Source organism: Pinus tabuliformis, chromosome 9 (assembly GCF_031772625.1).
Source record: "Pinus tabuliformis cultivar Carrire ecotype Pingquan chromosome 9, CPIR1, whole genome shotgun sequence".
NCBI classification, from domain to species: domain Eukaryota; kingdom Viridiplantae; phylum Streptophyta; class Pinopsida; order Pinales; family Pinaceae; genus Pinus; species Pinus tabuliformis.
In genome coordinates, this window is record NC_142307.1 from 1574985988 (window position 1) to 1575106958 (window position 120971).

General features: G+C 37.0%; 1 protein-coding gene across 2 annotated transcripts; it reads left to right on the forward strand.

Annotated features, from left to right (window-relative positions):
* The first annotated feature begins 7764 nt into the window (after positions 1-7764).
* LOC149154690 (SOUL heme-binding family protein) lies at positions 7765-99590 on the forward strand. Of its 2 annotated transcripts, none has more exons than XM_089440573.1 (8): positions 7765-8202; positions 8303-8389; positions 8618-8688; positions 18478-18579; positions 18781-18837; positions 18934-19069; positions 99098-99207; positions 99318-99590. In XM_089440573.1, the coding sequence occupies exons 1-8, from the start codon at positions 7947-7949 to the stop codon at positions 99399-99401; spliced, it is 903 nt and encodes a 300-aa protein (XP_089296699.1). In that variant the 5' UTR covers positions 7765-7946; the 3' UTR covers positions 99402-99590. The 2 variants fall into 2 exon arrangements, with proteins under 2 accessions (XP_089296699.1, XP_089296698.1); XM_089440572.1 differs by having other exon boundaries at positions 7780-8202; positions 18733-18837.
* The last annotated feature ends 21381 nt before the right edge of the window (positions 99591-120971 follow it).

Here is a 120971-nt window from a genome sequence, read left to right on the forward strand (position 1 = left end):
CGGTGGCACAGAATAGGGAAATTTTGGTCATGACCACATGTAGGAAGGCTTATGGGTGCGGTTGGAGCCTCATAACTGCATGCACAATGTTTCAATGGTGTGGTTAGGGTGTCATTCTTGTAAATATGAGTTCCAACAGGGATTAATCTCCAGGGGTGGTTTTCAGACTCCTGAGTGATCTAGTGTCTTTGAGGAATGGCAGTAAGCTTTCTGGTTAGTAGTCCCCACTTCCATAACTAGAACTTGGAGGTTGGGTCATGTCATAGTAACGCTCAACTCATGTTTACCCTGGAGAGCTTGTAAAAGCAGGTAAATGTGGGAGGATGCGTTACATTTCCTATAAACGCCTCCTTGGGTGTCATCTTCCCCAACGCCTTGTGAGGAACTATGTTCTAAATATATAGTGTTGTACTACATGCCTCTTCCAATAGAAATCTAGGAATATCATGGTCATATAGAACCACCCTCACTGCTCCAACTATCGATGTGTTCTTCCTCTTAGCGACCCATTTTTGTTATGGGTTATATGGATTTGTCCACTCTTTATTGATGGCCTCCTTTGCACATAACTCCTTGAATTCTTTCTCCACTTACTCACCTCCATTATCTATATGAAGCACCTTTATCTTCTTTCTTGTCATGTTCCCCACAAGAGCCTTAAACTCTTGGAAGTGACTGGAGACTTCATCCCTTGTCTTCAAGAAGTATATACAAGTCTTCTTGGAGTAGACATCAATGAATGTTATGAAATACTTATAACCCCTTAAGAGATTTTTTAGACAACAAGACACTTAACCCAAGCACACCCTTGGCTATACTGTCACTCCTAGGAAATGTTGATTTCACAAATTTCCCAAGCATGCACCCCCTGCACACATCATTGTGTTTCATGCCAACTTCAAAAACTCTTGTCACAATCTCCCTGAGCAATTTGAGTGCTCCATGATGGATGTGTCCCATCCTTATAGGCCATAATTCTCCCATGTCTTTGTTATTGTTGATGCTCACTAGTGCCTTTGGAGCGTTCAACAACAACCTGTATAACTTGTTGCTCCTTATTCCAATATATTTTGTTGATTTCCAATCCCAATGCTTAACGTACACCTTTGGCCCTTGAAATTAGACATCATATCCCTTCTCCTGAAGAGATGAAACTGAAAGCAAGTTCATGCCTAAACCTAACACATGCAACACACTTGTAACATTGGTACTCTCACTTGATCCCCTTTGAAAGGTAACTATCCCTATCCCAAATGGAGTGCACTTGGACTTATTTCCCATCTGAATCTAGAAGCCCACTTCCTCTTCCTGATATGACATGATGCTCCATTGTCATTATAACAGAAACCTTTAGATGTAGAGCTAGAGAGGAAAGCTATGAAAGAGAACTCATCCTCTAATATTGAAGATAGCTTATCAATTTCCACTGAAGTTGTTGTTTGTTGCTTCCCTTTCTTATTCTTGTCTCCCTTCTTCTAGTTTAGATATTGACTGACATAGTGATAATTCTAACCTCAACCAAAGCACTTTACTCGAGTCCAATTTCTTCTCTCCTCCCTTGGATATTTTACTAGAATCCTTCTTGGCCTTTCCCCTTCCTACTAGGGCCATGTTCTTGTCATGCTCATGCTTCTGGGGCTTACTGCTATTGTTGCCACTGACAAGACTTAGTCTAATCTCCTACTGAGTGAAATCTATCCACAGTCGATCCAAACTCAATAGTGTATCTCATTCATTAATCACTTGAACGAAGACATCCCACTGCTTTGAGAACCCATTCAATTCTATTCTCATGAGTTCATCATCGTTTAATTGATCTTCGCCAACAACCAACTCGTCCTTAACAAGTCTGAGCCTTGTGAGGTAGCTAACAATGTCTTCACCCTTATTCATCCTGGTATTTCTTAGCTTCTTCCTGAGTATCAAATTCTTATTCATGGAAATATTCTAGTACATATTTAGAATGGTGTCCCAAATCTTCTTTATTTTATCTAGATTTATGATATGCAGAATAATATGATCCTTAACTCCGTCAAGAACTATTCTTCTCGCCTTGGCATCTTCCTTCTTATATGCAATGAACTATGTTGGATATGTTGGTACAACTACAACACTGGTCACATATTCTTTAGGACCATTCTCCTCTAGCAACAATAAAATTTTGGCTTTCTAGACACCATATTTTCAAGCTCCATCCAATCTATCCTGATTTCTCAGTGCCACTGAAGCCATTTCTGAAAACCCTTAGAAAATAGAAAAAACCCAAATAAATCTGGAGTTGTTTGACCTAGGTTTTATAAACCCTTGATTTCTCTTCCCATGCCCTATGTCAAGCTTCTTTTGCCCTCAAATATGTGCTTCACTAAGCTTGCTCTGATACCATGTGAAAATTCTATTGCAGTTACAATTATTAATCTTCTATCTTTCTAGATTATTTGTCTTATGTAAGTTATGTTTGTCAAATACTGAATTAAAACACAACTGCAATTTCACAAATAAATAATCACAAGAACTACTAAAATAACACACATAAAAATTTGACACTGGTATTTTCAGACAAATTATCCTTGGAAAAACCCTGAAGGGAAAACCAATTCTGCTCATGAGGGATTTTATTATTCTTCAATAAATATGTAATTGAAATTTACATCAATTACTTGTTTTGTAACAAAAAAATTCTAGAAAATTAATTTCTTCACTTCTGCAACCTAACACGAATCCATGGAAGCAACTCAACCCCTCTAAATCAATTTGGCCTCTCTTTGTGATCCTGAATCGATCCAACTATTGCGTTCTTGGCAAATAACTCGGCCTCTCTGGAAACTCATACTCACCAGGAAAAACAACTTAGCCTCCAATGAAATTTCTTCTTTCACTGGCAAATTCAACTTCTCTCATGCAAATCAATTCCACTAGAAAATTCACACTTTCCCTAAAAACTCGGCCTCCCTGAAACAATTCACACTTGTTAGAGAAATTCAGCTTCTACAGATCAATCGATCCCCTTTTGTCACTAAGAATTTGGAAATCATTGTGAAGAATACCTCTTCAAAAAATCGATCTCGATCACAATTGATCCCTACTGTTAGTGTCTCCCACATTATCACTACACCCTTGTTGTCACTGCAAAGTTGTTACTTGAATGTGTTTTCAAAAGGTCCCATTGATCTCCTCTTATAATCTCTCATTGACGAATCAACAATCACGATCTAACTCCAATCAAAGGCTAAGATCATATCAACTTTTAAAAATATTTTTTTTTAGAATTATTTAGAGCAAAATTGATTTGTCTCAATTAATCCCGATTAATTGACCCATTTCCCTAAGTTAGACTTAGGAAAATAATTAAAACTAGCTAATTAATTTAATTAAGACAATTTCATTAGGAATAATTTTCTGGGTATTGGAGATAATTAATCCACTGTATTCATTAGTCTCATAGACACCATTTGAGACTAGAACGCGTGTTATAGCTACAAAAACTAACATTGGACTATCTATTGATCTATAAACTTCCTTGGATATTCTATTGAATAGTTCGTCATAGATCTGATGAAATTATACTTGAAAATATGAAATCTATATTATGTGGGTTATTTTTCCTTATATTTCTAGATTTATTAAGTTATTGTTTCATACATGAAATATATTAAATGTAGACAATAGAGAACAAAAAAAAGACAATCACTCACAACCATAAGAACAAAAGATATACCCTGAGAAACCCTTTGAGATAAAACCCAGTTGGAAGGTGAAGTTGCTCTGCTCTCTCTTTCTCTGAATAGAAAGGGATGCAAGTACAAAAACATAAGACTTGTAGTATGTGGGTTGATACAATGCACAAATCCTCTCTGTTTGCTCTTTTTTAATCCACTCTTAGCTACTTTGCACATTTGTGGAACAAAATGCACTCAAATAAAACGGAACACTTTTTCCTTCTAGTGGTCTCATAATAACATAGTCTAATTGCCTACAAGTGGTTAAGTATGACTCCTTGTGCTTAACTAATTACAATATGGAATCTTCTAGATTTTTCTTCATCCTAATCACATGGCTAGCCCATTTTCCATGAATAATGGGGGCTGACATGGCATCCTCTCAAATTATGGTGGTCAAAATAACAATATCAACTTCCAAGTGACACAACTTTTGCATATGGACTCTGATTGAGGTGATTCTTGTGCTGTTGGAAATGTATCTATGCGTAGAATTAAAGTAGAATGTATCATGCTTAAGTGGAAAATTTTACCCCCAAAAAATTCCATTTGATGCATCAAATTGCCTCTAGAAGGTTTTACATCTCAACTAGTGAAACTGGGTCCTGTTGGTAAAAATAGTCCTGCGAGATCATTCCTCCACGTTTTCCACTCTGAAAGCATCCACATGGATGAAAAATGATATAATGATCCAATTTGGATCATCTATAGTCACGATCTTTGTCATTGGGGTGATGGTTAAAGCAAAGAAAGAGTCTGGTCAAGTCGTGAAGAAGCATTTCCTTTTCTCTTTATTAAAGGAAATCATATCTATAAGGATTGGTAAGGAAACAAGATTCCTAGTAATGAAAACTATATTTTTACTTATAAAATGATACAAAACAACGAGTTACAGAGTATAGACAAAGAGTTACAAATTACATGTTACTAAAATGTTGGAGGGGGCATACTTCTTTTAGGTTGATTTCCATTTTAAAGCAATGCAAGCTTTTAGGCATTTTAGTTTGGTGGTTTTGCTTTGTGTTTTGAAATTGGCTTGTTGTTATCGTCTCCCTTCATTATTTTATCTATAGTCTATAATAGAGACATTAACTATAATATATCCATATTTAGTTTCATGGCATCCTTTACTATGGATTTTGTGAAATCCATTACCTTCCTCTCAACCTTTTTTAGCTTGTGAAGGATTGTCGGAAAATGAGTTTTTGGTTAATGTATGAATCTAGGTAGAAACTTTAATAAGTTGGATATTTAATGTCCTCCATGATTACTCATGAAACATGATTCATTGAACATTTGGACCAAAACTTATAAGCATATATTTTAACTAAAAACTAATTTATGTTACTAGAAAATAATCATTCATGTACTCACAAGTTATCTTAGTCTTAGTATCATCCTTTTGTCCTTTCAATTATTGGATTAGAGAACTACATTATATATCCTTATTACTTTTATTTTTCCAATACTTTAAGATTTTCTTTAAGTTCTTATTTTCTTTCATAACAATGAGTAGCTTTTATGTTACAAAACACTATAACTTAACCATATAACTTTATACCGAATTATAGATGTATTTAGCCTTAGCTTGGACTCCACAACACATGGTATACTAGTTGAAACAAAACATAGACTACTTTTCTAGTTCAATCTATTTAGGGTTTAGTAGGTCTATTTCCTTACAAGCTACATGAAAGCAAAAATGAACTATGACAAAACATACTAAAAGTAGAAGAAAAGTTTAAAAAAATTCATTCCCTTAATGACTTGTAGTTTGCATGTCCACTTGAGGCTCTAGTCCCATAGTTTTTGAGTGCATTGCATTAGAATATTACTTGTGGCTACGTAGCTAGCTTCTTTGAAAGCTCCCATCAACCCCGAGTGTAGGGCATGTTGAATTCCCAAACACTCCTTTAAGGATAGAGAGGGGACACAAAGGGAGGAGTGCCCCAAAGATACTGTGTTGCTAAGAGGGGGTGAGATGACTACCTCCCTAGGGAGGTCAAGATGAGCCACAATATGATCAAATAGTGATTGAATAAATAATAGCCGAGAGGCCATCTCCAACTACTCTCCATGGATCAATATAAAAGGCCTCACCTCAACCTCCCATTCCCTCAATGCTAGAATATGGTTCATAGTTCTAATCACACATTAGTCTCTAGCTCAATTAGCTACCTAATTGTATTGGTCAAACTCCTGTTTCCACCTATTTCATCATAGGGGTGAGTTAATTACATTGTAATGAGCCTCTACAACCTCTTGTTTGTAGTGCTTCAACCCCCATTACACTTCCTTAAGCTTGCACAAAATAAAACAATTATTTCAATATTGGTAAATTTGGCAATATTAATCCTTGTTTTGGATGGAAACCAAACTATACCACATGCTTAGAACTGATGGAGACCACCTCACTTCCTTGCATTTCTTGCCAAGCTTTATATTGAATTTGGTTGGGACTTACCATTACTCATAACCATCTCAAGGAATCCCACACATAGGATGAAATGCCTCCATTGTACATATCATAAGAATCACATAACAACGAGTTGCATATGAGGATGTGGGTGATAAAAGAGCCTTAACTTCCTTTCCTTTTGCACACGCATGATGAGACATGTGTTGATGGTTGGGTTGGTCTCCATAATACACTTACATGCCATGGAAGAGGTGGGTTGATACTTTGATTGATTGAACCCTCATTTGACATAAAAAAATCCCTTCTTAGAAACATGCTCTAAGGTTGGCTTGTGTGTTAACTTCTATGTTTTGCCATTTAATGGCATCAAAAAACTCAATTTGCTCAAATTTCTCTATCATCAACATATTTCTTTAATAAAGTCTATAAAGCTTTTGATTTTTTCGAAGGATTTGGTGATATAGGGATTATAGGATAAGCATTGAGTCCCCAATCTTGTATTTGTTTTAATCCCTTTATCTTTGAGCAACCCTAGATAACAAATAACACTTCCACCTCAAAATATTTTGTTATTCCTAAGCCTCGTGCAAAATCCATTTCCTTTTGTCCCATTAAATCATGAACAACCTCCTCACACCTACAACACCTAAAATTTCCTCAATTTTTAATAAATTTATTCTTTTGAATTGTTTTAAAAATCCTACAATTGTTATTAAAACACAAATTCTTAACATTTTACATTTATTAAATTCATTCTTTTGAATTATTTTAAAAATGCTATCATATACAGCTTGAGTGGGCCTAATGGTTAAGAGCATGTGTTTCCTCCTAAGAGGTCACAGGTTCAAAACCAAAGGGGGGTAGAGTATGTATGCCTTCGTAGACTTAGCAGTCAAATCGCTGCGCGGAGGTGGGTCCCTTGTCCCACAAACAAGGGGGTCTCATACACCAATTTGGTGTCTGGCTTGGCTGTGACCTTAAAAATGGATATTATTATTATTATTATATTATTACATCAAAACTTCTTAATTTTTTATATTTTCTTTGCTACACCATTCAAAAACTAAAAACTAAAATATTAATCTATTTATTTATTTTCTTCCAAAAAAAATAATTTTTCATTAAAAATAAAAAATTAAGTGAAACCACTCAAAAAGTAAAATATTAAATATTAATTTTTTTTTTCCAAAAAATTTATTTTTCTTATAAATATAAAATAATATTATTATTTTTTTTTTCAATTTTTTTTTAAGAGAAAATAATTTTCGATTAGAAATAAAAAGTCAAGTACAACCGATGCAAAATTCATCAACTGTACCATAAACCCATAAAAACATGAAAACCCTGCCATCAAAAAAGTAGATCATCCATGTCTGTGTCAGTCAAAAATTTAAACGGTCATAAATTATTAATCTAATACAATATTAGGTAGATTAATTAATTATATATATCATTAAATGGATTGGTTATTTTAATTCAACATCCTGCAAGGACAAAAAAAAACACAATTAGACAATTGTATGCCGATGCGATGAGCTCTTCCTCCTTATGGATGTCGCGGTGACACTGCACATTGAACATGATCTAATATCTATCCATGGCGTCGCCAATGGCAAAGAAATCATTAAAAACCCCTATCAACGATTGGCCATAGTTGATTTCTTTTCCTATTTTTTATTTTTTTTTTCCAAAAATTTTAAATAGTGATTGGCCGCATTTTATATGCATATATCCCACTCTTGCCATGAATACCCACACATTCCACACCAAAAATCTGAAAAATCAGACAAGGATTCCACCAATCCACAAATATGCCCTGCACTAACGTTTTTACAATCTCAATCCTGGGTGGTTGTTCAGGACATGGCTTGGGATTTGGGCTTCGTACCTTATCCAATACACACAAAACACCAAAATTGAAACCGGTGATGGGACGAAAAGGATTCATATCCACCGTGACTATGGCCAGTAACACCGCGACAGGGAGGACAGTTGCTTGTGCAGATCAATTACGCTACTCCTTGTTGTTTGCTTTAGCTTCTCAGGCTGCTTCCCAGTCCCAACGCAGTATTTCTCCAAACCCAATTCCATACAATTATTTTTCATCTGTTTTTTAATGCCTGGGAGAGTCCTGACATGTTTGAATTCTGTTCTGTTTATGATACAGTTGCACAAAATTTGGTTTCTGAGACACTGAAATATATCAATCCTCGGATATTCGAAGCTCGCAGTTTGGAAGAGGCTTTGATGGCTGGTATGATCAAATTTGTTTTCATTATTTTTTCAAGAAAGCTTTGGTAGAACCCAAAAGTAAAGAACCAATTCTCTGCTTAACTCATCACTGTAGCTTTATTATCCTATTTTTGTAGTTTGTTTTGAAGTGCCTATTTGTCCTTAATTTCATCGCTGACCAGGGACATCAGCAAGTGAGTTATCTTTCCGTTTATGGTTTTTGAAAAATTCTGGATTTTGGTTGGTGTAGTTCCAGATCTTGAAACTGTACCTTTCAAAGTGTTGAGAAGGGAGAAAGATTATGAAATCAGAGAAGTCCAGGTAAGAGTTATGAAATTGTTTGTATGCCAGTCTTTAATATTTATCATATTGCTGAATAAGTAATTTGTTTAAGATACTTTTCTTGTAGGGTTTCAAAATATGATTTTAGTTGATAGAAACAATCAGACTTGATGATAAAACATGGCTGGAATAGTGCAGCCATACCTCGTAATGAGGGAGACTGTCTCAAACATTTGGAGTCCTGCTAAATGGGCCATCTAGGTGATTTAAAATTTAAGGCCATCTTCGGTGCCAATTCAAACTGTCCATAGGTGGATCGAGGTGTATGTCTGCAGGGTGATCTTCATGCAGGTCTAAACAATTGTCCAAAAAATCACATATATAACATTGTAGATTCAAAAGAAGAAGAGACTAACAAAGAAGTTCTGGAAAACAATACCACAATTCTATTATGAGAGAGATGAGTTTTTTATAAGCAATGCAAACTTTCTCCTTATTAATTTAATTACAAAATATATTTCATAAATATAAAATACTGTATTAGATAAGCAAATACATTGATATTGGCTTCTTCACTAGTTTTATTGGTTAGTTTTTAGTCTTATATGTTGCCAAAGAAGGAGTGCGTTTTTTCTTGGTTGCCCAATCAATTAAATGTTTCTGACTTGTTCGCCTTTCTTGGTTGCCCAATTCCTCCCTGTTGTCCAATTCCTCCCTGTTTAGAGCTGGAAATGTCCCTATTTCCTCCACCAAATGAGGGAAAGTGCACTCAATGTTTCTGCAGTCATCCATTAGGCTGCGCTGGTGTGTGTCCCAAAGTGTATGTTTCGGTATATGCTAGCAGTCCTGAAGCTAGGAAGATGTCTGCAACATAACAATATTCGGGACTAGGCTTATCAATTCCAGAGTGTAGACCATTGAGTTCCAAAAAAGATTTTATAGAATCTATCTCTGGCTGCTGGATCCCATTTCTGGAATCATTCAGCATCTTGTAAGTAACAAGAAGGGTTTCATCTATTTGGCATTGCCTTTTGAGAAAGCCCAGCTGATTCCAGTTGCCGAGATTAGAGTCATCATGAGTTCTAGTCCCGCACTCTGTGAAAGTGATGGAACGCTTCACAACTGGAGGTGGAGAACAATCTCTTATAGAGCGATGGACCAAGAACAGACTCTGGGCTTGGCTGCTCAGGAGTCTCTGGAAGGACCAATGATTTTTCACGGCGACCTATTTATTTGCCTCTGAGATAATCACTTTCGGCTTCACAGTTATCATCTTCTCTGATTTTTGCAGAAGATGGCTTCTCCAAATCTAAATTAGGTATGATACTTCTGTTACTGTCTGAAGTTTGAACGCTGAGAAGTCTCATCGACCAGGGGATTATCCAAGCTTGGATTCGGTTCGCTTCATCATGTGCCAGTGCAGAAACTTCCTTCATCTTCGCTTTATTGCAAGGAGACCTGTGTTCTTGGTCTGATGCAATCTTTCTGCTAGCAACTCGTCTCGCAGGATTTGGAGCCTGTGTCCCTGGAGAACTTTTTCCATTATCCCTTTCCTTCTGCCATTGATCTACATGCAGATCTAAACAATTGTCCAGATAATCACATATATAACAATGTAGATTCAAATGAAGAGAATACCATAGAAGTTTTAGAAAACCATACCACAATTTTATTATGAGGAGCAAACATTCTCCTTATTAATTTAATTACAAAATATATTGCATAAAAATAAAATATGTTATTAGATAAAGAAAATACATTGAGATGTTTCCTTCTTTACTAGTTTTAGATGTTTCCTTAGTTTTTAGTCTTAGATGTTGCCAAAGAAGGAGTGTGTTTTTTCATGGTTGCCCAATCAGTTAGATGTTTTTGATTTGTGTGCCTTTCTTGGTTGCCCAAGGGGGATAGTGCAGATCTCCCATGATTTGCTGGTGAGGACTTCCCAAGTGACAGGGAGAATGTGGGTGCCAATCATGGAGTTATGCTTAAGGTAATAGTTGAGCTGGAATGACATTATTTATAATGCTGTGGATTTTATCAACCTTTAACAAGGCAGGTTAAGAATCAAGATCTAAATAGAGAAGACCATAGAAGGGATCCAAGTGCAGAATTGTGGGAATAGCTTGAGTAACATGGACAAGACCCAAGATCAAATTTATCAGCCGTCACTATAACACAATGAGAATTTATGATTTAGCAAGAACCGAGACTCCACAAGGGTTTAGGAGCTTACTCCTTGAGCCTTATCACAACGGACCAAAGATGTCCCCATGAGATTTGAAACCAGGTGGAAGAGATAACATCCCATTGTGCCAACCACTCAGTCGTCCCACTACACAAGTTCCCAGTTCTACAGTTAGAAAAAGAGAGTCCCTACAGGATTTGGCCCAAAGATTTTGCTTCCGTTCCACTTGTCTTGCGTGTAATTGCACGCATGGATTTAATGGCAGTAAAACCGTGTCTGAATTGTTTGTCGCCTTATGTCCAAGATCAGATTCTAGTCTCTACCTAAAGTCGTCAGTACTGCTTCACAGGGACGGATTGATAAGAATAGTTTAATGGAATAGTCTTGTAATTAGTAAACTTGTACTCTTTTAGTTTAGGATTGCTCATGACTTCATTTTGTGAACGGAAATTTTCACTGACATGACTTCAGGTACAGAGTTTCATAACCTGTTAGCTATAATCAAGGTATCTTGGGTACATGGATACGGTGTGTATGTTGGGGGACAGATACAGAGTACCCGGCATGGATCCCCAGAACTTGGGCATCCAGTATAGGGGTATGATTAATATTACACACAGAACAGTATATATCCGTGCATTTTTTTAAAGAACTTGTAGCCAAAGTTACAAAATTACAGGATTTTTCTACTCTGGAGTGCCGCTGCTGTGCCAGTCCACCCATATTATCTTTTAAAGATAGTTAAACTTTCATGTCTAACTAAATCTAGGTAAACCGTATGCTGCATTGGACTGAACCGGGAAGAAACTAAAACTACTCAAGTTTATGCTAATAGATTCAAATTCTAGTGATTCAATCCTCATAGTGTCCTCTGAATCTTCTTAGGATCCATTGTTTTGTTATATATTTTGATTGCCGCATATCAGGCTCCTTTTTGAACTCTGATACCAGGTTAACACTACCAGCGGTATATTCATTACTTAAATTCAAAGCTTTGGTACTATATAGATGGCACAACAAAAACACAAGATTGCATAACAACGACCCAACTATATTTACCAAAAAACAACAATAAATAGTATGTGCTATGTAATTGTATGATGTAAGGTTAATTTAATTTCCGAAGTCTTTTTGAAATTTTCCCTATCTTTGGAATTTTTTTAATGTGTTTTTGCTGCTTTGAGCCCAATATTTCCTACAAATTTGGGGGTGGCTTCTTCCTTCTAGTCACCTGTTCTTGCATTTTCTTCATTCTTCTGTTCCAAAAACTCGTGTAACATAGGTGTTACATATGAGGAACGGAACACGTTCACTATGGTTGAACTATGGGGATAAATGACTTTTCCGTGGATATGATTCTAGCCACCAGCTTTTCGAGATAATGTTTGATAGTTGGATTCATATCACTAATTGTGTCACATTTATTTTTATTCTTATTTTTCCAAGGAAAACCTTGTAAGATCCCTCCCTGTTCCTTAGAATATGTGGATGGAGACTAGCTCAACTTCCAACCACAATAACATTGTAGCCCCAGGGATTTGATCAGGCTTGAACCTATGACCTTGGACCTCCTCATTGACACCATGCCTTCGGTATATGGTTTAACCAATTGAACTAACCCTTGAGGTTAATTCTGTCACATTTCATATATTCTAAGCTTCAATGATAATCTAAATCCAAGTAGACATTACTGATTATATTTTTTATTTGAAAAATACATCTAATATTTACAAATAGTGAATCAAGAAGTGGAAGGATATGTACAATGTACTTATTTCCTCTTCCGTAGAGCTACTAGAGCTGAAATAAAGTCAAAATAATGTAGATAATCTAGAGCTTGAACATCGTTGCTCAACAAGGCACCCTTGGCCAAGTGGCCAACTTGGGATGTACCTCATCAATCCATATGGTGCAAAAAATGAACAGAGAGCTAGCCTCATGGCTCAAAAATATACTTATACCTAATCTCCCAGAGGGTGAATAAGGCAAAAACTTTCGAGCACTGTCAAATCCCAATGAAGGATGAGCAAACAGGATAATTGCAATCTCCAAACAATGTGGTACACCAGTGAAGCTTTTCTTGAAGAAGAATAGAGTAATGGTCTTGAATGAATGTTCAATGACTCTTGGCAAATTGACACTCCCAAAGGAGGTGTTTCACCATTTCAGAATGGTGACACTCCCGAGGGAGACGTTTCATCATTTCAGCATGTTTTCTCCCATAGTAGTGCCTTAGATGGTCATGTTGCATGGCTTCCAGAGAAGCTTTTAAGTGCAGATTTGGGCTTTAGTCAATGTGCCAATGTTAAGTGCATACTCAAAAACTTTCTCTGAATCCTGGCAACCACTGCTAGAACAACAGCCACTTCTTCTGCTTGTTCACATTTTGGTTTTAGGCTAAAGATATACTATATTTGCACACAAGGCGGTGAATTGCATAATGGGTAACTGTCTCAATTTGGGCAATCTAAGACAGGTCTCTTAAACTCTACAGGTCTAATAGTTAAAGTCTATTTAATGCTAGTTTCAGTGCCAGAAGTGAAGACTTTAGCTGCTAAGCAACAGAAATCATCATCAATCGTGTCCAACATGGTCTTGTAAATTCACAACGAAGGCCATCCATGCTTGGCGATTCACCATTCTTCATGCAGCTAAGGGCTGAAAAAACTCCTCTTTCAAGAAGTCACTGTCTAACCTGTCCCCGGTGCTAATAGAATCCAGAATCCTTGTGTGGGATAACCCTACACCAAGCATTCCTAGCATCCACAGTCCACCACATAATCCATCAAAGCATAAGGAGAAAAATAGTCTGAAAATGAATCCCAAACATACCTTTCACTTTAGTAGGATCCTCAGCAAGAGATCCATGTGCCCAAAACAAGAAATTGGTCAGCTTCGACTTTCCTCTTTAGAAAGTCAAAACAAAACTTAGAACCTTCATCCCCCTCTTGAATCCATAGGTGTTGTGTATGGACCCGAGCACTGCTAGCACTATAATGCTCTCTTTTTCAAATTGCCATCTTCAGCTGAGTAGCATCCTTTTGAAGTGTAATATCAGGGAGATCTATCTCATGAAAGATGTGCACCTCCTCAAGTCTATGTTGAGCTTCAAGTAGTTACTTTCTCCTTTTGCGGAGCAGCATTTAGCCTCACCTCTCATGAGCTTAACAATTTGGCATACAATAGCCTCCCACCAAAGAATTCAACCTTTCTTGCCAAGAGGCCCAGGGGTTTCCAGGTTCTCTGAACAAGGGCATGCAAATCCAATAACCCTAGGTGAGGCACATTTAACAAAGTGGAACGTGCCAAGTTAAACGAATTGCTTTTTGAGATGATAGTTTGAATAGGAAAATGATCAGACCTCGCTACATATATTAACCCATTCATTAAGTGAAGATTGCCAAGAAAAAGATATATCCTCCTTGGGTCCATCAATTCTGTCCAACGTTGCTTGCATCTTGTCTCATCCCTGCTTGATAGTGGCGTAAGTAAACCACCCACCATAGTTGGTCCCCTTTTGTTTGCATTTGGGTTCAAACACTTGAAGAGCAACTTTGCACTGACACCAAGCCTACCTGTTATCTCCTCTCATGAGAAAACTCGTTCCACCATAATAATCACCCTCCCTCTCCACCATGTTAAAATCACTTCAACAATCTTGTTTGTAGCGGGAAGGGAGGAAGTCATCCATACCAAAGTCGACCTTGCTTTGAACTAAGGTTGTGGGCATAAACAACACAAAAGCCTATCAAACACACCTATCCTCAAGGTCCGAACCATGAGCCACCACAAAATTTTGCAAATAGGAGGATAGGGCAGTCACTATCACTTGTGCCCTTGACAATGATCCAATTCCTAGAAAGGGCCATTCCAACGATAGTTCATTCAATTCCAAAGCTCAAAGATAGTGGATTTAACCTATTGTGGGAAGATCACATCCAGTTGAAATCTCTACAACACACCATAGACAAGCTACTTGTGACTTGGGATCATCATCCTTTGCTCTAGGACAAAGAGAGAGCTTCATTATAAAGGAAGATGGAGCCTGAAGCTACGGTATTGGTTATCCATTGCAAACTCCTCCACGAAAAGTGTATGTCTATGAGGTCAGTGTACCATCGTTTCTCTGTATGGTTTCACCCATGGGTTAGCTTCAAGTCCCCTATTACTTGTCTACATGAGTGGAAGAAGTCACCTCTTTCTGCTTGTTACACTCCATCAGCCACTTGACCTCGATTTCCATACTGCTGGACATAGGGTAAACAAACCCCTGTAGCCCCAAGGCCAAGATTTTGGCTCTATTGAGACTATCCAACCAAAAGAAGAATCACTAGCATGAGGGACAAGTTGAGTAGGTATGGGTTTTGGCTCTATTGAGACTATCCAACCAAAAGAAGAATCACTAGCATGAGGGACAAGTTGAGTATGTATGGGTTTTGGCTCTATCGAGACTATCCAACCAAAATAACAATTGCTAGCTTCAGTGGCATGTTGAGTCACTTGGCCACTAGGAATCCTTTTTGAGCTTGCCCTTGAACCACTAGATGAGGTGCTCATTGCTCTTGAATCAATAGTTGGAGAGGGACCATTGGCCCCACTACCCTACCCCAAAGCCGTTGACATACTGCCTGCCCCCATTCCTTAAGAGATTTAGGGGTGTAGCAGCACCTCTCCTACTTACCTCCCTCGGTTTGGGTCTATGAAGCGGGCAATCATGGATAAGGTGATCTTGCGCCTAGCATGCAAAGAATGCATATGGGACATTAAGGTACCACACCTTTTGTCAAACCCCATCAATGGCGCAAACAGAGATGAAGGGGGGAGTTTCTTCTTTAGATCCACCTCTACACACACCCTCAGATTCAAACATAATGAGTTGGCCATTAGGAATGAGAGCCTTGCCAAACTCATTGGAAAACAGGTCAACAAAAGGTTGCATGTTGGCAAGCAGGGCTAAAAATTCCAACCACAGTGGATAATGAGCTTGACCATGACCACTGGGGTTGAAATCCACTCTCCGAAGTTGAACATATGCAAGAGAACAACTGTTGGTGCTTGTTCAATGACTCAACATCTTGAGTCCATGGCACCTGAGAAAAGAGGGTATGGAGAATCGAGATAAACTGGCTGCAACTTTTAGGTTGATGAGGGTATGGAAATAAACCAGCTGCAACTCTGAGGTTAAAGATCACTCGATGAGGATCATTTTTCCACATGAAATCTTCTTCAAGATTAAATTATTAAAGCATTTGTTCTATAAGAGGTAATGCTAACCTACTATTAATCACAAAAGAAACATCTCGGATGTGATAGAAAACACAGCTTTCTTGTTTTTTGACACTAACTATAAATTATCAGCATGGAGTCTCTGTTTGAGTATTCCAGGGCAAAAATTCTCAGTTAAATATGCAGGAAGCTTATATTATTTCATTTCTGATGCATAGATTCTAAGAACTGTGAAGTCTTCTCCCAAAAACCAATTCCCATGTTTCAAATGCTAATTCATTTGTATAAAGAACTTATAATCAGGTGTGAATCTTGTTGGTGACTGGTCAAATATGAGAGTGAACAATCGCCATCAATTCATCAATATAAAACAAAATTCTTATACCCATTTCGTTTATTCTTAAATTTGACCAAGGAGTCCAATCAAAGACTTGAATGCTTTGCCCTTGCTGATTTTTCGTCTGCAACCTTAAATGTGCTGAAAAGTGTAATTAGGTTTGGTCTTCATAATGAGATGTGTAATTGTGATTTTATGAAATTGATGAAAAGAAGAAAAAATAAACTTATTGTAATGCTTGTCTCATGAGTTTCATGAGCAAGGAATTTTAGTGTTGAAAAGTGTAACTAGGTTCGGTCTTCATAATGACATGTGTAATTGTGATTTTATGAAATTGATGAAAAGAAGAATGCAATGCTTGTCTCATGGGTCTCATTTTGTTTATTCTTAAATTTGACCAAGGAGTCCAATCAAAGACTTGAATGCTTTGCCCTTGCTGATTTTTCGTCAGCAACCTTAAATGCACAAAATATTTAGCTTGATTAGCTAACCCTAGATATACCATGTAAGATTGACATCTGAAACACTTCTGTTCCTGAAAGGTTTCCAACTACTCTTGAATCCTATTGGCATGCTAAGAAGCATAGTTAAATTTGGTAGAGTGAATTATCTTATGAAACAACACTAAACAACTTCGTCAATTTGATTGTTGCTGTCATACCCAAGGATTAGGCAAATAATTGATACCGCATCCTGAGCTGAATCTTTTAATAAGTTAATTTAAAATGGAATTTTCACCTCTGGTATAGAATTTCCCTCTATCGGGATTTTGGTTAAAATTTCCATTTTTTGACTCTCAGGTAATAATTCGTAATTGCTTTTCGATCATCTTTGTTTATAACCTCTAACCCTTCTGGAATGGCCAAACAGTTAACTAAATCTTCATCCTTGATTGAAAACAGAACGTTCCTACCTGCTTATCTTTAACTGCATTTTCAATTAAGATTGACAACATATATGAATAAACTCTGTAAATGAGTATTGTTCTCTACGCGATGGCCCGAGATAAACCAATGTACCATAGTGGAAAGCTTTCTAGGTTTTGTTGAAAATGCATCTGAGCGTCTCTGCACAACATTTCAAGAGTTCTACCGATCATGATAGGTTCATATATATCTATGTCATTATCAACAAGGATTTTGAGTGAAGGGTTTTCCTTCTTAGGCTCTTCTTCGGCCTTGGACATCCTTTTCGAGGCCATGATTAGTCTTTACTAAAACAGCTTCATTTTCAAAATGAAACTAAATTCAAAATAATTTAAACCCTGGGGTAAGTAATTTCTAGCCTACTTGATGCTCCTTTGAGAAGATAAAGAGTAGATGCTGTTGACCCAGGTAACTGCAAACCTGGTCATTTAACCATGGCATAATACAAATGAAGAATAGGTTAATGGGATACTAACTATATTATAACTTATGCATTAATTTTCACTGTTTAAATGTCTTCTTCACATTGGTTCGCACCGTAATTCGACCATTAATAAGCTGGCAACTGCATACGACAGCAATTATATAGAAGCAGTATCGGGCCATTAGGAGGTGGTTTACATTTACCGCACCAAACGGCCCCATATAACCTCGCTATGACGCGTGTCCCTGAGTGGTTTTGATATATCGAGAGGTTATCTGCATTTTAAAAGTCGAGCACTTAACCGTCCTGATATGAATGTGGTACGTTGATCCAGAGCAATTGACACTGTCATATCTGCCGATTACACAACTCTAAAGGGCTCGATTTAAAATTTAAACCCTTAAATTGAGGACTTTTATTATCTCATAAAGTCAAAACCAAGAATTAAAGCATTATGTAAAGTATTTAAGGTGTTTTTTCTTATAAGTTACAACAGTGGTATACCAATTATTGTTCTTCTGATATACTTTCCTTCTCAATATTCTAGAAAAAGGTACAACCAACCTTCATTCTTTCTCCTTTGTGTTGTTACATCAGCAATAAAGATCTGAACATCATGCTTATCATGGCTAGTTTTGATTCCTTGAAATCCTTGACTCAGCTTGATTTTTAGGTGTAGATCTTTCATGATATGCTAGTTATGTGAAACTTTCAACACTTGTGGAAACAGTCTTACTATGTAGCAGAGACAACAATGCCTGGAAACACAGGATTTGACTTCTATGGATCATCTGAGAGTTTCAATGTTTTGGCAGCATACCTCTTTGGTAAGGTACAATTTAATTTATTACTTCAAATACTAAGAAGCATTGTTTTTTAGTCAGTAGCATTGTATCTAGCCTGTCCATGCAACATGCGAATAATATTTTTACTGAATTGTGCAACTAATGATAGGGTATAATGTTGGTAATGCATACATGACCAGAACAAAAAACGTGAAGAAATGGAGATGACTACGCCTGTTTTTGTCCAGAAAACCCAAACTGATGGGGAGAAGATGGACATGACAACACCAGTATTCACAAAGCAGGTTTCAGGCTCGTTTTTTCTTCTGAAAGGCTGTTCTCAGTACTTTGTCTTTTCTATGGTCTAACGGTCTATCTTTTAATGCTTATCATTTTCTTAGGAAGGAGATCAAGGAAAGTGGACGATGTCCTTTGTTATGCCTTCCAAGTATGGGGAAGACTTGCCCCTCCCAAATGATTCTTCTGTCAGGATAAAGCGGATACAGGAAAAAATTGTTGCAGTAGTTGCTTTTCCAGGTATGGGTCAATTCCTTTTTTGTTGTTGTTTGAAAATGCGTCAGATTTTTTATTACTAAATAATAAAAAAGTGCATCAAGAATGGTAAATAATTAAGCAGAAAGATGGGTCAGACAAGTGACGCCTCCCTACACAGGCAAACATTTTGTCCTCGCAGGTACCCGTTCCATTTGGGACGGTTATATTTCTCTTGCTTAGCTATAAATTTTCAATGTTTATGTTGGATAGCATTAAAAAATTAGTCTCTTTTCTTTTCAGATATGAACTATAACTCTAAAGTTTAAAATTTAAATAATATATGGTTATGTTAACCTTCGATGTTTCCAAGGATATGCAATGTTAGAAAGATAGCAAGAATTGATTTGGAATGGTGTAAAAGCGAGATGAGACCAAACAGTTCTCAAGTTGAAAGGGGTGAGCTCCAAATTCTGCAAGAATAATGAGCTGAAGAATGGTTTGCTTGCACCAAATGATGCGGAAAATGAGGATGATATGTATACTCTATGCTGAAGAGCAATCAGTTTCCATTTAATTAGGTCCCCAAACCTCAGAACCATTAAGTGTTGTGAGTCGAACAAGAGTGGCCATGAGTGACATGTGGGCTGATATGTCCTAAAAATGATTCCAGAAACATTGCCTCTCAAGAAGGGCCAAGGACTCATAGCCCTTGTTGATTTGGGGTTGAAGAGCATTCCACACACTGAAGTGAGGTCTTGTGAATAGTACCCCTATATAATTATATGAGTTGATGATCTCGATCTCCTCTCCTTTGAAAAGGAAACAGCGATCAGAGAGGATCTTGTTTGATACATTCAAGATCAAGACCTTGGTTTTACCTAGGTTGACTGTCAAGTGATGAAGATCACATAAAAAGGCAGGGCGTCTAGCGGTCTTTGCAATCCATTCGGAGATGAAGCTAGAAGGACCACATCGTCTGCAAACATCAAGATAGGAATCAAGACATGGTATAGAAGGAAACCATCATTGTCTTGGATGTGCTCATGCAAGGACTCCAGCTTATCAATGTAGATCCCAAATAGTATGGGGGGCAAGGGGAAACCCTATTTTACCCTAATAGTACTCCAGATAAAATTTGATAGCCTATGTGTTGTGCATAAATGACTAAAGATTGATTTGTATAAATGCATGATAGCTGAGAAAAAGGTCTTTGAGATGCTAATGTCTCCAAGTCTCTGGAATAAAGCCTCCCTAGGGACATAGTCAAAAGTTTTATGAAAGTCCACGAAACTGTTGATTTCTGGTAGCATCGGATATGCTATTAGTAACAAATTTTGCAGGGAGGTTTAGACACATGCATTCTCCAATACCCAGAGATCATTTTTGGAAATTCCACACGGAGATAATTTTATTAAAATAATTAATTATTTTTAATGGAACCCTAAGTCTAAACATAAGAAATTAAAATAATTTATGGGTATTAACCTAACTGTGGGTGAAACTTTTAGAAGAAGGCGGAGATTAAGTCAATATGATCCTAGCCATTGATTAGAAGCAAATCTGGGTTGTTGATTGGTCAACGAGAGGATTATAAGAGAAGGCTTGATGGACACTTGGAGAACACACAGAGAGAGTTCAGAAGATCGAATTTCTGAAGCAAAGCAGGCGTCGTTTGTTAGGATATTCCGACACATAGGAAATAGTTAAGTATAACTTGGTCTAGTGTAGAGTGAGGTAAAGTGTGTTTCTTTACTATGTACTTTTGTAACTTACAAATCCGACGGTCACGATATGTAGTGATCCGACAGTTCATTCTCTCCTCGGTATTACCGACACTTGATCCGTGGCTTAACACCCGATTGGTCCATGATCTCTATTTAAAGAGCATGGAGGGTCATTTGTAGGGTAACCGTTCATGAGAGAAGATTATGTAAATTTTCATTCTTTTATTAATAAATTGCCTGAAGTGGCCGCGTTGGCTCAGGCCGTGGACTGTTTCCCTCTTTGAGGGTTTTAACCATGTCAAGAATACTGGTGTATTGATCTGTGATCTATTTGTGAGTGGTGTCCTTTGGTGTTCTGTCTGAGGAACTTACCCTATAAATTCCTACATGGTATCAGAGCTATTTGAGGGCTGCATCCGTTGGTGATCCAAATCTGAAGCCAGTAGAACTGCATCCGATTGTCGTTTCCTAGATCTACTGTTTCTGACTGCTTTCGGGCCGAGGGGACTGCTCTATTGTGTTAGGAGCATTTGTTCCAGTGAGGAACCCCTTTCGTTTGACGCGAAAAGGTTTCCGGTAGCCCTAGCTACGTCATTTTTAAGATCTGGAGGTATACAGTATTTATTTGCAGTTTTTAGTTATTTTCTCTCTGTTTATTTCGGTTTATTTAGTTCTATGTTTTTTATTATTGGATCTATACCTTTCATTTCTGCGTATGCTCTTTGTCCCACGACTCTGTGCGATCTGGGCAAATCAGAAACATAAAAGAAGGATTTTTCTCATGCGTATGCTCTTTTCCACCGCGCCTTAGTGTGATCTCGGAAAATCAAAAACATTGAGGAAAAGAGCTTTGTGTTTTTTTTTTTGTAGGAAAAAAGAGCTTTCTCAAGTAAGCACGCACTCCAAAACTTCAGTGACTAAAAAAAAGAAAAAAAAACCCCTTCCTCTTTTCCAAAAATTACTTTCCTTTTAAACTAGCTCATTTGGTCCAAAGTTACTTTATGAGAATAGAGGTCTTGGGTTCAAGTCTTTCTTTTTGTTGAGTTACTTTTTCAAAAAGCACATGTAGCTTATGTTTTAAAGTTACTTTATGTAAAAGTGTTTTCACCCATTATAAAAAGTGAGTCACTTATAATTCTAAAGTCTCTTTATTTTTTATTCAAGTTACAATTTAGTGGGTAGCTCATAAAGTACCATTGTAAAAGTGACTTTCATTTATTTATAAAAGTGAGTCACATATTTTTTTTAAAAGTGAGCCAATTAGATTTATGTTTGGAAAGGGGGGAGATTTTTTTTTTTAAATATAACATTATCATTCATTTCCGCACATTCACGCACTTCGTCAGCATCTTCAACAACTTTTCTTCAAAAAGCCATAACTTCTTCATCCGGAAGCCGTTTTTTTTCAATCAGCCTAATTTTTTGAGATCTTTCCATTGGAATACTTAGTTTCAGTATCTACATCTTTAGTTTATGTTAAAATGGAAATTCCATGCCAAGTTATTCTTGACAGCACTAACTACTTCTAATGGTGGTCCTACATTGTGGATTTACTTAGAAGTAAAGGTCTTTACAGAATAGCCTTAGGTCAAGAAACCAAACCTCAAGATGAAGATAAGGCAACCAAATGGGAAAATAGGCAAGATCAAGCACGTGGGTTGATAGCGATGTTTATTTCTCCAGACCTTAGATTCCATATCGCAGAACTTGATACTCCTAATGAAGCAATGAAATAGCTCACTAAAGTTTTTGGAATTAAAAATGAAATTAGAGCTCATCAACTCGAAAGTGAGTTGCTTACATTGGACCCCAATAATTTTTCTTCCATTGAAGATTTTTTGTCCAAGTTCAAGACCCTTAGACTTCTCTTGGAAGGTGTTAAGGTTAAGAAAGAAGATGGTAGCCTTATCTATTCCATTCTTACTAAGTTGAGACCAGCCTACTCTGTGTTTGTTTCCACCTTCCATTCTACAAGAGAAGCCTTCATTTTTCAAGGACAAGACTACAAGTCCCCTTTCTTTGATGCTTTTTGTGATTATTTAATAAGAGAACAAGAAAAACTCTTACATCTTGGTCTTCTTAATCTTGGAAACTCTTCTAAGAAAGCCTTAGCCGTTCAGCAACAACCAAATTCAAAGAATCCTAAGACGCTGTATCCTAAAAAGAATGGTCCTAAACCAAACAAGGGTCCTAAGCAATTTTAGTTTCAAAATGAAAAATCATTTCAACAAAATGATAAGGCAAATAAAAACAAAGCGAAGAAGACTGATAGACATTGCCACTTTTGTAATCGAGATGGCCACTTAGAATCCAAATACTTTAAGAAGATGGAAGCCTTGGAAGCAACAATGAAGAAGCATAACATCCATCTGGAACACTCTTCAACTTCAACTTCATCTTCAGGAATAGCACTTTCTGCATGTGGTTGTCAAGCATCTCGGTCTGGTTATGCACTAAATGTATCTTCTTCTTTTCATTCTCATGAGTGGCTCATTGATTCTGGAGCTTCTTATCACATGAACAAAAACAAAGCCATGTTTTCTTCTTTAAATGATTGTAACACCAAAAATATATATGTTGGTGATGATAGATCTCTTAGTGTTGTAGGGACTGGAACTGTTCATATAGACAATGGTCAATTTAATGATGTATTATGTGTTCCAACCTTATCCTGCAACCTTCTATCTGTATATCAGATAACTCATTCAGGGGAAGGTAAAATCGTTGAATTTTCACTTCACGATGTTGTAATTAAGGATCTAAGAGATCCTAGACAGATTTTAGCTACTGGCATTGCTGATGATTCTACAAGGTTGTATAAGTTTAACAACTTTGGGTCATCAAATCTTCCCTCGGTATTTATTGCTCATAATGATGAAGTGAGCAAACTTTGGCATGAGTGATTTGGTCACTTAAACTATCGCTCCCTTCAGAATCTATGTAAAGAAAATATGGTGACAGGTCTTCCAATGGTATATTGCAGAGATGGTGTTTGTTCTAGATGTGTACTCGGAAAACAACAACGAGATAGTTTTGAAAAACGTGCCTCTTGGCATGCCTCAACCCCTTTACATCTTGTGCATAGTGATTTATGTGGTCCACTTCCAGTTGTTTCATTCTCTGGCTACAAGTATTTCTTAACTTTCATTGATGATTTCTCGAGACGCACTTGGGTATACTTCTTAAAACTCAAGAGTGAAATATTTAACATGTTCTTGGCCTTTGTTGAAAAACAAACTGGACATCAAATTCTTAAGCTAAGATCTGATAATGGCAGAGAATATGTTAACAACAAATTCATCAACTTTTGCACTGAGAATGGAATTCAAATGCAACATATGTTCCATATACTCCACAACAGAATGGTGTAGCTGAAAGGAAGAATCGCACCTCAAAGGAAATGGCTAATTGTATGCTTCAATCTAAAGGACTTAGTATTAATTTTGGGGTAGAAGCAATTAACTTTGCAAATTACATAGTAAATCGCACTCCTACTAAGGTTTTAAAGATTATCACTTCAGAAGAAGCATGGAGCTCAATTAAACCAGATGTAAGTCACTTTCGTGTTTTTGGAAGTGAAGCATGGGCCCATATTCCAGATGAGAAACATAAAGCTTTAGAACCTAAGAGTGAAAAATGTATTTTTGTTGGATATTCTGAAGATGTTAAAGGATATAGACTTATTCCACTTAAGTCCAAAAAATGTTATCATTAGAAGACATGTAAAATTTGCTGAAAATATATCGCCCTACGAGCCTAGTTCGGCAGATGTGCCACCTCTCTCTATCCCTTTTACTTTTGAAAATATTTCTTCTTTAGATGATGACAGCGATAATATTTCGACACATAGGAAATAGTTAAGTATAACTTGGTCTAGTGTAGAGTTAGGTAAAGTGTGTTTCTTTACTATGTACTTTTGTAACTTACAAATCCGATGGTCACAATGTGTAGTGATTCGATGGTTCATTCTCTCCTCGGTATTACCGACACTTGATCCGTGGATTAACACCCAATTGGTCCATGATCTCTATTTAAAGAGCATGGAGGGTTATTTGTAGGGTAACCGTTCATGAGAGAAGCTTATGTAAATTTTCATTCTTTTATTAATAAATTGGCTGAAGTGGTCGCGTTGGCTCAGGCCGTGGACTGTTTCCCTCTTTAAGGGTTTTAACCACGACAAGAATACTGGTGTATTGATCTGTGATCTGTTTGTGAGCGGTGTCCTTTGGTGTTCTATCTGAAGAACTTACCCTGTAAATTCCTACATGGTATTAGAGCTATTTGAGGGCCGCATCCGTTGGTGATCCAAATCTGAAGCCAGTAGAACTGCATCCGACTGTCGTTTCCTAGATCTACTGTTTCTGACTGCTTTCGGGTTGAGGGGACTGCTCTATTGTGTTAGGAGCATCTGTTTCAGTGAGGAACCCCTTTCGTTTGACGCGAAAAGGTTTCCGGTAGCCCTAGCTACATCATTTTTAAGATCTAGAGGTATACAATGTTTATTTGCAGTTTTTAGTTATTTTCTCTCTGTTTATTTCGGTTTATTTAGCTCTCTGTTTTTTATTATCGGATCTATACTTTTCATTTCTGCGTATGCTCTTTGCTCTGCGACTCTGTGCGATCTGGGCAAATCAGAAACATAAAGGAAGGATTTTTCTCATGTGTATGCTCTTTTCCACTGCGCCTTAGTGTGATCTCGGAAAATCAGAAACATTGAGGAAAAGATATAGTTTCCGGCTAAAGCTAACTTCAAGCCGTAAGGTTTGTTTTTTTTTTGTATGTCCGTGTTGGGTTTTGTGTTTTTTGTTTTGTAGGCAAAAAAAGAGCTTTCTCAAGTAAGCACGCACCCCAAAGCTTCAGTGACTAAAAAAAAAAACCCCTTCCTCTTTTCCAAAAATTACTTTTCTTTTAAATTAGCTCACTTGGTCCAAAGTTACTTTATGAGAATAGAGGTCTTGGGTTCAAGTCTTTTTTTTTTTGTTGAGTTACTTTTTCAAAAGGCATGTGTAGCTTGTGTTTTAAAGTTACTTTATGTAAAAGTGTTCTCACCCATTATCAAAAGTGAGTCACTTATAATTCTAAAGTCTCTTTATCTTTTATTTAAGTTACAATTTAGTGGGTAGCTCATAAAGTACCATTGTAAAAGTGACTTTCACATATTTATAAAAGTGAGTCACATATTTTTTTTTAAAAGTGAATTAATTAGATTTATGTTTGGAAAGGGGGGAGATTTTTTTTTTAAATATAACATTATCATTCATTTCCGTACATTCACGCACTTCGTCGGCATCTTCAACAATTTTTCTTCAAAAAACCATAACTTCTTCATTCGGAAGCCGTTTTTAGAGCCGTTTTTTTCAATCAACCTAATTTTTCGAGATCTTTCCATTGGAATACTTAGTTTCAGTATCTACAACTTCAGTTTCTGTTAAAATGGAAATTCCATGCCAAGTTATTTTTGACAGCACCAACTACTTCTAATGGTGGTCCTACATTCTGGATTTACTTAGAAGTAAAGGTCTTTACAGAATAGCCTCAGGCCAAAAAACCAAACCTCAAGATGAAGATAAGGCAACCAAATGGGAAAATAGGCAAGATCAAGCACGTGGGTTGATAGGGATGTTTATTTCTCCAGACCTTAGATTCCATATCGCAGAACTTGATACTCCTAATGAAACAATGAAACAGCTCACTAAAGTTTTTGGAATTAAAAATGAAATTAGAGCCCATCAACTCGAAAATGAGTTGCTTACATTGGACCCCAATAATTTTTCTTCCATTGAAGATTTTTTGTCCAAGTTCAAGACCCTTAGACTTCTCTTGGAAGGTGTTAAGGTTAATCTTGGAAACTCTTCTAAAAAAGCCTTAGCCGCTCAGCAACAACCAAATTCAAAGAATCCTAAGAAGCCATATCCTAAAAAGAATGGTCCTAACCCAAAGAAGGGTCCTAAGCAATTTCAGTCTCAAAATGAAAAATCATTTCAACAAAATGAGAAGGTAAATAAAAACAAAGGGAAGAAGACTGATAGACATTGCCACTTTTGTAATCGAGATGACCACTTAGAATCCAAATGCTTTAAGAAGATGTAAGCCTTGGAAGCAGCAATGAAGAAGCATAACATCCATTTGGGGCACTCTTCAACTTCAACTTCATCTTCAGGAATGACAGTTTCTGCATGTGGTTGTCAAGCATCTCGGTCTGGTTATGCACTAAATGTATCTTCTTCTTCTCATTCTCATGAGTGGCTCATTGATTCTGGAGCTTCTTATCACATGGACAAAAACAAGGCCATTTTTTCTTCTTTAAATGATTGTAACACCAAAAATATATATGTTGGTGATGATAGATCTCTTAGTGTTGTAGGGACTGGAACTGTTCATATAGACAATGGTCAATTTAATGATGTATTATGTATTCCAACCTTATCCTGCAACCTTCTATCTGTATATTATATAACTCATTTAGGTGAAGGTAAAATCATTGAATTTTCACTTCACGATGTTGTAATTAAGGACCTAAGAGATCCTAGACAGATTTTAGCTACTGGCATTGCTGATGATTCTACAAGGTTGTATAAGTTTAACGACTTTGGGTCATCAAATCTTCCCTCGGTATTTGTTGCTCATAATGATGAAGTGAGCAAACTTTGGCATGAGCGATTTGGTCACTTAAACTATTGCTCCCTTCAGAATCTATGTAAAGAAAATATGGTGACAGGTCTTCCAATGGTATCTTGCAGAGATGGTGTTTGTTCCAGATGTGTATTTGGAAAACAACAACGAGATAGTTTTGAAAAACGTGCCTTTTGGCACGCCTCAACCCCTTTACAGCTTGTGCATAGTGATTTATGTGGTCCACTTCCAGTTGTTTCATTCTCTGGCTACAAGTATTTCTTAACTTTCATTGATGATTTCTCGAGACGCACTTGGGTATACTTCTTAAAACTCAAGAGTGAAGTATTTAACATGTTCTTGGCCTTTAAGGCCTTTGTTGAAAAACAATTTGGACATCAAATTCTTAAGCTAAGATCTGATAATGGCGGAGAATATGTTAACAAAAAATTCATCAACTTTTGCACTAAGAATGGAATTCAAATGCAACATATGTTCCATATACTCCACAACAGAATGGTGTAGCTGAAAGGAAGAATCGCACCTCAAAGGAAATGGCTAATTGTATGCTTCAATCTAAAGGACTTAGTCTTAATTTTTGGGTAGAAGCAATTAACTCTACAAATTACATAGTAAATCGCACTCCTACTAAGGTTTTAAAGATTATCACTCCAGAAGAAGCATGGAGCTCAATTAAACCAGAAGTAAGTCACTTTTGTGTTTTTGGAAGTGAAGCATGGGCCCATTTTCCATATGAGAAACATAAAGCTTTAGAACATAAGAGTGAAAAATGTATTTTTGTTGGATATTCTAAAGATGTCAAAGGATATAGACTTATTCCACTTAAGTCCAAAAATATTATCATTAGAGGAGATGTAAAGTTCGCTGAAAATATATCAGCCTACGAGCCTAGTTTGGCGGATGTGCCACCTCTCTCTATCCCTTCTACTTCTGAAAATATTTCTTCTTCAGATGATTATAACGAGGATGACAATCCTCTCCCACCTTCTCAGGATCCTCCTTTAGCGCCTCAGCTTCCAAAATGGGTCCGTGCTACTCGGGATGCAGCAGGTGCTCTTGCCGGTGATCCCATAGATCAACGGCATACACGTTCTCAGTTCGATAGAGCCTCTTCTTTACTAGCTCAAACTTCAGCGAATTATGATCCTGACACCTTTGCAGAAGCTTCAGGCCATCCAGATTGGGACGCAGCTATGAATGGAGAATATCATTCATTATTGGCAAATGATACATGGGATCTTGTTCCTCTACCAAAGGGACAAAAACTTGTCAGATGCAAATGGGTTTACAGAACCAAGTATGGACCAGATGGAAAAGTTGATAAACATAAAGCTCGTTTTGTTGCTAAGGGTTTTTCACAAGTAGAAGGCATTGACTATACTGAAACCTTCTCCCCTGTTGCCAAAATGAACTCTATCCACCTTGTTCTTTCCCTTGCTGCCTCTTTCAAATGGGAAGTCCATTAGATGGATGTTAAATCCGCCTTCTTGCATGGGGACTTGCATGAAGAAATCTATATGGAACAACCTACTAGCTTTATACAAACAGACTCTAGCCTTGTATGTCGGCTTAAGAAATCCCTTTATGGTCTCAAGCAAGCCCCTCGGGCTTGGTATGCCAAAATGGATAGCTTTCTTTTAGAAACTGGCTTTTCTAGGTGTCATTCTGACAATACTATCTACACCAAGAAAGTGGGCAAGTCTCTTATCATTCTTGTTCTTTATGTTGATGATCTTATCCTTACTGGTAGTGATCCCAACCTTATAAACCATGTGAAGTCCAGCCTTAAAAAGAAGTTTGAAATGACAGACTTAGGACACTTGCATTATTTTCTTGGTCTTCAAGTCTTGCAATCCAAGGAAGGTATTTCCCTTTCCTAGTCCAAGTATGCCTGTGATCTTCTACGCCATTTTCACATGGAAGACTGTAAGCCAACCCCTTCTCCCTTTCAGTCTGGAGCCAAACTTTCAGTCACTTGTACTTCCTCTGAAGTTGATGCTACCTTATACCGTCAACTTGTAGGAAAACTTTTGTATCTGACCCATACTCGTCATGCCTTTGTTGTTGGCCTTATTGCTCGGTTTATGCAAAACCCACATGAAAGTCATTGGAAAGCAGCTAAAAGAATACTTCGTTATGTTCGAGGTACAATTCAGTTTGGGATTCATTACAGTGCAGAAGCATCTCCTCTATTGGTTGGTTTCACTGATTCCGATTGGGCTGGTGACCCTGATGATCAGAAGTCTACTGCAGGTTATGTGTTCACTCTTGGTTTAGGACCTATTACATGGGCTTGCAAGAAACAAAGTGCCATTTCTCTTTCTTCAGCAGAAGCAGAGTATCGTGGTGCCATAGAAGCTAGTAAGGAAGCCCTGTGGCTTCGTCAGATCCTGTCAAAGTTTGGCTTTCAGCAGCAGCATCCGACTACACTTTGGTGTGATAATCAAAGTGCCATTCAACTATGCAAAGATCCAGTCCAACATCAGTGCATCAAACACATTGAACTGTACATGCACTTCATCAGTGCAATATTGTTCAACAGATGATCAAGTTGCAGACATCTTTACAAAGGCGCTCACAGAGGCGAAGTTTACTAAACTTCGATTTATGGTTGTAATTCAAGAAGTTGTCACTAAGGGGGGATAGGCTCTAATGCCTCCTTCCTTCTCCTATTGTGTCATATTTGTACATCCTTCAAACCTATCCCAAGTTGTTCGTAAGGGGGGATGTTAGGATATTCCGATACATAGGAAATAGTTAAGTATAACTTGGTTTAGTGTAGAGTTAGGTAAAGTGTGTTTCTTTACTATGTACTTTTGTAACTTACAAATCTGAGGGTCGCGATATGTAGTGATCCGACGGTTCATTCTCTCCTCGGTATTACCGACACTTGATCCGTGGCTTAACACCTGATTGGTCCATGATTTCTATTTAAAGAGCATGGAGGGTCATTTGTAGGGTAACCGTTCATAAGAGAAGCTTATGTAAATTTTCATTCTTTTATTAATAAATTTCCTGAAGTGGCTGCGTTGGCTCAGGCCGTGGAATGTTTCCCTCTTTGAGGGTTTTAACCACGTTAAGAATACTGGTGTATTGATCTATGATCTATTTGTGAGCGGTGTCCTTTGGTGTTCTGTTTGAGGAACTTACCCTGTAAATTCCTACACCGTTGAGAAATTCGAAGTTAGCTTTTGTAGTGAGGGGCAGAGATAGTTCTGGTTGGAGATTTCTCTTGATCTAAGAATACTCATCAGAGGAGGAAGAGGGAGATTCAGGAGAGGCAGCGCTAAGCTAGAAGAGGCTGACACAAAGCTATGTAGGGCCATGCAGAGGCAGCGTAGAAGCCTTGAGGAAGTCCAAAAATTTGGTGGGGAGATCGATTTCTGAGCTGGAAGCCGGGGTGTGAGACCGAGAGAGCATAAGTCTGAATCTCAGAGGCAAATCAATCAGCCAAGAAGAGTGATGCAGATCCTAGATAGTGTGACGTTGGGTTGACGCAGACATTGCGTAGACCCAGTGCAGGGGTAGCTAGGGGCTGTTCATTCAAGGGCTAGATTAACCAGGATCACCAGTGATAGTGTGAGGTATTTCTCACTAATCTTCTGTCAGTAATATTCTCTGTAACTGGATTGCCGGGAAGGCATCCAAAAGTTGTATTCAAAAATTATTATTGCATAATAATAAAACCCTCAGCGCTGATGCTCCGGTTTTCCCGCATTGGGTTTTTCCAGGGACATTTGTCCAAAAATAACTGTGTAGATATGTGTTGTATCTCTTTCCTGTTCAATTTCTTGTTTTCGCATATAATTTTTTCCGCATTGGGTTTTTCCGAAGACATTTGTCCAAAAATAACTATGTAGATGTGTGTTGTATCTCTTTCCAGTTCAGTTTCTTGTTTTCGCATATAATTTAATTAAGTGAAGGTTGTAGTTGTATTTACTTCGATATTTACAGTAGAACACTGTAAATAACTTGCATGGATTAACAAGTAGGAGAAGTAATATTAGTTTGCTGCAGTAGGGGTTTCGGTCTGGGAATTTTCACAGAAACAACAATAAACTTTCAAAGAGCGATGTCATGTTTCCTCCATGATGGCCCTGAGTGTAAAGATGTGATCAATATTCTGATGCTTAGGTTGGAATTTGGCTTCTCCTCTAGCTCTAAGTTGCCTCTGCTCAAGCTCTGTAGAGAGATGTAGCATAGAGCTTCGAGAATGTGTGGCCCACCATGATCATCTTGTAATTGTTGGAGTTTGAGTTGGGGCTTTTTTTGTGTATTAGGTGAATGATGTGCTATGACCATGTTGAGGAAACTTGTACAAACCACATGGTTGAAAAGATCAGTGAAGGAACTAGAGTACGAAGACCTTGACCATGCCATACAAGGAAAAGACATTGTAAACATGTATGGAGATCATTTTGAAGTCTTGTTCATTCTAAAGAACCTCTTCAAAGAACAAGGAAAATTGGACTATGATCCAATCACTAACCTAGATGGATTCTTCCTAGAAACCATCATCATTTGTTGTTTTTCTACCGTTCATCACCCAAATGGCCTCTATGCTGTGATTGTCAAAGAGTAAGAAGCATGAAGAGGGTGGAGAGGTAACCTGTGTCTGGGGTTGCTTAAGGATGTCATAGAAAGTGGGTGTATGGGAGAACATGGATTTGGGGTTAATACCAGATGGGAGGGGAGAGTGGCAATGGAGGACAATGCACCACACCATTGTCTGTTGCTCTGCTACTGTTCATCACCCAAATGGCCTCTTTGATGTCATTGTCAAAGAATAAGAAGTGTGAAGATGATGAAGAGGTAACCTATATTTGGGGTTGCCTTGGGATGTCATACAAAGTGGATATGTGGGTGAACATGGTGTTGGGATTAAGGTCGGATGGGAGGGGAGAGTTGCGACAGAGAATAATGCACTAGAATTGTTTGGGGGAGCAAGCAAGGGAAGTACATGAGTCATGGGAGAATACGGATCCAGGGTTATGGTCAGATGGGAGGGGAGAGTGACGATGAAGGATAGTGTGCCATAAGTGATTAGGGAGTGAGCAAGGGAAGTACATAAGTCTCGCCTCTTGCGTTTCTTGCGATGGGGGAGATGTCGATAAGAATCTTTGAGGTTGGGGTATGAGGGTTGAGGTTGGATGGGAGGGGAGAATTGCGACAAAGAATAGTGCACTAGAAGTGTTTGGGGGAGTGAGAAAGGGAAGTACAAAAGCCGTGGGAGAATATGGATCCAGGGTTATGGTGAGATAGGAGGGGAGGGTGATGGTGAAGGATAGTGTGCCATAAGTGATTAGGGAGTGAGCAAGGGAAGTACATAAGTCTCGTCACTTATGTTTCTTGTGGCGGGGGAGATGACGATAAGAATCTTTGAGGTTGGGGTAGGAGGGTTGAGTATGGGTGAATGTGTGTCGAAGCTACTGGTGGAGAGATTTACATTCCTCATCATACCATTGATTCTTAAGGTGGGAGTTGGTTATTGGGGAGGTGGAAGAGGACGTGGTAGAGTGAAGATAGGATTTGAGGGATGCATCCTTAATGATGGATGAGAGGCAAATGTACTATGTATATGCTGAATCAAGTAGGGAGAACTGGGTCACAGAGGGGAGCATTTGTCGAAGGTGGGTATAGAAGATGTTTGGGTCCCCCTCATTCAAGGAGTTGGGTATTCAATGATTTTGTCCCTAGGAAATCTGCTTGACCTCGTACCTGTTGATTGGATGCCAAATCCTAGTGCACTTGGGAGAAACGTTTGAACCCTAGAAGGGTTGTTTTACGTGTTTGGTTGCTGATTTTGCTTTGAGGTGTGCTTCAAATTGGTAGGATGACTACTCTTGGTTTTAAAGAGTGTGATAGGTTGGGTGGTGCTTCAGTTTTACGCCTTGAAAATGGAGGATACAAATGCTTTTGGAGGAGTTCAAGTGTTGGGAGTTTATTTAGAAAGAGGTCATTACACCTAATGATCAAAATATATTGACCTTACATGTTAAGGAGGAGGCCAAGGCAAAGCGAATCACCCACATTGCAAAGAAGATAACCTATAAGCTAATCCATGATGCTTTGTTTAGGTTATCCCAGAGTTCTAGTATGTGTACATAGATGCTCTTGAGAAACAAGCTTTCAACTATCTACATGAGTAACATAGATATAGTGGTGAACTATCTAGCCAAGATCACAGAGTTGAGAGATTAGTTGGTTACCATACGGTCAAAAGTGGATGATAAGGAGCTGATGCCACTATCTTGAATGGATTTTCTCCTCCTTGGAAAGCTTTCGTTTAAGATGTTTGTGCCAGTATACCTACTTATGTAAGCTTGGGGATGACTTTATGTAAGATGAGATAAGGTTGGAATCTTATTCAGTGAATCAAAAAGAGGTAGAATACCTAACACTCATTAGGTAGAATACAGAGGGAAACAAAAAAGGATACAAGAAATGTAATATGGAAAATTCAAGTCCAAGAAAGAAATATTTGAGCAATATGAAATGTTTTAGGCGTCACCAGAAAGGACATTATGCTAGCCAATATTTGAAGAAGAAATGGAAGTCTAAGCAATAGAAACAAATCACAAGGAGTGTAGGTATTTTCCTATGGGTGGATGATTTATCATCTTAGCTTGAGACCACCCTGTTAATGGTCTCTTGTTTATCTTCCAACACCATGTCAAGTTTTGGGTGGTATGTGGGAATTGGGGCATCAAGACATGTGACTTATGATAGAAAACTCTTTAATTGGATTTAGGAGTAGGAGAGGAATGAGAGTGGAGTTAAGTGATGATGCTACATATCCTATGAAAAGTGTGGGCTCCACTTCCTTTTGGTTGGCATTAGGTAATGTACTTGAGTTGAATGATTTTTTGTTTACCACTATTTGAAAAAAAATAGTTTTTTTTTGTATAACGGATCATCAATGTAAGTTGCATTTGAAGGACAACATTGCACTATCAATGATTGTAGTCTAGGAAGTTTGAGAACTTTGGTTAGAGGTGTGTGAGATGGTGGCCTTTACATGCTGCTTGTTGATCTTGTGGCACATGTACATGCTAGTGGGAAGTTGGGTGGGCCTTTTAGTTTTGAGGGGGCATATGCAGAGCACATAGAAAGATGTTGTGGAGATAGGTTCAAAACCTATAATTGAATCAATAAATAATTCCAAATTTGTAGCTAATGGGAGTATTGAAAAGTACCATGACAAGGTTGTTGATTTCTCTCAAAAAGGAGTTGACCTTAATGAGATTCTTCTCTAGTTGCTAGAGGATTCTCTTGAAAAGAGGGTGTTGACCTTGTTGAGGGTTTTGCATAAGTGGTTTTTCAGTTGTTGGATTCTATCAAAAAGTAGTTGACCTTAATGGGATTCTTGCTCTAATTACTAGAGGGTTTCTCTTGAAAAGAGGGGGTTGACCTTGTTGAGGCTTTTGGATAAGTCGTTGGAGGTTTTGAGATGCATGGTGAGATACAAATGTTTCTAGAGTTGTTGGAGGCTATGTGTGGGCTATTGGTTGTGTTATCATTCAAACCCTTGACTAGGAGAAAAAAGTCCTAACCTCAACGAGAGAACCTTGAGGCACTCTCAAAGAAAGCCACACTCTGTCACCTCAATGGCTTGCCCCACACTTTAGACTAAGAAAAGAAGCTACCGTAGCCTAAAGGGAAACCCTAAGGGTCAATATAAACTAAATCATTATAGATGGAACAAGAGTGTTTACTTTGATTAAATTGACTATGAGATCTTTGAACCAAAGAACTAAATTTTCTTTTAAATCTGAGAGAAATTATCAATCATGAGAATTAATTGTTTTACTTAGCTTAACTTGACTGTTTTAGGTTGTTGGATTCTACAAAAAGGAGTTGACCTTAATGAGTTTCTTGCTTTAATTACTAGAGGATTCTTTCGAAAAGAGTGAGTTGACCTTGTTGAGGGTTTTGCATAAGTGGTCAAAGGTTTTGAGATGCATGGTGAGATACCCATGTCCAAGTTATTGGAGGTTGTGTGTGGGTTGTTGGTTGTATTATCACTTATACTCTTGCCTAGGAGAAAAAGTCTTAACCTCAACAAGAAAGCCTAGAGGCACTCTCAAGAAAACCACACTTTGTAACCTCAATGGCCTTGCCCCACACTTTAGACTCAGAAAATAAGTTACCTGAACCTAAAGGGAAACCCTAAGGGTCAATCTAGATTCTAAACTAAATCATTATAGATGGAATGTGAGTGCTTTATTTAGCTTATTTTGCTTTTAAATGTGAGAGAAATGATTAATCATGAGAATTAATTGTTTTATTTATCTTAAGTTGACTATTAAATCTTGTAATCAAACAACTGAATTTGCTTTTAAATGTGAGAGAAACGATTAATCATGAGAATTAATTATTTGATCACCTTAATGACACAAGCTTCCAAACGAATAATAAATTATGTGCATGCTTGTGTACTGGAATGCAATATTCGTTCATGTGAGACTAGTTTACCCTTTACAATATATGGGAGAAGTGAAATTGTGCCCAGGTAAAATTATTTATCAATTCCTAATGCACCCTACAACCTTAGAATTTACAAGTATGCTTATACAAGAATTTGAATCATGACAAGAAAAGTGCATTTTCACAAAAGAGTTTTTAGCCCAAAGTTCACCCGTTAAGTGAAGTAAAAAATGCTGGCCAAATTACTTAGTTTCAACAGTGATTAAAATGGCTGGATGTGACAATGATATGACTAATCGGAAGCATAAAATTCTGGCATAGCGTTATATACCCAGAATTGGAACTTATCATTTAAGGAAAGTCATGTGAAAGTGATATGACTAATCTCAACCATAAACTTATGGCATAGCGTTATATACCCAAACTTGGAACTTAACATTTAAGGAAAGTCATCCACGTGACCATCAATTCCAGAATTTCAGTTTCACTCATGCAAAATTGTCATTAATTCAATGTGTTCATCCCAGATGTGCCACTTTGCCAATTGTAATTTTTTTTAAAAACAATTTCCAGATTAACATTAACATTTATCTTAAAAAATATAACATTTCTCAGATCCCGCATTTCAGTAGTTTTACTAAATAATCAGAATATTTTTTTCAGAAGAAAAAGCAGTATATATATATTGAGGCAATATAAGCAAAAAAAACCTGATAAGGTACATATAGAGGAAACTTGTGGTTTCCCGAGTCGGAGTAAAAAAGTAGCAGAAACTATAGATGGACAAATATTACAGATTTTGAGAGGTGCAAATGAAGAACACAACACATTGGGCCATCCATATAGAAACAGAATGCAACAAAGAGGACGCTGTTGCGTGCTGAAAGGAAGTCTGATAGTCCAGATAGTAGAAAAGACAAAACATAGACAAAAACAAAAGATTGAAACCCGAACCATGCGGGCACTCGGAGCTTATTTCGACAGCCTTCTAGGGATGGCATCATGGAGAGCCGAGATGTTGAGCAGAACAGACTTGAACGGGAGCTTTGAGTCTTCAAAGATCTTGAGATTCCTCCATCTCCAGACACTAAATAATCAGAATATATGAATCATAGATTCCCTGAAAAAGTTTTGTTAGAGAAATTATGACAACGATATGCTGAAGGCTATTACTAACAGAATCATTGAAGGATGTAGATCAAATTTAGCCTTTAAAATGCTCAGTTAGCATCCATGTGCTTATAATGTTTCAACCATGAAGAGATTGTCTAGCCTATGAGTGCATCCAGTTAACCACCTAAATATCAGATATTTGAGGTCCATCTATCATAACATTAGGCTTACAATGTTCAAGTACCAAGTGCTTAGATTTTAAACATATTAGGCCAGAGCTGATATATTTGTGAGTGATGAAAACATTACCAAACATTAGACCAACAATTAAACGCTTAGTTTAACATTCATGAGAGTGATCTTGAGATCACAATCTTTACATAATTGTTTAACTCAGCATAAATTTATACCAGTGGTGATGATTGATTTATGATGACTGTTAAAAGTCATTTAAACTTTGAAATTTCCCAGCTGTTGAGTCCTCAAAAAACCAACAAATTATTTTCACATAATCATGCCCAAATGAAAATTAATTTACTGTTGAACACTCCAGAAATTCTAGTGCACAGTCCTGAAGTTTGATAAGTTATTTAAAGTTAAAGCAAGTCGTCAAAGGGATATTGCATCGATTTAATAGATAGGATACAATAAAAATGACGTTCCATAGATCATATCCGAAAAGGCCTTAAACCAAAATTCAAACCCCGATGTATTTATTTAGCCTGCCATTTAGTCTTCATATTGTTTTAAAGCATATATCCATGTTAGGTTTTAAAATAAATGTGCAAGGTATGCTCATAATCATTGATAAATTGATTATTCCGGTGTTAATTGAAACCATTAAATAGATCTAAACATCAAGTTATTTTGTTTGTCAAATAAACGTTTAACCTATAGTTGGTATTTTCATTTAGATTAATCAATAAGATATCAAATTAAATTATCAGATCCAAGGAAATGTGCATAATATGAAGGATTTGCAAAAAAATTGTCTATGTCAGATTTAATATAATTTTTTTTTAGATATTTATTATTTAGCATAAAACTTTGGGGTGAGGGCTTTTTAATTAGATGACATAACTTTAGCGTTATTATTTTTTAACTTAAATTTTCAAGTTCTTTACCTCTAGCTTTTTTTTACTTTTTCTTGACAAGTCTTACATTGGTTTTCATTTGTTTAGTTTGAACTTGTTGAATGACAATTAAGAAGTCAACTATGAGTGAAAATATTTTTTTCAAGTGAAAAGGGGAAGGAATAGAAGTGTTAAGTATGGTTAATGTATGAAATACACTATCTTAGTCAATTCCTTAGTAGCATGACTTGACTTAAGTTTTGATGATACTTATCTAAGAATAATTATGTCTCCCATGGTACGACAAAACAAATAAGAAAATTGTTAACGTTATAAAGTGATATTAGATTACATTTGGTGTTTACCATGTTCACAATAATTTTAGAAGTATGATAACACCATGCTTATGTGTCAAACCATACACTAGAGCATAACACAAGTGAATTAAACAATCTAAACCAAAGTACCATGACCATGTGCTAATAGAGTGTACCATTTGTCACTGCATGTGTCATTTGAGGTGTAAGAGAAAAGACCTAATATGCCACGATTGAGGAGTGATGTGCAACAAGATCATCATGTATATGATGGAAGAATTAGAAAAGTTTTAATAAGAAGATATGAACTAGAGAGCTCATCTAGGCAACAATATCAAACCCATGAGAGGGTGGCTTTGGAACTAATTTCCCTTGAGGGGGAAACATAGCTTCTACTTGGGGGCGTGCACACTTAACATAAAAATGCATGAAAAATCCAAAATCTCACTCAATTTCGTGATGAATCTTGAATTGAACTATACCACAAATATACTAAATTTTCCTCTTTATTTCTTTCCAAGGGATTTCATGGGATGTTTGCATAGATTGGGAAACAAGACAAACATTGGAAGAGGTATAAAGATGGGTATGAGTCAAATACAAAAGGATACCAACTAACTAATGGTACAAAGTGGCATCTACTTTGGGAGTGGTACAGGTGGCAACGATCTTGACTCCAAACTGAAAGGGAGATGGTTTTGGTTTACAATCTTCTATGTGGAAGTAGGGGAGAAGGTCACGTGCGTGCTTCAATGAGGAAAGGTAAAATGTCTTTCTTTGTTTGCAAGACTTGGAGGCCAAGAAAATAATGCAAATGTGATAGGTTTTTCATTTCAAATTTCTTCTTAAGGCTGGATTTCACATGGATTAAACATTTGGAGTCACTACTAGTGAGGATAAGGTCATCAACATAAATAATAAGTATTATGAGATGGTTAACCACTTTCTTGGTATAAACATTGGGGTCAAAATGTCATCTAGAGAAGACATTGTTAAGAAGAAAACTGTCCATTTTAGCATACCGAGCCCAAGGATCCTACTTAAGGCCATATATAGATTTCTTCAGGTGGCAAAAAAGATTGAGTCATTTTTAATATAACCAAGAGATTGTTTCATGTAACTTTCTTCTTGGAAATCCCCATGTAAGAAGACGGATTTAATATCTATCTGATGGACTTCCCATTTATATGAAGATGAAACGACTAGAACTATGTAGATGGAATTCATTTTGGTTGTAGAGATAAAGGACTCAATATAATTAGTTCATTATACATGAGAAAATCCTTCAAAAACTAATTTGGCCTTCTTTCAACAATTCCATTTTGATGCACACTTAGTTCTATACACCCATTTACATATGACAACTTTTCTTTTGTTAAAATTGGCAACTAGGGCCAAATTCCACATTGGACAACTCATTTGATGGAGATGATGATTGCATTGAATTCCTCTTTTCGAGAGGACCGAAATCGACCTAAAGATCATCAAATTTGGAAAGCAGAAATGTGTTTTTGAATTTATGCCCACACATGTGCAAATTGTCAAGGTCAGCGAAATCATCATGTATGCTCATGAAGCCCATGAAACAGTCACTTCACCCTCAACAACTTGTATAAATATAAGAGACCTCAAACCTCATTTGGCATCATCTCATCACACACAATTTTCTCTCTCCTTCTCTGATTAGTTCGTACAACTTATTGGGCATATCTTTTCTCTCACATGTGTGGAAAGAAGGACGAATTTCAGGAAAAATTACAGGGCTGAGTTTCATATTTCTGTTGCAGGTTTGACCAACATTGACCAGACACTTTGACCAACAATTTGACTGCAATTTTTGGGTCAAAATTTTGGTTTTGGAGAGATGCTTCTACTGGCACAAAAATCGAGGTATTCAAGGCACATTGACTGAGGCTGATCATAGATATGACCGCAAACTTGAAGTGCATAATTTGACCAAGTTTGACTGCTAATTTCAAGATTGTTTTGGGCTGACTTTGACCACTTCAGAAGGTCGAGTTTGATTGCCTTTGACCGAGCTACAAAGAGGATTGTTTGCTGCTGATTTGACCAATGTTGACTTTCTAGTTAGGGCTTTTGACTACCGTGGAAAATTTTAGATTTGACAAGGTTGTTTTGACTATGATTTGGCAAGTCAATTTTGACTTTGTACTCTCTTTGACTCTCTCTCTCTTTGCTGAACATTTGATATAATAATAAGAAGAATCGATCAAAGGGTTGTTAACATCTTGGGGTTTTTCTTTGCCATCCGCCAAATCTAGTGTCCTCTTGTCTTGGCTTGTCTTATTCATTTTATTATTCATGTTCTATCTACAGTTACTGTCAATGTGATTTATGCTTAATGTGATTTCTATTGGAAAACTAATTTGGAAATTGTCATTGGGCTGCTTAAAGGACATTAAATTAATTGTGGTAAGCATAGAACATACCATTGTTAACTAAGATTAGCATTGTATTAGAGCCTAGATGAAGACAAAGCACAAGCAAGAGAGAGAAAATCAATCACTAGGAGAGATCTGTTGGTCAAGGACAAGCCTCAATGACTTCTACGTCTTACTTCAAGACTGAGGATAAGCTCAACGACAAATCTGACTATCATGCATGGAAGATGACTTTGGACGAGCATGATGCAATGAACTATGTGCAGGAAAAAGTGGTGGAGCCTCCTTCAAAAGCACCGACTGTTGCTAAGACAAAGTATAAGAAAGGTGAGTTCAAAGCTAAGAAAATTATCATTGAATCCATTCAAAAGCATTTGGTTGCCTATATTTCTGATTTGGGAACATCTAAGGAGATGTATGATAAGCTGGTTGGGATGTTCAAAGTGAAAAATGCAAATCAAATCCTCTTTCTCAAAAACAAGTTGAATGATATCAATATGAATAAAAGGGAGTTTATCCAATCCTACTTCATGAGAATAACTCAAACCAAAAATGATCTACTATCTATTGGAGAAGTTATTGCTGACAGAGAGCTCATTATCATTGCACTCAGAGGTCTTTCAAGACCTTGGGATGTATTTTTCACCACTATTCTCAACAATGACAGGATACCTGGCTTTTATGGGTTATTGGCTAGATGCACTCAAGAGGAGACAAGGATGATGGAGAGAGATAAGCCCTCCAATGGAAATGAACCTACTTCTTTCTCTGCTCATGCAAAGAGGAAGAATAATGCTGGTCCAAGGAGACAGGATCAAGGATCTAAGAAGGGATTCAAAGAAGGAAGAAAAGGAAGGTGCTATAATTGCAACAGGTTCCACCACTATAACAGAGAGTGTCTGCGTAAGAAGAATTCTCCAAGGGACGATGATAACAACAACCACAACAATTTCAAAAGCAGTGGAAATCAAATGAACAACATGTTCAATAAAAAAGGAAAGAGGAATACCCCCGCTGTTCGAAATGGAAATGGTCAATCTCCCAAGAGGACAAGAAATGCCAAGTATGATGAAAGTAATGTTGTAGAAAAACAAGATGAATTCTATCTTATTTCCACTCTATCTACCGCCTCTCCTCCAGATACTCGGGATCATTAGTTGGTTGATAGTGGAGCCTCAAGGAACTTCACTGGTTATAAGGAGGCCCTCTCAAATTTGGTTGACAAGAAGACTAATTTGAAGATCAAACTTGGAGATAATGCCACCTACCATGTGAAAGGGATAAGTATTGTCACTCTTCACTTGAATCAAGGTCAAACCATTCATCTACAAGAAGTGTTGTATGTCCCTGATTTGAAGAAGAACCTGGTGTCTATTTTTGCAATGGAAGATAAAGGCTTCAAGGTAGCATTCATTGATGGGAAGGTACATATTTGGCAAAGAAACCCTAAATATGCATTTACTCTTGGATTTAGAGTTGATGCTCTCTATCAAGTTAAAGGAAGCCCTTTGGAAGCTTTGGCGAGTGATACTTCCCTTCAATCCGAGCTATGACACCGAAGGTTTGCCCACTTGCATTACAAATCCTTACTTGGGGTAAGGAAGATGGTCACAGGTATGCCCGAGTTTAATATGAATCATGAAGGTGTTTGTCAAGGTTGTGCAGTTGGGAAACTTACAAAGGGACCATTCCCTTCTAGTGAAAGTAAGACAACCGATATTCTCCAATTGGTCCATTCTGACCTATCTGGTATGTTTCCCGTAACATCGTTGGGATGATACCTATATTATGCAATCTTTGTGGATGACTTCTCAAGCAAAACATGGATCTATTTCTTAAAGAAGATGGATGAAGTGTTCAAATGGTTCTCTTCTTTCAAAGCATTGGTGGAAAATCAAACATGGAAGAAGATCAAGATATTGAGGACTGATAATGGAACTGAATATGAATCAAATGAATTCAATGACTTTTGCAGAGAGGTTGGAATTAAGAGGGAGACAACTGTTCCATACACTCCTGAGAAAAATGGCATTGTTGAAAGGAAGAATCGAATAATAATGGAAGCCACCTGTGCCATGCTCTATGATCAAGGTCTACCAAAGTTCTTATGGGGAGAAGTTGCCAACACTGTTGTATATGTTCAAGATAGGAGCTTGCATCAAGCATTGGATTTCAAGACACTCGAGGAGGTCTTCACTAGTAAGAAACCTAATGTTTCTCATTTTAGACTATTTGATTGTCCTATGTATTTTCATGTTCCTAAAGAGAAGACGAACAAGTTGGAAACGTATGGGAAGAAGGGTATATTTGTTGGTTACAATGAAAATTCGAAAGCATATAGAATCTATGTGCTTGGGCAAAGAGATGTGGAAGTAAGTCATGTTGTCACCTTTGATGAAGATACTGCCCTTGGGAAAGTCAGAGATCTCCCCATCCCAAGGAAGGACAATGATGATGCTACCAAAAAACAGGATGAACCTTTGACAGATGAACTTATGCCCGATCGATGGATCATATTGATCCAACGCTTGGTGATTCCTCTACCTCAAGGAAATGACCTCTATGGCTCAAAGATACTCTTGAAGATGTTGAAAGACATACTACTCCAAGAGGGACATTCCGTGACAGTGAGAAGTCGAACAGTTACTAAGGATATTTGGCTGCTATGAGTACTATTGTTTAAGATGAACCATGTACATTCAAAGAAGCCGTAAAGCACCAAGTATGGAAGGATGCGATGAATGAGGAATACAAATTGTTCATGAAGAATGATGTCTAGGACGTGGTGCCTAGACTCAAGGCCAAGTCTGTAGTCACCTCAAAATGACTTTACAAAATCAAACATGGAGTTGATGGGAGTGCTGAAAAATATAAGGCTAGGTTTGTTGCTCAAGGCTTCTCTTAAAGGAAGGAGTGGACTATGACGAGATATTTGCACGGTTTTCTGATATACCACTATATGAGCTATAATTGCTTTCACTGCCAATCAAGGATGGAGCCTACATCAAATGGACGTCAAGATTTCTTTCTTGCATGGCTCGCTTAAGGAGGAAGTATACTTGGAACCACCTCAGGGGTTCGAAGTACAAGATCAAAGGACACATGTATGCAGGTTGAAGAAGGCTATCTATGGGTTGAAACAAGCCCCTAGGGCTTGGTACGAGAGGATTGATAATTATCTTATGAAGCTGGGATTTACGAGGAGCTATGTTGATCCTAATGTATACTTCAAGGTTGAAAAGGACATGCCTCTCATTTTGGTCCTTTATGTTGATGATCTCTTTCTTACTGGTGCAAACCCTCTCATTTATCAATGCAAGAGGGAGTTGACTTCTGAAGTTCGAGATGAGGGTTGAAGAAAGTTGTCTATGGGTTGAAGCAAGCCCCTAGAGCTTGGTATGAGAGGATTGGTAGTTATCTTATGAAGCTGGGATTTATGAGGAGCTATGCTGATCCTAACCTATACTTCAAGGTTGAAAAGGACATTTTGGTCCAAGTTTATGTTATAGGTCTCTTTCTGATCGGTGCAAACCCTCTCATTTATCAATGCAAGAGGGAGTTGACTTCCGAGTTCGAAATGAAGGACCTAGGATTGATGCAATACTTCCTAGGACTGGAGGTCTGGCAAAAGCCAGGTGATATTTTCCTTTCTCAAGGAAAATACATTGTGAAGCTACTAGAGAGATGTGGGATGGTGGATTGTAAGTTTGTGTCTACTCTGATGGAACTCAACTTCAAGAAGCTATGTGGAAGTGTTGTTGGGCCCGAATTGGCAAACCCCTCCAAGTATCGACAACTTCTGGGGGCCCTAATGTCCTTGGTAAACTCCCGACTGGACATATGTTTTGCTGTGAATATGCTGAGTCAATTCATGGTTGAGCCTAATCACATACATTGGATTGCTGCTAAGAATCTCTTGAGATATCTCCGTGGCACAATCAATTATGGGCTGAGAATACATTGTCGGGAATTTGAGGCTACATGGATATTCTGATGCTGATTGGGTTGACAGTGTGGTAGATAAAAAACGCACGTCAGAATATTGCTTCTCATTAGGGTCTGCTTCGATTTCTTGGATGCTCAGGAAGCAGAAATTGGTTGCTCTAAGCACCGCCGAGGTCGAATACATTGCGCTAGCATGGCCTGTTGTGAAGTTATATGGTTGAGGAAGCTCTTCAGTGAGCTATTTGAGCACGTGTTGGATACCACCGTGATTTGTTGTGACAACCAAAGTGGGATTCACCTTTCAGAGAATCCCGTGTTCCACGACTGCTCCAAGCACATTGATATCAAGTACCACTTTATCCGAGATATGGTAAAACGAGGAGCACCAAGGCTCCAACACATTAGGACTGATGAGCAGATTGATGACATTCTCACGAAGCCCTTGGGGAAGGTCAAATTCTTAGCCTTTCGAGAGAGTCTTGGAGTCTTGGAAGGACCCTTTGAGTTGGACATTGAGCTCTGGGAGCTCCTGGGGGCTTGGGGTACTTCTTGGAGCTATGAGCGATTGTAGGGTGAGTGGTTCACCTTCCCCTACGATTGATGACACATGTGTAGGATGAGTGGTCCACCTTCCCCTACGACTGATGATATATGCATATGATGAGTGGTTCACCTTCTCCTATGGCATATGAGCAGGATGAGTGGTTCACCTTCTCCTGTGGATGCGCCAACATACAACCTACCCATGTAGTCCGGAACTCATGGGAAGTACCTCTCATCTAGCCATTAAGTTGGGAAAAGTGGATATGGACCATAACACTACAGATGGATGCATCGTGTACTGTCGTACTCCCTATGTCTAGGATGCATGGTGTTCAACAACTTGATCTGGGATCAAGTTTGATTGGGGTTCTACCCCTGGACTGACTTTTGTTAGTGGAGAGTGGTAAGGTCTTGTGACTCACTCTCGATCGATTCTTCATTATCTATATTAGTGTTCAACAAAGTTGAGACAAGATGCAGAGATGGTACATGATGAGAGGATGGCATGATGATGGATGGATTGGTAGGTGGAATTCTCCCTAGTTGAGAGGGAGTGCTAAAATTGGCAACAAGGGCCAAATTCCACATTGGACAACTCATTTGATGGAGATGATGATTGCATTGAATTCCTCTTTTCGAGAGGACCAAAATCAACCTAAAGATTATCAAATTTGGATAAGTTGAAATGTGTTTTTGAATTTATGCCCACACATGTGCGACTTATTAAGGTTAGCCAAATCATCATGTAGGCTCATGAAGCCCATGAGACACGTCACTTCACTCTCAACGACTTGTATAAATATAAGAGACCTCAAACCTCATTTGGCATCATCTCATCACACACATTCTTCTCTATCCTTCTTTGATTGGTTCGTACAACTTATTGGGCATATCTTTTCTCTCACATGTGTGGCAAGGACAAATTTTAAGAAGAATTACGGGGCCGAATTTCAGACTTTTGTTCTAGGTTTGACCAACATTGACCAGACACTTTGACTAACAATTTGATTGCGATTTTTGGGGTCAAAATTTCAGTTTTGGAGAGTTGCTTCTGTTGGCACAAAAACCGAGGTATTATGGGCCCATTGACTGAGGCTGACCATAGAGTTGAAGTGTAGAATTTGGCCAAGTTTGACCGCTGATTTTAGGACTTTTTTGAGCTGACTTTGACTACTTCAGAAGGCCGAATTTTACTGCCTTTGACCGAGCTCCAAATAGGATTGTTTGCTACTGATTTGACCAACATTGACTTTTTGGTTAAGGCTGTTGACTACTGTATAAAATATCAGATTTTATAGGGTTGCTTTGAATGTGATTTGGCTATTCAATTTTGACTTTTGTACTCTCTCTCTCCTAAACATTTGATATAATAATAAGAAGAATTGATCAAAGGGTTTTCTCCATCTTGGGGTTTTTCCCTGACATTTTCCAAATCTGGTGTCGTCTTGTCTTGGCTTGTCTTTTGCGTTTTATTATTCATGTTCTATCTACAATTATTGTCAATGTGATTTATGATTAATGTTATTGCTATTGGAAAACTAATTTGGTTGTAGGGGCAAAGGATTCAATATATTTAGTTCCTTATACATGAACAAATCCTTTGGAAACTAATTTAGCCTTATTTCTTTTAACAATTTCATTTGATGCACACTTAGTTCTATACACCCATTCACATATGACAAACTTTCTTCCTTTCAAAAGAGGTACATGATCCCAAGTATCATTCACCATGAAGGAATGATATTCTTAATTTATTGTTGCATCCCAATTTTGTTAAATTGGCAACTAGGGCCAAACTCCATGTGGGTCAGCTTATTTATGGCAGCTGATATTTTTCTTGGATCCCTCTCGTCGATAGGTGTAGGATTGATCCAAAGATCATCCGATTCCGATAAGTATTTATGGAGATATGAATTTATTTTGTTTATGTAATTATTATCAAGTCGACCAGCGCTTATGTAGGCTCCAGAAGCCCAAACGTCATGTCTGTTCATCATCCGCTTTTAGTATAAATAAGAGAGGATTTGGAGTCATTAGAACAACACATTCTTCAAGTGATCTCCTCCTCTCCACATCTTGGGTTATTGGTGAAGGAGAGACACTAAGAAGAATACGCTGACCTTGGATGATGCCCTAGCTGCTGTACGTTGTTGAAGGAGATCTGGCTGCTATAAAGGAGGCCTCATATGCAGCTAAAGGGAAGGCCCTATCCGCAACAAAGGAAGGTTTGAATAAGGCTAGATCCGTAGACATTGAGGAAACCCTATACACAGTTTAGATGATGCCCTATACGCAGTTGAGTCGATGATCTAGCCGCAGTTCAACTGTGCCCTAGCCATAGTTCAGACGTGCCTCAGCCGCAGACAAGGAAAGGCTCCTATCCACTAACTAAAGAAGCTCCATTACACAGTCAAGTGATGCACTAAATACATTGTCCAGAAGTCTAATATGGAGGCATTATTACACTATCCAGAAGCCTTATACGGAGGCCCTCATATGCTGCCTGTAGCAGCCTAAATGCAGTCTACACACAGCGTATATATATATGCACAGCTTGGAGCACTTATACACAGTCCAACATAAATGTAGCCGCTGTAAAATAAAAAGGCCGCAGTCAGAACGCTGATCATGAATGCAATAGCCATATATACGCAGGACAGTCAGATATATACATATACGCAGGACAGTCGGATATACATATACGCAGGACAATCGGATATATATATACGCAGGACATCTATATATATATATATATATATATATATATCTATATATATATATATATATATATATATATATACGCAGGCAATAATCCAACGCTGTCATGAATCCGCGCAATGGAGATGTATGAAGCCACTGGGATAGAAGAACCGCTATATATGGAAAGGAAACCTATACGCTGTTCATGGTACGCTGATACGCTGTAAACCCTATACACTATACGCTGTTCATTGAAGACATTTATACACAGTTCATAAAAGACTCATACGCAGGGTATGGTACAGTCATGGCACACTTGTAAGGATCTCGGTTGAATGAAGAGCTGTCTATATAATTCTGGAAGACCATACGCAGTCATGGAGACTTCTCAACGTTGTTCATGGAAACCTTATATGCTGTAACACCTTACCATTGATGAAGTAGATCTAGGTGGTATTCCTGTAGCAGTCTCAGCATAATGGTCAACAATGGTTAGGGTTTGAATCAGAAGGGATACGTTCTCTGCAGAACTATTATAGTATAGAAGATCACTATGATTTCATAATATATCTCGGCATAGGTTATGACTTATAATTGGTGATCAATAAGTATATATATATGAGTATGATCAGTAATGGGACTATGAAGAACAACATGATCATGATAATGTAAAGGGGCAGCATGATTGGCAATGAGATTGCATGCTAATGTATGAGGCAACATGCTGATGTATGAGGCAACATGATGATGGATGAGGCTGCATGATGATGAAAACAGATGAGATGGTGCTCCATGGTAAGATGTAGCAAATGGACGAAATGGATAGGTGAAGTCGCCACCTTGGAGAATCAGTTGAAGCAGAATGTCTTCAACTGATCTCATGCATCATCGTTATAGGAGATGATCTATGCTTTGATTTAGATGAGTCAAAGGGTTGACTTCTTTTGTAAATGTACTATCTCTCTCTCTCTCTTTCTCTGCTGAACTTTGAAGAACATAAAAGAAGAATTGATAAAGGGTTTCCCCATACATTGTAGGGTTTGTCCCTGGCTAGCGCCACATCTTGTGTCCTTTTGTCTTGGCTTGTCTTCTGCGATTTATATTTATGTTCTATCTGCAGTTTACTTTATGCTGATGTGATTGCTAATATGGAAAAGAAATTAAATAAATTGCTCCAGCATAGAACATACCTAATATTAACATGGTATCAGAGCTGAGGTGAAGACAATGCGCAAGCAAGAGTGAAAGAGCAATCACCAAAGACAAAAGGATCAATGGATTCTTCACAATTCACTTAGGGTGAAGTCGAAGCAGAGCATATTATCAGGATGGCATAGCAAAACTTCTGATGGCATACCTAAATATCACTTCATTGGGAAGTTCGGATCTAAGGGTGGAAGGAAAGGTAGATGTCTTGGTTATGAGTTTGGCCCTTATGCGAAGGAGTGTCCGAATGACAGAGATGCAGGTCATCAAAGACACGATCGACTCTTCAATGAAGCAAGGAACCCCAGGTAAGAAGAATCAAATATTGTTTCTAGAGAAGTGTTATCTTGTATTGGCTCTCTCCTTCAGATTCTTTAGGAATTTGGCATATTGATTGTAGTGCTTCAAGGCACTTCATCGGATAGAAGGGTGCACTCTCTAATTTGGTAGAGATGGAAACAATCATGGGATTACACTTGGAGCTGATGCCACCCATCTCGAAAAGGGAATGGAAGTCAAAATTTTTATGGTGGCATTCGTCAATGGAAAGGTACGTGTTTGAAAATTGAATTTTCGAAGATGGTTTTGAGTTCAGGGTTGTATCAAGTTGCAGGAAGTTCACTGGGGACCATGTCCATTGACACAACACTGGAGGTCTGTGAGTCAGATGGTGACAAAGATGCCTGAATTCAAAAAGAGCATGAAGGTACATGTCTGAGATGTACCGAAGGAAAATCTTACAAGGGGATCATTCCCCCTCATCTAGCAGGTCCACAGGTTTGGAACAACCCGTGGAGTTTGAGATTCATGAACAGGAATCTCATGTATACAAGTGGAAGAAAGCCCTCTATGGCTTGAAGCAAAACACCCTCGGCGTAGTATGAGAGGATTGATAGCTGTTTGATGAAGCTGAGATTCACTAGGAGTGAAATAGATCCAAACCATTACTCGAAGGTTATGGATGATAGACCTGTCATATCGGCACCTATGTCTGACAGGTGCAGACCCTCTCATTTGTAGGAGACAGAGGGAGTTGGATTCCTTATGTGGAATGATAAACTGCAAGCCTGTGACTACCTCAAGGATATTAACTTTCAGAAGCTATATGGTAGTGATGTCAGACCAGATTTGGGAAATGCCTTTGAGTTTCATAAACTCAATCACGTTGATGTTCTTGGTGAACTTTCGTCCGGACATATGTTTTGCAGTTAGCATAGTGAGCTCATATTTGGTTGAGCCTCACTGGATTGGTGCCAAAAATCCTCTGAGATATCTTCGGGGCACAATCTCTTATGGATTGAGATACACTGCCTGAAATATGAAAAGTGCATGATTATTCGAATGCTGACTGGCAGGCATTGTGGAGGATCACTAGAGCACTTCTCAGTGTTGGTTCTCTTTGGATTCTGCTTTGATATCATGGATGAGCAAGAAGCAGAAATCGGTTGTTATAAGTACCGTCGAGACCGGATACATAACTACGAGTATGACCTCGTATGAAGTTGCCTGGTTGTGGAAACTCTTCAGTGAGTACACATGATGAATGCCACTGTGATTCTCTGTGACAACCAGAGGTGGGATTCGATTATTGAGGAATCCCGTATTCAATGATTGCTCCAGCAGATAGACATCAAATATTGTCTTATCTGGGATATGGTAACTCGATGAGCAAGGAGGCTCCATCGCACTGAGATGATGTACAGGTCAGAGCCTCGGGGAAAGATCAAATTTGTGATTTTCCCAAACGACTTGGAGTCGTTGAGAGACCTTTCTAAAAGGGTCCTGCATGTTGCATACATTGAGCTCTGGGAGCTCTGGGGGCTTGCGGTTCTTACTAGAGCAACATACGACCACAAGGTGATTCACCTTCCCCTGGTGGTGCGCACTGGAACAAGATGATTCGCTCTCTTGTGGGACAAGATGATTCGCTCTCTTGTGGAACAAGATGATTCGCTCTCCTGTGTAGCAGGATTGATGTGTTCTCCTGTGAGGCTTGGATTGATGTGTTCTCCATGGCGATTGTAGCATGATTGATGTGTTCTCTTGTGAGGCCTGGATTGATGTGTTCTCCATGGCGATTGTAGCAGGATTGATGTGTTCTCCTGTGAGGACAGAATTGATTAGTTCTCCTGTCGAGGCATCCTACCCATGCAGTCTAGGACTCATGGGAAGTACCTCTCATCTGATCAATGAGCAGGGAAATGAAGTTAGGGACCATAGTAGTACCGATGGACGCATCGTTGTATCTACCGTACTCCCTATGCTAGGATGACCTCCATTGATCTGGGATCAATGATACTGGTCTGGGACTAGTGGTAGGAGTTGTACCATACCATGACGCTGACTTCGGGTCGGTTGAGATTGGTCTGGGACCAGTGGTACATACTTCGAGACTGACTTCGTGTCAGTGCAGGACTGGTCTGGGACCAGTGAGAGTGGTACATACTATGATGCTGACTTCGGGTCGGTTGAGACTGGTCTGAGACCAGTGGTATACTCTCTGAGCCTGCGATACTGGTATGGGACCAGTGGTAGGAGTGGTACCCACTATGACACTGACTTTGGGTCGGTTGAGACTGGTCTGGGACCAGTGGTACGCACTTTGAGACTGACTTTGGGTCAATGGAGAATGGTATAAGACATTCTCGATCAATTCTTCTTCTTCATAGTTCAGCAGAGTAGAGCCAGTAGAGCTGAGCAGAGCAGAGTTGAGCCAGCAGAGCTGAGCAGAGCAGAGCTAAGCCAACAAAGCTGAGTAGAGCAGAGTTGAGCCAACAGAGCTGAGCAGCGCAGAGCAGAGCAGAGCAGAGCCAACAGAGCTGAGTAGAGTTGAGCAGATCTGGGCAGAGCAGTGCAAGGCACTGATGACAGAGATAGTACAGTTAGGCATATAGATCAACGGATGGAGTTCTCCCTAGTTGAGAGGGAGTGTTAAATTGGCAACTAGGGCCAAAATCCATGTGGGTCAGCTTATTTATGGCAGCTGATATTTTTATTGGATCCCTCTCGTCGAGAGGTGTAGGATTGATCCAAAGATCATCCGATTCTGATAAGTATTTATGGAGATATGAATTTATTTTGTTTATGTAATTATTATCAAGCCGACCAGCTTTTATGTAGGCTCTAGAAGCGCAAACGTCATGTCTGTTCATCATCCGCTTTTAGTATAAATAAGAGAGGATTTGGAGTCATTAGAACAACACATTCTTCAAGTGATCTCCTCCTCTCCACGTCTTGGGTTATTGGTGAAGGAGAGACACTAAGAAGAATACACTGACCTTGGATGATGCCCTAGCTGCTGTACGTTGTTGAAGGAGATCTGGCTGCTGTAAAGGAGGCCTCATATGCAGCCAAAGGGAAGGCCCTATCTGCAACAAAGGAAGGCTTGGATAAGGCTAGATCCGCAGACATTGAGGAAACCCTATACACAGTTCAGATGATGCCCTATATGCAGTTGAGTTGATGATCTAGCCGCAGTTCAGCTGTGCCCTAGCCACAGTTCAAACGTGCCTCAGCCACAGTCAAGGGAAGGCTCCTATCCACTAACTAAAGAAGCTCCATTACACAGTCAAGTGATGCACTAAATATGCTGTCCAGAAGTCTAATATGGAGGCATTATTACACTGTCAAGAAGCCTTATACGGAGGCCCTAATACGCTGCCTGTAGCAGCCTAAACGCAGTCTACACACAACATATATATATACGCACAACTTGGAGCACTTATACACTATCCAACATAAATGTAGCCGCTGTAAAATAGAAAAGGCGCAGTCAGAACGCTGATCATGAATGCAATAGCCATATATACGCAGGACAGTGAGATATATACATATACGCAAGACAGTCGGATATACATATACGCAGGATAGTCGGATATATATATACGCAGGACATATATATATGTGTGTGTGTGTGCAGGCGATAATCCAATGTTGTCATGAATCCACGCAATGGAGATGTATGAAGCCATTGGGATAGAAGAACCACTATATATGGAAAGGAAACCTATACGCTGTTCATGGTACGTTGATACGTTGTAAACCCTATACACTATACGCTGTTCATTGAAGACATTTATACATAGTTCATAAAAGACTCATACGTAGGGTATGGTACAGTCATGGCACACTTGTAAGGATCTCAGTTGAATGAAGAGCTATCTATATAATTCTGGAAGACCATACGCAGTCATGGAGACTTCTCAACGCTGTTCATGGAAACCTTATATGCTGTAACACCTTACCATTGATGAAGTAGATCCAGGTGGTATTCCTGTAGCAGTCTCAGCATAATGGTCAGCAATGGTTAGGGTTTGAATCAAAAGGGATACGTTCTCTGCAGAACTATTATAGTATAGAAGATCACTATGATTTCATAATATATCTCGGCATTCTCCCAGTCAGATCTGTAAGGGTATGACTTATAATTGGTGATCAATAAATATATATGTATATGAGTATGATCAGTAATGGGACTATGAAGAACAACATGATCATGATAATGTAAAGGGGCAACATGATTGGCAATGAGATTGCATGCTGATGTATGAGGCAGCATGATGATGGATGAGGCTGCATGATGATGAAAACAAATGAGATGGTGCTCCACGGTAAGATGTAGCAAATGGACGAAATGGATAGGTGAAGCCGTCACCTTGGAGAATCAGTTGAAGCAGAATGTCTTCAACTGATCTCATGCATCATCGTTATAGGAGATGATCTATGCTTTGATCTAGATGAGTCAAAGGGTTGACTTCTGTTGTAAATGTACTATCTCTCTCTCTCTCTTTCTCTGCTGAACTTTGAAGAACATAAAAGAAGAATTGATAAAGGGTTTCCCCACACATTGTGGGGTTTGTCCCTAGCTAGTGCCACATCTTGTGTCCGCTTGTCTTGGCTTGTCTTCTGCGATTTATATTTATGTTCTATCTGCAGTTTACTTTATGCTGATGTGATTGCTAATATGGAAAAGAAATTAAATAAATTGCTCCAGCATAGAACATACCTAATCTTAACAAATTTGGATGGCTAGAAGCTTCTTCAAATGTTTTTAGATCACGAGTATTTATATCTCGAACCAACAAAAAGAATGCTTGATGGAATTGTGAACGTGTATTATGTTGATTTAAAGGATCACATACCGCTTCTCATGTTGTATGGAACCACATACAAAGCTATTGCGCTGGTATAAATTCATGCTTAGTGGACTCAACTAGAGGAGGGTGAGTAGGCATAGGTGGATATTCATCATCCTTGTCTTTATTTGAAGAAAAAGAATTTGGAATAATAGAATTAGTCAAAAAGTTGGGAATAGGATATGCCACATTTCTTGAAGATGGCTCACAGGTCACTGGTCACACAAACATTGAATTAGGCATGCATATTAAGAGACCTTCATCCAACTTGAAATATCTCCTAATAAGAATTTCGATTGAATAAGTTAATAACATTTTACATCTTTAGAATATCCAACAAAAATGCACTTCTCATGCTTAGATTGTAATGCTTTCCTTTTGTCACCAAGAATGTGACCCTATGCTTCATTACCAAGCACACAAAAGTGGCTTACATGTGGTTTAATGTTACTCCATGCTTCTTCTTGTGTTGTGTCTTTTAAATCCTTTGTGGGTTGCGATTAACTATGCAATTTGTACAATTAATGGCTTCCCTTAAAAAATGAGAACCTAATCTCTTATACAATTTTCCATTCCTTTAATGTGCAATGATTTCTCTTAGCAACACCATTTTGTTGTGGTGTATATGAAACAATATGTTGCATTTGAACACCTTGTGTAGTGTAATATATTAGAAATTTGTTGTTAATATAGTTGCCCCCATTTTCCATTCTCAACTTCTAAAGTTGATGTCCAAATTGTCTTCTATATGGGTTTGGTAGGTAAAAAACATGTCGAAAACTTCACTCTTAAATTTTGAAACATAAAGCCAAGTGCATTTAAAGAAGTTATCAATGGAAGTTTAGAAATACTTGAACTTGAAGAAGTCAATGGAAGGAAGAAAATTGCATAAATCATTGTGAACAATTTGAAGGGGGGCAAGGCATGCTAATAGACGTGTTTGTCAAAATTGTTTTGATGATATTTATTGGGAGCGCAACTGGAACATCGTTAAAAGGAACAAGAGGAATACTAATCACCATATCTTGTTTACATAGTTGATGCAATGAGTAATAGTTTAGATGAAAAAACTACACCTGCCAAAGTTTGCTCATATCATCACTATTTGCAACAGAAGTTGATGGAAGAGATGATCACCCAAAGTTGTTAGATTTGTACAACCTGGTAATATCATTAACAATTCTAGTTGCTAAGACATGATTAAGATTTTTTAAATGCTTAATTAAAACTTAGTGAGGTAAAAATTATACTATTTTACTTTCACTTGAATGAGTGATTTGATACATTGATATAAGGTTACAATAAAGACTTGGAACACATAATATATCATTAAAATGGTTATCATCTAGTTGAAATGTTCCAAATGCTACAACATTATAGGGTCTATCATCGTCAACAAATATTTGTTTGATGGTGTATTCATTAAGAGTATAAAATATGGATTTATCCTTAAGCATATGATAAGATGCTTCAAAATCAATAAGCCACTCATTAGAAGAAGAAGTAAATGTTGTTCTGAAAGAAACAATAGTAGAAAGTGCATATCTATGAGAAGAAGAGTTAGGAGGAGGATTAAGATTGGTATTGCTTTTCTTCGTTGTTGCATCTAAGGCTTCCATCTACTTGAAACATTAGACTCTATTAAATTCCTAACCCTAGTAAATTGGAAAATTACTTCCAAGTAATTTTCTTGTTGTTAATTAATTTAAATTGCAGCTTACTGAATAAAATGCACTACTCAGATTTTTAATTGGTAAAATATAAATTATAACAAAAGCAAATTAACCAAATTTCACAATAAATTAGAAAAAATAATTTTCCCTTCAAGTTAGCTTTTCATTAAATTGCTCAAAGCTTATAAGGGTTTTCCCAATATGGGAATTAATTTGCCCATTAAAGAATATATGGACTTCAACAAAATCTGGTGAATTTCTTGTTGAAAAAACCTTTATTGTAGCTACTTGTATATCCTGTATGACCCGCGTGTACCCTATTTTGTACTTCTTGTGACTGTTATATGGCCAACGATTTTTTTATGGCTCCCTGCATCTATTATATGACCCACAACCTTGTTGTACAATGTGGATATCCTGCTATACAACATGTCTATACCACGCGTGTACAACCTTGCTTTTGATTTTTGGTAGCTTGGGAGGTACTCCAAGCCTTGAGGATCAAGGGTTTGGAGGAAGGAGCTACACAAGTGGCCTTGTGGGCTTGAAACCCAAGCTTGGCGTTTTTCACCCATCGATGTTTGGGCCAAAACCTTGATGAGATCGCGACATGCGATGGTTGAGGATGATAGTAGATGATGAGACAAATCCAAGGCATCGAGAATTGTGCAATTCCGAGTTGTCGTTGAAGAGTTACTAATTTTTGAAGTTAATGAGTGGGATTTTGTCATAAAGTTTAGGTCGACCTAGTGTTTTTGGTGACCTTATGATAGTTGGCAACCCACCTTCATGAGATTCGTTGATGCCCTTGAGAAGGCTATATATTAAGGGCATGTGTGAGGTTATTTTGGTGCATTTTCCATCATAGATTATCTATGCCTTTGAAGTGCGGATCTGAGGCAAGATAAAGGAGACCACAACCGAGTTTTGAGAAGGGTTTTCTATACGTTTTGGTGCAGATTCCTCTGTGGAGAAGGCAGCGAGGAAGGTGCTTAAGGGTAGACTTGTGGACAGTTTTTGGTGAGTCTCCCTTGCATACCATGCCTTATTAATAGAGGTAAGTTTGGATGTGATTTGTGTAGGTGTTATGGTGTGTTTTGGCACTGTTCTAGCCCGCAAGTGTTGGATTCTACAACAGTCAGTTGGAGGGCTAGTTAGATGAGACAAGAGGCATAGGAGTACTCTCCTAACTCAACCGTAGTCAACAAGGGAAGGCCGCAGTCATAACAGGGGTCATCTCCATGTGTTTGAAGGTTGGTTTATTTGTTGTTGGTACAAGAGTGTTGTAGGATGTTGTGAGGAGGGTCCTCAACTAAGCACAAAATTTGATGTCGAATTTGGACAACAAAGGGAGTAATTCTTTGGGAGAGGACTACACCGTGTTTGGACAATGGTTTGGGGTTGTTGTTGTGTGCTCTAACCAGTCCTTTGAATGCACAGATCCCAAGGGAAGGAGGAAACAACAGTGAATTGCAGATGTCTTCTTGATTGATGGAGGTATGTTAGTTGGATGACAGTCCTAAATTAGGACATTTGGTGGACATCCTATGAAGCAACCACATCAACAGTTGTGTGTGTGCTATGTCAAGAGGAGCAACAAATGGTTGCAGGATAGTAGGGTCAGCTTCTTGGGTCGATGAATCTTGTAGGTGAATGGGTGTCCTAGGAGGAGTCTGTTGGCATCCAAGAGGAAGGGTTTCTTAGAGTGTTGGATGCCCTAACAAGGAGCAAATGCTGCAACAAGGATTGGTCACTCGTGGTCTATTGGAGGGAAGCGTGAGAGTGGACCAAGTGTGGATAATGTATTAGGCATTTATGGTATGTTGGAGGACAATGTGATAGTGCCCAAGTTGGAGCTTGGTGTGCACCATCTTCATGGACTTAGGTGGTTGCTAGAGTGGCAGTTGTTGAGCTCAAGGTTTGATGAGCCAAAGAAGCAGTTGAGTAGCCCTAGACTTGTGTGTGGAGAAGGACATCTACAGCAGATGATGGGAAGTCCTCTTAGCATGTGTTCATTGTGGGAAATGGAAATCTTGCGGTGATAGGTGGTATCCCTTTATGTCCTATGTTGGTCTTCATTGGAGCAATGTAGGAAGACCATAGTGGGTTGAAGTCCTTGAGTAGTTGAGGAGCAATAGTGGGCAGATTGTGAGTTGTTCACAAACGAAGTTGTGAACAACTCGACAGGAGTCTCGATGTGTTGTGCCCTTGATGGACTGAGGCAAAACTAGTTATTAGAATGGATAGCCGAGGTTCAATGGCCAGATGGATTTGGATCGTTGATAGAGGCAATGTTGCAGATCAGGAGCTGAAGGACTAGGCAGGTACAAGGTACAACCAAGAGGAGCTGAGAGAGCACACTACAACAAGATGGTCAGAGTATCTTGTTGAGGGTAGATTGGTTGTCGATGGATTGATACCAAGCCCCAATTTTTTATCTTGTACTAGTGGATGTATGAGGGCCATTATTCCTGGTATGGGAGCCCTTGACGGTTGTATTATTCAATTTGATTAATATAACGAAGTTGGGTTGAAAATTGTAAAAAGTTGTCTATATTTTGTGCACTAGTAGATTTACTGTTGTTTATATTCCACTATGCAAAGTAGTTTATTTGTGATTCTTGGTTTGGTAGCATTAGTGATTTAAGATTTTATCCCAAACACCAGGGTTGTGGAAAAACACCATGGTATCAGAGCATGTCTGAGCTACTTTGAGGGACAGTGAATCAGAGTGTGCACAACGAAGCAACTTAGAGGGAGTTGTGGGTATCTAGATATTGGAGCAGAGGGTTCAGCCGAAGACATGGAGATGTGGTCTCGATAAGCTACATGGTGAGATGGGTTGGGAGTTCTGATGGATCGGTGGTGAACCTGGTGCACTTCAGTATGTTGTGTGGCAGTTTGCAGATCATGGACTTCCTTTGTCTTGTCATGGAAGTTTGGGACAACTCGAGGACTTCTTTGGCTTGAACAAGATCAACATGATCGAGATGGCTTCGTGTGATGGACTGCAGATTGGTAGACTAGAGTCTTCATCGGATCGTGATGTTTCATATTCGAGATTGGAGGGATTTGCACATGTGGTATTTGATCCAGGAGTATGAGTGCTTTCAAGACTAAGCTAGTGGAGATCATGTAGGCTCAGAGGGAGTCTAGCCTCAGAGGGAGAAGCCCTATGGAGGTTTGGGATATTTAGGTTTAGATGTGATGAGGCAGAGACAATATCGAGATTGCAGGGTTCATTCTACAAATCAGGCTGCAGTGATGGACGCCAGATGGGCTAGTGTCGTCGAAGATGATGATGGAGACTTCCTCATCTTGGAAGCACCTCCCTTGCTAAGAGGGAGTGTTGATTTTTGGTAGCTTGGGAGGTACTCCAAGCCTTGAGGATCAGGGGTTTGGAGGAAGGAGCTCCACAAGTGGCCTTGTGGGCTTGAAACCCAAGCTTGTGGTTTTTCACCCATCGATGTTTGGGCCAAAACTGTGACAGGATTGTGGCATGTGATGGATGAGGATGATTGTAGATGATGAGACGAATCCAACACATCGAGAATAATCCAATTTCGAGTTATCGTTGAAGAGTTATTAATTTTTGAAGTTAATGAGTGGGCTTGTGTCACAAACTTTAGGTCGGCCTAGTGTTTTTGGTCACCTTATGACAGTTGGCAACCCACTTTCATGAGATTCGTTGAAGCCCTTGAGAAGGATATATATTAAGGGCATGTGTGAGGCTATTTTGCATATCCTAAGTGCATCTTCCATCACTGATTACCTCTGCGTTTGAAGTGCGGATATGGGGCAAGATAAAGGAGACCACAACTGAGTTTCGAGAAGGGTTTTCTTTGCGTTTTGATGCGGATTCCTCTGTGGAGAAGGCCACAGCTCTAAGGAAGCTATGAAGGTGCTTAAGGGCAGGCTTGTGGGCAGTTTTTGGTGTGTCTCCCTTACAGGCTAGGCTGTAGTAATAGAGGTAAGTTTGGATGTGATTTGTGTAGGTGTTATGGTGTGTTTTGGCACTGTTCTGGGCCGTAGGTGTTGGATGCTACAATAGTGAGTTGGAGGGCTAGTTGGATGAGCCGAGAGGCCTAGGAGTACTCTCCTAACTCAGTCGCAGTCAACAAGGGAAGGTCACAGTCAGAACAGGGGTCATCTCCATGTGTTTGAGGGTTGGTTTGTTTGTTGTTGGTACAAGAGTGTTGTAGGATGTTGTGAGGAGGGTCCTCAAGCCCTAAGCACATAATTTGATGCCGAGTTTGGACATCAAAGGGGGTAGCTCTTTGGGAGAGGACTACATCGTGTTTGGATAATGGTTTAGGGTTGTTGTTGTGTGCCTTAACCAATCCTGTGAATGAACAAATCCCAAGAGAAGGAGGCAACAACAGTAAATTGCAGGTGTCTTCTTGATTGATGGAGGTATGTTAGTTGGATGACAGTGCTAGATTAGGACATTTGGTGGACATCCTATGAAGCAGTCACATCAGCAGTTGTGTGTGCGCCATGTCAAGAGGAGCAGTAGATGGTTGCAGGATAGTAGGGTCATCCTCTTGGGTTGATGAGACTTGCAGGTGAATGGGTGTCCTAGGAGGAGCTTGTTGGGAGCCAAGAGGAGGGGTTTCCTAGAGTGTTAGATGCCCTAACTAGGAGCAGATGCTACAACGAGGATTGGTCACTCATGGTCTGTTGGAGAGCAGCGTGAGATTGGACCAAGTGTGGACAGTTCATTGCGAATTTATGGTATGTTGGAGGACAACGTGATAGTGCCCAAGTTGGAGCCCGGTGTGCACTATCTTCATGGACTTAGGTGGTTACTAGAGTGGCAGTTGTTGAGCTCAAGGTTTGATGAGCCATAGGAGCAGTAGAGAAGCCCTAGAATTGTGTGTTGAGAAGGACATCGATGATGGGCAATCCTCCTAGCCTGTGTTCATAGTGGGAGATGGACATCTTGCAGTGATAGGTGGTAGCCCTCCATGCACTATGTTGGTCTTCATTGGAGCAACATAGGAAGACCATATTGGGTTGAAGTCCCTGAGTAGCTACGGAGCAGCACTGGGCATACTAAGAGTTGTTCACAAACGAAGTGGTGAACAACTCGACAGGAGTCTCGATGTGTTGTGCCCTTGATGGACTAAGGCACAACTAGTGAGCACATTGGATAGTCGAGGTTCAGTGGCCAGATGGAATTAGATCATTTATAAAGGCAACGCTGCAGATCGGGAGCCGAAGGACTGGGAAGGTATAGGGTACAACCGAGAGGAGCTAAGTGCGCGCTACAACGAGATGGTTAAAGTATCTTGTTGAGTGTAGATTGGTTAGTGATGGATTGACACCAAACCCCAGTTTTGTATCTTGTACTAGTGGATGTATGAGGGCCATTATCCCTGGTATGGGAGCCCTAGATATTGTTGAATTATTAAGTTTGATTAATATAACGAAGTTGGGTTGAAAATTGTAAAAAGTTGTCTATATTTTGTGCACTAGTAGATTTTCTGTTGTTTATATTCTGCTATGCAAAGTAGTTTCATTGTGGTTCCTGGTTTGGTAGTGTCAGTGATTTAAGATTCTATCCGATAAACTAGGGTCATGGAAAAAACATACTTGCAACTACCCTTTGTCAGTTGTGCGGCTGCCCACAAATTTATCCTTTAATTTCTAGATATTTGGTTTTATCTTTCTATTTCCTACTTATACTCTCTTCCTTTTGAATTGATCCCTGGATGAAACTCCTTTATCACCCTTGCTGAGAGCTCCTTGAATCATTTTCCTTTGTCACTCAATCACTTATTGTCTCTTGTGTTTCTTTAGTTTTCACCTAGCCTTGCTTTTATAATCTCGAGTTATGACTGAATCCATTAACCCTAATCTCCAAATTTACTGAATGTTGAGATTAGATCTCACCTCACTGAAGTTCAACAGTTAAGATTCATCTAATCCATTGATGAAAAAACCTTTACATTTCATTAGATTAAAATTGCATTTGTAAAAAGCACTTCACTTTAAGAATTCCTTTGATTAAAGCTAATTACTAAGGTAAGTACTTTTGAACAACATGTCTTGATACCTAGACTTGTGCAAAAGTTCTTTTTCGATGCTACAAACATCAATACTCCCTCTTACCGAGGAAGGAAATTCTTGAGGAGCCACTTGGAAATGGCTTTCCCTTTTGTATTGGCATAATGTCCCACACATTATCCTCCACCATGGCATTCCTCCAAACTTGTTGGTCAATAGCTTCTTCAATGATGCTACTCATTACTATCATATGGTTCGAAAACTCCTTTTATGCCCGCTCTCCTTGAATGTGCTTTTAAGAGCCTTAACCTGCTCTTGAGCATCCTTCAATATCTATGTAAATAACTGAGGTCTCTTGACAGAGCTGGGAGGATCCATTGACTCCTCCTCCCCACTTGAAGTTTGACTCCCTAAACTGGAAGTTGTTGAATGTTGTTCATCCTTCAAAACCTCTTGTGCCTCATCCTTTGTCATTGATAGCAGGTCATGTGACTTCCTAGATGCCATGTTCTCCTCAAACTTCACATATCTACTCACAATTGTCTTCCTCTGTGTTGAAATGAAGATGGTGTATGCCTTGAAGTTTCATTGTACCCCAAAAAGATGCCCTTCTCTCCTAAACGCTCTAGCTTTGTCCTCTTCTCCATAGGCACATGGATGTATACTGGGCAATGGAAGATTAGGAGGTGGCCTATCTCTGGCTTCACCCCAGTGAATGTTTCCTTTGGATTCTTGTCCCCCAATATCTTGTGAGGACTCCTGTTCAAAATAGATACTACAATATTACATGTCTTTTCCTAAAGAAACATACCCATATACTTGTCATGAATAATAGCCTTGGCAACTTCAATGATGGACTTGTTCTTTCTCGTCACAACCCCATTTTGTTGTGGTTTTATGATACTTTCAACTCCCTCTTGATCCCTACCTACTTGTAGAGATCCTTGAATTCATTAACAATGTACTCACCCCCATTACATGACCTTAAGACCTTGATCTTCCTTTTTGTTTGTTTCTCCACCTGAGCCTTAAACTCACAAAACTGACTGGAGACCTCATCCTTGGTTTTCATAAAGAAGATCCATGTTTTCCTGGAAAAATCATCATTGAAGGCCAAGTAGTACAATCCCCCCTGCATTGATGTCATTGCCATTGATCCAAAGACACTTGAATGAATGAGATCCAAGATTGCTTAGAAAAGTAGTCTCAACATTCTTTCCAAGTGCACACCCTTCGCACATGTCCTATTGCTCATACTAAAATATTTGAGACCAATGAAAATTTCCCTTACAATTGGAAATGTCTATTAGTGCAAGTGTCCATCCTTCTATGCCATAAACTCACATAGGTTGTCAGTGTCATGTACCAAAGCATGAATTGGCTTACCCTACAACTTGTATAAATTCCCCCCTCTAACCTCAATGACCACTGTTGGGTTAGGGATAGATCCCTTTGGACGAATTGTAGTTTCCATTTTCGAAACATGAGAATAAAGCCCTTGCCCTCCATAATTGAGACTGAGAGAAAATTCTTCCTCATTCCTAATGGTACATATAGCATGTCCTTAGCTTCCAATGATCTTCCTGACTCGAGTTGAAACAAGATAGTTCCCTCCCCCTTCATTGCATACATGGTATCATCACTACGCTGTGAATGAACCCCCAAGTCTTTCTCTGTCAGACTGTTAAATAGTTCTCGTGCTTTTGTTATGTGACAAGGTGCACCATTATCCAAGTACCACACACTCCTGGTGATTGTGCTAGTAGAAAGGAAAAAAAAATTTGGAAGTCCTTTTCCAACTTCGCTCAAACTCATCCAATTGAGTCTTTGTTAATGTTGTTACCTATTGCAATTTTTTCTTACCCTTCTTCTCCGGACACTGAGATGCATAATGCCCATTCTTACGGCATATGAAACACTTGATTTTTCTCAAGTCTTTATTCTTTCTTGGCTATGAGGTTAACTCCTCACTGTTATTGTTCTTGTTGGAACTCTTTCCTTTGCACTTTCTTGCTTGATTGTCAAGGGCTAGGTTCTCTTCCCCACTTCCTTGCCTACTGACTTTGGAATCCTCTCGAGCCTCTTCCTGGATGCAATCATCTCAAAGCCTCTCAAAATTAGGAAGTTCCTCTCGAGCACAAATACCCTTGACAAATGGTTCCCAAGGCCTTGAGAAACCATTAAGTGTGGTATTAACTAGTTCTACATCATCCACCTTCTCCCCAATTACGAAAACCTGATCATGTACCTAGGTGACTCTCATGATTTAGTTGGTAACATTGTCAAATATTGACATCTGCATGAATTTGATCCTATTCCTCAAGATCATCTTTTTTATTCATGTTGTCACGTTGGAATAAATCTACTAGAGTCTTGAACATTTCTTTGGACTATTGCTTCTTAGACAAGCGAGGAATCAATTTATCCTTCACTACATCCATTATTACCCGTTGGGCTTTAATGTCCTTCTCATGAGCCGCTAATTGCACTAGTTTTGTTGATGAAGGAATTATTGTGTCAACAAACTCCCACATATCATTTTCCTTCAAGAGGAAGGTGACTGTTTCCTTCCAATCTCTCTTCAAACTTGAGGCTTTCTACTGCCATTTCTAGATCTAAACAAAAATTTTCGTGTGATTATTCCTTCAAAGACCCACACGAATTTTAATTGATGGTTTATAGAGTTGTTTAGATCTCATTGTAGATCTAATAAGTCTATTTGCAAACTATTTGATCCTTTACGAATCGACCTAACTGGTACAACCTCCTCTCCTTTTGAAGCACATGACCACCACCAATCTCATTGTTGATCGATCTCAACTATTGTGCAACCTTGAAATCAACCTCCCTCTTCAAAATACAAACTCTGATGCCATGTTAAATTTCCTAACCCTAAAATTACTTACCAGTATTTCCTTATTGTTATTTAATTTAAATTGCAACTTACTGGATGAACTGCACTGCTACGATTTTTAACTAGTAATTTAAAAACTATAGCGAAAGCAAATGAACCAGTTTCCACAATAACAAAACAATATTTTTCCTTCAAATAAGCTTTTTATTAGATTTCTCAAAGCTTACAATGGTTTACCCAATCCGGGAATCAATTTTCCCACCAAGAAAAATACAAACTTTAGCAAAACCTAGTGAATTTCTTGTTGAAGAAACCCTTACCACAACTGCATGTATCACTTACACATATAGGATGTTCTCGCACCCTGTTTTCTACTACCCATGCCTCTTGTATGACTTGCAACTTGTTTTTGGCTAGTTGCAGTTACTGTACGACTTGTGGCCTTGTTGTATGATGTGATTGTCTAGCTATACAACACTTCTATACTAAAATATGTCCTGTACGACCTTGCAATTTCCCTACCTCAATTGTGTGGTTGTAGCCTTCTCTAAATTATGTGGTTGCCCATAAATTTATTCTTCAATTTCTCGCTATTGGTTTTTCTCCTCTTGCTACTACCTATGTGCACTCCTCCTTTGCACTTGATCTCTAGATGAAACTCCTTTATCACCATTGTTGAGATCTCCTTTGATCAGTTTCCTTTGTGATTCAATCACTTAATGTCTCTTGTGTGTCTTTCTTCTTCACCTAGCCTTTCTTTTATAATCTTGAGTTATAGTTGAATCCGTTAACCCTAATCTCTAAGGTGATGAACGGTTGAGATTAGGTCTCACCTCACTTGAGAGCAATGGTTAAGATTGATCTAAGGTAAGGACTTTTAGACAATTCCACACGTCTTGATACCTAGACCTGTGTAGAAGTTCTTGTCCGATGTTAAAAAAATCAACAAACTCTTGATGACCATCCCACCCACAAAAAATATGGTTGCTTTAATTTTTCTTACTCGTTGAATTAATTCCTTGTGAGGATGTTTGGGACCCTTGTTTTGTTTGTTGTTGTGAGGATGTTGCTTCTTTACGTTCATGGGGCCTTGCTTTTGTTGTGTTACTAAAGATTTATAGATGTACTTATAGTGTTGATCACTCCAACATGCAAGAGCTTATCTTGTATTCTAATGAGAGAATCCAAAAAGGCTTTTAAAGAGGGCATTTTCATTTTGTAAGTGGCCCCAAGACTAATAAGTGCTTCTCTGATGGGGTGAAAAGTATATACAAAAATAAAATAGGCATTGCCAAGATTAGCAATATTAGTATATGTAAGTTGGTCATTTTCATTCTTGATTTTACGTTCTACAAATAAAAGCCAAAGTGTTTTAAACTTAGAAAAATCTTCAATGCAAGAGAAATAACTTGGATTTAAATCAATCATTTGGTTTTGGAATTGGTGGGCTTAAATCTCATTGTGTTTACCAAAAATGGTTTCCATATTTCACTACGCTGCATCTAAGGGTCTCAATTCCTTGAAGCTAAAATTGTGGATTACTAGATATGAACATATTGATTAATCCACATGATTTGTCATTTTTATTATCTCATTTGGCTCGTTTTAATGATTGTAGAGGGTCAATTTTTGTTCACAAGGTAATTTGGTAAAGTCTCCTACTTTGTAGTAAATCCTCCATATGAAATTCTACAAATAAATCATTCTTGATTTGACATTCTACAAGTAAAATCCTAATTGTTTTAAACTTAAAAATATTCAATGTAAGAGAAATTGGGATTTACATAAATCATTTGGTTTTTGAATTAGTAGGCTTGAATCTCATTGTGTTTACCAAACATGGTTTCCAACTTTTATCGAGTTGCATCTAAGGGTCTCAATTCCTTGAAGTTAAAACTATGGATCACTGGATATGAACGTTTTGTTTATTCCATGTGATTTTTCATTTTTATTATCTCATTTAGCTCTTTTTAATGGTTGAAGAGGGACAATTTTTATTCCTATGGTAATCGAGTAAAGTCTCCTACTTTGTAGTAAATCCTCCATATGGAATTTCCATGAGTAATTTGAACTAGTAAGTAGGAGATAATTTGGACTAGCCATATTACAATATGTAGGTAAGATGGCCTCAGAACTGAGAAACCATATGTCTAGATGGAAAGAGTTAAAACAAATAGTTAATTTAAAAAACTACATTTGAAACAAGCTACAAATGTCAAAGTTATTCCCTTCTGAAAAAAGACAAAAAAAAAACCTAGTTGTCACATGGAAAATGGTGGTTGTCCCTATTATAGCAACATCTAGTGCCCACAAATTGTAAAGATCCAAGCACCAAGGTGATAGCTTTGTGTAACTTAGAAAGACTACCCATTGTGCCTCATTAGTTGTTCCTCTCACTTAAGGTTAGCTTTTTGCCAACACAAGGGGGTTATCCCTAAGTAGGATTGCTAAGGATGTGGAGGTGGAAGCTATAGGTGATGTTTGAAAAACAAGCCTTAACAAAACAACTGGTTGTAGCAATAGTGAAAAATAGTGAAAAAATGGATGAATTGAGAAAAATAAGGTGATGCCTATCAAATCTTGGGCAAGAAAGAGTTGAAGAGGGATTGACTTAAAAGGGTGAATGCATGAATATGTAAGGAAAATATGGGCTGTTATACATGCTGCAAATCAACTTTAAGTTGCTAAAATTTAATGGATAAAATTAACCTTGGAGAGCTAGGGGTAATACTATAAAACAAGGTGATGAATGTGATGTTATATTGCTTCAAGAAACAACTTAGTTGGTTAGATGCAAGCTTAATTTAACAACAATGTACATAAGAGGGATTAAATCACATTACATTATCCAAATGATAACTACCCCATTACAAGGCCCTCATGACTAGCTACACGTTTTTCCTACAACATTAAACAACATATGCAAGATGCAAGATTAATTTAACAACAATGTACATAAGAGGGATTAAATCCTCACATTACATTATCCAAAGGGTAATTACTCCATTACAAGACCTTCATGACTGGTTACATGATTTTCCTACAACATTAAACTCCTCAATCCTCAAATTCCTAACCACCATTTCCCAACCACTACAAATGGAAAGAAAACTCCTTTTTATAGAGGAAACATTTTCTCTCTTACAATAAAATATATTATTTCCCAACTAGCTCCATGACAAGTCAAAGCATGCTGACCAATTAAGATGCTATAAGGTCCACATAAAATGCACCCTCCAAGATGCATGCATGCAAAGATATGACAATATTATCTTTTGACATAGGAAAATTTGCTCAAGGTCCACTTAGAAAATTCCTCCAAGGTGCAACCCCCAAGATGCATGAGTGAAGAAATAATATTATAATCTCCCTTAGGTGAGGGCTTCATAACCACCATATTGAAATAGTAAGTGGTCCACAGAGAGTGTATAACTAATCTACGATTGTGAATCCCAAAGTAGGGTGCTCCAATCAATCCATGGATAAATGTGCAAGATGCCAATTAGATGAGTGCTCCTTAAGAATAGCCAGGTCAATCCTCCAACAACTTTCTCAAAATGAAAAGATTCCTCATGGGCTCTTTCTCTAATGTGAAAACACCTCAATAAATAAAGGAGTTGTCTTTAGTGCGACTTTTTGGAAGCTTTTCCGGTGTGTTTTTTTGGTTAAATTTCTCTAAAATCCGGCAGCGATTTGTTGAAATCACAAGCTTGATGGGTAATTCACGCAATCAAAGTGTCCTAGGGGATTTTTAGTGTGCTGAATCCAAATATGCAGTTATAAAACGAGTTTAAATAACCCAAATCAAGATTTCACCTCAAATTTTTCAGCTTGATTCTGGCACTGGAAAGTCCAAAAAGTCGCACTAAAGACAACTCCATAAATAAATAAATAATCTCCAAGATAGTTACAACTCCACAAGACCCGTGCAAAGAAGGAGTTAACAACAATAAATTAATTAATCTTCAACCAACTCCACATGAGTATGCCCACCACATGGTAACCACCTTAATAAATAAATAAATAGCCTCCAATATAGTTACAACTCCTCAAAACATGTGCAAGGATTGAGTCAACATCAATAAATTAATTAATCTTCAACCACCTTCACGAGTATGCCTACACCCTCTATGAATTTGGAGTGGACCCATTCAAACAACCCATAAGCAATAAAAAACGAGTCACATGAAGTGTGCCCTAGGGTAAATTCCAGTAGTTGTTAACTTCATTAATGAACAAATAAAATATTCCTCAATATGCCAAATTGCATTGATGCTTAACCAAACCAAGGAAGTGCACCCAAGAAAAGTTTTCCATCCCCCCAAATAATAAAATAATGCATGCATGCCTTGAAATGTGTGCCAAAGAGAGGTGTTCTCCACATAAAAGCTCAAGACCTCCTCCAAATAGATAACCCTCCAAATGTGAAAAGATGCAAAACGAAGTAAGATTTCCAATCATCACCTAGATAAAATTGATTAATTTAGCCATTGAATGCTAAAGTCAACCTCGACATGTGTGCACAAAGGCTAATGCTCTAATATAACCATATAATTCCCACCTCCAAATAGTCACTAGATAATTAAATGACCATGAACATGTGTTCCACTAAGGGGTTGAGTTCCATCAAAGTGTTTTACGATGCAAATAAAAGTTATACCTCCTAGTAAAGCCCCACTTGATACCCACATAATTTATGCTCCACCTAGGCTTGAAGCCAACGTGTACCACCATCAATGAACTGAGACCTCAATATATCATCCAACCTTAAGAAAATTCTAGATCATCAAGGAAACATGTAGTATCCCTTCCTAACTTAGGAAAAAGTACATCAACAAGGGTAATAACATCCTCAATGCATTTTAGCCCTAGGTGATGTCTAATTTTTTAATGTTACATCATCTAGGAAAATGGCACCAAGGCAACATGCATCACTCCACAATATCAACATCACAAGTGAAGAAGACATGACAAAGTGCTAATCCCATCCCAATATCAAGTATGCACCCCATTGCACATACAACACAAGAGGACCATCTAGGATATTGCTTCCTAGTGTTGAATCAATATCATAACACCAACATACACAATCATTAGGGTGCTCCAAGAAGAAGATAACACATGATGCAATGAGCACCTATATGTCAAGAGAGTGATCCAAATGCATGAAAGTGGCAACCACACCTATGGGAAGACCATCAACTATAACCATCCACCAAATAAGAGAGAGTCCTTTCCAATCCAAGCCATCAACTCAATTGATAAGTAGAATCTCCAAGAAAAAAGTGTGTAACCCAATCCATGTAAATAGCTCCAAGGGGTCAACAACAAACTCAATCAATGTGATGAAAATTAGAATGTGATAACTATCCTACAATATTAGGTGAATATTAATCTCCAGCTTGGGGACATACCTTTCTTGGGAATGCACGAGAACCCCAAAAATCTCTAGTTTCATGTAAAAAGAAGAAAGCACAGGAAAGATCATGTGGTGGGATGTATACATATCAATATCTATAAACACCATATTCAATGTTCTTATAGTTCAACAATAATAGCTCAAAATTGATTTATAAAGAAGAGACATATGGCAACAAAGCCAAAGTAGCATGAAAATAAACATAGTGCTTACAAGTGTTGATTTATTTATTCTATTGTGCTCTAAGCCAGGATGAAACAAAATGCTATGTAAAATCAAATAAAAAATGCAACCAAACTAGCATCACATGGATGTCATGAACCCTTTCCTTGTGTTTGTTGAAAAAACAAAACAAAAGTACATCACAAGTCACATGATTATACGCTGGAATCTCCATGATAATGTGGTTGAAAATTGGAATTACTTGAAAATTTGAACAAATGTAGCATGTTCAAGCGCATTCTAACTCAATCCAATGTTGAAATTTGGACAAGCGTAGCATGAAATATGGACAAGTGTAGCATGTTCCAGTGCATGCTAACTTAATCTAATGTTGAAATGGGATGAACTAAGGTTTGGAATAGGTACATGACAACCCATTATCAACCTGTAAAAAATTCAATATGTGCCTCTCCAAAGACTGATCTGCAATAAAAATATCATCAACACCTCCAAACACTAAGAATGGAGGCTGCTCCAACAATAAACTATCTTCTACTGAGTGTGAAGATGAAGTATGAGGTGAAACTTTAGATTTTGAATAAAATTATGCTCACTATTTGATGGCTCGGAATAACTATCATTGAATATGAACTAAACATGTCATTTTTCCCCCCCGGATGCGGGTGGAAATGGCGGAAGCTGAGGTGGCTGCCAACTGGGTTGGCGTGTGGAGAAAGCACATGGCCTCCCACAAGGCGGCACAAACTTCCAAAGATAGCATTAACCACAGCCATAATTGTGCCTTGAATGAATATCGCTGCCGCCCTGATAACCGACCTCAACCTCGGCTCAAAGCAACGATGGGCTCTTGGGAGAATACCACTGCCGCTCCTGCAATTCCTCCTCTACAACCTCAACCCCTGCACTGCCTCTGCCCTCATGCAGTGGCGGTGCCCAGCGCATGCACAACCACTGGTAGATGATGCTATCTTTATTGCTGCATCGACTTTGGTTTGGGCATCCATTTTACCCACAGCTTGAATCTGCAAATTCGCATCCCCTCGGCCCTGGTAGCCCATTCTTCTGCTGATTTCCCTGATAGCTCCGCTGCAACGCTGCAGCCCATTGAGCCTAATTCGGACCAAAACTCGCCTCCTAGTGCCGAAAGAATGGTGCGCCATAGAATGCGCAGCCGAAGAGGTGGGAACAGAGGTAGCCTAACTCGCTCCAGGCACTCGCCGGCTTCGGAGACCACCTCCTCCTTGGCTGAGCAGAACATTGGCCGCTACCCCAATACTCGCAGTGGTAGAGGTCGTTTCCACTCGGGGGCCTCTGCTACGCCTCCCTCCACCTCCGACCCTTCTCCCAGAAGCACTTCGCCAGCTCCTCTGCCACACTCTCAGAAAGCTCAATTTACCTTTCGCTTTGCCCTGAACCAGCCCCTCATCACTGCAACCATAACCATCAGTTTTCATGAGGAGAAGCAAAATTCGGAGGCTCAAGACTCTGAGGTTGGCGCTGGAATTGCAGCACCTAAGGAACACAGAGCAATGGGTGAGGGCCGCACAGAAGCAATGAGGCTCTCAGGCATTGCAGTGGGAGGATGCACCACTGCAGGGAGCAGCCAACCCAAGGCCAAAACGGAAATGGCACAGTCTAGTCTTCAGGGTGCAAGGGAACGAAGCTCAGAAATGCCAACCAGACGCGCAGGGAAGGAAGTGGAAACGGCTCCATAGATGAATTGGGTCATCGATGATTACTGCTGCATCATCGAGGAAGAGCAACCGGAAACGCAGGCGGGCGACACAGAAGCTTAGCCACTGGCAAGTGGCGCCATGGAAGATTATAGATGTTTCATTGTGGAGGAGCAACCTTCGTTGCCGCCACGTCCCTAGCCACCACCTCGCTGACTTGTGCTGGCCGCCTGGACTTCCACCTTGCGGACCTTCAACGTGCCACGTGCTTGTGTAGTTGACAGCCACTCGGCCGCCACATGTCTTAGGTTCACAGGGGCATGTTTTTTAGTTTCTGTCTTTTAATGGTTTTTTGGGGGAACACTACAATTTTAAGCTCTTCAGATGGGTTTTCCCTTTCAGTTTTTTCAGATACAATGATGCAAAACTTGTTAATTCGCTGGTTTCCCCTGCGTGGGCAACAAGACTATATTTTTGAAAAACCTTGGTCAAGAACTGGTTTCCCTTCTGGGCAGTTCAATTCTAGCTTTTTTTGCTGGTTGATGCCTTTCTTCTGGCATAGCTAAGTACAGGCTTCGGCCTCTGTGTATGATAGTTTTCTTACTTTAATAGAATTAGCCTAACTTAGAAAAAAAAAAAAAAACATGTCATTGTTCCATACAATTTCCAACACCAAAAATACAATACTGGCTAAAAAATAACATGCACTTTCACTAAAATTTAAAGAAGATGGCTAGAAATTTCCAATGCTTTCATCAACATTAATATGCTCAAAAAATTATATATATATATATATATATAATTTTTTTTTTTTCTCTGAATTATTTATGGCAGAAAAAGGTTGAAAAACTTTTGCATTTTTGACAACCATTTTTTTTTGAACTATTAAGGTGCAAACATGGTTGGAAATTAACATTTGAAATTTATGAATATGCACTTGTTGATCATGGTTACAAATCTATACTTTTCTCCAAAGTATCATCACCATCCCTATCATGGATGGGATACCCATATGGAGCTCAACAATCCATGTCCTGACTATGACAAATTAAATCCTTATTTTTATTACATTGAGGAACAAATAATTTTTCATTCAAGGGTACATTTTTTTTAAAGTTCTAAGGGCTAAATAGTTCTTTGCACTAGATAATTGTGTTTTTAAACTTTTTCAACGAATTTTCACATTACATTCACCCCATATCATCATAAGAAATTTAATAGAGAGAACATCAACATAAAAATTGCAGCAGAACAATAAAGAACAATAGAAGAAAAGCATGCACAATAGCGACATTAGGATTTTGGTAAGAGACTAGGGCAAAACCCCATAAGGGGGAAAACCTAGAATCAATTATTCTTCTTCTTAGATATTCATCAAATGTTCAATTGAGATACAAAGTACAATTATAATGAGACATAAGTCTTCCATCATCAATCACATTAGGCCATCTAGGGCCAACCCTGGATCATACTAGATCCACATAATATGGCAACAGGCATACCTCTCGAGGCATTCACAAGCTCTCCACAAGACCTTTGATAGGTCTCCTAGTGATGAATAGATGATAAATTGTCACAAGTATTATTGTCAACACTGTCATACATCATTGTCATAAGGGCACTGCCATACATCATTGTCATAAGCACAAAAGATAACCTCTGAACACAGTCCAAAAACTTATCATTCTAGAGCTTGACCCACAACCCATACTTCCACAATTTTCCTCGTCAAATTGCATAGAATCAAGACTCTTTGTTTTAGCCACTAACAATCCATACACATTGTTCTTAGACTTCTCCAAGCACTGCTCAAAACCAGACATAACATGCTACATCACCTTGGAAAACCTTACGTAGAAAACACTGATACATACCTCTTCGAAACGTTTTCAAGTAGCCTTGATAGCTCGGTCCCTTGCACTTTCCTTCCTGAGGTTTTTGGCCCTCTTTTAGGGTATTTGTACAACCATAGATCAACTCCCAATGCGACATCAAACTCCTTTATTCATTGCGTTGATCTTCTTCCTTTGAGCTGTTATTCCAACGTTGTTCAACTAGCTATCTCGACCCCTATTCACATGTCTTCTCACTTAATTAGGGCTCAATTTTGTGTCTTTTCCCTGATGCTACTCGACCCTAGTTAGGGAACTTGTATAACTCTTTAATTCTTGTGCAATCCTCCCTTAGATCTCTGCGTTGGTTCCTCTAGCGATGCGGCCTTACTCCAATGTTAACCATGAACTTTTGACCCTTCAAAATAGGCCTTACGATCTTTTCCAAAAAACTGTAACATGGTTCAACCCTTTCCAAAGAGACCCTACACCTATGGCCAAGATCATAGGGAGATATGCAGGAAAACAAAACCCAGAATCCATCTTAGAAACTTGGCCAACAACTCCTTAAACCTGTCCAGACCAAAAACACAAGAAAGACCAAAACTTGACTTCTTGTCCAACTCGACTAGGGCTTCTTGAGATTATGGCTACCTCAGAAATCTTTCTCCATTGATGAGATGTTATCTTGATGTGTTTGAATGAGCTCCAAGGCCTTTAATTTATACTAATCAATTGAGGAGCTAAGGGGTGCCTTTTGAGCCAATGTGACCCTTCATTTAGTGAGGTCGACTTGAGAAAGACCCTTTTAATTTGCTCTTGATAATATTTAAATATATTTATCAAATGCCTTGATGATTTCTTGCCCAAATAAATTTGTCACTTCAAATAATAATGAGGGGAGTGCCAACGAATAGTAATTTCCCTTTATCAAATTTAAATTCACCTTGGGGTAGTTGGGATTCTCCTTGGGTGTAATAGATATGACCTGAAAATATATTAAAATGAAAAATATGCCCAAGAAATATCAAGATTGATCCAAGAATATAATGTAGAAATGTTTCTTTATTAATATCAAAACCCTTGAGGTAGGGTAACACTATACAATTACTCCTTAAGGAAGGAGAATATTCCACAAGCCATATGTTTGCCAATACAACAATACTTGACTTCTCTCAATGGGGAGTCTCTAGCCTCTATATAGGCTTCATACATACAATATTATGGGTCATTACCATGGGTCTCTAATACCATGGGCTTATCACATTATTTCCTAACTATTTGTGGTCTCTAACATAATGTGGGTTGACCACTTTATTTATTAAATCTAGCCCATCACATTATTACATTATTCCCTTGGGTACCTCCCTCTATACCCCATAATATCCCCTCTAGGTATACTACATTCCACCCCCTTAAACATATTTCGTCCTTGAAACTTGAGAATAACACAAATAATAAGATCTACTCAAAAGAGTAGTCCATTGGTACCATGCATGTGCATCTAGCCATCCTAGAGAAAGGTGAACACTCGATCTAACTGGTGCCTTGTTCACTTGAGATGTAAGTTGTTTCTTGTGGTTCCTCTGCGTCGATGTGCTATGGTGGCTCGTCGCACCTCTTTGTGTGTTGTTCAGGGGTTGTTTTCCTTGTTGTTAATTATTTGTCCCCATCACTAGTTGTTGTCTCGCTGGGTGGTGCAGGTGGTGGTACGCTGAAGTTTTAACTGATGGTGTATCTTTCTTCAATCTGCCACCTGATGGAGCTTGAGTGGTATTTGGTGCCTGCAGTTGTTGCTTGTCTTCCATTATTGATTCCACCACAGACTCCTCATCTGATGTGTCAGTGATTGTAACGTTTTTTGCTTGGGCCTCTTTGGGCTCTACCTGTTTATCAATGAAAATATCCAGCTATGCATTTTTTTCTTTTTGTACCAGAGCTTCAGGAATTTATTTTGCACATTAATATTAATAGTACCAACAGATTCTATCCAAGGGTATTTCAAAACAACATCCACATCAGCCATATCTAAAGCATAAAAATCAATATGCAACACATACTTATCCATAGAAATATTCAAAGCTTTATAAATTTGAACATCTTCATTATCAACCTGAGTGTTTTCAATTTGTTTCGTTGGGATTTGCAATTTTTTTGCCAAATTAACATCGATAAAATTATGCTTGCAAATATGATTGATAGACACAACGATCTTCACTTTCTGAATAAATCCATGAACCTGTAATAAGGAGATACCATCAGAAAGTAACCCCTTACGTGTCTCATTCTCTTGTTTTCTAGCATGAGACCATTTGTCCAAAATGATTTTTTCAAATTCTTCATCAGGTACCAACTTCTTTTTGTCACGTGAGTCCCACCATATAACAACCTCATCTTTAAAAAGAATCCATGCTACATATTTCTAAACTCTCAAAATTTTTGACTTTTCCCTTTTTAGGAATTTTTCAATAGTAGGACCATCATTTTTTCCTGTGAAACACAACTGAGTAGAAGCCATGAAAAAGAATGAGGGTTTGGAAAAAAATTATCTATTTTATGCGGAAAATCTAAAATGGCCACAACTTGGTCAATATGGGTCATAATCCTTATTATAACTTATTTTCGGAAATGGAACGATCATTTTGCATCTTTAATGTGATTGAAATCACGATCTGGGCACTCTGGAAACTCAGATTTGTGCTGCAACTGTCTCGCCGTCACAATAATTTCTGAAAAAAGAGCTAATTTTAAATCAACGATATCTCCTTCATTCGGACTCCGATTCGACCGATTTTTTGTTTGTTTGATATATATATATATATCTATATATATATATATATATATATATATATATATATATATATATTTTCAATTTGGGTGATTTTTCAAGAGGATCTCATATCTACAATTAGTTTTCCAAAATTCCCCACAAAAACTGTAAAAATTTACTAGAGAGTTGTTGCTCACAAATTGCCATAATTTTTTTTTTTCTACAAAACAGTTGATTTTAAATTAGCGATATCTCTCTCATCTGGACTTCGATTCGACTGATTTATTTTTTGAATTTGGGTGATTTTTCAAGAGGATTTCAGATATACAATTAATTTTCCAAAATTCCCCACAAAATTTGCAAAAAATTATTGGAGAGTAGCCGTCCACGAATTGCTGTCAGGAAAATTTCTACAAAATAACTTATTTTAAATCAACGAAATCTCCCTCATCTGGACTCCGATTTGACTGATTTTTTATTTTATTTTTAATTTGGGTATTTTTCGCAAATAATCCAGATCTGACATTTGTTTTTGGAATTGTTTTACCAAAAATTTCAGATACCCAAAAAATTCTTGCAAAAATGAAAAATAAAATCTCTTCGCTTTACCCCAGAAAGTGCTTTGATACCAATTGTAGTAAATCTGACCTGAAAATATATTAAATTGCAAAATATACCCAAGAAATATTAAGATTGATCTAATAATATAAAATAGAAATGCTTCTTTATTAATATCAAAACCTTTGAGGTAGGGTAACGCCATGCCATCACTCTTTAAGGAAGGAGAATACTCCAAAAACCATATGCTTGTCAATATAACAATACTCGACATCTCTCAATGGGGAGTCTGTAGCTTCTATATAGGCTTCATACATACAATACCATAGGTCTCGAAATACCATACATCTAATACCATGGGCTTATCACATTATTTCCTAACTACTTGTGGTCCATTACATAATGTGGGTTAACCACTTTATTTATTAAATATCGCCCATTACATTATTCCCTTGGGTACCTCCCTCTGTACCCCATAATATCCTGCCCAGGGATACTATATTGAGGTAATTAAATTTCTTGGGGAAATTCATCTTGAAGTTGCCCAAATTTCAACACTCCCTCTCAGTTAGGGAGGAATTTCTAGCTACACCATAAGTTTAATCTCAAATGTACATTTCTCAACATAGAAGAAGCTCATCTCATCTCATAGAAGAAGAATAATCCACAAAAAACGGTAGGGGAGATCAATTTACCACAGCCAAGTCCATGGCAATCACAAATGACCTTGGTAAAGATCGCATTCACCCTACTGGTCTCCAGGTCAAGTTCCATGACCTCATCTTAGTTGAACAATGATGACTCGATCCATAGAAGAAGAAGAATGATCCATACTGACAATAGGGGAGATCAATCTACCACAACCAAGTTCATGGAAGTCATAAATGACATTGGTAGAGATCACATGCACCCTATGTCCACTGACTGACCCTCTCCCAACTTGATCCTCATCGATCAAGTGGTATAACTCTTGCATCCAATACCTAGGGAGATCAATTTACCATAACCAAGTCCATGGTAGTCGCGTTCGAAATTAGGTAAAGATCACACACACCTAAGTCTCCTCACCCATTGGCTAGTTTGGTGGTAATCTTGGCATGCTTAACCAAGTCCATGGCCCTTGGTAAATAAAAACACAAGGTGACTTGCGGGTAGGATGCATACTGGGGCATGTACTTAGCCAATTCCATGGCTCCATGGAGTACCCTCACACCCTTGAACTCCCTTGCTTTGCCGCCGCCCCCCACCTAGTCCATTGTTAGTCAAAATACTAGAGGCCCGAGCATATCTCAGTGTTCTCAATCAATAATGTTCCCTCTTAGGGAAGGATACATTCTCCTGCACTCCAAGTTTCTCTTTGAAGAATATGAACTTCAATGACTTGGTGAGAATGTCTGCAACCTCCTCATCTGTTGAAGCCTCAGTGCTTCAATCCTGCAACAAATCACTGTAGCCTCACAGCTCCCTCTATTCTAGATCCTCATTGCTCTTCTCTGTATTTGAGCCTCAATGCTCCACCAGTGGCACCATGTATGAAAATCATGTGGATAGATTTTGAAGCCGCATTGCTCGTAATGGAAGTTTGCTACCTGCTCATCTGGGAAATAAAAGAAAGACCCATACTGAAACAACACCTCAATGTGTTCTTCCTGTTTACATCACTCTTGGCATATTTCTTTAGTGACAACACTATCTGAATCCATGACTGATTGTATCATGTAGGTATCTCAATACCATCTTTGCAACATCCTGATATACATGTCTGGCTCAGGGTACATTCTGCAAAGCAGGGATCCATCTAGCTTCCTACTCATCGTGGTATCCACCAAATCTAAATCTAAAGAGGAGTCTCTCAATTACTTTAGTGTAATCCACCATGTCAAATTTCTGAACACGTACTTCCATAGACAAGGAAGTCCTTATCATCTCTCTGCTACGCTTCTAATGTCAAGGCATGGATCACCTTGGGCTCAGAGGCCAACTCCCTCTGGTACTGAATGATGAGCTGATCTGACCCTATTAGAAATAAATTAGTATATAAAACCAAATATCAAAGACATACCTTCAACCTTGAAGAGAGGTTGGAGTCTACATCAGATGTCCATCAATCCAAGGACACCAAGCCCAAGGGACTTGCTTGAGTCCATATGGGGCTTTCATTAGTCTTCAATCATGAGTCTCCTTCTCATGTGCCTCAAAGCCTTAATGTAGCTCTAAGTATGCTTCTTCCTTAAGTACATCATGGAGGAAGCCAACCTCACATATATTTGATAATAGAGCATTTGGCAACAGGTGCTAGGATCTCATCATAGTCCTCTCTCTCTAACATCATGGTCCTTATCACTGTGCAACATCTTTTTCATCTAGTATGGACCTTTCATGAGGGACACATTTTCTTAGAGACTTCTTGTCTTAGAGCATCTGATCCGAATGTTACATTCAATCTGACAGTCTACTCCCTTTGAATAGGAAGCCTTTTTAGTCATAATCATCAACTAGGGAGACTGTAATCCTTCCTTCGAGATCTGAGCTTTTGTCCATTTTCAAGTGCCACTCTAATCATCGGATTGATCTACATCCTCCTCAATCTCGATATTGAGGAATTGGTCCTTACATCTATCTGATGTACCTGTTGACCCCCATAACAAGAGAAAGAACAATAATAGCAAAGTAAATAAACATAAACAAAGTTTACTTGATGATGAAGGAGGAATCTGCACAGTCGAAGCTTCCTATTAGGAGAATCCTTTACATTTTGAGCTTCTTCATGTTGTCATTATCTTTTGCAAGCTTCATCCAGAAAACACTACTATCTTTCTTCTCTAGATAAGAGAGTGGCTCCTTCACTCTCTTGCACCAACGCCCTCTTGGAGCTAAATCTTTTGCATTACTCTTCATCTTGATGGCCCTCAAGATGGATTTTCTTTCCTTGATCACATCCTCATTCAAGAAGTTAGGGAAAGAAGCATTTTCCTAGCCAATTACTCATGTAGGAAGAATAGCCAATACTCTAAAAATATAAATCAATAAAAAAGAACAATGTCATAAAGAAATAACATAGGTCTTGAAAGTACTTATCTTTAATGAGGACTGTAGGAAGCTATTGTATCCCTCTTGATCCTGCCTCCATCTTAGCCATGAAGCACCACTTTCCATCAACAAATTGTCAATGTTCCCATCTCCTATTAGGTAGGAGACAAGGTCAACTAGGTCCTTACTCTGAATCTGTCATATGTACTGAATAACTCAATAGCTTTTTACATATCATATCATGAAGATTCTGAATCACACTAAGCTTTTAATGCCATAGAACCCAAGTATTTTCCATATTCAAGACCACTCCTAGGGTTTCTCCCAAACCCTAACCTTTATTTGTAAGAACAAAGGCTCCCCAGTGTTTCCTCCAAACCCTAACATTCTTTTAGGTCTCCAACATCTTCATCTATTTCACTCTAGTTGATCAAGAAATCTATTATAGGTGTCTACATGGGGGTGATCTCAATTACTTTTCTTCAGCCCAACTCTAGTACCATGTTAAAGTTCTAAGCGCTAAATAGTTCTCTATAGTAGATAATTACATTTCTAAAATTTTTCAACAATTTTTCACATTACATTCACCCCATATCATCATAAGAAATTATATAGGGAGAACATCAACATAAGCAATGCAACGGAACAATAAGGAGCAATAGAAGAAAAAAATGCACAATAGAGACACTCGGATTTTGGTCAAAGACCAAGGCAAAATCCCAAAAGTGGGAAACCCAAAAATTCTTCTTCTTCTTAGATATTCATCAAATGTTCAGTTGAGATATAAAGTACAATTATAATAAGACATAATTCTTCCATCATCAATCACATTAGGCCACCTAGGGCCAACCCTGGATCATACTATATCCTCATAAGATGGCAACAGACATACCTCTCAAGGAGCCATTCAAAAGCTCTCCACAAGACCTTTGATATGTCTCCTAGTGATGAATAGATGAGACATTAAGGGTTGTCTTCATATCCCTATCACAAGTATTACCATCAACATTGTCATAAGGACATTGCCATACATCACTATCATAAAGACACTGCCATACATCATTGTTGTAAGGGCACTGCCATACATCACAGTCATAAGCATAGAAGATGACCTCTGAACACAGTGCACAAACTGATTATTCCATAGCTTGATCTACAACCCATACTTTTACAATTTTCCTGATCAAATTACACAAAACTAAGAATCTATTGTTGAACCACTAATAGTCCATACATACTATTCTTAGGCTGCTCCAAGCACTGCTCAAACCCAGACATACCATACTACATCGCCTTGGAAAACCTTATGTAGAAAAACACTCATAAATACCTCTTGAAAACGTCTTCAAGTAGCCTTGACAAATCGATCCTGTGCACTTTCCTTCTTGAGGTTTTCGACCCTATTTTAGAGCATCTGTATAGCCACAGATCAATTCCCAATGTGACCTCAAACTCCTCTATTCATTGTGCCGATCTTCTTCCTTTGAGCCCTTATTCCAGCGTTGTTCAACTAGGTATCTAAACCCCTATTCACAAGTTTGCTCACTTAATCAGGGATCGAATTTGTGTCTTTTCCCTGAGTTTGCCCTAGTTAGGGTACCTATACAACTCTTTAATTCTTGTGCAATCCTCACTTATACATTTGTGCTAGTTCCTTTAGAGATGCGTCCTTACACCAACGTTAACCTTGAACTTTCAACCCTCCAAAATAGGCCTTACGACCCTATCCAAATAGTTGTAATAGGGCTCGACCCTTTCTTAAGAGACTCTACTACACCTGTAACCAAGATCACAAGGAGATATGCACGTAAACAAAACCCAGAATGCATCTCACAAACTCGGCCAACAACTCCTTAAACCTGTCTGGACAAAAAACACAAGAAAAGACCAAAACTTGACTTCTACTCTAACTCGGCTAGGGCTTCTTGAGACTGCGGCAATCTCAAAAATATTTCTCCATTGATGAGATGTTCTCTTGATGTGTTTGAATGAGCTCCAAGGCCTCTAATTTATACTAATTAATGGAGGAGCCAAGGGGAGCCTTTTGAGCCAATGTGACCCTTCATTTATTGAGGTCGACTTATGAAAGACCCTTTTAATTTGCTCTTGATAATATTTAAATATATTTACCAAATTCCTTGATGATTGCTTGCCCAAATAAATTTGTCACATGAAATAATAATGGGAGTGCCAATGAATAGTAATTTCCATTTATCAAATTTAAATTCTCATTTGGGGCAAGATGCTTTCTCCTTGGGGTAGTTGATCTTCTCCTTAAGGTAATTGGATTTATCGTGGGGGAATTCATCCGAAGGCTGCCCAAATTTCAACAATTTCCTCTTGCATATCACTAAAATATGAAACTCATTGACCCCTTGTGTTCATCACAAGAAAGACCATCTTCTAAATCTGAAATATATTGAGAAAATGGTGCAAGAGATGAAGGTTGGTCCTCAAGGGACCCCTCATCACAAACATCATGAAATATATGTGGACAATAACCATTTGCCCAATGTATGTGAAATGAATATACCAATCTTGCAAATGAATAAATCTTCTTTTTCTTATTTAGACCCATGAACCCATCCATATCGTTGGCATCAAAAGCAAATATAAAGAATATAATATTATCATTACATCTTCACGACTAACACCAAGATTCAATATGATTTTTATAAAGGACGCTACATGTTTTAGTTGAATCATTATGTTACAAAAACTCAAGCCATACCCATCAAAATTTTCTTCAAACCCATCAAACTTATTTGGATATCCTAGGGCATTTGAAAATCAATTGCATTATACAAATTTGGATCCAAATCTGTAATATTCCACCAATATAAAGAGCTAAAATTTGAAAATGCATGCATACCATAATACCTCAAAATTAGAAATGTGGAGTCTGCAATATGAGTTCTTCAAATATTTGCTAGCCACCCTCCCCTCCCAAAAAAAAAAAGCCATCAAATGTGGAGATTCTAAGATAAGAAGATCTTCAAAATATTTGTAATAAAAATGGGATTTTTTCCCTAGCAACAGTTCCAAAAACCTTACAACAAAATCTAGCACCCACAAAGTGTAAAGTTTTAGGTAGTAGGGTGATAACTTCATGTAACTTAGGAAGACTACCCGTTGTCATGTTAGTATCTCTTCCTCTCATTTTAGGTTGGATTTTATTTGACACAATGGAGTATTCCTGTGTAAAATTGCTAAGGCCATGGAGTGAAGGTTCTAGGTGATGTTTGAAGAGTAAGTCTCAATAGAACAAGTGGTTGTAGCAATAGAGAAAAAATGAATGGGTTGAGAAAAATAAGGTGATGGAAACCCTAAGACGAATGACTACCAAATCTTGGGAAAAATGGAGTCAAAGATGCATGGATCTAAGAGGGTGAATGCATGCATATGCAAGGTAAACCTGGGTTGTTGTACATGCCACAAATCAACCTTAGATTGCTGAAAATTAATGCAAAAATTTAATCTTTTAGAGTTAGGGGTGCTATTCGAAAAAAAAAATGAAGATGATTTTACATTACTTCAAGCAACATCTTAGCCTATTAGATGCAAGATTAATATAAAAAAAATGAACATAAAAAAGATTAATCCTCACATTACATTATTTAAATGGTATATACTCCATCACAAGGCCTTCTTGACTAGCTACTGTTGAGAACTCTAGGGCATTAGCATTAGGTGATTTCTCTTCGATTAGTCACTATTTGTGAATGCTTTTTAATTGTTTAGATTATGATCTTCTTCATGTTAGATTATTAGTGTTCTTCTTCATCGAACAATAACCAATGCATGGACATAAATAGACAAGAGACACAACATGTAGGCTATGAGGTAGGGCCAAAGCCTCTCACTCTTTAAGAGGAAAACCTGCACAAATTCTTCTTATAGAGATTCCAATTGACGAATACCAAGACCAAGACCCTTGACCTATTAGCCACTCCAAGAACAAGACACTGATTCTCTTGACTGTATTTTCTTCTTATTGATTCTTCCTTCGCTTCGACCTTCTTTGCATCAAGACATTGTCTTCACATCACTGTCTTATCAGGACCTTCTCATCACTGTCTTCAAGATCTTCTTCTCGCTGTCATGTCTTTCATAGCACTGAAATGTATGACTGTGATGCACTAGGAACTGTCTCATCTTCTTCACTGCCACTGAAATACGAACTGTAGAGGGATCTGAATTCCCTATTCACCCAAACTTGCCTCTGTATCTTAGACCGAGTTCTGTTCTCACATTCGAATCACAGAGATGTCTGACTTTTGTTCACTGTTCATCATCATCGAAAAATTCAGAGGTATGCGAAGTCTGCATTGGAGATCCGAACCTTCTCTCTGTTTTTACCCATCCGAAAATTTCAGAGAGAGATGCAAAATTTTTCCCTGACTGTGGAATAGGCTAGGGTGGGTATATATAGTAGTATGTCCATGTATATAAGCCGATGTGACATCTCGAATAGATGTGTCTTCATATAAGCTGAGCCGACATGAGTTTCTTATGCATATTGAGGCTGACATCAAGAGGAGTATTAGTGCTTGTCGTTGGAGGGCTTTCTAGACATATTATAGACTCAATTACATTGTTATACCCCCAGGAAGGGTTCTTCATACATGACATAGACTCTTTGACTTTTAATGATCAATCCTAAGGCTTTCAATGGGAGCCATCTAAAATAAAATCACTTTTTCATGAAACCCATGAAGCAAGGCTTACAAAAATAAATTTTATTTTTTTCATTACATCATTTACAAAAGTCACAATTGCATGTCATTATGAAGACCAAACCTAGTTACACTTTTCAATACTTACAAGAGTTACCTACAACAATAAACAACATATAAAATTAGTGCACACATGTGAGCGTCACATAAAATATAAGCAATACCTCCATTCTTCCATTAAGCTTGTTAAAATGTTGTACACTGAATCCTAAGGGGATAACTTTTCAATCTCAAAATCCCAACCACCACAAAAGGAGATAAATATAAGATACTTCTATTAATTTCCAACAAATGACCACAAAAGTAGGTCAATGAGACTAAATAAGTGTATGCATACAATTTGGGAGTGCAAGTGCAACTCCTAGAAAATGTTGAAAATAACATAAAGAAAGAAAGAAACAAGTACTAGTTCTTTCACAATACACTATATAAAAAGACCATGGCACGATATAAAAAAATCAATAGCTTGCTAAGAAAGAATGAGTAAGATAGGAAGATTTGACAATGGAGTTATAGATGTCAAGGGCTCCTGACTTTGATGAATGATGGTGAGGGAGGTGAACTAAGCATTGGCTCACTGCTGAAGGATAGATTTTGTGTTTTGTGTTTTATGCTTCCACTATATTTTCATCCCTCTATGTGATTTTTGTATGATCAATTTTTTTATTTTTATTTTTGTCATTGAGTAAAATTTAAGATCTGATTTATTTAAAAAATAAGCATAGGACACCATGCACCTAGGGTTTGGAAGATTTACATTTACCTCCCAGCGATAGGAATTTGTTTTACATATGATCCCCGATTCAAGCTATGAGGAAACAAGGGCAGATAATTACATACAAGAATCTATCTTTCATTGCAATCCTAGTCATAGTGTCACATGACTTTAACAATAGATTAAACACCTACCACGAATCTCAACAACGCAAATTCACCAAATTTACTCTACTAAAACTTAATTAGTTCTTGGGTATCTTCTCTTCATCAAACCTCTAACTCAAGCTTAGGCATTTTCCTTTTGTGCATACACTAACTTGGAAAATCCTTCATGGCTATTGTAATATTCTAGAATATCCCTAGCTCAAGCATTTTTCTTTTTTGCATATACTAACTTGGAAAATCCTTCGTGGCTATGGTAATATTTTGTAAAATCTTGAGTCATTGATATCCTTCTAAGTTCTAGGAGACTTGTTATAGTAGTGTGATGTATATAATGCTACAACTAAAGAAAATATTGGCAAATTGAGGCAATTAGTGACTCTAACAATGTCAAGACCCAAATTTGGCATGTGGAGATGGAGGTTTTTTTTACCATTTTTGTCTCTATGATCACTACAACAATCCTTTCTTGATTAAAAATTTTCTAGAAATTTTCTCATAATGATCCAAAATGATTGGGTTTACTACAGCTCCCTCAACACATCTTATGTAGTTTGGTGCAAGCTTGGGAAAGATGTTTTCCATGGAGAGAGGAGAGAGTGCAATAACCTCAAGAAGTCCAAAATCAAGTAATACATACTGTGGTCTGCATGAAGGTATGCATTTTGTGAAATCACATAAGATATTCTACTTGGCAAACACATGACCAATATGGGTGAGAGCCCTTGAAGTGACATTGTTGAGATTCATGGTGACAAAGGTGAAGAACTATATACAATACTCCATCTCAACAGACCTTGAAATTCAGACCTAACTTGAGCTCAAACATTCCCTTTCTTAGCATACCTACCTTAAGAATCCTTCTTAGTGAGGTTAATATTCTAGAAAGAATATTCCCAACCACTAATATCATTATGGGAGAGTTGTTATAGTCTTGTGGCCTTTAGAGCTGCAGTTAGGGAAACCATTAGTGAATTAAGAGAATTAATGGATCAAATACAATCATACCCCATCATTGGTATGTGGGGATGGCATATCTTACCTTCCTAGCTTCTGTGCTCACTACAACCATTCTTTCCTCATCAAAACTATTTCATATCATGCACAAAATGGCTCAACATCTCTTAGGTACTCAAGTGTAACCATGGGGAGACGATTCCCATGGAGAAGAGATAAGAGAGAAGCAAACTCTAAGGAATCCACAAACACAGAGCACATATTGAGGTTTGGATAAAAGTTTGCATGTCATGAAATCACATAAGACATTCTACTTTAGGAGCACATGACCAGAACGCTGGAGAGTACCATAAATTACGCATGGTATAAATAATCTCTATTCTCTTCAAACTTCCCCTTACTATTCTTCTTGTTGCATCATAACCTTTTCTAGTCCTAACAACTAATTTTTGAGCCTTATATTTATATCTCATCATGTAAAAATTTGTAAACATGTCATTGCGACATCTCCATAACATCTAAGATAATGAAATATTAAACATAAAATAAACCAAATCCAAATTAATGGTTTTAATAATTCTTTAGTGCGGCTTTGGCATTAGACCCTACAATAGTGTTAAATCTCTAATATAAGATCTTGTTTATTTATATCTCAACAATTATTTTACACTAAGAAATCATTTACTCGATAAAATCTAAAAAATGTTGGAAAATAAATTTATTGGTATTTTAACTTTTATAAATTAAATTTGTAGTGGAAATAAAATAGGGAAATCAATCACACAACAATAGAAAATTCTGCCCAAAACAAATTTCCTTCACTTTATATTACTCAAGAAAATAGGGCCTAGACCCACAAAGAAGCCACAACAAAATTATAGCTACTTGGAACTTAGAAATAGGTCCATATGAAAATTGGCCTCAAGGAATTTAACCCACTGGAAATTGATTCTCTTGGAATATTTCGACCCTTGGAGAATCTGGTCTCCCTCACCAGCAAATCGGCCCCTCCTCCTCTCATACGACCCCTGTGTACTTGAGAAAAATTGGCCCTTGGATATTTCAACTTTCCTCTAAAACTTGGCCCTCCTCTTCAACAATTCGACCTCTCTCTTCGAGGCTTGGCCTCCATGAAATTTCTTCCAACATTTCTTTATTTCAATCCTTTTCCCTTCTCTTCAATCCTGGAGTCTCTCACTCAAGAAAATTTCTCTTTCAACAATAACAATGTGTCTTCATCCTCTCCCATCAGTTCTCTTTATAATTTCTTCATGACCCAAATCCTTAATCTCCAAAGTGATTGACGACTATGATTAAATCCCAACTTTCTTAGATCAACGTTGGAAATTGATTCTCTTGGAATATTTCGATCCTCGGAGAATCCACTCTCCCTCACCAGCAAATTGGCCCCTCCTCCTCTCATACGACCCCTATGTACTTGAGAAAAATTGGCCCTTGGATATTTCAACTTCCCTTTAAAACTTGGCCCTCCTCTTCAACAATTCAACCTCTCTCTTCGAGGCTTGGCCTCCATGAAATTTCTTCCAACATTTCTTTATTGCAATCCTTTTCCCTTCTCTTCAATCCTGGAGTCTCTCACTCAAGAAAATTTCTCTTTCAACAATAACAATGTGTCTTCATCCTCTCCCATCATTTCTCTTTATAATTTCTTCATGACCCAAATCCTTAATCTCCAAAGTGATTGATGACAATGATTAAATCCCAACTTTCTTAGATCAACGTTGGATATTAAATCTTATTCACTTAAATAACTTTAGATAAACATTATGCCAAAGTCAATATTAATTAAATAATGAATCAATGAAAATTTTCCTAATTAAAAACTTAGGAAGGAGATCATTTTAGTTACTCCTCTTGAACAACCAACTAAAGAGGAATTATTCTCCTGCATGTTTGGCACAAGACTATGCAGAAGACCTTCTGAAACTACAAAATCAACACTCTCTCCTAGCAAGGAAGGGATTCTCCACCACCCCCAGCTTGTCTTTGTAGAAAACAATTTTTCCTTTCATAAGAGGCCTGGTAAGAATATCTACTACCTACTCTCCTATGGAAATGTACTGCAATCTCACAGCACCTCTCTGGACAATGTCTCTGATAAGGTTGCACTTGATCTCTATGTGCTTGGACCTGTCATGAAACATTGGATTCTCTGAAAGCTTGATGCAACTTTGATTATTGCAGTGAATCATTTTAGGTCTCATCTCAAGACTATATAACCTTGAGAGCATTTTACAAAGCCATACAACATCACAACTTTCCAAACTCACTACCATGTGCTAAGCCTCTACTAAGCTAAGTGCCATTGAGTGCTGCTTCCCGCTACACCATGAGATCACTCCTAACTCCAAGCTAAACCAACATCCAGATGTACTCTTTTTGTCCATTGCACTCTTGACCTAGTCTGAATCTATATAGCCCTACAAATGCACTCCACCAACTTTGACATATCTCAATTCAAAGTTCACTATACCAAAGAGTTATCTCAACACATGCTTTAGTGCCACTCAATGAACCCTCCTCGGCTCCACCAAAAATTGGCTGAGTGTATTTACTACAAAGCATATATTCAGCCTAGTATTAACATGATACATCAATGATTTGATCAACTACCTATAAAATGTGGGATCCACCAACTCACCCTTTAAAGCATTAAGCTTCCTTAAGTTGGTAATCATGGGTGTATACATCGTCTTGCAATACTCCATCATTAATCTCTTCAAGATATTAGCTACATACTTTCCTTGCCCTAGGAAAATCTCTCTTGGTTGCTGCCACACCTCATGTCTTAAAAAGTAGTGCATCATTCCAATATCCTTCATCTCAAACTTTGAAGTAAGTTCCTCCTTGCACATCCATATGAGCCTCTTTGATACTGTTAAAAAGAGATCGTCACCATAAATAAGCGACTCGCCATCAAGAAGTACATGGTACAAGTTGGAGTGCATCTCATTCTTGGTGAAGCCCAATTCAAGTAGGTACTAATCAATCCTAGTGTACCATGCACGATGTGCCTCCTTAAGTTCGTATATGGCCGTCTTCACTCTGCATACATAGGAATCCTTCCCATGCTTCTCAAATCCCTGAGGCTGCTCAATATACACCTCTTCCTCAATTACCCCATTGAGGAAGGCAATCATCACATCCATTTGATGAATCCCCCACCCCATCTCGGAGGTAATAGATATAACTTCCCTAATAGATGCATATCTGGCAACATCGGAAAATGTCTCCCCATATTCCACTCCCTCCTTCTAGGAAAACCTTCTCGCCACAAAGCTCGCTTTATACTTCTCAATACTACCATTTGCTGCATGCTTGATCTTGAAGATATGTCAAGAAGTGATCACTGAATTCCCCTTAGGTCTCGGTACTATCTCTCACACATTGTTCCTCATGATAGAACTATACTTTTCCATCATGGTCTCCCTCCAAACCTGTTGGTCTTCTGCCTCCTCAAAGGTAGAAGGCTCAGACTCACTAAAGCTACTCATCAAGGCATATAGTTGGAAAATATGGCTAGTGGTCTACTTTCTCTAAATGTCTTGCTAGGAGCCTCCACATGCTCCTCCACATCCCACAAGGTTTGCTTGACCCATCTCAACCTCCTCTTGGTAGATCTCGAAGGAACATATCGCTCCTCCTCATGATCAGAAGGATGTGATCTTGTTGTTGGTGCTGTTGGTCCTTGCTCAACCTTCAAAGCCTCTCGATCTTGATCCTTTTCCACTATTGGAAATGTCTCATGCAACATCCTAAAGGTCATACACTTCTTAAATATGACATCTTAGCTAACTACTATCTTCCTTTGGCCCAAAATGTAGGCCTTTTGAGATCTCCTTGTATCCAACAAGAATCCCTCTCTTAGATGAGGGCTCCAACTTAGTCCTCTTCTCTAAGGAAATATGGACATACACTAGGCTACCAAAGATGCAAAGATGACTAACCCTCAGTATCACTCTCGTAAATGCTTCCTTAGGAGTCTTTTCCTCCACTTCCTTGTGAGGGCTCATGTTTAGTAGGTACATTGTTGTCTTACAAGCCTCCACCCACAAGAACATAAGCAAGTCTGGATCATTGATCATAATTCCCTTTTCTACTCCGACTATATTCCTATTCTTCCGCTCGACCACTCCATTTTGTTGTGGATTGTATTGAATTGCTAGTTCTCTCTTGATTCTTGCCTCCTTGCAGAAACCCTTGAACTCATGATTGGAGGGATACATACCCCCATTGTCTAATCTTAGGAATTTGAACTTCTTCTCAGTATGGTTCTCCACAAGAGCTTTAAACTATTGGAATCGATTGAAGAACTCATCTTTGGCCTTCAAGAAGTAAATCCATTTCCTCCTGGAATAGTCATCTATGAAGATTACAAAATAATTAAACCCAAATACAGACTTCATTGACATAGGACCAAAAACATCAAAATGCACAAAATCCAACAATCCCTTGGACTTTGTCTCACTATTAGGAAACATTGCTTTAGCATGCTTTCCTAACACACATCCTTTGCTCATGCCATCCTGCTCCACACTAAACTCTGTAAAACTAGTGATTATCTCCCATAACAGTGGTAGAGCCTTGTAGTGTAGATGCCCCATTCTCTTGTGTCAAAGCTCATGTTAGTTGTTATCGTCGTGTACAAGGGCCTTCATTGGTTGCCTTCTCAATAGATATAGGTCACTCTTTCTGCTTTCTATCACTAGCCTCACACTAAGATCAACTCCTTTTGGCTTGAGAGATACGTCACCTCTCATGAAATTGACCTCAAGTCCTTTATCTTGCATAGTCGAAATAGAGAGAAAGTTCTTCTCTATCCCAGGTACATACAATACTTCCTTCACCTCCACAGGACTGCCAGAGTCCAATTGGAATTGTATACTCTAAATATCCTCCACTGCATACCTGGTATTATCACCAAGCTCCACATGAAGATCACGGTGCTCGTTGGCCATATTGGTGAAGAGGTCGTGAGATCTTGCCATATGATGAGAAGATCCTACTGTCTACAAACCATACACCATGTTTCATGGTGTCTGAAACACATGTCAACAATGTAAACTTCTCGAATTTCTCAACTAACTCATCCATTTGTGCAGATGTAGCTATTGATGTCATCCCTTTGCCTTTTTTCTTATTGGGGCACTGTCCAACATAGTGACCATAATTGCGACATGCAAAGCAATTGACTTTTCTCATGTCCCTCTTTTTTTCTCTCCCTGTGAAGATCCTTCTCCAATCTGGTTCTTCTCAACTTTACCTTTGCCCTTATTTGCTTGCCTAGTAAGAGCAATTTCCTCATATCCACCTCCACCTCTATGTTTCTAGCTAGATATCGAACTCTTCCATATATCCTTTGAAGTTGTCTCATAAACTGGTCCAATCAGGAAGCTTGTCTCTAGAAAAGATACATGTTACAAAGGTAGCTCATTGCTTAATACTATCTCTTAGGGATATCTTAACAAGTTCATCCTCATCCATAGTCTCCCTAATAGTTGGAAATGTATCACGAACTTGTTGGATTTTTGTGAAGTATGAGGCTACAATTTCAGATTCTTTCATTCTTATGTTTCTTAGTTTCTATCTCAACAACATCTTCCTATTGTTGTTATTACTTTGGTACAATTTCATCAAAGCTAACCACATTTGGCGAGTTTCTTACTTCTCAGATATGTGATGGATTATGTGATCCTTCACAAGGTCCAATATGATCCATCTAGCCTTCACATCATTCAGATTGTGTTCGACTGTTTATGTAGGATCTGAAGAAACTTGGATCTCTTTTCAACAAATTCCCACAAACTATTTTCCATCAAAACAATGGAAATCCTCTCATTTTATGGATTGAAGTTTGTAGCCCCCTCGAACCTGTCTTCAAATCTCAAACTTGATGATGCCATCTCACCAGATCGAATTCAACCACAAAACCCTAATTACAAAATAGAAACTCTATTGGTAAAATGTTTTTGTTACTATAAAAACCTTATGATGTATGATCTCCCCCAAAAAGTTTCTAGTACTTTAATACCATGTTAAATCTCCAATACCAGATCTGATTTATTTATACATCAAAAATTATTTATACCCAGAAATCATTTACTCAATAAAATATGGAAATATTGGAAAATAAATTCACTGGTATTTTGAATTTTAGAGATTAAATTCACAGTGGAAATAAAATAGGGAAATCAATCACCCAACAATAGAAAATTATGCTCAAAACAATCTTATTTCACTTTATATGACTTAGGAAAATTAGGGCCTAAACCCACAGAGAATACACAAAAAGATTACCATTGCTTGGAACTTGGAGATCGACCTCAAGGAATTTGGCCCTCCTAGAAGATTTCGGCCCTTGGCGAATTCAACCTCCCTCACAAGCTAATCGAACCCTTCTCCTCTCATATGGTCCCTGTGTACAGAAAAATGATCACTAGATATTTCATCCTCCTTCCAAAACTCGACTCTGCACTTCAACACTTCATCCTCTCTCTCTTACACTCGACCTCCCTGAAATTTCCTTGTTGCAATATTTTTCCCTTCTCTTTAGGCCTGGTGTCTCTCACTTCTTGAGAAAATCGCTCTCTCAACAATAAGAATGCGTCTTCACCATTTTTCATAGGTTCTTTTTATAATCTCTCCATTGTCCAAACCCCTAATATATAAAGTGATAGATGGCTAAGATAAATCTTAGCCATTTTAATGTCTCTCACTTCTTGAGAAAATCGCTCTCTCAACAATAACAATGTATCTTCATCCTTTCTCATAGGTTCTTTTTTAATTTCTCCATTGTCCAAACCCCTAATATACAAAGTGATAGATGACTAAGATAAATCTTGGCCTTTTTAGATCAATGGTAGAGGTTAGATACAAGTATCTTAAATAATTTAATATTTATCCTTAGATAAACGTTAGTCCAAATTCAACATTAATTAAATAATTAATCAATGTATTTTTTTGTAAGTTACAAACTTAGGAAGGAGATCATATTAGTTGCTCATCTCTAATAACCACTTAAAGAGGACTTCTTCTCAGACATGCTAAATACAAGCCCATGAAGAAAACCTTCCAAAACTATAAAATCAACAATAAAAATCTATCTATATAATATATTTATAGTAATAATAACTTTTTCTATTCTTAACAACTAACCCACTACAACTACAACTACAACCAAGTATGGGGTAGATGTCAAACGTAAATGTTTAACATTTAACATCAATATTTAACATTTATATGTCGGATCAATTAATAAACAAAAAGTTAAAAATAATAAATTAAAAATTAAAAGTAATATAAAGCTCAATCCTGCAAACATTTAAATGTTGGCTCAATTAATAATAAAAGAGTTAAAGTTAAAGTCAATTTGTTATATATTGATTGAGAGTTAAAGTTAAAGTCAATTTGTTATATATTGATTTTGTTATTAACTTGTGATTAAGTTTTGTTACAATACCATGGGCTAATACAATCGTTTATCAATACCACATGTCCAAAAACCATAACTTATTTCACAGTCAAAATATTTTATAACATTATGACACGATTCTTAACCATGGATATTTACCCCCATTTACTAAAGTCAATTTGTTATATATTGATTTTGTTATTAACTTGTGAATAGATTTTGTTACAATACCATGGGCTAATACAATCGTTTATGAATACCACATGTCCAAAAACCATAACTTATTTCATGATCAAAATATTTTATAACATTATGACATGATTATTAACCATGGATATTTACTTGTGAATAGTTTTTGTTACAATACCATGGGTTAATACAATCGTTTATCAATACCACATGTCGAAAAACCATAACTTATTTCACGATCAAAATATCTTATAACATTATGACACAATTCTTAGCCATGGATATTTACCCCCACTTTACCAAGATATTATTAACATGTAAATAGGCTTTGTTACAATACCATGGGCCAATATCATGGCTTATCAATACCACATACCTTAAAGACATGACTTATTTCACAATCAAAATATTTTATAAATATGTTATTTTAATTTTAATTTTAATTTTAATTTTTCTATTTTTAATTTAAATCTAAAAGGAAACATGTTGTAATTACATTTGAGATATATCTAAACCCTCTATTCTCACCACTACTAAAAAGATTCCCATAGAAATTAAATCAAGGTTACAATAAAATTAAAAATGAGAATACTATTATATATAAATATGTGAAATTTATATAATATAAATAATATTATTAAGAACATCCATCTTAATAATAAAAGAAATATAATGCATAATTGTTTTAAGTTTTTCATTATTGTATTTTCTTTGACACGATTGATCTAAAATTTAGGTTTATATTTTACAACCAATTGAGTTTTTTTAATTTAGATACTTTCTTAAACACAATATCATGGAATCAAATTTAAGAGAGAAAGAGGGGAAGAGAGGAAGCGACAAAGCTGGAGGGTTAAGAGAGAGAGAAAGAGAGAGAGTGATAAGGGGGAGAGAGAGAGGGAGAGAGAGGAAGGAAGGGAGAGAGAGAAAGAGAGGGAAAGAGAGAGAGAGATGGAGTTGGAGGGGGAGGGAGAGAGAAGAAAGAATAAAGACATAAAAAGATGGAGGTGAAGAAGGAGAGGGAGTGACAAGGGAGAGAGGAGAGGAGGGAAGAGAGGAGAGGAGAGGAGAGAGATAGGGAGAGAAGGGGAAGAGAGAGAAGAGGAGAGGAGAGAGATAGGGAGAGAAAGGTAAGAGAGAGAGAGAGAGGGAGATGCAAAGATGGAGGCGAGAGAGAGAAGGAGAGAGGGAAGGAGATAGTGACAAAGTTAGAGGGAAGAGAGAGAGAGTGATGGAGGGGGAGGAAGGGGGAGGTGGGAGAGAATCACAAGGAGAGGAAGGAAAAGGGAGAGGAGAGAGAGATGGAGTTGGAGGTGGAGAGAGGGGGAGGAAAGAAGAAAGACAGAGTGGGAATTTAGGTGGAGAGAGAGAGAGGGAGTGACAAGGGAGAGATGGAGAGAGAGAGGGAGTGAGAAGGGAGAGATGGAGAGAGAGTGAGGGAGAGAAGAGAGCGGGAAAGGGGAGAGAGAGAGAGGGAGTGGAAGAGGGAGGGGAAGAGAGAGAGAGAGGGAGAGGAAGAGAGGGGGAGAGAGAAAAGGAGAAGGAGAAGAGAGAGAGTGTGTATGTTTGCATCTTGAGGGATTTGATCCTTCTTTGCGCATGAGCTAGATGGATCTAGGTTGGTTTATTTTATGTTTAATATTTCATGTTCTTAAATTTGATGTGATGAAATTATAAAAACATAAGTTACGAGGATGAAATATAATACTAGCATAGATCCATCTTAAACCCAGATATATCAACCCACTAGAGGGATCAAATCTCTAGAGGTGCAAACTTTTCCTCAAGTTTTGCACTCGAAAAAGATGTTTGCACATTGAGATATTTGATCCCCTTGGCGCTTGATAGATCCAGGGTTAAAGATGGATCTAGGCTAGTATTATATTTCATCTTGGTAACTTATGTTTTTATAATTTCATCACATCAAATTTAAGAACATGAAATATTAAACATAAAATAAACCAGCCTAGATCCATCTAGCTCATGCACAGAGAAGGATCAAATCCAAATGCAAACATTTCCTCAAATTATTATTCCAAAGTTATTAAATCTAAAAATTTTAAGATTAATATTAGATTTAATAATAATAATAATAATAATAATAATAATAATAGATTTAATGATGTTTTTTACATGGCATGATAACAAAATTTATAATAAAACTACATCAAATTAATATTTTCAAATATTACAACTTTGACATGGAAATATTTATGTCTTTAAACATTTTAATATATTCACAGGACATGATTTTTCATTTTTAAAGATTTATTTTACAAATGTTTAATTAAAAGAAATATTAACAGAGTTTTGGATTAGGATTTTCAATTTTTTGTGTTGAATTGTATAATCTATATGGTTATTTTTTTTTATTATTAGTTTTTAGTTTTTTTGTGTTGAATTGTATTGTAATTTTTTTGTTTTTTTTGTTTTTTTTTATCTATATGGTTATTTTCATTTTTGTTTTGGGCTGAGATTAATTTTTATTTTTATTTTATCGGAAATGTGACATATTTACACATCCCCTCATAAGTATAGCCTCATACTAGGTTGTAGAATGTGTCTATTGGCACAATCATTAAATATTAAAAAGAACATGAAATATTAAACATAAAATAAATCATGAAATAATAAATATACAATAAATCAAGTTTAAGTTAATAATTTTATAAACTTTGACATTAGATTTCACATTAAGAATGTATTTAATATACTTATTATATTTATATTTAAGATATTAATGTATTATGATTATATTACAAATTAGTATATATTTATTTAAATATTCAATTTTATTCAATTTATTATTTATTTCGAGGAATTAAATCTTTTGAGATGTAAATTTTCATGAAATTTCCACTTCAATTTTATTTATTCAAACATATTTTCAATTTAAAATTAAAAAATATAAATAAATTTATATATGTGTGTGTATCACCTATTTTAAAATAAATTTCCATTAAAAAATTTAAGTATCATCTCTGATGGTGACCAGAGTACCAAAAGCATCCCAAAATAACATTTTTACATATCATCTTGAGCTTCACAGAGAAAGCTGAATACCAAAAGATAAGAGTCCACACAAAAATCACCATCATTTATACCAGTTGAGCAATCTATACAATATACAATAAACCAAAAACATAATATAGAATATTGTAATCACATAGCAACGCCCATCTCAATGAAAGGTGAGAGCTGAATACCAAAAGATAAGAGTCCACACAAAAATCACCATCACTTATACCAGTTGAGCAACCTATACAATATACAATAAACAGAAAACATAATATAGAATATTGTAATCACATAGCAACCTATACAATATACAATAAACAGAAAACATAATATAGAATATTGTAATCACATAGCAACAAGCAACAACTAGTCGCCCATCACTTTTTTGATCTGTTAAGTTCTCCCAATTTGAGGAGTAATATTTTTTTTGTAATTTTAATTTAGTTATCAATAATTATTATATCTATAAAATATTTAAAAATAATTATAATAATAAAGAATTGAGATTTATTTTAAAAATAGTTTAGAATTTGTAATTAAATTAATTAATTAAAAAATATGTTAGATAAACATGTGCCATATGAATGTTTATTTAATTAAGTTGATTAATTAAAAAAATTATGTTATATGAACATGTGTCATATGAATGCCTATTTAATTAAATTGATTAATTAAAAAAATATGTCATATGAACATGTGTCATATGAATGTCTCTTTAATTAATTTGATTATTTAAAAAAAATGTAATAAGAAGATTTTTTGGGCATTTGATAATAGTAATCCATGCTATTGTAACAGAACCTATGTACGCTTTAAAAGTCTTCATAGTTAGAATTTTGTTATATATTTTTTTCATTGTTTTTTCCATTTTTTAGGAAGGAAAACACGGAAGTACTTCCCCACATTTTGTGAATGATTAACTAGATAAACTATCAGCCTCATTCAAAAGGAATAGAAAAACTTCACTTGAGCCATTTAAATTAACTTTTTTTAAATGTATATATATTTCAATAATTTTTTAATAAATATAATAATAATATTTTAAAATAAAATTATAATATAATTAATTTTCAGGATTCTTTAAATTTTAGTAATATGACATATACTATGTCAGAAATATTTTGATAACTGTATAATTCATATAATAGCACTACTTCAAACAATTTAATTTATATAATTTATATAACTGCGCTACTTTATCTCTACCAACTATATAACATTACAGTTATCGATAATGTGCCTCTTGATATAATCAAACTTGCTGTAAAATAACCCTATCGACATAATATTTATACATTTTAATGTTCATTTCTGTGCCAGCTCCTAATGGTCTACTTGTTATGTCATAATCTGTATTACTTTCCAGTGTTATCATTCATTTATTTTGACCCCAATGTTCAAGATTTGAGTATTTTTAATCTTCTCAGGCTTAGGTTGCTGAGAAATATATTAGCAGCAAAGTTCCATGTCAGCTTGGAGAATTGATAGCATTTCTAACGTTCCATGAAATATGTAAATCTTGAGAACTATATAGTGACAATTTTGCTTTCATTGCCATGCAATTGTTTCTCGTACTTATTTCTTGGAATAAATATTTGTTGACTTAAAGAATTTCGTGCGTCTCTTGTTCTACATCCCAGGGTTTGTGACTGATAATGAAGTGAGCGCTAGAGAATCCAAATTACGTGCTGCTGTGAGTAAGGATCCTCAAGTGCATGTTAAAGAAGGTGCATCAGTAGAAATTGCACAGGTATGTACAACGACTGGTTTACATGGATGATTTAAAACTCTATGCATGTTAATCATGTTCTACTTAAGGACTGTAAGATCTGATATAAAACTGTTTGCTTTGGACAACAGTATAGCCCTCCATTCACTCTTCCATTTATGCGCCGAAATGAGTTATCTTTGGAAGTAGAGTGGAACAATGATGACACTCGCTGAAAGAGATACATAGTGGGAACTCCTTTACCTTATAATTCATGCAACTTCATGGATCTGCAAGGATAATGATTTTTCATTGTATACCTTGTTAAGGGAGTGGAAATGTGTCATTCCTTACTAATATATTCGATCAAATATCACAATGGGGTGTTTATAATTGCCATATATAATGTATATTATTGCTGTCTATTTTTTGCTGTAATTAGTGCTACATGGTGTATTTTCTTCCGCATGTAAAAGTTTTTTTTTCAGAGAGAAAAATCATCATAGATTATATTAAGGAAATATAAAGATCTGTATACATGATCAAAATAAAACCTGCATGTAAAAGTTTAACAAGCGATAATGCATTGCTAAGACTTTTATATTCCAAATGTTTTGGATTATTTAACTCTTGAATCATATTTGGCTATCACATTTGATATTAGAGCTTCATTTCTAATTTAGGACTTTGGTTACGCCCCTTATTACACCTTGCCTGGTCTCGCTTTGGCCACACATTCTCTATAAAATCTGATCTAAGGTCTTTGACCACAACAGTCTTTGGCCATGTAAAATAATGAATCTCTGCTAAAAACAAATCTCTCCACTACTAATTGAAAAAGAGAAAAATTTAGCAAATCTCTCCACTACTAATTGAAAAAGAGAGAAAAAAAGAACTCTGGTTGAAGAAAGAATCATTCCACTGGAAACAAGATATATAGGAAGAAATTCAGCGAAATCAGAGGTTGTTGTGCTTTTGGGTGACCAAGAAAATAAGGAAAGAAACCCTTCTATCACAATCATCTGTGACTCCACCACATAAGTAATAGATACCACAATAGTTGCAAAATGGAAACCGTTAGAAGTCACATATTGATAGGAGACTGACAATTGACAATAGTTGCAAAATGGAAACCGTTAGTAGAAGTCACGTATTTATAAGAGATTGACCATTGACGTGACTCATATTTACAATTCTATTAAAAGCTAGCGAGAATGGATAGTGTGGAAATGCCTGTAAATCATTTCATGCATATCCTCAACCATTTGGAAGGATTTTAACAAAGAGGTTTCCGATTGTAAAAAGGGCCATAGAACGATCAACAAGGAAGCAACCTGCCCCACATCAAAGTCCATCTGCCTACCTATCACCAAAACAAACAAATTATGGTCGTGCAATAGTTGTTGCACCTTTTTCTTCCACTGGGAAATTAATAAAAGATTACGTTAATAAATATGTAAAGGGAATATTTAATACATATGATAAGTCTATATATATTAAAAAGTGAAATTATATTTTTCGCTAGAAGGAAAGCCTTATGATTGAAGTTTATTATAATGATTAGAAACCAGAAAAGAAAAGAAAAGAAAGATAATTCAAAAATGATGGAAGAGAAATTTTCTCATAAATGGCTTAATTTCATTGGATTATTTATTCTAAAAGAGAGTATTCAAGGAAAATAAATTAAAATCATTATCAGCATGAAGAATAGAGAAAATTATATTAATATTTATTTGGCAAATCAATTATCAATTTTTGAATCAAATGTAAATGAAAGGAAAGATATTCTTTGCAAGAAACATTATGAAGTTAAGTACACACAAGTAATAATACATTACTATGAATGTATATCTCAACTATTTTTAATGAAGAGATCGACATAATTCTTTATTTACCATGGTTTGGAACATTAAGTACCTTCACGTTAAATATGGAATTTTTTTTTTTTTTTTTTTTTACAAGAAGAAGATGATGACATTCCATGACATTACAATGAAGTCAAAATTGATAATAACTTCATGAAAATACCTTAAATATATCTTGATAGTGATGCTTCAAGAAAATAAAAAATCAATATTAGAGATATAGAAAGATTTTGATGAAATTATTTCAAATAAGAAAAAGGAAATTTCGCACTTAAAAGATCATGGTAAAAAAATACCTATACAAGTCATCAAATACAAGACTATGAAGCATTCATTGGAAAACATAATAGACCAACTTATATAGACAGAAGCATCAAAGTCTTCAGGTAAAATGTTTAAGTCGAGGAGATGGGAATAAATACAAATTCCATTGAAAAAGCCACTCAGAATGATAAATGTCCAATTAAATTTCAAAACATACTTAGATGCTACAAAACAAATGACATAAACTCCAAATGAAGATTCCATAATATATCAACAACATCAGGACTTGAAGTAAATAAAAAGTCGCCACAAGTATGATAAAGAAAATCAAACTCTTTATCAACATCCTAATCATAAGAACATATATATTAACTAGTCAGGGTATCAACGTTAATTAGTAGGAAAAAATTAACATATATTCCAAAGAATACCAATATTAGTATTATTAAGTCTTGTGATAGTCCCTAGCTTCAAAGGTTAGCTTAATTGGTCAAAATCAGTGCCTCGCCGTCGAGAGGTCACAAGGTCCAATCTCCTCGAAGCCCTTGGGGTCAGGCCTTGCTAGTGGGCTGCGGGGCTAGATTCCCTTTGGGGTCGATCAACCCAGATTTTTTTGTGGACGTAGCGCCACCCGTTGACCAGGGTGTCAGTGAACCACAACCAAAAAAAAAAAGAAAGTCTTCTGATAGTCCCAAGCGTTATCTCCACTGGTCGAGTTCCCTTTGCTAAGTACCTCGTTGATTGGGAATTCACGAGGTCAATTATACTCGACGCCCTTGGTTTTAGGCCCTAATAGTTTGGCTTGTGGGATGTGATCCCTTCGGGTTGATCTGCCTGGGATTTCCTTCATTTGGAGAAAAATGAATTTGTGATAACAATTTATCTCGGGTATCAAGTAAGTGCAAAGTTCCATAGAAAATCAAATTAGGATAGTTAGATCATTTTTCAATTTGACAATTTTGCTCATCATTCATAATTTCATATCATCTTGTATCATCAAAGATGATAGTGCCAAGAATATGGAAAGACACGAAGACAAATATGAGATAGTAAAGCCTTTTCATCAATATGCTTTAAGTACAACACATTTCTAAAGTTGAACGGTAATATTCTGAAAATAAATATATGAATCAATAATAATAATAATAATAATAATGAAATGGCATGTTTGTTAGTTGGGACATGACTATACATGAAAGGAAATCTCGCCTAGTATTTATATGGGTCCCTTATTTTTAACCAAACCATATATCATTCATACTCATACATTTTATATATATTATTATTTATTTGAATGGATACTTATGTTTTGGACTATTTAACTCATGACCCATAGGTGGGTATCACAGAGCGAGACAATGTTTCACTACCATCACTTCTTCTCAACCTTTGTTTAAAAGGACAGTGAAAGAGGACATCAAACACTACCAAGGATAGATTAATGATAGTAAGTTGAATCAATGGTGGTAGTAGTTAGAAGTTTATTTTAGTGTTCTTAACATAATAAAAGAGAAAAAAATTTCATTCACCCCACTAAATTTAGAGGGCCATGCCCAAGCTTGGCAGGAAAGTCACATAGAGATGCTTAACCTATAGGGTGATCCTCTAATGATCAAGTGAAAGGTGTTTAAAACCTTCATTAAATCCTAATTCTACCTTATGATTGGGTATGAATAGGACTAGTTGATTGATTGACATTACTTCTAGTAGAAGCAAGGGTAGAGTGTGGAAGAGTACATCACCAAGTTTAAAAATATGGTCTTGTTGGCCAGATAAATCGATCTTGCGGACAAGGCCGATCTCCCTAGTATTAAAAGATATCTAGCAACAAGTAGGACAAGCAAATCTACCTTTCTCTAAACATATTGCGATTCATTAATAAAAACTATAGAGGTGTTTAGACCCTACCTTAAGTCCAACGCTAGTTTGTAGCAGTCATCCTTCAATCGTCCGAAAGAGTTTCCTTTTGAGAACCTGCAATCACAAACAAGCACACATCAAATAACACCTGCATAGCTAATATCATAAATCATGTTCATTATGGTGATCAAGGAATCCATAAAATAAACCATAAAACACAGCTTATTGAGAAAAATAAACTTATTTGTATTAACTTTGAAATAGAAGAACCTTACAACCTTTGGTGCCTTGATGTTGTACAAGCTCTTCCCAGGGTCTGAAACAAGAATCTCCTTTACTTTGACAAACCTTACACTCTTCCAAATGAGATCAAAGAGGTATGTAATCTCTCCTCACAAAAGCTTAATTAGGAAGACTAAGTTCCAGCAGCATTTCACCTCAAAAATATTCAGCTTTCAACCCCCTAAGTAACCAGCCCAATGATTCATTTAATAGTGCAGAGGAAGGAGGTTACAGGTCCACCTATGAAGAGATAGAGTCCTCCTTCAAAGGGATAAGCTCCTCACATCAAGGGGTTAGCTCCTTAAGGTATGGGATGCATGAACCTTAAAGGAGCGAACTTGCCACCTCAAGATTCCTTCCAGAAGGTTCTAGAAATGACTCAAAGTGAGTTTTTAAGAATATACTTGCGCCTTTTTGACTTTTAAAGGGGTCCGCACCCATAACACACAGACAGAGCGGTCCGGTGCACAGGGGACATGACCTTTAGGTGCGGGACCGCAGGTAATGCTAAGAGAAAGTGCGGAACCAGAGTTTTAGAGACTTTTGAGGGCTTTCTCTTATTTTCAAGGCTTTATATGAAGAACTGAGGCTTAAGACTTGCAAATGAGGAAATTATGAGTGGTAATAGACTCACACATATTGCAGAATGTCAAGGTGACAATTTTTAGTGCAACAGGTCTTTATATTAAGTACATCTCCTAATAATCCAAATGTACTCATCAAGTATTTGGGTGGTCTATATAGTCATTTGTGAAAGAAATTGGTGCTCTTTAGGGCCTAGAACAATTGATGAGACTTGTGTGAAGCACAATATTTGGGAAAAAAATAGGTAAGAATAAAGGAAAACCAAGTGCTTCCAAGCAAAAGGACCACTAAAATGCTTTAAGGAGGGTCAAAAGAAGTGGTGAGGAAAGGAAAAGAAGGCAAGAACCATTACACATAAATGCAAGGATCCAAAGGACAACTGTAACCATTATAATATTAATGATCATACTGAAGATAAGTTTTGGAAGCTACATCCAAATTTAAATCCAAAGAATCACAAGAATGATTCCAATAAGAGGAACATGTTGGTCATTATTGATGTGGGTTTTATGACCTTTTTCAACAAAGGAGAAGTGATCTAGACCATAGCTCCTTAAATAGCCCAATTTGCTTGGTGTGGTCACTCTCGACGGGTTTTAAGTCTTTGTTAGCCTTTGGATCCTTTTGCGAAGAAGAGAACCAGGGGGGACTAACACTTACTAATGTTAATATGTAAAACCTAAACTATTGTTAGTATGCCTAAAACTATGGGTTAATAAATAATAAAATACAATCTATAGGTTAACAAATATAATATATATAGTAAATCTAAACTATAAGCTATATGCTTGAAATTATCAGTTAGAGAAATGTAATACATAAATCAAATTATCGTTAGTGATAAAAATACAATGAATTATGTACAAATAATATCAGGATTATAGTACAACAAATTATAAGACTAGAACTTAATGTAACTAGTTCAAAGAATGAAATATATTTCTCTTTGTGTGAATATTAAGAAATGCAATTTTAATTTTAATTTATATATGCAAAATTAAAATTAATCGTTGATGTGAATGGGGAAAAGACAGATAACTGCGAAAATGCAAGTCTCTTATATTTTAAACCAACACAGATCAAATAGTGTTCATTTTAGTAATTCACAGAAAGAATAAATAATGAGTGCATAAAAGCTAACTATTGCTATTTAGCTATTATTTCTCATCTTAGGTGTACAAAAAGGATGACTACAACAATTTTCGTGAACTAAACAACCTTTCAATCATTCGTTTGTGAATCAAGCCAATAAACCAATAACGAAATAATAAATTGTTACAACATAGACATTAATTCAATTCATGCATAGAAGATGACACTTCTATGTAACCTAAATATCTGGAATTAACTCACAACAATATAGATCAGATGAACGCCTAGATCAATTATCGATCTCAGAACACAAGTCACTGGAGAATGATATTGGCCAAGCATGAATAAATACAAATTGAACTAATGTGAATTAGAAAAGAAATGCAATAAAAATGTAGGTTATTATGGATTCAAATCACATAAACAACAAGATTTTGTCTTCTAAATCTTGAGAAATCAAATAACACAAAACCTAGAAGACGAGAAAAAGAAATGATTATGGAAGACGCAAACAAAATAAATATATTCGACTGAATCAAACCAAGTCCAAAAAAACCTACAATGATACTTAAAGGTATTCCACAGTTACAATAAAATTGACTAGTGATTTCTTTTCTCAAAGATCCTCCCTCTTCTACTATTCAAATTTTTGAGCTTATATACAAGGCCGAGAGGCTAATTCTTGTTCAAAACTAAATTTGGAAAATCAATTAGTCTCTATAAAAATACAATTTATTGTTTGTTTGACCAGTTGGTCATATCCTAACTAATTGAAAGAAATAACATAAAAGCATTGACAAGTGCTCTTCACATAGTCGAAAGGCATCCCTAGTAAGAGCTTCGTTAAATCAATATCACTACATGACAAATTGTCAACCAACTAAGCAATTTACAAGATTAATGAACTATGATGCTAATAAACTAGGGGTTTTTACAAAAGCGAGATTCTCTAACGACCATCTTAAATTTAGAAAATGAAAGCAAATAAAAACATACTTGAAACAATTTGCTAAAACTTAAATAAACACAAGCCCAAATTAAGCAAGATTTGAATCTGAAGAAATAATAACCTTCAGATTTGAAGATTTAAAAATTATATGAGTATCTCTAGATTGCATTTTCACTTTGATTTCAATAGATTTCTATTTACATTGAGTTTCTCTTAACCAATTTAGGGCTTTACGCTGTTCATTTTATTGTAACAATTGGTTGATATGATATTCCAAGCGAGGCACAATAACTGAGAATTTTTTATGCCAATATAGGTTGAGCAAAGTATGGTCAGAGATAGAATGGCCCTGAGTTTTCTTTGTGTTGCTATTACCATCAGGTTCAATTTTATTATTGTCAAAAAAACTAGAACGAAATTTAGACTAAGGTTGAGTCTTTTCCGATGAAGGCTTGGGTGGAGCTTCTCAATCGATGAAGAACTGAGTCCTTTACAGGGGTGTTCCTTTACCTATTTCGTTGAGCTCTAGAAATATTTATTTACATTTATCTGGCCTTCAATTTAGATTATAAATCACACTTTGAATGACTGACCAATTCTTATTTTACAGGTCTAGACCGAGGTCTACAAGGCGAGGGTTTTGACTCCTATTTTCCTCTAAATTCAGGTTTTAATTCTTCAAGGTGGAATTCAAATTTTTTGGCCATAATCTGAGTAACACAAACTGATATAATTTTAGGGTTTACCACTTCATTACTGCCAGAGCCATGTACTAGGTTTTCATGGTATGATCTTTGAAGATCATCTTCAATATGGGAATAAGACAAAATTGGCTCGACAAGCGAAGGATTAGATGAAACCTTAGCCGTAGAATCTATTTGTCCAAAGGAGAAACAAATTGCATTCATCACCATACTTAACTAGGTGGTGTTTTCCCAAAATACGATTGAAGTCGTGGTAAAATAAGGACCTGTTGGGGTTCTTTAGTTGGGATTAATAAGCTTCAGTCGGTTTGGCCAAGCTTTTCTATAGAAAATACGAAAGGTTCAATTCATGCCCCAAAAAATCCACAAGGATATGTATATGATAGATGAAAACTAATCCATAATTCCCCTGCAGGTAATATAACGATGCAAAAAAATAATAATGTCCTTCCACTTAGGCTTCAAGAAGGAGACATGCATATATTTTACATAATATGTGTAGTCCTTGTTAACCATAAATTTCTTCTAGGGTGTGTCATGGACCACGCAATTTTTTGACCATTTTTCTTCCTCTATGGGAAGATGAGTTGCCTCGACAATGAAACTGACATTGAAAGGAATTTCCAGGTCACCAACTCTCTCTTTCTTACCATCGAATGTGGAAGAAAAAGCTCAAACAACTCCCTCACTATAACCTTGAAACAATTGGAGAAATCTCCACCACCCAGCATATTGGAATAATGGAAAATACTCATTGTATGTCTCAACAAGATCAGTTCCAATGGGTTCAGTCTGGATTATCGGAGGCATGGTTGAATTCCTGGTAATAATTTGACAAGGGTTAGACTCAAAAGGGTGTAAATAAATAACGAAAGGTTTGAAACCCTAAGAGATCGCAGAGCAACATGAGGGGTTGAGCAGTGAAATGAAACACATTAGAGGTGAAACAAAACCCTAAAGTGTGAATTGGCAGACCCACAAAACCAAACGTACCAAGAAATAACTATGAAATCCCAAGCAGTACAATGGCTCAAAAACTAGAGTTAGGATAATGGTGAGTGACAGTGACATGTGGAAAAAACCATAGTTGACAGTTCATACATGTTCTGCCAAGTCATAAAAAATCACTAATATTTTATCTGAATTAAATGTCACAAGATCTGCTTACACTTGTGGCGTATTGTTTGATTACACAGTAGATCGATAAGATTCAGTACCACGCTTGATGGCACATAGAACGAGAGGTTTCACTAATATTTTCAATGGGAATCAAACCATAGTTAGAGGTCAGCACATTAATCAAAAGATTTGATAATAATCAATGGTATGACAAGGTTCATAACATATAAACATATAAACCCTTTTCTAAAGAAATATAGACCCATATTAATATATAATGTGTAATCAATAAAGCTTATGGAATGTCAATACCAATGTATATAAGAATAAAGCCTTTAACATGAAGTCGATAAACCAATGTTGTAATAGGGTTGAAATCCAATAAAATTCATAAATCCTATTGAAATGCAAGCATAATCGATACTTATATTAAGGAGTGAAATAAAAATATGTACACAAACCAGAATAAAGTCTTTTATATCAAGAGATTAGCAAGGTTCTTTAGATTTGTAACCAAATAGTGCGGTATAAGAACATAGATTACATTATTTCTACATAATCAAGATAAATATATTAAAGACAAGTATCTTATTTTGGTTAGAGAAATGCGTCAATCACAAACAAAAGGTCTTATTAAAGTCCAAATTAGAATCCACACTTCAAACTATAATTAATGGTAATTATGAAAATGCAAAACAAAAATCCAAATGAAAAGAGAGGGGCCCATATAATTTTGAAAATGAGAGGGGAGTTGGTTGGGTAGCCAACAATCGATGACTCGCTGGAAAAACCAGTTATCTCTGTCTTGAAATAGATTAAGTAATGAGGACACATATCAAATGTTATATGAAAATAAATGCTAAGACAATATGAAAAATGATTGTTTTAGTCTTGCTTGAACACATGTAGTATGTTCATAAATACCTCTTCAAACATAAAAACAACAAACATAAAATCCATATAAATTTTCAGAGAATCCAATAACCATTAGAGTGAAAAGATAAAGTGAATATCAAGACTGGTGTTGTAATTGTTTGACTTTGATACCACATGCATTTCTTTCATTGTTAGTAGGCATTTATAGCCTCAATATGGGTGCCCTTTAATATGAATTAGATGTTAGGATCCCATTAGGATGATTATAGATTCATGGTCTGACATTTTAATTATTAGCTGTTGGGGAAGAAGATTCAGAAGCCCCTTAAAGGCATGGATGACATGTAGATTTTGAAAAATTAATTCACAATTTTATTAGAATATTGGTTTGGAATCACAGATGTCACAAACGGAGCCACGACTATAGAAAGTATGTTGTAGATTTGCAACTAGTCATGAAGTTTTAATCAAAATCACAAGGCACAAACCTACTCTACTACTATATGGAAGTTAAATCACAATTTAGAATAAAAATATCAAACATAAAAGAAGAAATAACAAACATGCAAATAATATTTTTCCAGGGGAAAGAAATCTGCTAAAAACCCCAATACCTGTTTGCATTATTTTGATGAATACAGATGTATTACAATTTCTTTTCTCAATTGAGCACAACCTGCAAGTGCATAACTTATCTCTCTAGTCACTAAGAAGCTCTGACCTAGACCTAGTCAATTTTAGCATATGCTTGAGCCCCTATTTTCTTGCGCAATTCCTAAGGAAATAGGCCCTTATTAATTAGGAATTTCCTTCAAAATGTTTGCATAATTCCTCAGGGATGATCACCTAACCTCATGCAACACCTGTACACTCAACTAGTTTACAACTGCCGGTTAACTACCTTGGAATCTCCACCACAATTGGGAAACTCTTATTCTTTTCATGCATGAACTAATTATTAGTTGATTGCTCAATTAATTAGATGATCTCTGAGTTAGAATGATGTCCCACTACTTAACTGACCATCAACTAGTTTTATTAACAGTTAGAACTAGTTTAATTGATTACAACTAAAATTAACTCAACCTAGGCTAATAAAATTTAGGAATCACTACATACAACTGAACTTCATGCCCTTAACTTGAATTAACTGAGTGAAAAGATCCATTTCACCTCAATTAACTCCCCCAAGTTGTATGTTGATGTGGAAATTCAAATTTTCTCAATTTAACCAAGGCAAAATCAAATTAAGAATTTCTTGTTGCATTTTTCAACACTTCCTCTCAACAATAAATGTAGTATCATCCACCCATATCCTGCACTTGTGGAATGTACTGGAATCAACACCTCTCATTGCTGTTGTTGCTATTGCAATATCTGCAACTAAGAAGCATAAAAAAAATGAATCAATTGTGTTTGCAACTATCTACTAGGAAAACCGTGCTACTATTGACTCTATTACAAAGCCTCCTGCTCTGATGTCAACACTCCTAAGTATCTGATTGACACTTATCCTCCTGCTACTGAATACTATGGGCCCTTGTAGTAAGGTAATGATCCATGAGGAAAACACATCAATGGACCCTGCCCAAATTTCTGCAACTCTTGGATTAAGGATCTGCATCACTCCACCTCACTCTTGGAGGTATAAATGCATGTGTTCCGTCTTCTCACTTGGCTCAAACTGTCCGCTTGCTGGAGGTATTTGATTTAGTTGATGTCTCCATACTTCATCGTCTCTGCCTCTCCTTTGTGGCTGCTCCACAACTTCCTGAGGCTCCTTCTAAGGTTGCATGTTGAGAGCTCTAACATGATCCCTCTCAACCACCATATTTCTAGTCTCTACCTTTCTCCTAGAGTTTGTGCATGCATCCTCTACCTCAAGTGTATACAAGTTCTTGAATCGAAACCCGATATACTTCACTTTTCCCATGGCTATGTGTCTCAGGAATTCTTTTCCTTTGCTGAATATCACATCATAATCACGATCTTCCAAAATTGCAATAGAGATGAGATTTTTATTTAGGCTTGGAACGAACATGACATCCTTGAGTCTGAGAGGGGATCTTGACTCCCTCTAAAAGGTGACTGTACCAATCCTAGTCATGTTGTACCTTCCATCGTCTCCAAACTCAATATTCATCTGGAGATATTTCTCCTCCAGGTCACTGAAAAACTCTCTACACCCAGTCATGTGGAACGAGGCACTCAAATCCAAGTACCACACACTCCCCATCACAGTGTTGGTCATGCATGCGATAAGAGTGAAATCTAGCTCAAACTGTGAAGCCAAAGCTTCACTTGTTGCTGCTACTATACTCTTTCTTGCTAGACTTTTTGTGTAGACACTTAGTAGCATAGTGCTTGAATTCATGACAATTGAAGCATTTAATTTTGGACAAGTCTTTCTTCTTGCCCTCTTGGCTAGATTCAACCTCACCTTGGGACTTCTTTCCCTTGGCCTTCATTCCTTTGCTGACTAGAGAAAAGTCCTCTTCCTCTTCTTTGGATGAGGTCCCATCTTTGGTATTCCACCTTATTTCCTCTTGTACCAAATCATACCATAAGCGCTCCCAATTCGGTAGTTTCTCCCTCCCGTTCACTGGATATTTATAGCTATGCCAACTCTTGGGAAGGCCCAAAAGGTCTAGGCTCACCAAGTCATCTTCAGGGACAATAACACCAACCCCATCCAATTCATCACAACATTTTGTGAACCTGCTCAGATACTGCGGTGAGTGTCATTCTTCTACATCTTGATGCTTCGAATTTTATCTTTGAGCGCTAGCTTCCTGTTGTCACTAGTATTCTCGAAAAATTTTGTCAGTTCTTTCTACATCGCGAACAAAGTTTATTTTCCATGGAGATTCGAGACAATATGATCCCATACTCCCTACAAGATTATGCTCCTAGCCTTGGCTACATATTTCTTCCACTGTGAAAGGTCTTGTACATCAACTATTGGTGGTCTTGGAATACCTGTCTTGACATATTCAAGCAATCCATTGTCATCCAATACTACCTCCATGTGGTCTTTCCATGCAACAAAATTTGAGGTGTCTTCCAAGGCATACTCTAGCCTTAGTCCATTGAAGGTCATCTTCTCAACTATTAATAAATCTTATTACACTAATCTTCCAAATTCGAATCTCTGAGAAACAACTTCAAATTTCTTGCTCTAATGTGAATCCAGCTTTGATACCATGTAGAAATTATGGTGTAGATTTGCAATTCTCATGAAGTTTTAATCAAAATCACAAGACACAAACCTACTCTACTGCTTTGCGGAAGTTAATTCACAATTAGAATAAAAATATTAGACATGAAAGAATAAATAACACACATAAAAATATTATTTTTCATGGGGAAAGAAATCTACTAAAAACTCCAATCCCTGTTTTCATTAATATGATGAATAGAGAAGTGTTAGAATTTCTTTTCTCAACTGAGCACAACCTGCAGGTGCATAACTTATCTCTCTGCTCACTGAGAAGATATGACCCAATCTTAGTCAATTTCATCCTCTACTTGAGCCCCTATTTTCTTTGGAAATTCTTGAGGAAATAGGCCCATATTAATTAGGATTTTCCTCCAAAATGTTTGTGCAATTCCTCAGGGTTGATCACCAGACCTCATTGAACTTCTGTACACCCAACTAGTTTACAACTGCTAGTTAATTGCCTTGGAAACTCCACCACAACTGGGCAACTCATATTCTTTGCATGCATTTGCCAATTATTAGTTGATTGATCAGTTAACTAAATGATTTTTTAGTTATACTGATGTCCCACTACTTAACTTACCATCAACTAGTTCTATTAACAATTAGAACTAGTTTAACTAATTACAACTAAAATTAACTCAACCTAGGCTCCTAAAAATTAGGAATCACTACATGCAACTGAACTTCATGCCCTTAACTCAAATTAATTGAGCTAACTAAGTGACAAAAACCATTTCACCTCAATTAACTCCTCCAGGTTCTCTGCTGATGTGGAAATTTGCATTTTCTCAATTTAATCAAGGCCAAATCAAATTAAGAATTGCTTGCTGCATTTTTCAACAAATCCCATTAGGATGGTTATAGATTCATGGTTCGATATTTTAATTACTAGTTTTTGGGGAAGTAGACTCAGAAGCCCTTAAAGGCATGGATGACATGTAGATTTTGAAAAATTAATTCACAGTTTTATTAGAATATTGGTTTGGAATCCCATATGTCACAAACAGAGCCACTACTTCCAGCAGACGTCTATAGCCTTAGCATGGACATATTTTACACCAATTTTACCTAAGTTATTTTATCTCGACAAAACAAAAGAAAGAAAGCTGAAGTTGCAAGTAATTTCTTGTTAATCCCGAATGGAATTTTCTAGCAAATGGAGAAGCAAGTCTTAAAATATCCTTAAGAGATGGAATGGCGTGAAAAGTCTTAAAATCACTAGCCTTAAATTGATCACACTTTTAGATTTAAAATTTTGTAGGTTGGGTCATGGATTCTCTTGATAAAGAAGCCTTAGAAAAACAAGAATACTTTTTGTAGCACTAATTAAATTTAGCAAGAATTTTGAACAAAAAAATGTTTGTATTGTTAGTTGATGTTGCAACAAACAAAACAGATAGTTAATGCATAAACAAATGACATCAGCTTTAAAATTTTCTTGAAATATATTTTAGATAGAATTATTCATGTCAAGGCTGTGGAATTAATCACACACAAAAAAAGAAGAAGAGGATAAACATATTGAAAATAAAATGCAAGGGAAAATAATATTTACAGCAATAAGATATCCCCAAAGGGACTCAGGAAATATACTTCTTCAAAAAATTTCCATTGACCAGAAGGTGTTATGACTGTCCTTCTAGATTTTGCAGACGAAATGTACTAGGACCAATCTTTTTTGTAACAATGAATGGTCCTAATCATAACCTATGAAACTTGGAATGTTCCCCTTTATATTGGCTTTGTCCCACTTTAGAACCAAGTCTCCTACCTTAATATTTCTGTCAAAAGAAGATCTACTATCAAACTATTGTTTCACAATCTACTGGTGTTGACGCAATTTGTGTTTTGCATGTTCTCTTTCTTCTTTCAATTTCAACAAGTCATCTATCATATTCTGCATGGAAGAGGACTTGACTTCTTGTACATGTTGGGACAATTGCAAAGAAAGCAAGAAAATATTATGACGTAAGATGGTTTCTCTGTTGCAAAAAAGAAAAAAGGGGGAATTCCCAATAGAAACTTTAGGGGCCACTCGATCAGCCCACAACACATTGAAAAGGGAAGTATGCAAATTTTATGATGCTCAAAAATGATTATTTTATGGATTTTAATCAAATTTTTATTTGAGGACTCAACAAAACCATTCCCCTAAGGGTAGTAGTTTGTTGAGTATTTAATTTTAATATCTTTATTAGAAGAATAAGTATCAAATTCCCGAGAAGAAAAATAAGAAGGTTTATCAAACACTAATGGTTATGAAACTCTAAAATGAGTAACAATGTTAGAATCTAAAAATGTAATCACTTGTTTAACATTGAATACTAGTAGAGGTACTACCTCCACCCATCTTGTAAAGTAATTTGTAGGATGGAGGGTTCATGGGACCAACAATGTCTAAGCCCCATTGTTGGAAGGGGGCTTCCACAATAATAGGCTGAAGGGGAAATATGGTTTTTTAATCCTATCAACGGTATTTTGGTCAGTCTGACATATTCACGCTAGGGCCTGAGCATATTTAAACAAAGTGGGCTATTAATACCCAACCCTTAATACTTTGTGAGCAGTGGTGTCTCCGCCAAAGTGACCACTAGCGAGACCAAAATGGAGTTCGTGGAGTATTTTCTGGGAATCACCTTGTTCTAGACAACGAGAAAATACACCATCATAATTTTTTCAAAATAGAACATTATTAATCATGATATGGGGCTGAATTGAGCCCTAACACTCTTTTCTTTTTAGCCTCAAAATGTGACGGTGTTGTACCATTCTGCAAATAAAACCTGATGTTAGAATACCAAGAGTTAGGATTGTTTGGCACACAAAAAGGTTCATTTTGCATCATAGATATTTCATTATCAGAACAAGGATCTTGATTGAGAAGGTTAATAGAATCAACAACCAGTTTACAAAGACCTTGAACTTTCACTATTTGAGCAAGATTGATCTCTAAGTCATATTCTTGGAGAGACGGCATCCAGTGGGCCCTTTTTTCTCCTATTTTTTTTGCACAAGTAAGTTTCTTACTGTTGTATATGGAACTATTACCTTGGTTTTATATTTTAGTAGATAAGATATGAAATGCTTTACTGCTTTGAAGACAACAAAGGCATTTTTATCTAATACTGGGTAATTTATCTCAACTCCCTTAAAAGTGGAGCTCATAAATGCAATAGGAATTTCACTACCAGGCTCTGTTTTATGTGTAAGGACAAGAACGTAAGCATAATCATAAGAAAAGGTATAGATTATAAAATGTTTAGAAAAAATAGGGCTCATCAGAGAAAGAGCTTCAGAAATGGCCTGTTTTATAGTACCAAAAGCATGTTTTTCCTATTCTGTCCACTTATAGAGAGCATTAATTTTTACAAGATCTTGAAGTGGCTTAACTATTTTAGAAAAACTTGGGATGAATCATGTAAAAAAAATTGACTTTTCCAAGGAAAGATTTCATGGAATTTTTGGAGTCACGAGGTAGTAAGTTATCAATGGTCTATGTTCTTTTCAGGTCAAACATTATGCCATCTTTGGACACAATACACCCTAATAGTTTTCCTCTTGTTACGACAAAGATAGACTTTTTGGGATTTAATGAAATGCCAAATTTCCTGCAACACTCAAACACATTTATGAGATGGAAGATATGATCATATATCTGTTTAGAATAAATGATGACATCATCAAGATATATGAAAACAAATTCATTTATTAGCCCCTGAAAGGTAATATCCATTGCCCAATAGAAAGTTGCCCCAACATTAATCAGGGCAAAGGGCCTCTTTCTGTAGGCAAATGTTCCCCATGGAGTTCTAAAGGTTGATTTAAGTTGATTAGAGGGAGCCACCATAACTTGGTTATAGCCCGATAAACTGTCTAAGATGCATAGCATCTCAAAGCCTAAACCCATTGAAGGATTTGCTCGATGGGAGGTATTGGGTAATTGTCTTTGTCAAAAGCTTTATTCAAGTTTCTGAAGTCTTCATAGAGATGAATGTATCCATTTTTCTTCCTAACTGGGACTAAATTTTCAACCCATTGGGTATGATGGACATGAAATATAATTTTAGCTACTAAGAGTTTTCTAAATTCACTCTTGAAAACTAGTTTTAAATTAGGATGGATTTTCCTCAACTTTTGTTGGAAGGGCTTAGTATGAGGTTTTATGGGAATAGTGTGTTGTATGGCATTGGGATCAAAAGTTTTAAGGTCCTCATAGCCCCAGTGAATATGTATTTATACTCTTTGAATAAATGGATACGAGTCCACCTTTTCCCAAGGGGTACAATTAATTGAAAAGTTAATATTTTGAGGTTTCTATTTAGTTCCCAAGTCTATGAATTCGTACTGCATGGTTGAACTGTTAGTCTTACAATTAACGGTTTTTTAAAATCTATCCCACAAGTCACGAAATTTCTCAAACCTAAGAACATGTCTAGAGATATGGTTTACCATATCAGTTGACTCATCCACTCACCATTGGCTTTGATTCTGTGAGAAGTCACGGAGGTTCTCTTCATACATCAACTCATCAATAAGAGTATCATGGAAACTATCTTCTAAGTGTAAGAACTCAAGTATCTGTTGATCATTATCAAAGGCATGCTAGTTAGTAACATTATTTGGGATTGATGGCCTAAACATCAATTCAACATCAAAAGAATCAGGCTCAAATCCCTTGCCAGAAATTAATCTAGATGCTACATTTACTAACAAATCAACTTCTTGATTAAGAGATCTAGGTATAGAAACAATGTTAAATGCTGAAAATTTTGAGATTAAGTCACATGCCTCTGTTTGGTAATTTATTAGGTGAGTTGAAATGCAATGTATGACATTCTTTACCTACTTAATGATTATTTTGGAATCACTACCATAAACCTTTAAGCACTAAATTTCAAGATCTAGAGCCTTATTGAGTCCTTGTATGAGTGCCTCATACTCTACAATATTGTTAGTGCACTCAAACTTTAATCTAAAAACAATAAAAACTTTATTACCTCTAGGATCCAGAAGGAGGCAACCTGTACTTGCACCTTCTTTCGATTTTGATCCATCAAAATACAAAGACCAAAGTTCACATTTGGGATCAAAATTAACATCAAGCAATTTTTTATTTGTTTTCACTAATTTATTAACAGTTAAAAGTTCAGATTGTCGCTCACTATTTGCAAAAGGAGAGATTTCAACAACAAAGTTTCCAAATAACAAATCAATGTTTAGAGAGTCATTAAAGATATTTGGTTCGTTCAGACCGTCGATGTTAGTAACAACATGCCTCATTTATTTTTCTTTGTTTAATCTAATTTTAATGGGTTCCTCTTTCCAGGGTAGCCACAAGTGAGTTAAGTTTGTATCCATGTATACATTTAGATGTTGCATCCATTCCCAACTTAGGAATAAACTGTATGCTTTGGGATTGTCTACAATAACTATATCTATGATTTGGTGAACTTTGTGACATGAGGAAAATATTATAAGCACATTAGTAAAATCTCCTACTATCTTTACATTCGTTATTTCAAGTTGAAATTTTTTTGCTTCAGAAGGCTTCATTTGGGCATTAAGTTTCTTACATAGAGAAAGAGGCATGCCATTCAAGGAGCCCCTGAGTCTATCATTAAATTGTGAACATTGCGGTTAAAAATATCATATGTAAGTAAGAATGAGGGTGGTTTTTCTTTTCTTTGTAGGAGGGTTTTTTGATGGACATTTTAATTTTTTCACATGATCAATTAAAGGTTTTTCAAAACTAGTTATATTTCCATTTGTAGCAACTTTATTTTTAGCAGAATTTTCAACAAAATGTTGCTGAACTTTCTGCTATATTAAAGGGATTTTCAGCAGCTCAAACAATGAAATGTTAGCTTTTTGTTTTTTCAAGTCTTTGATAGAATCAGATTCTAATTTTATAACAACAATTTTATGAACACTTATTGGTTGGTTTTTGGTGTTCTTCACTTTATCAATAGGAGGAGAATCCTAGTTTTCAGTGAAGCTTTTGTTGTGTGTATTGTATTGGTTGGTTGGCCATAATTGGATCAAGATGTTCTTAAAACCACATATTTGAAAAATGACCTATGGAAGATGGCGGCTGATCATTATCTTCTTCAATATTGATTTCAACCTCTTCTGCATCATTGTATCATAGGTAGAGTCAACTAAAATTACCTGTATAGTATCTAACAAGCCTTCAGTAGTAAAGCCATCATTCAGAGGAACATGCTTGCTTTGAAATGGATTTCTATAGGGATTTTTAAAATTCATTCTGTTAGAAGTCCCTTATGCTAAACATTTTTCCAGAATTGATAGTTTGTTAAGAGAATTTTGAAGGCTTTCCATATCAAAAGGAGATGTTTCCTTCTTTTTTGGAGGTTTATTTGACTCTAATTTTTTACTAGAAGGTGAGGTTGAGTTGCTCTGTTTATCATAATTAGATTTCAGGCTAAGTATATATTTTCCTACGGACATAGCTTCCTCAAAATTTGCTTGTAAAGTAGCTTTTTGGGCTCTCTTCACCCACATAGAAATATTGGTAGGTAAGGCTTTAATGTAGTAGGAAAAAAAATAAATTATGAACATGCATAGATTCATTGGGTATTTTATTCTTTAACGAAAGGAACCTTACATCAAAATCCTTTACCTTTTCTTTTCTTTCCATTTTCATATTTGACAATTATGTTACTAAGACCTCTGAGTGTTTATCATCTCCAAATTTCTCTAAGGATGTAGTTTCAAATTGTGCCAATGAAATAATGCTCTAATGGGGTTGTGTGAAGTACCAAGTGGTAGCCTTCCCATCCAATGTGTAAGGGAACAATCTACAAACTACATATTCATGTCATATGATTTTTTGTATAATTGTTAGCATAAAGGCTTTGACATGGATGTCGTATGATTTTCGGTTGGTTGCTTGGAATTTGGGTCAAATTTGGGGAGAAACTTGTGAGGATTTATGGGAAGAGGGTGTTGCATGCCAGGAACAATGATCTCTTGATCAAGCCAAGGAGTTGGAGGATTATTTTGGTGGTTAGATTGGTTATTTCTTGGGTTTCCTTGATTATTAGCCATTGTTGGATATCCCTCAGTTTTAGATGACTCAGAAGAATATTCTTTAGTAAAGGAATATTCAAGAGAACATGGAGAACTAGGTGGGGAAGGTGGTGGACCAAACCCCAAACAAAGTTGGTTGACTGGATTCAATAGCAGGTATTTCAGACATTGATTGATTAAGGTCGATGATTCTAGCAGTCAAGATATAATGTAATCTATCATTGAAGGTGGTGGTAATTTGAGGAATGTCTACACAGGGATCTAGTATTGATGGTTCTTCTAGATGGAAATCAAGAGGAGTGACAACATTTTGGGACAATCGTCTTTCAATAGACTTGTCTCGTTCCAATATATCTTGAGTTATAGAAATAAATTTGCGAGACTTTTGGATACCTTTGTCAATATAAGATCAAACATGTGATTGGGTTGGAGTCATAGGCTCATTGTTTGGCTGCTTAGGTTGAGGTTGAGAAATAGCAGAAGTCTCAGTAGGTGGAGGGTCTGTATGAATTCCTGTGAAAATGGGGGACCTAAAGGTTTGACTCTTATATAGTAAATCTAAACTTTTAATTATATGCCTAAAATTATCAATTAGAGAAATACAATACAGAAATCAGATTATTGTTAGTGATAAAAATACAATGAATTTTGTACAAATAATATCAGAATTATAGTGCAACAAATGATAAGACCATAACTTAATGTAATTGGTTGAAATAATGAAATATATTTATCTTTGCGAGAATATTAAGAAATGCAATTCTAATTTTAATTTATATACGCAATTATAAATTAAAATTAAAAATAATCCTTGATGTGAATGACGAAAATACAAATAACTATGAAAATGTGAGTATCTTATCTTTTAAACCAACACAAATCAAATAGTGTTCGTTTTAGAAATTCACACAAAGAATAAATAACGAGTGCAAAAAAGCTAACTTTTGCTACCTAGCTATTATTTCTTGGCTAAGGTGTACAAAAGGGATGATTGTAACAATCTCTGTGAACTAAACCACCTTTCAAACATTCGTTTATGAATCAAACCAATTAACCAATAATGAAATAATAATACAGATAAGAAATTTTTACAGCAAAGACATTAATTCAATTCATACGTAAAAGATGTCATTTCTCTGTAACCTAAATCTCTGGAATTGACTCACAACAATCTAGATCAGATGAATGCCTAGATCAATTATCAATCTAAGGACACAAGTCATTGGAGAATGATATTGACTGAGTACGAATAAATACAAATTGAACTAATCTGAATAAGAAAATAAATGCAATAAACATGTTGGTTGTTTATGGATTCAAATCACATAAACAATAGGCTTTTGTCTTCTAAATCTTGAGAAGCCAAATTACACAAAACCCAGAGGACGATATTTTATTATTATTATTATGGAATATAGAAACAAAATAAATATATTCGACTAAATAAAACCAAGTCCCAAAAAAACTTACAATGATACTTTAAGTTATTCCATAGTTGTAATAAAATTGACCAATATTTCTTTTCTCAAAGATCCTCCTTCTTCTACTATTCAAATTTCCGAGCTTATATACAGGCCCGAGAGGCTAATTCTTGTTCAAAACTAAATTTGGAAAATAAAATTCTCTTTATAAAATTACAATATACTATTTGTTTGACTAGTTGGTCATATCCTAACTAATTGAAAGAAATAACATAAAAGCACTGACAAGTGATCTTCACATAACCGAAAGTCATACCCAACAACAACTTCGTTGAAATTGATATCACTATATGGACAACCTGCTAGCCAACAAAGAAAATAGGATTAACAATTTATGATGATAATAAACCACATGATGCTACAAAATCAATATTTTTTAGCAGTGATATTAAACTTAGAAAATGTAACAAAAACAAAACATAACTAAAAAGATCAGCTGGAACTTAAATAAACACA

Excerpts from the sequence above, each read along its gene's own strand:
- LOC149154690 (XM_089440572.1), top strand. The coding sequence starts at position 7,947 with ATGCCCTGCACTAACGTTTTTACAATCTCAATCCTGGGTGGTTGTTCA. Across the intron at positions 8,689-18,477 it reads ATGAAATCAGAGAAGTCCAG|TCTTACTATGTAGCAGAGAC; the intron begins GTAAGAGTTATG and ends TTGTGGAAACAG. Across the intron at positions 19,070-99,097 it reads TGCAGTAGTTGCTTTTCCAG|GGTTTGTGACTGATAATGAA; the intron begins GTATGGGTCAAT and ends TCTACATCCCAG.